This window comes from Aplidium turbinatum, chromosome 5 (assembly GCF_918807975.1).
Source record: "Aplidium turbinatum chromosome 5, kaAplTurb1.1, whole genome shotgun sequence".
NCBI lineage: Eukaryota > Metazoa > Chordata > Ascidiacea > Aplousobranchia > Polyclinidae > Aplidium > Aplidium turbinatum.
The window spans coordinates 31,693,252-31,810,282 of record NC_137476.1 but is presented as its reverse complement, the minus strand read 5'-3'; the positions used below and the strand labels follow the sequence as shown (position 1 = coordinate 31,810,282).

Sequence of the window (117,031 nt, the reverse complement as noted above, 5' to 3'; positions counted from 1 at the left end):
AAGTTGCGGGACCAAAATCCAGTGTTAGACATGGAATAATAGTTGTCTAAATATTTAATTCGTCATGAATGTTCATTCTCAGATATTCAGTTACGCCTACACTACAAAAACTAACACTTAGGCCTAAACATTACAACCGCAAGCAATTTGTACAAAAAGCTGGATAAGTTTGCCTCCTGCGTATAGAAGCTTAAAGAACTAAATATTGCATCCGCACCGGAACGTTCATTAATCATTGGCGAAGTAACGTTATATCAACGCTGTAAAAAGGGCAAAGGCATGACTATGAATGCTAGTAGGCTAAAGTACATGGCGAGGAGACATCAAAACCTTAAGCTCTCAACTGCGAAACCCACGCACTAACAATCACGCCACCACTGTTAGTTCAATGGTATAGGCCTAAGCACTTTCTTTGCATAATATTAATTAGGCTAATTGCTTCTGTTGCATTTCCGAATTCCAACTGGTTAACACATTATTAGCTACTATCCATCCAATTTTTTTTTGGATGGCGAATTGGATGACGAATCAATTCAATGGCTGCTCGACACCTGCCCAAACATCTAGACCGCGTCGCCGCCACTTCTCAAGGGTGTTTGTTTGTTTGTTTGTTTATCTTTATCCTGCATTGCGGGAAAGCGGACTTGAGCGCTATGCATCGGTGTACGCCTTCCGACGTACACCTGACCCACGCTGCAGCCGACGGCAATGTCTGTTTCCGCTTGTCTACTTTACTTATGACTTAAATTTGGTACTACCCATTACTCGAAATCGATCACTAGGTAGAGGCAATTATCGTAAAGTTTCTTGCCCAGAGAAACAACAGCAAGTGCGAGTGGCTGGAGTCGAACATGCAGGCTCTCGACTGCGAGCCCAACGCGCTAACCACTCGGCCACGGCTGCCGTGGTAAAAAGCAGAGCCCCTCGACACCTGGAGTGGCGAAGAAGATTCAAACGAAGAAGAAGAAGCTACTATCTAGAGCTAGGCTAACTCTACTGCAATAATTAAAAGCAGCTGCATTACAGCTTTATCCAGTGTAGGCTACCTATTGCACTGAGGAGGCCGGAAGGCCGAAACTGTCTGCACTTACGAATAATAAGCTTATGTAGGCTGATTCTTTCTGTTGATTCTATTACCAACTGCAACACAGTCGGTTACCATCAGGGGTAACTGTTACGGAGACTGACATGAGATTCTATACAAAAATGCAGTTTCTCTGTGGTCTGAAATATTTCTATGACATCTTTTCACCTTTATGATGCTGTGCTGTGTACCGTGACGAGAGACCATTCTGTGCGAATGACGAAATAGTCTAGCGCAGTGATTCCCAACCTTTCTTGGTGTCGGAGCCGAATTTCAAACTTCAGAGTGCGTATGGAGCCGCATGAAAACACTCAAGTAATTATAACGAAAATTTTAAAGCATGAAAGCGTGTACCAACGAATAGCAACACTAACAAGAAAAATAACACAAATCAATTTGTCCAACTTGGCTTTGAGCATTAACAAGTTCAGTTCAGTTGTTTTTATTTCTGACCATCATATCAAAAACAATAGCCTACACGTGCACAATTGCAGAGAATGCAGTAGCTGCTTGAGGTGCTCATCGGTCAACCGATTGCGGTATATATTTTTGATTCTAATCATTTTGCTGAAAAGTGCTTCACATACGTAAGTTGATTCAAATACAGAGGCGTTTCTCTGGGCATTGGTTTTCAAGTTGGGATACTTTCCCTCTGGAACTCGACTCCAAAATTCAAGTAGGTCTTCACTTTGAAATAATTGTTTGAGCTCGATATCTGACTGCATGTCTAGCAACTCCAATTGTAAATTATCAGGAGCAGTGGCCACATTAACTGCAATAGGATTTGATTTATGATTTCACATTGCATGTCGTACCCCCTGCTTTGGTGCTTCGTACCCCCAAAGGGTACACGTACTTTAGGTGTAAGATGTAAAATGAAAAGTTCACTGACAGTGCAACTTCTACGACACAACGACTATGCAGTTTGTAAACAATTTTGACTTCGTAAATAATTTTGACAAGTCAAAAAAGAATCGCCTTAAATATTATAAATAGATTTTTTATATTTTTTGTGGGATTTTCAGGGGCCAATGAGAGCCGCAAAAAGGCTAGCTTGGAGCCGCATGCGGCTCTAAGAGCCGCGGTTGGGAATCACTGGTCTAGCGATTGTACGCATTGACGTCACTGGGAAAGCAACTCTAACCATAACACATCTGATTGGCTAAGCAGCTGGTGACGTTTTGCAAAACGAGTGAGGATTGGATAAAACAAAGGCATTTTTGACGTTTTTGAACGTAGGCCTAGTTGCTTTCCCTGGAGCCTCAGTGGTGGTTTCTGACAGGAACGTTTGCGTTAATTGGCATTTATAGGCAAGACATGCGGTTCGGTGAGGACTTAGACTACTCACAAGCGTTACGAGTAATTCTAGTCACGAACACAGTAATTTTCAAGTTAAAATAGACGTGATAAAAATAATAAGAAGTTAAACCTAGAATTCAGCATTATATTTTGCATAGTTTTCGCTCAGGAAAGCACTGCTTTCCTTGCTTTCCCTCACCGATCGTCATTGCAACGACTACATTCATTAACATACTGAACCACTTAAAAAATTACTGCCCCTCAAATCATACCAATTCCAAATGCATCCCCTGGATCCCTTTGTCAATGCTACTAGCGGATAAGACGCTCGCTTTCTAGTCAATAGTCATATAATCCTGGTTCGACTCCCGGAACGGGAAATGAGTCCTTATACACAATGGAGAAGCTAGAGAAGAAATGTTGTTGGCAAGAACACTTGAAACAGATACAAAGGGTGAATCAATTTTTAAGATTCTTCAAGTTTTTGTGCAGAAAAGGAAATACCCATGAAAAATTACTTTATAGCTTGTGCTACAGATGGTGCATCCGCAATGATTGAGTGTCACAAAGGTTTAATATCGTACCCCTAAAGAAAGTTGTAGCCTACCCGGTGTCTTTGCCATTCACTGCTTTTTCCACCGACAGCATCTTGCTGCGAAGGAACTGAGCTTCAAGTTGCACAAGTCTTTAGGCTACATTATTCAAGCAATAGATAAAATCAAAGCGAGCAGTTTGAATGACAGATTGTTTCGCAAACTTTGCCATGAGAGGGAAGAAGATTTCGAACGTTTATTACTGCACAGTGCACAGTGCACAGTGCACACAGAGGTACAATGGCTATCCAAAGGAAACTGTTTGAATCGAACCTTCCATCTCTTTGACACTGTGGTGGAGTTTCTTACAGAAGTTGCTCCTGACCTGGCGACCGAGTTAAAGTTATGTCATCTTGACTGTGCAGTGTGCATATTTGGATAACATTTAAAAAAAATTAATGAGTTAAACCAGCAGCTCCAGGGGTCAAACACAAATTTGGTGGCCTCTAAAAGTGTTGTCATGGCATTTATGTCCAAACGAATATTGTACAAACACAATATAAGTCGCGCAGAAAATGCACAATTTGCATCGCTGAAGTCATCGACAAAAGAAGTCACGGATAATGATCTTCAAGCATAGGCGCCGACTCCAGGGGGGCGGGGGGGCGGCGCCCCCCCGTGAATTTAGCTCGGGGTGGCTGCCCCCCCGCAAATTATTTAAAAAAAAATCCTAAATCAAATGTTTCTAAGTTCAGATTTGCGTTAGTTTGACCTTAATTGCGGATCGATCTCAATTAAAAGATCTACTTGTTGCAACAAGAGCGCTGCTCCTAAGATAACAAAAGAAACAGGAGTACGGTAGCTGATAAACGCCAGCATGGTGCCGTTGAAGCATAGCAACAATGATTGAAAAACGTTTTTCTTGATTTCTTCCGCTTTGTTTTTTCTTGGGAGTGTCAATAACGAGGTGCTGTTTGCTCAGTTTAGTATCTACGCGTATTAAGAGCTAAAGTTCAAAGTGACCAGCATATAATTCGAAGTAGCCTTCCTACATTATAAAGCTTGACGATATACAATGGCAGATAGACGCAAACAAACATCAATGCTGACAAACAAACATCAGCATTTTGAATGTAAGCGATCAGTCGGCTAGACAGTTTGCTCCCCCGGCAATTTTCAAAACCCGGCGCCTATGCTTCAAGTCTACACATCACATCTGGAAGAGTTACAACGGAAACTTTATGAGGCAATTTCAAGACTAATGTAGGCTAAGCTGAAAATTCCTGACTGGGTGATAAATCCGTTTGAGGCGAACAGAATTGGTGGATTTGGAAATTCAGGAAACAGTAGCCTAATTGATCTGCAAAATGATGAACAAAATTGATTTGCACAGATGTGGTTGCGTGCAAGTGAGAGATACCCACAACTAAGCTTAAAAACGAGCTCATAACTATCTTCCTGGTAGCATTTCCTACTTCATACCTGGTTGAAAAGGGATCCAGCTGTGCTGTTCTGCTACATACCAAACAGCGAAATCGACTTGACATATCCAGAAGAGGTGATCTTTGAATGTTTCTCACTGGCTTTACAGGGGATGTGAAGAAACTGGCACTTTTTCAGCAAGTCCAAGGTTTACACTGACTACCAGTAGCATATAGCCTAGGCCTATAGGCTATTCAATTCAATTCAATTTATTTTTCTTTGTCAGAATACAAAAGAAATGATATTGTGAAAAAGAAGTACGGTAGGCTACAGTAACAAAACCAACAAAAGGAAAAGGTGGCAAAACCTTAATGGTTTAAGACGTGCATGAAAGGATCTTATATGGCGGTATATGCATCAATAAATATAGTTAAGCACGGCCACCAAACCTGATACTTTAAAATAAGTTGATGAATTAGTTAAGAATCAGTCGCCTTCTCGTTCCTGGAACAACTGGAGCGCCAATTCTAAAAGCAATGAGAAGACGACTGAACCCAACAACATCACAAAAACAAACTAATATAGGCTACACAGTTACACACACATATTGAAATTATGTAACGGACTATCAAAACAAGGACTACCCCTATTTACAGATTTCATAACTTACAGAAATAAAGTGTTTGCAGCAACGACATTAAGTAGCCTATATATTGCAAAACAAATAGGCTACATAATATGGCAGCTCATTGTCAAGATAAAAAAGTTAAAAAAGCTTTGTCTTTTTAAATTAATTTCCTGCGCATGTAAGAGCATAAGAAGCATGATGATATAGCAGCGTGTTTTTGGAATTTCTAATAAGAGTTGAATCATCTTTTATAACGTCAATGAGGGATGGAGTGTTTTTGGTATCGCTAATGAGAGATGGAGATTCTTTAGTAGGGCCGATGAAGGATGTAGTGTCTGAGTTGTTTTAAGCATCTTTTCCAAACCAACCTAAATAATAATCTTACAAAAAGTCAAGCGATCCTCTGAACGAACATAATAGCTTATAACAAACTAATAATCAGGGAGTAGTTAGATGCAAGCTGGCTTACTGGCTTACTATAGGCTTACTGTTTTCATGCTCGCAAATATATATTTGCTTTTCGCAATTAATCGTTTTTGTTGGAGGACGGTAAAACTTCACCAGTTTATATAAGGGGCGTTGGGCCTGAAAAGGTTGAAAAACACTGAGTTAAATCATAAGAAGAATTAATGAAAAGTTTTAATAACGAAGTTTTGTTTTGGCTTTATCGCAAAACTGGACTTTAGCTGCACGACTGCTCCGCACACAGCACTTGCTGGTGAGTATTTTTTTATAATCTTTATCGCCCGTTTGTGTTTTGTGATGGAGAATAAACAAGAGCATGAGGGCAGTAGCAAGGCTGACTTTTTCATGCAGTTTAGCCCTTTTTCGGGAAGAATAGTTTTGCGTTTGATTATTACAAATATAAAATCTTATTATGAAGTCACAAAAGGTTGATAGAAATATTGCCACGTTCATCCGTGTTATCGCGGTAAGCTAGCAAAACTAGCTAATACAGAATAGCCTAAACAGATTGATTTTGTGTTTTTATTTTGCAGACAGGAAAACTGCGGCAATAAAAAGCTTTGCCATTAAATGTTGTCCGTAGTTTTGGGGCCCAAGGTTCAAGTTGGTTTTTCCTTTTGGAATTTGCTTAGGACAAATCTATTTTAAAATCCTCATAGCTTCAACCTTCAACCTACTGGTAGTTCAGGTACCGTACCTAGGCTTTTGAAAAATGCACTTACCATGAAAAGCTAGTGAGGATTTGCGTCATTGTTAATACTTCCTGCTGAAGTAAAAGTGATCAATAGACAACAAACGAAAACTGATAATAACCTTCAAAGATAAGTCCAAAAAATGTCAATTCTAATCTGCAAGATTGCTTTGAAATGTGGGAGCTGGTATACAAGCCCCCCCCCCCTCCCCCCTTGGCAACTCATGACAAAGAGGAATTGACAAAAACATGTGGATTGAAGTGTGTGAACAGTAAAGCAAAGGTAAAGTAGTTTCACTCTATATGTTTGGTTGAGTCCTGTCTTTGTCATGAGTTACCAAAGGGGGGGGAGGGAGACTTGTATACCAGCTTCGAAATGTGATATATTTCCAGCAAGTATGACATTATGCAATTAATGCTTCTATTTGTTATCAACAGATCCATTTGTTACAGTGAAAGACTGAACTATGCGTAGTCATCTTTGTTTGAATTGGCTTTGACAAGCCCACTTGGATGTGCCTTTTTTGTGAGTGTTTCTGGTTCAATTGTTCAAACAATAGTTTTTTTTGCCAGAAGCAGTAATGGTACCGTACAATTACATGCTTGAAATATGCAAGTTGTATATATACTGCAAAAGTGACACAATTTTCCATACTGACTGGGAGACAACAAAACGACCATTCGATCTAGTAGTTATTTATTATTATTAATTATTATTTGCCACCTTACAGAGATGATAATTTTGTCATTTCATAAACAAAATTATGTAGCAAAAAAATACAATGTTCCAACGCTATTGTTGCATTACTTAGACAGCATTCAAAAGTCATTGGTACATTTATACGGTAGTAGGCCCACTCTACTCTCAGTCAGAATGTCAATCCTTTTTTGCATTGATTAAAGGTTTGCAGATTATGTTCCTTCATTGAAAAAATGGGTTGAGTTTGTTTTTCTTTTCAGAACTTGTTTATAATGCAAATGTTTAGAAATCAGGCTTGCAGTAGCTTGGTATGGGCTAGGCTACTGGTTTTTGAAGATGTTGCCTACCTGCCATGAAAATATGTCAAAAGCGAACTAACTGTACAAAGTGCATTGGTACAAGGTTTGCATATGTCAAATTAATATAAGAAATAGCCTAACTAATTTACTGCTTGGTTAACAGCAGAAAAGGATGCTATTATTTTTGATTTTAGGAAGTGGCTATTTTTCCACAATCAGGTGTTGCCAGAGTTAGGATTAAAGTTACGAAGGGTTAAGGTAAGGGTTAGAGTTAGGAATAAGATTAGGGTTTTGATCTTTGCCCAGAACTAAAAAAAATTTCCAAAATACAAGTTTTTGTTTTCAACAACTTTAAACTTTTCTCAAATTAGGGCAGAATTCCTTATCTGTCAACACTATTCAGGCTATTATTACACTATATTGTGTAAATATAGCCACAGCCTTGATTGTATCAACAACGTAAAGCCTGTCCATTTGCAGTAAGGTTTTTCATCATATTGACTGCATTTAACACATATATATGTCGTAAATGTAACCATTTATTTTTTAGAAGTTAGGAGAGACCATAGAACTTGAATTGCAGAATTGCAGTCAAAGAGATCAAAGCAAGATTTTCTAGAAATTCAAAGTATAAAGATCTTTTAATGAATAGCATCAATAAGGTTTTTATGTTCATCATTCATTTTGAAATTTGTAGTGATATGTTTTCTTGGTGTCAGTAGGTTTTTTACAGCAGTTGTAGGGCCAAGAGTTTTGTAAAGACTTGTTTCTTTTGATTGGTCCTCAATGTTTGATCTTTTATTTTCTACTTATTTAGATACTTAGCAACATCATAATTTATGCATTGAAAAAATTATTATTTGTCATATACAGTATATATAATATACAGGGTGATCAAGCCAAGTGTAGACAAATATTTATTGAAATAACAGTACATCCAAACAGGAAAAAAATTACACATGTGAAGAAGAATACAAAGAAAACTATACATAAACAAAATATACTCTTATTTTTCATTCATACTCTCTTTGCTTTCACCAAACGCCTTAGACTGTTGTACATGAGGCACGCAGCCACCAGTTCTTTGAACAGACGGAAAGTTATTCACTGTCCAGGCTGTGCATAATCATCAAAATGACTGTATTTATGCAAAGAATAGAGAAGATATCCCACTGAATGAAAGGCTGATGTTTCGGAAACAAAAACCAGCCCTTGGGATGGTTTGGGGTGGGGTAACTTCAACTGGTGAAGAAAATCCCCTCTTCTTCATTGAAGAGGGAGTAAAAATTAATCAACATGTTTATTTAAAAATGTTGAGGGAGAAATTGATTCCCTGGATCAATGCAACATTTGGAGACGGAATAACTCTTCAACATGATGGGGCTCGGTCCCACAGAGTGAATCTTGTCCAGGACTGGTGTAAGGAGAATATGGAAGAGCTTTGGCCAAAGGAATTATGGTCTCCATCCTCTCCTGATTTGAACCCAATGGACTTCGCAATATGGAGTATCTTGGAGAGTGAAGCCTGTTCTTCAAATCATTCAAGTGTTACAGCTCTGAAGGGTAAAGGCAAAATTGCGCACGTTTTGGGAAAAAATATCATCAGACACCATACGTGCCTCCTGCAGTTAAGTGCACAACAGACTAAGGCGTTTGGTGAAGGCAAAGAGGGATATATTGAAAAATAAGAGTACATTTTCTTTATACTTTTCTTTGTATTTTTCTTTATATGTGTATTTTTTTTCCTGTTTTGATGTACTCTTATTTCAATAAATATTGTATACACTTGGCTTGATCACCCTGTATATACCTTGTGGTAAAGTTTGGCTTATTCTGCCTCTTAAAAGTTTTTGTTTGGTAAATCTTGCTAGTAAAATGGTCATGCTTATATTTTTGTGAATTGGAATCATTTCATAGATTCAGTCTCAAATGTCAACTTTTCTGTGTTTGTGAAGTTTTGTTTTCACATTTAATATTAGGGAACTTATTTATTAGCTCTCTTTTAATGTCTTATTCCATAAAAATAAGATTGTTTATACCCTGGGTTGCTTTGTATAAAGAGCAGGTCATGATTATGTAACTTGTCTTCACTTTTTCACTCATAATACAACATTTCATTTGCTCATCGTCAATGTTGATCATTGATCAAATACTGTTTTTAATTTTAGTTTAATTGCCAATTGAATCATGGTTGGTTGAGCTTATAAGTTTTGGCATCATCATTTTTTGAAGCACACTTAGTGAAAGAAACGGATTTATTCACATCACCAGATGTACTGTAGGGTGATGTTAAATCACTGATATATATCGAGCATTTGCAACCTGTGACTTAATGAATTGATGGCATAAAATCAATATTGTTTTCATTAGTTGTTACTATTTGAATGCAGAGTGATGCAATATGTTTCTTATTCAATGTTGTGGATTATGTTATTGAAGTAAAGAGTTGCATCAATATGTTTTATGTGACATGCATAATTCATGACCCATGCTTGCACCATTTTTTAATATATTTTTGAGACAATACACTTTTTTAATCAATGAAAAAACAAGCATTGTAGATGCTTGAGTTTTAACAATATTTGTTTTAACTGCCAACTTACAGTTTGTAGCATTATAGAAGTATATAATCGAATAAATTTAGTTTTCATTGTTTACTTAGAATTAAAACTAAACCCTTGCTAAGGTGTAGTTACACAGCATTTGCTCATAAAATGGCATTAGCTGGTATTTTGTTGCATATTCCTTACCCTCTTATGACCCCTAGGTTGTGAATGTAATGGCCACAAAAATAAATGTGCAAAGGAGTTTTTTTATAGGTAGGTACCACACTGTTTTGCAGTTTTGTTGTTTATTGAATCCTGAGCAAACACTACAGTTGTAAAAACTACATTAAAACCATAAAACCTACAAACTTAAACTTGCAGTTACAACAAATAGTTTTCAGCTACCTCATGATATCTGGGCAAAGTTGTAAGGTATATCTATCTAAGCAAGTGAACAAGAAATTATGATGATGCTTTATCAAGAAATTTGCATAGAATTTTTACATCATTACATTATATATTATTTACATCATTTTGTGATTTTTCTATCACTTCAATTTAATGCCCCCACTGTAGACTTTGCTTGCTGACAGATTATAAAATTACTGTTGGATAGTACTGATAGTAGGCTCACATACAAAGCCAGTGGTAGTCATGTCTTCAAGAGGGTTTGGATTTGCAATAAAGTGATTCGCTGTCTTTAATATATGTATTATCAGTATTATCCGACTCTTTATTAATAGAAATAGAAGATAGAGCCAAGATGGAGGGTCTTCTGCACGTGGATCAATGGTTATTGCATTATGAAACACAGACATACATTGTAGGTCAATGTTTTACAACGTATGATACAATGTATAGTTGTATACAGTAGTCTACTTTTTAAGTAAGGGCCTAGAAATGTTATTTGCTATCAAAGTTGAGGATTTTATTGGTTTATTTATTTTAAGTCTTCTGAGATCACATATGTACTATGATCATTTATTAGTTTTTATGCACAGTTATTTCTTGAAATGTTATTTCTGAAACTTGTTAGTGGTACGGTGTAGGCTTCTCACGGCATCCACTACGTGCGGAATCAGTTTGATAAAAAATTGCTAGTGGATCATGATATCATGACTGAAAGAATAGTGGCACATAGTAGGAAATGGTTAAGAGCCACTTTATTGAAAGAAAAGTTTACCAACAATGTTCCAACAATTTCCTGTATGAACAAGTGCCACTGAGATGTTTTGGCACAATTTTCATTCATGGCTAGAATCTTTGCAGTACTTCCAGTTTTCATTGACCCTTTTTCTTTGCTGCTGTGAAAAAAATAAAATTACTTTGCAGAAAGCTTGCTGAATGCAATTGGATGGTCTTTAAAATTCAATTCCGGTAGTCTTAAACTTTCACATAGTGTGAGTTTGTGTTTAATAAACAATGGGTGCAGCCGACCCTTTGCTACTTCCTGTTATCTGTTATTTTTCTTGTGTAATTAAACATTAAACTTAGTGTTATAACAATGGATGCAACATATTATTATTACTAGGCTACTGTATTACTACTCCCTCACATATGTATGTCGTACATTCGTATGCATGATTATTGTATATACAAATGTATACATGTATACAATGCTATACATTGTATAGCATTGTATATATACCCTTTGAAGAAAGCTACGTCAAGTAACAAATTTAAATATAGTCTTTAGATACTTGTGTTTTTTATTGTTATATACTGCTGCAAATAGTTCAAAAGTTATTTAAGGTTCTTGTTACTGATACGTTCCTAATGCTAGTGTATTACTTTTTACATGCTTTACAAGTTTATTATTTCGAAATTACAATCAAACTTACTTCATGTTTTTTTTATAGTTGAAGTTTCCCTTAGATAGGTTTTCATGATTATATTAGTCAGTAGTTGCTTGCTTGGTAACTGATCTGGTGAAAGACTCTTCATTTCAAGTTAGCTGAACATAACCTCCAGTGTGATCTCAATCTAGCGGCATGGGAAACACACCCGCAAAGAAGGGAGATCAGGCCGAGAGTGGTGAGTGTTGCCATTATGATATTTGATCATGGAAAGGTTGCTGAAAATAGATGGCTTGGCTATTTTCATAAAATTGTACTTTGTATATTCTTCATGTGTGATTATATTTAATCACACTTTCATTAATTCTTGTTATTCTTAACAGTGTTTTGATGTCTTGCTTTTTAAATTTTTATTATTTTGCAAAAGGCTTTGAAAAAACTTCATGGGTTGCTAAGGATAGTAGTAACTAGATACACATATTTTTATTAAGTATGGCAATGTTTTTCTTTCTTTCCTTACTGTGGTTTTCCATTCTTACTTCCATGTGATATTCCATTGACTGGAATTGGTTGGTGGTTTTGAGTCTTTATCCTCGGACTGACAAAACTCTTGATAGGTTATTTCTGATAATTTCGCATGCTTGTAGAGACTTTTGACGTGGGCCGGTAAGCTGCGCCCTTTTGGGGCAAATTTTTAATTTCAATTGGGGGGATATCTAAATATCTGTGTATGCCTGAAAAATGAAGGCATGCAAAAAAAAATTTTTTTTGGTCAATGTTTAGACCCTGCTGTCGGCCCCGGAATATTTGCAGGTTACCGGAATTTTGAAATCCTCATAAAATCTTAATCTTTTGTGCTAGGTAGGGCATGTTGGTATTCATTTCTATTGTTTTTGGATAATTAATGCATTTATTAAGTTTACAGACAAATTTAGACATGTTTTAAAATTTTAATTTTTGCAACGATGACATATTTTCTTGCATTTTATGTAAATTTTTGTGGTTTCTAAAAGTTGTGATAGTAGCAAGTTGGATTTACTGGTTCTGGTACATTCTGAAGCAATATAAATAGACTCATTAGTTAAACATTTTTACAAAAACAATGGCTAAGGAAGTCCAGATGAAAAAATAGTATTATAATTCTTATTTATGTAACAAATTACATCACAGGCATGTAAGTAGGCTATGCATGCTGTTTCTCCACCCATTAACTTGATTCCGATTTTACCTTCCAGGATACTACAAAATATACCTACCTGACTTATTCTATTGAATGTATTGTATTAGCTGAGTGTAAGAATGGCATAACGATCTTCAATAAGGGATGATCCTTTAGAAAGAGGAAAGTATGAGTCATTGAAAACATTCGAATTTCTGCTTCGTTTGAATGTACTCAGACATTTTCTCTATCTCCGTACATTTCAATTTATGAATTCTACAACATCAACAACTGCACAATCAACTCTACGAAGACATCATCAACATATATTCCTCTGCATCTATAGCAGCCACAAAGTGCAAGAAGACCATCATAGACCAGAATAAAAGAGCTTGAAACCAAAAGAAAGACTGTGAAAAAAAACAAGAATAACCAGTAAATTCTTAGGTTCAATAAATTTTTTTTTGGAGGTCTTAACTTTAAAATTTGTATTCTACAGAAAGATGTGTTACTGAAGGTGTCGTGGATCATCTAACCTCAATGAAAATTAACATATCTAACATATGTGTTATTGGAGGAGATGGTACAAACTCTAATACATACTAGCTGGAAGGATGGTTCATGGTTCAATGGCCCATATCGAAAGAAATATAGGAAGACCTTGTCAGCATGTATATATATAGTTTGCTTACTTCACCACTGCGAGTTACCACTTTGCAAACTTTTTAAACACATTGATGGATCAACTTCAGGGCCAAACAGTTTTAATGGCCCAATCGGAAAAATGCTTGCCAAAAATGTATGGGAAATGGAGCCTACTTGAACTATTTGAACCACTAAATAATAAATATACCACAATATCCTGAAATTTCGGTTCAACTTGAGCAGAATACCTCAAATGATGCAAAGCACCTGCATAAGCTGGGCAAGGCGACAGTGGAAATCTTCCAGAAAGTTTGATAAAGAAAAAAATTGGCCCACTGTGTCACTCGCGTTGGTTAACTCCAACTTATTGAACCTAAGAATCTGCTGCTAATTTTTGTTTTTGTTCACAGTCTTTCTTTTGGTTTCAAGCTCTTTTATTTGGTCTATGATGGTCTTCTTGCACTTTGTGGCTGCTATAGATGCAGATGAATATATGCTGATGATGTCTTCGTAGAGTTGATTGTGCAGTTGTTGATGTTGTGGAATTCATAAATTGAAATGTACGGAGATAGAGAAAATGTCTGAGTACATTCAAACGAAGCAGAAGTTCTGATGTTTTCAGTGACTCATACTTTCCTCTTTCTAAAGGATCATCCCTTATTGAAGATCGTTATGCCATTCTTACTCTCAGCTAATACAATACATTCAATAGAATAAGTCAGGTAGGTATATTTTGTAGTATCCTGGAAGGTAAAATCGGAATCAAGTTAATGGGTGGAGAAACAGCATGCATAGCCTACTTACATGCCTGTGATGTAATTTGTTACATAAATAAGAGTTATATATATATAATACTATTTTTTCATGTGGACTTCCTTAGCCATTGTTTTTGTAAAAATGTTTAACTAATGAGTCTATTTATATTGCTTCAGAATGTACCAGAACCAGTAAATCCAACTTGCTACTATCACAACCTTCAGAAACCACAAAAATTTACATAAAATGCAAGAAAATATGTCATCGTTGCAAAAATTAAAATTTTAAAACATGTCTAAATTTGTCTGTAAACTTAATAAACGGATTAATTATCCAAAAACAATAGAAATGAATACCAACATGCCCTACCTAGCACAAAAGATTAAGATTTTATGAGGATTTCAAAATTCCGGTAACCTGCAAATATTCCGGGGCCGACAGCAGGGTCTAAACATTGACCAAAAAAATTTTTTTTTTGCATACGTTCATTTTTCAGGCATACACAGATATTTAGATATCCCCCCAATTGAAATTAAAAATTTACCCCAAAAGGGCGCAGCTTAGTGGGCCGGTTACCGAGATTGACAAAGTGAAGTTTCCGATTGTTGAAATGTTGCCGGGGAACTATTCCATCCACTAGGTTCCTCTAAATGGAGAGTAGTCTTAAAATGCGTTGCTCAATGCTCAAGCGCACACCCGAAAGCCGAGCCGGCAACTTGATCTTAAGTCGGGCGTAGCTTGGGCTTGAACAAGCTACTTACAAAATCTACTGGTGGAAGTTTTGTTTAGTTTGCTTTAGTATGAGTACCATAACAGTTCCACTGTAATTGAATTTCAAACTCTTTGTGCATCTACACTTTAACAGTTTATCATTTCAAAAGTTTTCTCATAGGTTTCATGTTTGCACTTATCTGGCATTGTATTCATTTTTATTTTTTGAAACAGCCACTAAACCTATCATGTGTTTTTTAAAGTTTATACCAGATATCGCAACAGATAATTTAATCTACTTAAGAGGATGGGACATTTACCATCTTCAAATACTCCATTAAGAGTTTTGCAAACCTATAACAGCATGCACTTGGTGGATGCTAAGCTAACGTCATTTCGGGTGACGTCCGACTCTCTCACCAAATAGTCATACAGCCGACATCTAATTGACTTCAATTTGCAAAAACGTTCTTAGTTGTTTATGAAATTGTTTTCTTATTTGATATCAAGTGCTTTATGGTATGAATTTCAAATTTAGCTTGAGGTTTCGATGTTAAGAAATAGGTTGTCATATTTGGTATGAAAACTATTTTGAGTGTGTTTTCATTAGCACCACGTACCGAGCCTTTGTGTGAGCCGGACATGTTAGTATCTTCCCTAGCTTAGTGTTGCATTTATTTCAATGTTTTTATTGACTTTACAAAATAGCCTTACAAATGGACATTTTAGGAAACTAATCCTTAAGTTTTGCTATAAATACAAGAATGACCATAATCAAACACTCGCAGCAATATATCATAGGAACGTAGTCCAGAGCAAATCTTGTGACGTGCAGCTCATACACTTCAGCTTTCTTTCATTGTTTGTCAAGAAACTTCAACTGGATTTGTAATGTTTGCCATCATCGTGTGCCTGTCATGGCCGCTTTTGTCATATTTCATTTTGAAGTTTAACACTATCTTGCTGTGCTCTAATCACCTACATCAACTTAAAAAATGTTTCTTTCATACATGAAGTAAGCTCAGAATTTTGTACTCTTAGATTGTCTATGGTTGATTTCTGTCGTGTTATCTGTGGCTCAGCTTCTTGTAAACTTAAAATAAATTTAAAACGTGCGAAGTTTATAATCATATTTTTTACAGTGAAACTTTAACTTAATTTCAATTTTTCGTAGTAAGTTTTCGAAATTTCTACTTTAAATATCTGGTTGTTGATGTTGAGTGAATGCACAAAGTTTTGTTCATTATCTTCTCTATTGATTTGCAGTTCCTTATTAGATTCCACACTGTCGTGACATTTAGTTAAATTAGATTATATCCCTTCCAACACTGCCCAGAATTCAATTAGATTGCATTCCAGAGGTGATGCTTGCTCAAAATTGAGGCATGGCTGAGGTCATAGTCCCTCGTACCGTACGTATCTTTTCAAGTAACGGTGTGGCATTTTTATCCTGAGATACTTTTATCCTCATGTAGTTCATGTACGATTTTTCAATTCTTTTGCTTGTTGGCTATATGCAGTATTTCTTGCCATATACGTGAGTTGTATTCAATTTAACGAGCGCTACCTTATTCAACTTAGTGCAAAGGTGTTTCAGTCATGAATTCTTTTTTCTAAATATGAAAACTTATGTTTACAGTCTTTCTTGAAAAAGCAACAAGTAAATTGGTCAATTCATTTCACCAATATTTTGTTTTGCAATATCATAGCTACACTGTCCAATACTAGGTTTCAGTCCGCTTTGTGTAGCAAGTAGGTTTTTGTGGCACTACAGTACACTTGGTCCACATCGTTCACATTTTGCCGCTTCTCTTGCGTTGAGGAAAACTTTAGAACAATCATGGCCTTTGCAAGAATGTGGGATTGTAGGTCGATATTTTTTTTTCTGCCAGTCGGTCTCTTTTACTTTGTAAGTTTCACAGCATACAATATTGAGCATTATGAACGCAAACGTGACATAAAACGTAAATACTTGATTAAAGGAATTTTTATCGATAATACCATACAATCGGTAGTTTCAAATTCATTATAAGGTTTGGTTTTAGATCATGAGGCCAAAGATTGACTGCTAAACCAAGAGTAAATAGTAAAAGATACCTCTCTACAGTAACGGCTGAAAACGAAGAATAATCTGGAATTGTTACGAGTCGTTTGTAATTCTGAGTTGTTACGGTTGTGAGACGGACGATAAAATAATACGATATTCTGACAATAATTTTCTAAAAAAATTGCCTTGTTTGAGAAAAAAGAACCCTTTGACCAGCGAGAAATCATTGCAAAGACTGAGCCATCCGTCATTCATCATTTCGGTATGTCGTTTGCACCGCGTCGGTAGCTGCAGATCTAAGATTAGTTTTTGTCATCTGTTCACTGTCAATGAACTAGTGTTGCCAGCGGCAATGTCGCTGCATTTTTTTCAAAGCGTCAAAATGGCGAAACTGACTTTTGGCTGCAACACTAAACAAACAACTGGCCTCTTCAACCCCTTTAGCGAAAGGATAGACGAGCCTTGACAAAACAAACAACGTGAACGAAAGGTAAATTGCTTTTTTTGCTTTTTGTTCTGTAGTTTTGCAGCTAATGGAACGCGTCGTTTGTATGTTGTATGTCAAGATAATTTAATCTTTGACAAAAAATAATGAATGGATATTTTCTTGGATCTTAATCTATCTGAAATTTGGAGTATACTGTAAAGTAATACTGTGAGAGATTTACGATCTAATTGTCGGAAAACGATTTTAAATTGAATCTATTCCACAGTGGTTGCTCTGTATTTTCCGACCAGGTTCGATTGTATTTGTCTCGTACTGTTCATTTTTTGGTTATTTCTCACTCAGTCTACACAGGTCTACACAGAAACAATTAAATCCCCAAGTACAGGACAGTTGACTCGCGATGGCTGTTTTTGTTCTGTATCATGAAGTGTTGTTGTTTTTTTTTTGAGGATTTTTTATTGAAAACAGTTTAATCAGAACAGCGAGAAAAAGTGAGTTCCAGTGTTTTTGTGCAGTTGCAACTCTGGAATTTTATATTGTTGTCCTGCATTCCAACTTTAAAAATTGAAATTCTTGGTTTCATTTGTTTATGTAGTTTCTCCTAGTAATTGTATGGTGAGTAACTACCCAGCTTATAAAATCCTATTTACATTGATTTAACATTCAACATTCAACCACCACCCGGTTGAGTTGGCAGGTGATTGGAATTGTATCCCGCTGATCCCACCCCAGTACAATAATCATTTGCGTGTACGAGTGGTGAGAGTATTTGAAAGATGCACAAACGCCAGTTCGACTCCGGTAAAGAGCACGCTGAGAGTCTTTGGAAAGGCTCTCAGTAGAATACTTGCGTGAAATTGGACACAAAGTTTAGATTCCTTGCCTGTCCTGTTTACTATACAATAAAATACATACATCAGGACAAATTATTGCAGGAAAATGGCTTGTGCGGTCTAGTCCAGGCCCCCTGTGGTTGTTGTATAAATGTGCACCGAGTAATGCTTGTGTGGACGAAAATGCTGGAAAGGTCATGACATTACTTTTTTATCGCTGGACAGAAGATTGCTTTTAGAGGAAAGCTCGAGGGAATGGTTGGCATCTTTGGGATCGATACAGTTTTATTTTTAAAATGTGTTTTTTCTGGGACAGCGTTAAAACGATGTAAAATATCACGAATAAGCGTTCTTTGCTGTGCAGCATTATCGGTCCAATTTTCTGCAACGTTTGAAGTAGGTTAATAATAGACATAGTCGAAAAGCAGCTCCCTGCTTGAGGCGGATAAATCAGTTTCACGGCAGTGGAATGCTGGTGCTACAAAAGAAGCTTGATATGCGCTCATAGGCGCCGGGTTTTGAAAATTGCCGGGGGGAGGGGGCAAACTTTCTAGCCGACTGATTGCTTACATTCAAACTGCTGATGTTTGTTTGTCAGCATTGATGTTTGTTTGCGTTTATCTGCCATTGTATATCGCCAAGCTTTATAATGTAGGAAGGCTACTTCGAATTATATGCTGGTCACTTTGAACTTTAGCTCTTAATACGCGTAGATACTAAACTGAGCAAACAGCACCTCGTTATTGACACTCCCAAGAAAAAACAAAGCGGAAGAAATCAAGAAAAACGTTTTTCAATCATTGTTGCAATGCTTCAACAGCACCATGCTAGCGTTTATCAGCTACCGTACTTCTGTTTCTTTTGTTATCTTAGGAGCAGCGCTCTTGTTGCAACAAGTAGATCTTTTAATTGAGATTGATCCGCAATGAAGGTCAAACTAACGCAAATCTGAACTTAGAAACATTTGATTTAGGACTTTTTTTAAATAATTTGCGGGGGGGCAGCCACCCCGAGCTAAATTCACGGGGGGCGCCGCCCCCCTGAAGTCGGCGCCTATGTATGTGCTATCAACAAGCTGAACACAGTCGTCCAAACCGCCTTGGTAATCAATGCTTCTCTTTCCATTGCGGTTTTTGTAAAGCGAATTTCTCCGCGAAAAATTACTTCTGTGTCAATTTCATACGAGTAACTTGGTTCATTGCATTTGTGTATACTCGCAGCATTTCTGAAAATAATGTGTTTTTTCATATTTTGGTTTTTCCACTCCTACTGTTCGATAGCCCAATGCCAATCGATATGTATATGCCGCTTTACAAACGAAAGAATCGTAAGATCAAAAGGAATGCAAAGATTAAACAGTGTTGCAAATCTCAGCTTGCGTAATAGAGCAGGGTACAGTACATTAAGAACTTCTCTCCTCTAGTGTATGAAAATATTCACAAGCAACAATGCTTTAACTAAATAGAATTTCAAGTTGCCATTGTTGATGACCAGGCCTGCGTTTTTGGTTCATATCCTCTGCAACTGCGCACAACTGCCAGGTAAGGCTTCACAAACGCTTTCTTACATTCGAATACTTTAATCGCTAACTCATGCCATAGGATATATCTGCCAGCAACCTGGGAATCATAGTTCTATTTGCTGTAATAGCTACTAACTAATTAAAAATGCACATATGATAAGGCACTATCTAAGAGCAACATTCTGCCATATTGTTAAAAAACGATATGTTTGAATCTATTCGACTCTTGTTCCGCCTTAATTATAAGCCGGAATCCATCTTTATAATCCATCTTAATTATAAACCAGAGTCTGTCCCAAGTGAAAAGTCAAATTGATGAACTGGTGTTTTCTGTCGTTTTACGTAAAATACCAATGCATCTTTTGATATGAAAATATTCATTTTAAAATTACGTACCGTACTTATCTCAATACTACAACGTGAAAAGACTTGTCTTGAATTGTTGGCTGCAAGGTTTTGGTTCTTTCGCCTTTTCATCAGCCACCACATGGGACAGTTTTTTGGGGACACACTAGCGCATGTGGTGGTAGTTTTCGTAATTGTTGAGGAAATATGAAGCGAAACCATTGCGTTGCTGCTCTGGCCGGATTTTTTTTCTTTAATTTCACGACGCAAGAGGTCGCAAGAGGACAAAGAAAATCTTAAGCGTTTTACCCAACACTTCAGAAATGCTTCGATTTGCAGGCTATCCACCTTCATCATGCTGAACTCAGAGCTTGCATTGTTTTTTCGAACAGCTTTCTGTTTCTACCTACGTATTTACCGTTCTTATACCACCCCAAGGATGCTCTGATGCGTCTCCATTTCAGGGTTGAGAAAAACCCGGGTTTTTTTTGAAAAAGCCCAACCCGCCCGGGTTTTTTTAAAAAAACCCGGGTTTTTTTGGGTTTTATTGGGTTTTTTTAAAAAAGATGCAAAAAAGGTAGATTCATGCTTATTTCACCTCAAAACTACTTTTTACGAATGAAGTGCCTTTCACTCACAGTACATGCTTGCATAACTCAATAAAATAATGCACTAAGGTTGTTGTTGCTTGAATGTTGCATCATCCATTAATTTCAAGATCAAGTTGGATGTTGCATATCCACTGATTTCTATACCAGGTTGATGCTACCGTGGTAGAAATCACATTATTGCATCATTTGCTTTAGATTTGAAGGCAAGGAGCATTTATGCCATCATGTTTAAATATTTTTTATCATTTATATATACATACTATATATAGTAATGGATGAGCAATTGAGCGATTGCGTGGCCAATGGCCATTTAGGCAAATGCTCTGAAACAGCCAAGCGTTAGAATCCAGAATCTGCGGTCCACGACATTAAGGCGCGAACAAAACGGCGCAGATGCAAAACGGCGCAGACAAAACGGCGCCAAAGTCAACGTAACCAGCTCAGAACCTTTTCCTCATTTTGTTAACATTTTTTGGTCAATTCCTCTTTGTCATGAGTTGCCAAGGGTGGTGGGGGGGGGACTTGTATACCAGCTCCAAAAATCCTTATTCACACATAAACTTTCGTTATGGTTGCAGAGTATTATCGTTCTATAAATTGAACTTGTTGCGTTGACTTTGGCGCCGTTTTGTCTGCGCCGTTTTGTTCGCGCCTTAATGTCCTGCTTCGCAGAATCTGTAATTGGTAAATAGCCTCCTAAATTGCATTTCACATCATATATACAGACTACAGTAGAGTAGTACTTTCAGCAGTTTAACTATAAGGCCTTCTTGCATAAATGAGTTTTAGTGTAGTATACACAAAGGGGCATTACTTGATTTCTGTGTACTGTACAATATCCACTGCATTTTCAGTTTATTCTTGGAAATTTACTTCACAATCACATCCTTAAGTCCTAATTTAAAGTTTGTTTTAAGTGCCTTGTAGTGTTTTTGTTCATTTTTTTAATTTTCTAATAAAAACTGGACAAATATGATGCTCTGGGTTTTTTATGGGTTTTTTTGGGTTTTTTTAAGTGGGTTTTATTGAAAAAACCCACCCGGGTTTTTTTGGGTCGGGTAAAATACCGACAACCCTGCTCCATTTGTTGTCATTTGCCTGATTTTGCTCAGTTACTGGAACTCACCACAAGTAGGTTGAGAACGTGAGTCCCACGTAGCAGTGTATCTTCTGTTACCCTTTGGTGGAAATTTTCAAAGCAAATTTTACTTTGGCGAAATAAAATTTCGCTTAAAAAGAAAAACGATTAAAAACGAAACCAAGACAAGGAAGTTTAGCGTCGAAACAAAATCTTGTTTTTCTCCGAATTTTTTTTCAGTCCTACAGTACATCTCCAACTGTTTAGCAAGTGTTGGGCTGAAACAATTGCTGCAAAGATTTGCATCATGCTTTTCAATTTTGTTTCAAACCACTTCCTGCTTGGGACGTTCAGGTTGATGACTTCACTGCCTTTATCACGACTTTTTATGTCACCGTTTTGCCGGTGATTAGCTGGTTGAAAATATTTTGAAATCTCTGTGTAAACAACGTAGATTCATCCTCAGTGCTTCAACACCTAACCTGTCAATCTCAACCGAATAAATTTATCTTTGATTTGACACCATCTTTGAAAGATCTCATCCCAGGTAGTTTTTTTTTAATACGTTTTTTCACATCAAATCTACGTTAACAGACGTTGGTCGTTGGATTAATGTAAAAAAAATAGTAATGTGCTAATGAGAATGTGACCACATGCAATTAATCGTTTCATTTTGTGGTGTTGCTGTATTGAAACATTTCAACTCATGGTTACCAGTAGTTTTTTGCTTTGAAACGCTCGGAATGGCCCGTTTCGGTGAGTCCGAGTCGGTGAGGCCGATCCCTTAATGGGGGATTTTTTTAATTTTTTTTTTAAATTATTGGGTACCGTAGCCTAATTATTATCATTGCCGTTTTAGGGTTAGGGGTTAGAGGTTAGGAACTCACCGAATCGGACTCACCGAATAGTAGCAGACCCAGTTTTTATGCAGTAGAAAAGTAACGTCGAATCAGCTTAAATTTCACGTTGATTGATTTTCAGGTGTCAATCCATGACAACGTGTTGTGATTTACTGATTTAGTAGGTACTTACAGTTGCAGTGTTCAAATCTACTAACGGCCCGCAACTTCAAATTTCACCAAGCCTCGTTGTAATGCATGGTAGACTTCTTAATAACATAATTCGCCATGTGTGCAGTGAGCTTTTTGGGCCAAGAGTCTATCTTTTTACCACGTTAAATGGTTTTGTTGCTACAAAAAAGTACTCAATGCCAAGCGTAATGCTGAGCCGAGCCAATTGAAGTCAATGAAATCTCTACTGTATCACCAAGATTAACCTTAACTGATTGTTGCAGGCTCGCGTTGAGCATATAAATGTGTTGGGTCGAAAACAGCAACAGCCAAAAGTTAAAGGTGTTCTGCATTTTTTGCGAAACGACGAGGTCGATGCCTTCAACTTCTAACAGACTTTTGAAATTTGACATCATCAAGAAAACGTCGACTTTTATCATGATTTGAACATCTGGCAACGTTTAAACGTCTTAAAAAGACGACCTTCGTTAACTGGAAACAATAAGCTGTTTCTGCAACCCAGATATGGTTTGCGTCACATTTTGTTTACTTAGCAACCTGTCTGCTATATCGCGCATGTCCGAAGCTAATTATCCAACTCGCTTGGGCCCAAGGGCATCACTATAAGCCGACGATAAGACACACAACTTGGGTTAAGATCATCTATCAAGAACAGCAAGCTGCAGCGTTGCTTTTAATTCAGTGTTGTGTATAGTAACTAATTGGATCGATAAAATAGTTCCTGTAGGCATTGAGCTGCTTAATTGCAAAGGTTTACACTGAATGTGGATGTTCAAAATTCATATACTGTGCTAAGATTTCAAAGATGCTGATTTTTGACAATTGCTCGTTTTCTTTATTCAATTTAGCCTTCGGTCAGCATACACACACAGTTAGTCATACACCTGTTAAAAGGAGTGCAATACTTACAGAATTGTCTCAGTGTTGAAATTTGTTGAAAGCTATAGATGTGAAGATGCTGAAGTCTTGTGCCTTGATGATTTATTGCCCGTGATGTGACAACTTTGCTGATAAAATCAGAAGTATTGAAATAGGAAGACAGCTAGACAAGTTGTAAGTTGTCAGAACAGCTGTCACTGGCGCATTTCAATCGATTTAAAAAGGATGCAGGCGATATTTGACAGTCCTGCTAAGTGTTGTTTAATTCATGACGTTTTACCTCAGTCTGAGTGATTAGCAGTAATTTGCTTTTTTAAACATTTAGTAAGTTGTTTATAATATCTATCGATAAAAATTAGATCAAAGGGCTTTGTTTCTGTGTGACTTTCTTTACCGTGTTATGAAAAAGGCAGGTTAATTTTCGTGAGTTAGGTACACTTAGCGCTGCAACACGTCAACTTACGTTGAAAATTGATGAGAAAACTATTTCAATAATTTTCTTTTCTTTTTCTAGGCAGTCGTGTCAAAAACAAAACCCACAGCAGACAGCGAAGATCTAACTCGATTGAATTCTTTAAATATTTACACAACTTTGGTAACACTTCGTTGGTTCTTATGCTCCCTTGCACTCTATTGAACCTTAAAAAAGTGTAAGACTGTGTTGTCTATAGGAATACATAAAGGATTACAGAGAAAAACGTCTTTCTTTAATAATACACTTTCAGTATTCAGACTAGAGAATAGATGAATGCCAACCTGTAATTTGTTGAGCAAGAGTTATAGCCTACTGAAGTTGTAGTCTACTAAGAGGGGCAAAAGAATAAAAATCTTACGAGTATCGGTTGGTTGCGTGTGATTTCTGTTTAAAATTTAAAAAAAATATTGCTTTGGGTTAAAAATAAAACTGCTGTTGGGTTTAGTTGTGGATTTTTGTTCTTGTTACAGAAATCAGTTGGCTCAGTACATTAATGTTTTTTAATGTGAAGTTTAAAAGTTTCATATGATGTTTGAATGAATCCTTTTACGTTGTTAATACTGCTTTCTAAAGACGTCTGCAGAATGCAGATATTAAATCAGTGTCAAAATAAGTGATTTCTCAGCTGAAAAATGTCCTCTTCAGCTACTTCCCTGTTGCTTAACAACATTAGACATATATATATACTTGTTTTGCATATTTTTGATATCTGTACAAGGGTATATCTATCCAATAAACATTTGCGAATATGCGACTCAACAAAAAGTAGTGCTACAATGTATGAAAAATTGCGATTTATTTTGGTTAGATTAATTTCGGTGGCTAAATAGTTTCTTATTACATTTTTCCACATCAAAATAACACCTATTCAACTGGAATGGCTTGTAGCCGTTGCCAGGCTTGGATGACCTTGATAATACTGTTTAATAAAATGTGGTAAATTTAAGTTTGTGTGGAAATAAGTAATTTCACGCGCTGTGAAAGTGTATTAACAAACAATCTATGACAACGGTTGTTTGCTGTGTCTGCTTGGGGAACTTTCCAGGCAATCATGATCAAACGCAATTGGTCACATTGCGCCAATTGGCCTATTATGAACAATTTCACGTACTTTGGTTTCACATGTACTTGCTACCTTACCTACCGGGACAACAAAATCATTGATTCAACAGTGAACATTTCAACATAAAATTTAACTATGAGCAACGTAAAATCAACAAAAAGTAACTTTCAACTTGGCGAATGTCATGTTGAAAACAACTCTTTTGTTTTTCCTTGATTGCTGCGTAGCAGTGCTGTAGAAAGTATGTGTGTAATGTGCAATTAATTAAAGTAATTATGGGCTAATGGAAGGTTTATGCGCTGCAGAAGTTATGCACCCACTTAATCACACACGTGGGTTTAGCTTTCCATGGCATGTAGACTGTTGTTTTTAATTCACTCGGTGGCTAAGCCATGAAATTGCTTTTACGCGTTTTTTTTAAACGTTTTACTACATCGAATCAGTGTAGATCGATACATCTGTTGTTGGAGATATGGTAGGAAAAAAGGCGAAGAATTTTGTTGGGAACATGTGTTGCAGTGTTGGCTGCTTTGGCTTAACTGACTTTCAAACTAATATTAACTGTACCTCACCACCGGTTGTGAAATCGCTTGTCCGCACTGTAAACTGCGAGCTATTGGTGTTGTACGTTTGTAAATGGTAAAGATTGTGTTGATAAAATCATTCGCGGAGAGGTTTACTTGAAGAGTTTAAACAGTTCCTTTGCGAACGCCAGTTCTTGAGCTAGGAAAAGTTAAAACATTGGAGGCGATGTGCTTGTAACGTTTAGAAATATTGCAGTCAAGAAATGTTTGAAAAGAGCAGAATAGCAGCCAGGAAATGATTTGGTGCACATATAAGTGTGCAGGTGTTGTACATGTGTTCCCTCGTAGAAAAAATATTTATATATATGTATGCAGTGAGCGACGAGTAGTAGCCAGAAGAATCAGTGTAATATCAAATGATGAATTGTAGTATTGTTTATTCAAAGTGTCTTTGTTCAAAGGTTGAACATCAGCTTAATTTAAAATTCCGGAAACTCACAGGTCATTCCTGTCCTTCATCATCTGCTTGAAAGATCGTTCAACTGTGATGTGCTGTTGTCACTCGTGCGTAGCTGGCGCGAGTGTAAATATGTGACGTGGCAACCATCTGACGTCAAACTACAACGTCAATGTAATCTATTATAACCATATCAGCAAAAGCGTTTATTAAGAAAATTGTTCAACAATTGCTCGTTTTGTGGATATTTGTTTGTTGTTAAAAGGCATCATGAAGACGTATGTAACGTTTAGGTTTTTTTTTAGTGGTTAAGTTAGATCTAACCACACTGTTGTGCTGTTTCCTGCAGAGGATCTTCTTTATAATAGGCGCCGGCCAATGAAGGCGTACAAACGGAAATGAGGTGATTTTTCAGAGAAGATATCCAGGCTTATTCATCATTCTGTATACGCTTCATCTTCTCAATGCTGCAAATCTATACTGATTAATCACGTAGCAGTGGATTATTATAGAAGCTCTGAGTGGAATACGCAGACTGTATTTCATTAGTTTTGATTTTGCTAAAACGAAGCCTGACAGTCTAACTGGCGGCGTTTCAATAAGACCTCAGTATTGATTTGTAGTTGTGACGTTTTGAAGTGAAGTCTATTAAGTCACTTTAAATCAGGACTGAGTAGCTCCAGTATGCCTTGGTTTGGCAAGAAAGACGCCGCTCACAAGTCACCAAAGTTGCCAAAGGATGATTACGGTACGTACATTGACGATATAAGTTGGCATCGTGTTGTTTGTCAAATAATGTGTTCTTGATTTAATCAACATAAATAGCGTTCTGACAGAAGATGTACTTGTTATGCCTGATCAAGGTTTTAGCGGTCATTCTAAACTGTTTTCTTTACATAGCTTTGTATTTTGGTATCTGCCTTTTCTGGACCTCAGAATGAAACAAATTTTCAGCCGGTAATTGACAGTTGTGACAATACAACAAATACTACTGCACCGATATTTGGTTTTTGATCTGCCAGGTAGTTGCATTTTATTGGAAATGATTGTTTTCTTAACTTTCTTGTGCATGCCTCCTGCTTTCTAAATTTACTTCATAGCTACCTATGATGTACAAATCTGCAAACTGTAGGTATTTTTCTTGCTTCAGCTATTATCAGAAATGTTTGAGCTTCACACTGACTTGGTATGTGGTCTCACTTTGCTGACGATGATGTTTCTTATCTTAATTTTTTTTATTAGGGTTGTTTATTGATAAGCTTGAAGCATAGGCCAAACTCAAGCATAAGTTGTAAGTAGAAATATTGAGATTGTTATAATCAAAGAGTATGGTGTATTGATGTAATAATGATTCCTAACTGGTGTGCCTCGACACTTTTGTGTGTCGTTTGATGACGTTCAAAGGCACCATGAGTTCACGAAGTGTTCTTTTAAGTGTTTTATTTTTACTAGTTTATTTCTCTATGTAGAATCTACATGATTCTATATTAATTTGGTCAATTTATCTTTGAAAAAGATATCGAAATTTTAACAATTTCATTCACTAGCAGGCTATGCACTATGCATTGACTCCAAGGTCGCGAAAGATATTATTGTCTCCAATGTATCGAACGACAGAATAAGGTAGACACTTTGAACAAGGATGTATTCGCACTGAAGTAGCCTTCTTTACCAAAACAGATGTTTGCTTGTTGATCATAATATGACGTAATCATAGAGGGTAGCAGATGGATTAAAAGTTGTCTTTAAATACCTCCTAATCGCTGACTCCATTCTGCACGTGTACCCCTGCATAATCCACTGAATAAAGTTTTCAATGACCTGGGATTAACGTCAATACGACAAAAAGCTTTACTTTCGGCATCAGCGTTCTGCTTCGGTATGACTTGGTTAGTTTATGTTTTCAAGTTTCAACCACTGTCCACAATTCAATAAATTTGTTATATAAGTGTTGATTCATAGTAAATACAACAGATTTTCAAAAGCAATCTGTCCACTAACGTGTCACTGTTAATTCATCGATTCATATGCCTATTGTTAATATCTTACTGGGATCAGCACACTTCGCCCAAAGGTAAAACAGGACTTTTTTGCATTCATTTTTTCAACGACGACGTTGAAAAATCATCAAAACTTGGTGTATTAGTAGCAGAGGAGCGTTAATTGTTGATATAATCTTGCAATGAAAAGCCGATTTGCGCGATAGAACTTTAGTTTTGTCTTTGGCAAATACAAGACCAATGTACTTTGTTGGTTTAGCAGTGGAGCTCGCATCACTTCTATTGTTCTTTGAACATGTTCAATTGATTTCTTTTCCCGGAGGTCCTAGTATCAGTTGGCTATCCAGAGGTGCGAGTAGCGATATCGGATTGATGTTTAGATATTTTTCTGATATTTACGAGGAACAACATGAGTAAAAAGTTACTGTCGAAAAAGCAATCTAAACAGGATTCCTGTGAGTAATTTTGTGAAAAGGTTTTTAACTAGCTGGTTCTTAATTTGTTTTTTAGCTTTCGCCTTTTTGGTAATAATAATAATGTAAGGGCTGTGAAAACTAAACGTTGAAGACGTTTTGTTGTGAATCACTGTACTCTAGTCTAGTGTACTGTAGTGTATATCATGTCTTAAGGGTAATGAAAAAAACTACATGCGAGCAAAAGTGGCTTTCTCATAGAAAGAGAACAGTTACTAAGACCTGTCATAATGAAATTGCATTGTTCCAGTTCAATGGAGATTTATGTATGTTGTCAATGTATTATACATTGTACATCCGTTTTTTATAAAAAAAGGTTTAGAACGAATCTAGCCAGTAACCCAATCCTTTATGCATTGATTTTCTTACTGGGAAAGTGCATTGATAGAACATCGTATTTCTTTTACTTATTGTCAGCAAACTTGGCTGTGTGATCTCTTCTGAATTGAAGTAAGTTGGTTTGTTGCTTTGAAAGAGTGTTGTAGTGAGCAACTATGTACGAAAAGTCAATGCAGACTTTGTGCATTGTATTTCTGTCAACACAGATTTGTTTGGTGCCGCTCTGCGTGTGGTAAAAAGTACAAAAATCGATTAGCCTTTCAAAAGGACTCAAAGTGTGCACGGAGTGGGTGAAACTGAAAACACATTTATTTGTAGTGTATACTTTTTTAAGCTGTCCAACAATAGCAAAAGTTTTACTAACTGCTTTTTATTTTCACATTCTTTTTAACATGGATATGTTGCCACTTGATACTGCACTGCGTCGTCTGCATGCTCGCCAGAATAAAGAATGTTTCTATGCCTGATGTCGCTGCTTCATAGAATTACGTATTTTTATAGCAAAGATTGGAAACTTGTGATCCGCCAGGTCATTTAATGTTGTCATATTAGAGTTTGGTACAGTACTACACAAATAACATGTATATATATACAACGATATATGTATTATGTGTATATATATAAATGTGTTGTATAACAAAACCTTGTGTACACAAAACCACCAAATGTTTTGGAAACTTTTTGATCACTCAGCTTCATTTTGTCAATAACTTTCTTAATTTCTTCCACAGCTTCAAAAATTGTGTAAAGGAGCAACGATGCATGTAGATGCAGTAAAACTCATTTGGCGTAGGATTGAAATACGTTTAGTTCTGTCGTAATTTAAAATATGCAAATTAAGTTTTGGAGAAAGCAAACGTTGATGATAATAATAGACAACAATGACAGGGTTGGCATAGCTGATTCGACTTTGACAGTATGCACTGTTGCGAGTGTTTTTTTTTCCCAAAAAATAATCTCATATACAGTTCAAACTAACTTTTAAGCTTGCTGACTCACTATATTTTGGACTTGTTTGAACAAAAAGGAAAATGTTTGGGCCTAATTTGAATAGGCTCTTTTTTATGATGTTCGCCGTACACAGACAACCAATATATTTACAGCCCGCCAGTGATGCTTCAAGGTCATAAGTTGCGTACTACAAGATATGAATTTGTGCCAGAAAGCTGTATTATGTGATGTCCATGAAAAAATGACACCTAGTCTAGTTCTAAATCGTTTTTATTATGAATCGGTTTCGACTGTTCTGTTAGGGCCGACCTCTTATTTTTTTAAAACCTTTTTTCTTCAGTATTCGGTAACGTGTCCTGCTGCTGCGTATTTGGAAAACTGATCATCTACAGTTCTACACTGTGGGTATGATGCTGTGAAGATGACTTAAAGTGATGAATGATGATCGAAAAATCTAATTTTAAGTCATAATATCTGTCACAATATCGAATTAGTAAAAGTTCAAGAGTTATTTTCTAAAATAGAAGTAGGAGACGGCACATGATGATGATGATAATGAGCTTTTTAGCATCACTCCCACTTGGTTCTGAACTTCAGAGAAGGGAGTGGGTGACACTGAACCGAATAAGAACGGGAGTTGGCCGCTTCAATGCTTGCTTGACACGCTGGGGCATAAGGGACTCTGCTGCGTGTCAGTGCAGTGCGACGGAGCAAACAGCCAACCACATCATCTTTGGGTGTCCCATCTATTCCCCTCCCAATGGAATAACAGGCCTCGCACTCTTGACGATCTGACGAAAAGTTGGCTTCAAGTCCTTCCATTCGGCTGACCACAAACTTTCTGCTTCATACGAACGACGAGCAGTGCTCAGATGAAATTAACACAATTTTTCAACGAGACCTTTTAGGTTGGGTTTCTCGGCATTCGAGTGTAGCAAGAGCTCAGCGATAGACACGTGTTTCGCCCATAAAGCTGGGCTCATCAGTACCACACCTCTAGGTGCCACATAGTTCTCAACCGCTGCTTTTGCCAGTCAATTGAATTCTTACTTTTGTGGAAGGAAAACAACGCCAGGAAGATCGCTCCTTCTCAAACTTTTAGGTTGTTGTTCACAGGTTTTGTTTTCAGTGCCTCCTTTGGAGCGTTAAAGATATATATACGAAAACAAAAATCACTAATACTGGCCCAACTTTTACAGTTTTTAAAAATCATTCATGGATTTTAGTACGTCGTTATCGTTTAACTAAACTGGTAGGCGAACAAAGGTAATTCTTGGCACCCACAACCCTGTTTTCATCCCTTTCTCCTATCCTCTCTTCTATTTGAGATAAATTAATTGGAAAAATGATGTCTGAAAAAAGAAACTTGTGAGTGAAGAAACCAAAAATACTTTCCCTCATCCTACGATGCTCGAGTGTTTTCTATTTATAGATTGGTTAATGATTGACGTACATTAAAATGTCGCGAATTTATAGAATGTCAGTGTGTTCTCGCCTTGTAATGTTTGCATCTACAACATCTGCATCTTTGACTATTGCAAACACAACCAAACGGTTAATGTGCAAAAAACCAAGTGCTATCATTAGAGTAATTGTCATTTGCCTGCTCTGCAAGAGAGTGACATGCTTCCAAATATGGTATGAGAGGGGTATTGGGCAACGCGTGGTTTTGAGTGAGAACTGATCGAAGTCTTCTGGCATTACAAAAATGACATTTTATTGAAGTCAAGACGTGTTGAAAGCATTCCTGCTTGAAAATCAGTCCTCTTTTACATTGATTTGTCACCAATTTTACACCAATCAAACGTCTGCAGACGTTGAATCAATGTAAAAAAAGTTCTGATTTGCTCTTTGAGTGACAGGCCTATCACTGTTAGTTTCCACGTATTAACTTATCAGGCAAGATAACAGCAGTCGTCGTCGTCGCAACAGTAATTACTCACAACTAAAATGCAGAGGTTCAAACTTTTGGCAAGAGTTTTTAGCAGAGGCTTAATCACCCATCTAGCCAAAGTTGCTTTTTTGCACTGTTTCAGCCTTGATTAATTGAAGAAGTTTGCACCAAGGCGACACACACAGCTAAAATGGAACTACATGAACCAATCTTGATACAAATGATTCATTTTGACGCACAAGGCAAGCTGAGGGAGTCATGGGTTTCCAGTTACTTTGTCGGGACATGGTCGGCCAGCATCCTTTCTGTTAGCAATCGATGTCTTTGGAGAAGCAAAATGTAGAGTTGTTTCATCAAAATCAACTTGCATTTTAAAAGTGCATTCAACCAGCAAGATCTTGCATATTATCTTTTATGCTTTACCTGCAGTTAATCACAGACAGTTACTCACCGGTTGATCTATCAAAGCATACTTTCGTGTTGTGCATTGATATTCCCAAACAACAACACACTACTCGCATGTTATATTTGAGAGAAGAAAAAATAAAGAATGTGTTTTAAAAAAGATGTCAACATAAAAAGCGATAATTTGCTTGTTCTTGTTTCGCTGCAGGGGGTTTTGATTTAGGAAGTTCTATAACTCAAAGTTTCTTCTAAACATATAGGCAGCAATGCGGCAAATCAGCATCGACAGTTAACGAATTAAATTATTATTCACTGGTGATACACGAATATGAAACATGTAATATGCGATTTTTTGTCTTTATGTGCCAAGGCTACAAAACAAATTGCAAGTAACAACTCAGTCAGCAAAAATGACCGATTTTACATGTTTCAAAAAAGGCAAATTTTGCTGTTTAAGAACATGCGATACACCAGCGCGCCAATGACCAAAGAAAGGTGTCAAAAAAGATTTGGAAACTTGTATGAAAGTACAGGTTATTGTTGACTATTTTCAGTATTGTCACAAAACTTTGGCGATTGAAAGAGGCGATTGACAATCTCCAGAGGTCAACCGGTGGAGTGCGATGTCTTTTGCTAATGACAACCTTTTTTGAATTCTTTATGAAGTTTTGTCCACATTCCATTTGCTTCAAAGGCCATTGGAACGTGATTCGTTGAATGTATAATCTAGTTTCTGGCAGTAATCAGAACTTCATCTCAGATTAAGCAATTGATCCGAAATTGATTTTAGACTCTGAAAAAGATTCTTTGTCTACTGTAACGTGAGTTGAAGAAAAAAAAATAACGGCTAGCTATAACAAATCCCAAATTCTTATGAATAATGCATGACTACACAAACTGCGCAGTTTCTTCACGATTTGTGCACCAGTGCATGTCGCAGAAAAGCGCCATTGTGACGCTCTCTTAGATTGCTTTCAGGCACTTGACAGGAAGCAGTACCAAGCAGCCGATTCTTTACAACAGTGTTGTTATTTTTCTGCATCATTGCATTACAGCAGCCACTGAGCCACTTCTATCTTTTGCGCAAGGGTCTAGTTTCATTCCATCTTTGCTTCTACCTTCCCATAGTCAGTGGCTAGTTATTTTCCAGGATGCATGGTTTGTATTCCCTGTTTGGAAAAGACAAAGACAGTCGCCATCATCATAAGCAGTCAGAAGAGTACCAGGCCAAGTATTTTGCCTCAGGTTGGTATAAAATATGGTTAAAATATTGTTTGCTACATACAACTTTAGATTTAAAAACTACTTTAACTTCACACTGTAAGGGTAACTCATGAAAGGTAGTTTCTGCAATACAGTTCGATGATAATATTACCTTGTGATTAATGTTGAGCTAATTTTTTCACATGGCAGTGCCACTTTTGACTTTGATATTGTTATTGTATTTTGTGAAGAAAGGAGCGTTCTTCCCGGCTATCAGCACAAGGTTGAGCACTCACTAGTACGGCTGCCGAGAAACGTTGTTGTATGTTACTTTGTTTTGAGTTTTAATAATTTTGGTTCACTCATGGTTATGGATGCAGTGACCAAAGACAACTTGCACACTAAATCTGCATAACTGCTTTTCATGCAAAATGCGACTGACATTGATGATGTCATCACTTTTCAATGGCCGGTTAATGCTTATGCCAGCGTTTGGTAACTTTGGTTGGTTGTTGCAAAATTTACCGTTTGTAGTCAGGAATGGTAAAAAATACGAAGAAAGTAAAAAGTAATGAAGAAAAATAAGTCTAGATACTCTCACAACACCCCAGCTGCAAAATTGGTCTTTTTTGCCTTGATTTAACTTCTGCAGACGTTGGGTCAATGTAATGAGAACAAATCTTCCTTAACTGAGGCATGATCGGATGCAATCGTTTGAGTTAAAGGCTGGCTTAAACTTGTGTGTTGACTCAAAGCTGCAGCTGGGACTGTGTGGAAAACAGGTAGCTCACGATTTCCGTTGTTCTTGCCGCGCTGTCAGAAAATACCGTTTCTATTTTGGTCGTGCAACTGCGTCACCTGCTTTGTAACTGTCCCAACTAACTAAATACATTTGCAAACGTTGAGCCGACATTAAAAAGACGAATTTTGCTAACTGTTGTTTCTATACTCAACAAATAACAAACCCATGCATCATGACGGTTATGCATATCGTTATCAAGACTTACATGCAGGATGAGGAAGATCTTTTGCTGCTGACAAGTTACACAGTTCAACGTTCAAAAGCATTAAAGTAATGTGCGAACTGCGAAGTAGAACAGCACTTCACATCTGAACATCTGAAACGACAGTGGACCATTTTTTCACCTCGCTTTTCTTGTTCCTATCTTATCGTTGCACTTTGACCGACATCTGTTGTTGCTTTTACTCGAATTTTCGATTAAATATGGCGGCATGTTTAGTATAAAAAGGTTTAAATGTTGGTGATGGTTTGCTGGATCCATTAACTCGCAACATCACTTGGTCGTTCTTTTGCACATAATGGGTTATATTTTTTGCCCACGTTTTCAAACTCGGTACTTTTTTACCTTTCACTGCCAAGAATTATTCTAGTCAAACGTAACATAATACACTATGGAGACAAACTTATTAGTTTCATAGAGAACAAGCTGACTTACCGGGATAGTGTAAAATGAAGAGTTGATTGGTGGTACAAAACTTGAAGTGCAAATATAATGTTGCTCATGGTGGCTCGAAGCTGCAGGTTTTCGTCTGACACTCTTCTGGAGCTATCGTCAGAATAAAATAAGCGTAAAAGTAATGAAGTATTTTAAATACTTCCTTGTACTTGCAATAGTGTAAAATGTAAAGTATTTGTATGAATTCAAAGAAAATGAAGGGGTGTACCAGCACACATCTATAGGATTGGCCCATGATACAAGAGAATTTGTATGAATGTTTGTGTTTTGTGGACTTATGATAACACTTGTAAAATGTCTAGTTTCCTTTCTTTGAAAGGACATACAAACATTAAAGGTGTTGCTTCCTCCGCTTCTTGCTTTGAATTGGCATAATTCAGACTGTTGTTCCTTCAGTAATTCTTGAGCAGTTTTTCCTTTGTTTTTTGAGATTTGATTCCTGTGTAAGAATACTCTTTGTTTTGCAGTCAAAGCGTTCTTGGCCGAAGCTAAAGAAGAATTTTTAAGAAAATGGGAATCTCCGACACAAGTGAGCTATGTACCTCATTCAATCTAGCTGCAAAAATTGCTATTTTTACATTGTTTCAACGTTTAGCAAGGTTGAAACGGTGCTAAAATGGCAGCTTTCTCTAGCTTGGGATGCTTTGCTAATAAAATCAATTAATTATTTTTGCTGGAGTCAGTTCAATCATGAGTTGGCTTTTGAATTTGGAGATCCATTTTAATTTAAATTGCTGTGTTGCCCAAGCATGCAACGTTGGATCAACGTTAACTTAACATATTCATCTCCCAGTTGTCCACACAACGTTGTGAGTACGTAACCTTGTGCTAACACCAGGTAGATCCCTTCTACACAATACACATAGAAACAACTATGCTACCTCAAGAAACATGTCATAAAAATACGAAAAAAAAATTGAAAAAATGTGTCACGAAAGCATTGCGTGACATCAAATTGAACATTGCCACTAAGTTTAGCCAACGAGTCGTTTTGTGTGGTTGGAGTAAGTGCAAGCCGATACATCTATTTGCTTTTCAGCCGAAATTTTTAACTGATCTATCTCGCGTGGAACTGAATTTTCAGTAAGCTTTGAATTTGTAAACTCAATGTTAGTTTTTCTCCTATCAACGTTAATTTTATGTCAAACTTGCTGAAGCAACCATCAGTTCTGTTCCTTTAACTAGTGCGACCTTTTGCAGAACAACGCCAAGTTGGACGACTTTGAAAGGCTGAAGACTCTTGGTACCGGTTCGTTTGGCAGAGTGATACTTGTAAAACGAAAAGAAAATGCCACTTTTTATGCAATGAAGATTTTAGACAAACAGAAGGTAGGCCTTTGTTGGTCGTGGGATTTTAGTCTTTGAACTTTCTTTTGAAAGTACAAACAAAACGGTCAAAAGCTTCTTTAATGGGTCTCATGATGCTTGAATTTCCTGATACAGTATTTTTTATGCTCCAGATAGGCACAATGATTTTCCTTTACTTTATACCTGCTGTTGCTCCTTCTATGTTGTTTATTCATTTGTTTATTTCTGAATAGTTGTGAAAATAAAGAGAAATGGAAGTCCTTTCACTGACCAATTTTACAGAAATAAAATTTTGTGTATGTAATTTTAATGCTGCAATGTATGTCAGCATTTTAGCGCATGATAATTGCACTTAATTTTACGATTCTCCACAATTAAGTCGTTCTGTTTCTGGTAACCTTTGTCTAATGATATTAGAACAACCAACAATGATACAAGTGCCTGCAGGCCGCATTGCTTTTCACTGATAATTTTTTTTTACTATCTCTGAAGCATAGCGATAAAAGGTATAGCCCTAGTTAATAACCAAATCACTTGATACTGGAAGAAATAATTGATTGTTAGTTTATCTGAATAGAAAACCGGCTATTTTTAGATTACCGGTACCGTAGGTTGATGTTTGGTATGAGGTGAACAACACAAGCTTTGTCTTATTGACTAATACTTTTTCACCGGCTCTGTTTGTATCGCATTGGCTTCCTGTATATTTCTTGTAGTCTATTTTTAGTAGTTCGGTTCTGTTGAAAGTAAATACGACGCGGCACAATTTGCAAACACTTCATAATCTTTACGTTGCAATCAAACGGTAACTGAACGCAGGTTTTGTTAAAATTAACTTTCAAATAGAGTTTCTGCCATCATTGTGCTAATAAAGGCCTCATTTCAGATTAAGGCTTTAGCACAAGCTGTAAACCCACAAATTTTTTCCTATAATTTCAACGTTGTTTTGCGTGAAGCAATGGTCACAAATCATTTGCTTTTAATCTTAAGCTGATTAAAGCATGAAATGCCCATCACTGGTTGCTCAGTTTGATCAAGTTGTTAGACCAGTTATCCTCATGTGCAGCACATTCAAGATTCGCAGCTCAATACGTCTATTAACCAGCTAGTCGGCTGCGTAGCCGAGTGGTGAGAGTGCTGAAACGGCAATCGAAAGGGCGCCGGTTCGACACCGCTCATGAGCATGCAGCTGTGTCTCTGGCTAGGACACTTAAAGGCATGCCTGAAGGTGGACACGAAGATTGGCTTCCTTGCCTTCCCGTCCACTTAATCTAAATCTTCAACCACCAGGGATCAGCCTGGATACGACAAACAACCAGCTATTATTCTATTGTAGAAAACGAACCTTAAAATTGTGTCTAATCCCGTCACATTTTCATGTTTTACCAAAAGAGCCTTTTTGCTGTACGGTACTTGAAAGCGGAAAGGCCGTTTCGATGAGTCCGATTCGGTGAGTCCGATCCCTTAACGGGGGATTTTTTCAATTTTTTTTTTTAAATTATGGGGTACCGTAGCCTAATTATCATTGCCGTTTTAGGGTTAGGGGTTAGAGGTTAGGAACTCACCGAATCGGACTCACCGAATAGTAGCAGACCCACTTGAAAGTCCCCTGCTCACGGTGTGGAAATTCAATTCATTTATCTTGCTCGTTGTTAGTTTTAGCGATACGAAATACATCAACTTTTTATGCCTTATATTTCAGGTGGTCAAGCTAAAACAGGTGGAACATACACTAAACGAGAAGAAAATTCTTCAAGCTATAAACTTTCCTTTTCTTGTTAAGATGGACTTTTCCTTCAAGGTAAAGAAGTGAATTGATTTAGTAGATTACATTTAAGTAAATTGAATCACTGTCATCAAAGTATGCTTTTCAGCCTGTTTCACCCTTTGCGGGGTGGTCAGAATGTGATATAGGTTTTTGTTTTATAAACTTTTCAAAAATGGCCATAACAATTGCTTTCCATGGTTGGGGAAAAGCTTGACGTTTCGAAACTTGTTTGCTCAACTGATGAAATCAGTTCATGTAGGAAACTGTTGCAACTATGTTGCTTGGAGAAGATAGGACAATTTTTGGCCTGCTTTTTTTTCAGATTTTTTTTGATTTGGACAGATTTTTTTGGGTGGGTACAAATACATAAATAAATTTTGCCATGAATCCAATGACTTACTGGCTTTTATTTTCATATCTGTTAGTATACGAAGAATCTGGGTATAAATCCATAAATAAATCTTGTTATGAATTCAGTGGCTTGGTACGTTCACGCTTGGTGGCTTCTATTTTCATCTCACCGTCTAACGTTATTTTCTGCTGCTAGCACAGTGAGGCGTAAACTGCGTGCACGCTTACAACATTTTCGTGTGTCTGCTTGATCTATATTGGTTCAATTGTCAGTCGCATATCGTACCTAGTAGATGCTGCTTTCATTTAGAAAGCCGTTTGCTTCTTTGTTTAAATGCCAGTTTTCTATCGCCATCTAATTTAAGACGATTGGAACATGTCTTGGTAAATCGTTAACCAGCTAGTTGGCCCTCTGACCGTAAATGTTAGCTAGTCACCATAGTAAACCACAAAACCTCACTGTGTCAAAGGCGAACCACTTACAGTCAAAATTTTCAATGATTTGGCGTTCTGTTTGAGGATTAAAAACTTTTTTAAAAGAAAACTGTACGTAAGTATTCATCAGTGCAGTCGTGATCCAATGAGTTCATTGTAACACGTACAAGGTTTGACTTATTGTATTGCCATATGGCATGTTAAATTTCGAGCTCTTGGCATTGTGTGGACTGTGGACCTTGCAGTGACTGTGAATTCGTAACATAATTGACATTTGCCATCATAACTGAAGTGGTTAGAGCGCCCTATGCGTGACTCATGAGTTCGAATCTCGCAGAGAGGTGTTTTGTTTGTGACCAACTATTGTTTTTGCATGTCTAATTCGGCCACCGAGATGGAAAATAGTCTTTGCTTTATGACGACATTTTTTAGCCAGTAGGCCTAGCCGGAATATCCTTTTGTCTAACTGCATTTGACATGGTTATATTGTAGTCTACGCACACCATGAAAGTTTGTTTTGTTTCTGCTAAAAATTCATTAAGTTTAATGGCTTCGTTTTCTCTCCCTTTTTAAAGATGGACCGGTAGGAATGTCTTTGACGCCAAAGAGTTCTGAGAAAATTTTTTGTGTCGGTTATGCTTCATTGGCTTGGAAAGATATCTGATACGCAAACAGCTAAATATAACCATGGGGCCATATCCCATTCAAGTGATCCCAGCCAGAAAATCAATCTTTTTTAGATTGATGCAACGCCACGAGACGTTGAAACTATGTAAAAAGGGACGGATTGGCTGGATAAGTGCCTATTTTGACAATTTTTTTCATTTGAATTACCGTTTTTGAACTGTTTGTATTCTCCTGTGCTGTGAATGTGATGCAGTTCTTGATAAGTTATGAATGCAGCGACTTGCAAAAGAAACTGATCATTTTGCATGCAAGGACGGCATCTTGTTATCGCGGCAATGCCGCAATAGTACACGGGCGACTTATCCTTAGAACCGATTCTCCACTTAGAATTTAATCAGTGCAGCAGTAATTGTATTCCTTGTGGCAAATCCGTCTTTTTTAAAATTGATTCAACGACTACAAACGTAGAAACAGCTTATTTCGTTTACTGTCGTTTTTTTTTCCTGTTTGCTTTAACTTATTATTGAAATGGCACTCTCGCCGGATGCGAAATTATCACTTTAGTCACGACAACGTTATAAAACGTCCTATCCACATGGAAAAGACATCTCATTCTCCTGTGGCTGATTCTAACGCCCATGCATAATTCATGATCGCAGTTCTTTCAATTAAAGTGTTTACCTTATCTCTGAACACCTTTCATCCAGCCAGCAAAGCAGTCTTTTTTACATTGATTCAATGTCTGTAGACGTAAAAAAGACTGATTTGCTGGATAATATTCGTAGTGCGATATTGTGTGATGTCTATTTGCCACGGAATGATCACAATCTTTTTGATCATTAGTTCCATGTCGTTCTTGAGGGGTTTGCGAAAAAAATAAGAAGTTTTTTCTTCGTGCAAGGTCTTGTAGTTTTGTTCGTTTCATTCAAAGTCTATTTGTTTGCTCCGCAATGCAAAGATAATTCTGGAGTGGCGGTATTTTAAACCACTATGTACCACGAATGGCATGAGAGGAATTTCCCTGAAAAACATCTTCCCACTCCGCGAAAGTGCCCGAGACAGCAAAAACCATCACTTTTGCATTGATTAAACTTCTGCAGACGTTGAACCAATGCAAAAGTGACAGATTTTGCTGTCTGGGTATGATTAAAAGCACAGGTCAATCTCCGGCTAATCCAAGGCCCTGAAGAAGGCCGTAACTATTACTTCCTATTGTATCAGTCACGTTATGCGCAAAAAGTGATTGAAACAAGAGCATAAGGATAGCTTTTTCACGACTTAATAATACACCGAAGTCCGAAGGCCATTAAATGCCTTGAAAACCATTAAAGAACTGCAACGGTTACAATTTTCGGTACGGGGAATGTAGATGTGTAGAAGAAACTGCCGGAAAAACAATAAGTATAGAACACAATGAAATGATTTGATACAATGGTTGTTATTGGTAAAACTCAATTTTGTGATAATGATGGTCTGTTGAAGCAGTTGCAGAAAGATATTGGCTCATGCGAACGTCTTTCTCCACAAGACTGCGTGAACCTTTCAGCTCTTTGATTCAAGTCTGTTTTTTTTGCACACGGATATCATCACCCCAGTGCAGCTCACCACCGAGAGATGGATACAACCTTGTGACATAAACCTTGTAACCAGCCCCTTCACTCCCAAACACGCGAAGCCAGCAAATGTGCCAGTGCTAGGTTTCCTAGCAAGGCGGGAACTGATTTTTTTCTCACTCAAAGATCAGCATGTTCTCTGTATAATATTATTAATATGTGTAGTTTATTTTTTTGTTTCCATCTCCGGCAATTTTTGACAAAAATCCTGTTTGTTTTTATTCACATAGATAGCCTACAATTGCCTGCTGGGTCCTTGATTTCCTTGGTAAATTTTTGTGCGTGTTATTCATTTAAACTGCGTCTGTATTTCACGAGCTTCGTACTTGTATTGATGCATGTGAATTTGTGATGTTAACTTTAAGATAGTAGACCTTGCGGCGCGTTTTTTTGCGTGAAAATTTAAGGAAAGCGTAGCTGACATATTTGTTGTAAGTTTTCTACAGCCACATTTATCTCACTTTACAGCCTTAGTTGCAGCCTTAGTTACATAAGTTGACCAAATTCTTAAAACGGGCACTTTCAATTTGTTTTGTCTTAAGTGATTTAAAGTTATTGTCAAAAGGATAATGCATAGACCGGATGTCTTACTCTGAAACTGACCAAAAATTTTGTAAAAACAGTTGAAGCTTTCCAACATACAAATATATTTACTTTCAGGACAACAGTAATTTATATATGGTGTTGGAATACGTCATCGGTGGTGAAATGTTTTCTCATTTAAGAAGAATTGGAAGATTTAGGTAAGAATTTCAATACTACGTTTTAAAAATGTCATTTTTGCACTCTAACAAACTTTTGGTCGCTTTGGTACTAAGATAGCACCTCTTTTTTTTCCTTTTTATTCTGCCCTGTGCCCAATGCTTAACTGCAGTGTATTCTTGTGAGATGTGACACCAACACAAAACACAGTAGTAGCTTATTAAACGTTGCAATTAACATTTTCACATTGTTGGGACCAAGAAGGAATATCTTTGGACAGGCGTCGACGTCGATTACACAACAATGCTTGGTACATACGACCCAGCTATCTGTCTTGCATGATAAAATAATAATATTTTGTTGAGCCAGCTTGATCAACCTTAAAATACAGTATACATCCTGTTTGGTTGAAACAACTCACCGACAAAGTGTCAATGTCCATCCTGGCTCGGAAAACTGCCTGTTTTCCGTCGTTTCAACGTCAAACAATATAAAAATGGCAACTTTTGCAAGCTGAGTTGGAACGTGTAAGGAGTTTGATGCACTGATGCATGTAACGACTAAAATATTTTCAACAAGGAAAAGTAAACACTAAACAAAGTATTAGTCACTTTATAATCAACTGAGTAATGAAGACGCATGGATCGAAATGAGCAAAGAATATATTTGCAGCGAGCCACATTCCCGATTCTATGCCGCCCAGATTGTGCTTGGGTTCGAATACCTTCATTACTTGGACATCATTTATAGAGATTTGAAACCAGAGAACCTTCTGATTGACCAGCAAGGCTATATTCAGGTGGATTATCGTTAAATAATGACATTTTACATCGTTTTACTGTATGTTTTTGACTGTTTTTTTACAAGCTAGACTTCAAAATGCAATCGTTTTTCGTCATGAATCGCACCCTTGTGCATGTATACTCACAAACAAGCCATTCAGCACCCAGACAGCAAATCAGTCGCTTTTTACATTTTAATATTAAAGCGACTGATTTGATGTCTTGGCAAGTCCTTTTCTACATTGATTCATCGTCTGAAGGCGTTGAATTAATGTGACAAGGGCTGATTTTTCTCGTCTGGAAGTGAACGATCATTATCAAGCAAATTGCGACTGATGGTTTTTTAGCTAACGGTTTGTCGCTTAGTGCTTCAGCAAAGCTTCTACTTTACATTGATTTCAACGTCTTTAGAGGTTGCACCAATGTCTTTAGAGGTTGAATTAGTGCAAAAATGAATGATTTGCTGTCTAGGTGAGCGCTCAAAGCAGCTGACATGCATTTCGTCGTTCCACCTTTGCGTGGGACTGTGTCTCACTTCTCCCACAGACTCTTCTTATCGCCAGCCATCCGGCAGTAAAATATATTCTGAAACATCTCAGACAGCAAAATCCATCATTTTAACATTGTTGAATGTAAAAATGACGGATTTTGCTGTTTGGGATATCACAGCACAACGCTTTGACGGAAGCTGGACTATGTAGGCTGAAAACCCGAGGTTGCGTAGTTGTTGCATGCCTTTTCCAGCCAATAAATCGCTCTTTTTTTACATTGATTTGGTGTCTGCAGACGTTGAACCAGTGTAAAAAAAATGAGCGGGCTTGGTTTGAATTAAAGATATTTTAATGTTGAGTCAATGCAATTGTAAAAACTTTCAAATTCATTAAAATACTCATAAATGTCAGAAGTTTGAAAAATCTTTACGTTTTCACTTCCAGTTTCATAATTTGTTTGATCAGATGCATGTGTGCTAAACGAAGACTGGCAGTGATATTTTCAACTAAACTCCATGTCAAAAAAATGCAATCTTTTGAAAAACTGCTTGAAAATTTTATGTTATTACCAGTAGTATTTGTTGAACTTTATTCACCTTCTATAAGCTAACTAAACCTAAAAAGTGAATAGGTTGCGTAAAGGGTTAAGACACACCTGAGGAGAGCAAGCGAAATGCCATTTACAGAGTCTAGTTACCAATCGTTTGTCTGTTACGTGACCAAGTCTAACCTTTGTGGAAAAAAAATCTTAAGTATAGGAAAACAGTGTATATGCGGCTTTATGTTTTTTCGGCAGCCGACTGTAGCAAGAATTGACAGCGATAGACAACGTGTTTCGCCCATGAGGTTATCATATCTCGCTACAATCGGCTGCCTACAAACATATACAGTAGTTGGTCTAAATGGCTAGCGTGGAGGCTACACCATTATGGTTAGCGAATCGCAATTGCTCGCTGTTTCAGTGAGTGTTCTGCCTTGCACTGATAGCCTGGAAGAACGCCACCTTCTACCTACACACTATATGCGACTTGTTTATGTGTAGCCTATAACGTTTTTGGATTAACACTTAACGCTATAAAGTTGGGTGGTTCCACTGACAATTATTTTTTTAGGTGACTGACTTCGGGTTTGCGAAGCGAGTAAAGGGGAGAACCTGGACACTGTGTGGCACTCCAGAGTACTTAGCACCAGAAATCATCCTTAGCAAGGTACATTGCATTTTTTTCAAAGGAAAATTGCTCATTTGTAGGCTGTACGGTTTCATTTTGATTAAATTTTAAATAGATCATGAATAATTTTAAGTGTTTACGACATAATGCAAATAGAATACGTTTTTTTATGTGAAGTGCCAATTTATATTATTTACTTCTTCAGGGGTATAACAAAGCTGTTGATTGGTGGGCACTTGGGGTACTAATTTACGAAATGGCTGCCGGTTACCCTCCTTTCTTTGCCGACCAACCTATCCAAATTTATGAAAAAATTGTCTCGGGAAAGGTAAGCATTGATCGGAAAAGCTCGACCGATATCACTTTTTCATTCCGATACTGATATTTATGAAATTTTTAGGCCGATGCCGATATATGTCAACTACGAAAAATTTGTTACCAACAAAGTTATCAAGCAACATACCAGTCCAAGAAAGTTTATGCGTTGGTTGCTGTAATGGAAAAATCCTTCTTAACACTATTCACAAAAAACACTAAACAAAAAGAAACAACCAAACGCAACACTGTTTTGTGTTCAATTCAATAATCAAAGTTCAACAGTTTCAAATTGTAGTTAAAAAAACGTAGTTTCTCAGCATCCATGCCAGGAAGAGAACATCTTTTGTCATCGTAAATCAGTCCAACACGACACGAGTTTTTGCTAGGATTCGCACGAAAACCGGTGTTACCACCGCCACTAGCCTGATAAACAGAAGCACAACCAGGCAACACCAATTAAATAGGTAGCTAGAAGAGCGCCCTTCCACGTGAACAAAATAAGACATTCGAAAACATAACCATGTGCTGCGTGCAAAAATGGATTGTGTGCAGCCGCGTGCACACAATCCATTTTTGTTTGCTTGTGTGCAGCACAACCTGGAGTGAAATCTTAACCGATTAGCAGCACGGCTTGCAATTTTTTTTTTCACTGTAGTAGATGCAGATAAATCTCAACTTAATTTCACCACAAGAAAGTGGAATTCCACGCGTGCCTTCCAAATCGGCTACTACGACAAATACTTACTCAAATAGAAATATGATTATTTAGTTGTCTAGTCACCTAACCAAGTCCTTTTTGCAAACGTTAAATCATACAAATCTTACGTAAAATGTAAAAACGGACCGACTTGCTGGCTAGGTTGATGCATAATGTCATTCACTGATGATGCTGACTGTAAAACCTATGACTTACCAAACATAATCGCTCACCAACTCCGACCTGACCGATGTGAAACTAACAGGTTCGGTTTCCTTCACACTTCACTTCGGAACTCAAGGACTTGCTGAGGAACCTTTTACAGGTGGACCTGACCAAACGTTTCGGAAACTTAAAGAACGGGGTGGCAGACATTAAAAACCACCGCTGGTTCCAACCAATAGACTGGATCAACGTCTATCAGAGAAAGGTCTATCATAATTCTTGTAAAAAAAATCGTTTCTGTACATTGTTTTTATTTTGTGGTTCGTCGTTTTAGTTTGTTAAGTATAGTTTCTACTGCAGAAAATCGTCTTTTTTATGACTAAACCTAATGTGAACTTCTCCTCTCCAGCTGGAAGCTCCCTTTATTCCAAAGTTCAAGCATCCCGGTTCCACCGAAAACTTTGATGAATACGAAGAGGAGCAGCTGCGTATCCACTCGACGGAAAAATGCGCCAAAGAGTTTGCGGATTTTTAAATTCTGACGTCATTTCAGCGTGCGCTACTTGGTGTGTGCGCTTTTTGTTCCTCGTTACTGGTTCCGCTTTCAAAGCTTGTCATTTCCCGCGCTCATTTCGATCCGCAACTCCAGGTTGAGCTTCCGCGCTGACAACATATCCAGCCTTAGTGAACCTAAGTCTAGCTCACAAAATCTCCTTTTTTACGTTGAGTTTATGTAGTTGGAAGTCTAATCGATGTTAAAAAAACACGTCAATGTTTTCCAGCTTTTGTGTAACTACAGCTCACCATCGAGCGCTCAAACGAGTCTTTGCAGGCGTTGAATCAATGTAAAAAAGCGATTGATTTACAAGCTGGTTGTAACAATTAGTTGGCCAGCAGACAAACACATTGTGTCAAGTAGATTCATGGTATAGCGACGTTTTCAAGTTTAATTTCTGTTTTGCAACGACCCGAAGGTGATTTGGAGTGACGCTTCCTTTGCTGGAACGAAGAACAACACCCCAGAGAGCAAAATCCATCATTTTTACATTGATTTAACGTCTGCAGACGTTAAATCAATGTAAAAACGATGGATTTGCTGGATGGGACTATAATGTTTCAATCTCCGATCAAAGCTCAGCTTTGCAAAACTAGTCCATTTTGCATTGATTGAACGTCTTCAGACGCTGAATCTCATGAAAAAGGACTATTTTGCTGGCTGAGATTTCATCATACGTATGTGTGCTGCTGGTTGAGATTTGGTTTGACATTTTCGTTTTTCAACGTTTATGCGACGTTTTTTCAACCATAGAACGATGCAATATTTTGGCGCTCGCCAGTTTTCAACAGGATTTAAACTTTTGCTTGGTTCAATTTCTGCTAAGAAATTTTGCCATGTGTTTTCACGTTTGATCATTGTTTCACACAAAAGAAGTTGTTTCTTGCAGCCCATCAGGCAAAATTCGCCTTTTTTAGATTGATTTAGCGTCTACAAACGTTGGATTAATGTGAAAAGGACAGATTTGGCTTGCTAGAAATACGGTTCCAAATCATTAAGCAAAAGTTTATCCCTATTACCAAAGCTACCTCCGTCATCACCGCTCAAACTTAAAAAAGAGCCAATGGTTTCATGACGGATTTCATGGAGGAGACACGCCCTGGAAACAGGATATCTTAGATTGGAAGGTGGAATTACTTGTTTCTGTATTTGAAGACATTGATTTAATGTAGAAACATTGTATTTTGTGCGTATATCATAGTTTTGTGTACACGTCGCAATAATTCTGCACAAGAATTTTGAGTTTTTTCTTTTTATATTTTGTTCAATTTGAGCGTCCAGCTTTGCGCAAGTGAAAGTAAAATTTTATATTGTTTTTGCCTTCATTGAACGTAACGTTACATCAACATTAATCTAACGAAGAGAAAGAGTGAAGCTTCAACGATCCTAGCTAGTAAAATTCGTTTCTAGACGTTGGATCGATGTTAAAATTTTCGCTAGCTGGGTTGCGTTTTTCAATGCATAACTTGCACCGGTTGTTAGTCAACATTTGAATAACGTGACTTAGCGCACTTCTAACTCGTTTCCCAGACAGCAAATCAGCCATCTTTTACGTTGATTTAACGTCTGCAGACGTTAAATCAACGCGGAAAATGACTGATTTGCTTTCTGGTTATCTCTGGCAGTGACTGATGTCAAGAAATGTGGAATACTTTTACAAAAAAAACAGTGCAATTTTCACCCACAACGTTTTCGACAACGATTTTTGCAAGAAAGACGAAACTAATCTCTTGCAGCTTGAATCGATAAAAAAATCTTCATTATGCGAAGAAAGTGGGAGCGTGACGACGTTTCTCCCCACGTTGTTGTTCTTTGCCAAAAATACGTTTTTTTTTGCTTTCTTTCAACATAGATTTGTGTTAATACAACCTAAAAGATTACGCTTCTTTTACACACCAGTTTCTATTTTTTTTACAACTTTAAGGGATTGTAGTAAAAAATCAAACAAATGTTGAAAAATAGCAAAACAAATGTAATTTTTGACAAAGGTGTTTAGAGTTCGGTGTTTGTTTCTTTTTTGTTGTTATCTTCTATTAGTGGCAAATAAAAAATGTCCCTGTCAGATGCTTGGTTTCTATGCACTATTGAAAAAAACGAAATCTTAGCCTGTCCTTGGTCTTAGCAATTACAGTAGAAATTGTTGCCTCACAAAGATATATGGATTGGAGCATTGTCACTATTTGAAATTCCTGAGAAGAGAATTGCCTCAGAACTTCTTTAGTTTCAAGTGTTTAGAGTCTTTCTTGGTTGTGGCATTGACTTACAACACAAAAACTCCTTTTGTGATTCTTCGAAAATAGTTTTGAAAGGTTTTCATCTCTATTTGGAAAGTAGGTTATTTTATGACTTACTTTCAAGGGATTTAGTTTAGATGAGTTTTTGCTTGCTGGTCTTCTTAAAGTTACTATCTGCAAGTGCAACATCCACCTAAGCTTACTGTATTTCCTTGTTTGACAGAGGTATATGGTAATATTGTAATGATGTTTGGATATTTTTCTCAAAGATCATGGTGTTGCGACCGTGCCAAAATTCCTTTTTCCGTACCCTTGCTAGGCCTATGTTATGGCAAGTAGGCTAATATTTTTTCGCTTTGATGGTCTACTCTGTAATAATAGCCTACATGAAATTAAAAACTCGCTGAAGCAGTCCAAAAGGTTGACAACAAAATGCCAATTAGTGGCAAAGGTCTGAATGCGAAGGCATCGCGTTGAATAGGCAAATGCAATGAGTGGGATCATCGGCCATGCCTGAATATGGCGTCGGCTACCATGAGTCTCCACAACGATCGATTGTCCATAGTTCTAATTAGGTTTTCAAAATTTTGGTTTGTCCATGTAAGATTTTTGAAGATTTCCAATCGTGGACGCCCTCGGTGCCTCTGACCAGGAAGTCGTCCCATCATTGCCGAGTGTTCAATTCCACGTTTGCGGTAGACATGCCCGATAAATGTCATTTGTCTTTTTTTTAATAGTTGTGATGAGGACGCCAGGGGTGCACTCAGAGCGTCTCCACACTTCTTCGTTAGTGATCTTATCCATCCAGTTAATTCCCATCATTCTACGAATGAACCAAATTTCAGCACTGTTGATCTTCTCTATCTTCGGGCACACAGTCCAGGATTCACAGCCATATAGCAGAACTGACCAAATGTAGCCTACACATGTAAAATTCTTATTCTGGTATTTAGAGAGATTGAGTTAGATTTCAGTATTTTGGCCATTTTGATGAACGCTTGTTCGGATTGTGCAATTCGTGATTTTACATCGCTCCAGCATCGACCATTCGAAGTGACTATAGAACCGAGATAGTTGAAACTATTTATGAGTGGGATACTAACACTAAAAATAAACTTTACTATTTTTTACTTACCCTCGGCTACAACCTAACAACGCCAGATTAGAGTAGGCTGTAGATTAAGAGCAACAAAAGCTCCGTCTCCACAGCATATAACCCGACTAGTGATTCCCAATCTTAAGCAATTTTTTTTAATTATTGACGTAGCCCAGCGGTAACATTAATTATTATAAATCATTATCTGCATAACCACCGGGTAATTGAAGCACTGGTAATACATTCGAAAGAAAGCCGGTTCGATACCGCTCAAGAGCATGCGACTGTGTTTATGGCAGGACATTTTAAAGGCAAGCCTGAAAGTGGACACAAAGATTGGCTTCCTTATCTTTCTGTTCGCTTAATCTAAATCTTCAACCACTGTTCATAAGCTGAAATTTGGTCTAAAATGCAAATAACCGATTTAACTGGCTTTCCTTTGCTTAAAAGTCAACCCTTATGTTCAGTCAGAATCAATAAATTTTTGTGCTCTAAAAGTAGACACAAACGCCACGAAAACGGATATTTGCCGTTTTACTGTGCGTCGTGTTTTTGAATTGCAATTCATGGCAGGCCAATATCGGCCAATTTGTGGAAACGTCTGTAGGCACTATGTGCTGCCGTTTGAAAGTAAGCCCTTATAAGTTACCTTAACAAGTCTTGCACAACCAGTTATTTTTACCGCTGTTAGAATTCAAGGTAAACGTGCAAAAATTGTTGCATTTTGACAAGAGGATACTTTTTGGGGTAGGCACTTTTACATCACCCACTCGTCGAAGAGTGCCTGCTTTTCAATGTGAAATTGCTTTGTGTTTTAGTCACAATTTTGACTTGTTAAAGTGGCTACCATTAAGATCCTTCTTGCACTCAGTTCAGTTGCAGAAGAAAAAATAGCATTAGCAGAGGGTGGGAATCGAACCCACGAAATTGAAATTACTACTCCTCAGCCCTACCCATTAAGCAACGGTGGTTGTGGTGAAGCATTCAGTTAAATTTTTTTGTATCAAAATTTTTCGATCAGAATGTCACATGACTGAAATCAGCTGAATCGCGAATGAACATGTCACGCATGATTGCGTACCTGTTCGACGAGTGGGTAATGTTAAAGTGCCTACCACTTTTTGGTGCTCAAGATCGCCATCTAACGTGAGTAACATTCCTTCAACCAAGGCGTGACTTCCATGAAATAGTGATACTCTGGTAAAGTAAAGGTGGTCTCATACTTGATTCAAGTGTCGGGTATGAGAAGACAAGGTTCTCATTGTACTAAGCCTTTGGCACTAAGGAGAGTAGGTTTGCCAGTTCCTTTCTCTCAGCCACCTTTCCTGCAGCAAGTATGCCCACCCAATTTATAACACTCTAGGTAGAGGTAAGCGGTGTTTTCAACAACCAGCTGAAGCCGAAAGTCGAACCAGATTTTGCATAATTGGAAAGCCAACGCCTTATCCGTTGAGCCATCCCACGCCATACACTAGTAGGCTATATAAGTTTATAGATTGTTGTAATCTTCATTCTTGCATTGAGAAAACCTTGCAACAGTTAAATAGCCTATCGGTATTTTTCATACTTACAGAGGTTTTCAGTACTGCAGTAGTCCCTCTCACCGAGGTTTATAGAGTGCAATTACCTTTTAAGGTTAGAAATGTTTTTTGTCTGCAAACTACTCTATCCACCTTGGCTACTGCCGCGGAATGGCGATCTATCCTTTAAATACATTGCGTGCACACCCGAGAGTTGAACCACCCCTGTTATCTTATTGTCTCTTCGTTTTACAACCGGAAAAAAATCTACTGAAGTATGGTTTGAATAGATGTTACCCAAAGTCCGCATATGAGAGGTTTTTTGTAATGTAGCCCAAAGGGAATGTTAAATCGAAATTCCCAGGCCAAATGTTGTACTATCTTTTGTCCACTAAATGAAGCCAAAGGTCTAAATATCTTGGAGAATAAGACCTAAGTTTGCCCTTCAGTAGCCTCTTGGTGTTCATTGAAAGATTGATGACCTGAGGTGCTGAAAGGATAACTCAAGCAACAACGGCAATCTTAGGATTTCAAGATTGTTTCATTGCAACACATTACTTTGGATGACGCAATGAAGCAGAAATTGATGCCACAGAAATTTTCTTCCGGTTTCTCTCTGTTGCAAGATTTATATCTTGTGCGTACGGATCCATGAACAAGAATGCAACCAAACAATTGCACATATTAAAAGAGGAAAAAAGAAGATTATAACAAACAAGGATTGGTTGGTTAGTTTGGTTGGTTTTGGTTTTGAATTTTTATCCTCGGACTGAACAAGTCTTTGGTAATTAAGGTATTCCTGATAGTTTCGCATACTTGTAGAGGCTTTGACGCTGTTTTTAACTCACTTGGAATGAAGAGGCAAACACTGCTAGCTTTCCTCTAAGTCTTTGGAGCAGTGTTCAACTGTATCTTATTTGATTTCGTGAATGATTTTGACTTGAATGGCCTATGTTTGTTTATCTTGGGATCATAGGCTATACAGAACTCTTTTTAATTAAAAAGAATTTAAGCACATGGTTTTGTTAAATCATATGCAGTTCATCAAGTTTAAGCAGCTATGATGACGTAACCAACATTACACGTGGCAATTAGTGATTGGAAGTCCGACCCATGAGTTCAGTGGTTGAGGGCCCGACTCACGATCAAGCTGCGCTGGTTCGACTCTCGGGGTGTGCGCTTGAGCAACGCATTTCAGGAAAGCTCTCCATTCAGCGGTACCTAATGGATGGAACAATTCTCTGGCAACAAGACTTCAACAATCAGAATCTTCACTCTGTCAATCTCGGTAACTGGCCCTGTGTCAAAAATATGTCAAGACTCAATACTTTACAAGTCTACAAGTATGCGAAATTGCCGGGAATATCCAATTTATTTTTCTTAGCTTTTAGGAATAACTCAAAGGCTTTGTCAGTTCAAGGATAAAGACTCCATACCAAGACAGACAACCTATTTTCGGATTGAGAAAATACAATTGTTTTTGAAGTATTAACAATCCTAGACAGCAGAATCCGCCATTTTTACATCGATTCAACGTCTGCAGACGTTGGCGGATTTTGCTGTCTGGGATCAGTTTAAAGGGTAGGCACTTTAACGTAGTACACTCTTCGAAAATACGTACACGCGAAACAGCTGACTTCAGTCATGTGACTCAACACGTGATATTCTGATCGTCTTTATCGAAAGATTTTGATACAAAGAAATTTAACTGAATGCATCGCCACAACCAGCGTTTCCTAATGGGTTAGGGCAAAGGAGTAGTAATTTCGATTGCATGAGTTCGATTCCCACCTTCTGCTAATACTATTTTTTTCTTCTGCAACTGAACTGAACTGAGTGCAAAAAGGATCTTAATAACTTCAATCAATGGAGTTTATAAGGAAAATGGTGACTAAAACACCAGCAATGTCAGATACGTTACGTATGATTGCGTTTTGAATTCGAAGAGTACGTTAAAGTATCTACCAGTTTAAAGTTTCCAATTATTGTTGGAGTGCTGTCACCAGTAATTTATTTATCCACTAAGTGTCGCTAAATGAATAGTTGTTTTCAAAATGATTAAATGCACGTACGCTTAAATGCACGTACCAAGGGTCGAACCATCGTTCCTCAGTCTTGCCCTTTCTTTGTTGCATAACCAGTTGGCCATCTGCTAAGCTAACGGAGATGACGGATAAGAAACCTGACAACTCTTGTTTCGCACTAAGTTTGCACATAACGTTGTTTTTATGTTAGATTGACTGATATTGCAACATGGAAGACATATTTTCCGAGCCATGTAAACTTGTATAACCTTTGGGTGGCAAAAGTAATATTATGAAGCAAGAAGGCAAGCAGGCTTTGATTTTATAGATTCTACAAAGGGTTTTGAAGAAAATTTACTTCTGCAAATCGAAGTGCTGTATTACAGAAACTTAATTTGGAATAAAAACAACACCAATACAGTGAACATTGCATCCAAATGAAATAGTTTCAATTTTTTTTTGTTTCAGTGCATTTCTAATAAACAACATCAGTTTACCAGCCTCAGAAAATGGGTAATGTTTTTTGAGATGAATGTAATTTTTGGTTCATTACAATTGAGAGCACTGGTGTGAATGTATCAATCACTTTTCGCATAACAAATTTTTGCTCGCTTGACAATGTGCAATCAACTTTTCATCATGCGACGCAAAGTGCAGGATGACTAAGTTTGCGATATTAGCTAATTAGTTTCATTACCTCACTTCAATATCCCTGCTTCAAATAATATGATAATTACTTTAAGTGAAATGATGACAACTTCACTTCCTCACATCAGATTTCAGCGCTGGAGCTGGAGCACTAAGTTGCTGACGAGTTCAACCTTGCGAAACAAGATGAGATCACAATGACGTTTGCAGTCAATTAGCACTTGGAGTGAGAACAGACTTTTTCGCAAACGCAAACTCTGCTTTTTTTCTATTATTGAACAGACCGCGACGCAAGATTTGCTTTGTGCTTTGTTCATTTCATTCGCTCTGAGTTAGAAACTCAAAGTAGCTTTACTCACAAGTCTAAACATGATACTTCAAAGCAGGCAAGAAGCATTCGTTTACACACAGGAAAAGATGGCATCAATATCGAAAGTTTTTATCGATGATGTACATTATACATTAGTGAGTCAGTGGTCAGTAGTGGTAGGTCAGTAGGTCAGTGGTAGTAGATTCAAATATAAACTTATAGAACATTTTGCATCGCAAAAATTGGAGAGAATTCAGAAAATTTGTCATTTATTGGTTTCAGCTTGCAGATTACTTCATCAAAATCATTGGCCCAACTGAGGAATCAAGCTCTTAACAAACTAAATGTGAAAATTAAGTTTCCTCTTATGCTTGTATTTCGCATAAATGTGACGCATCTGTGTCAAAAATGCGGCTCGAAAACTTGAATATTTATGCTTTCTATCACGTCCGCAGCACGGGAATAGGCCGCATATTTGAACATGACAACAGTAAACTTTCGAAACTTGGCCAACTAGCCGGTTTCAAGTAAGTATGCCCCTTCCACCATAAACATCTAGTTCTAACACTGAATAAAAGGCACTATCAATTTGGGAATTAAAGACTGCAAAATGTTCGCTTGAGCCCACGGTAGGCCTACCTCTTTGTGCCCACGGGCAAACGAGCCTACTGAAAATCGGGGAAGTTTCCTGGAGGGCCACTTCATTGTGGGAAGGTCAGGCAATTTTTGTTTGGTAAAGAGCTTTTTTATCTAAACATAAAACTACATTGAGCGAAAACATGTGAATTTTTACCACTTAATAGAAGTACAAATCCTTAAGTTTAAACAAAAAATTGGTTTGATAATTATACAATAAGACCGCTTTTATTTCTGAGTTCCAGGGATGATTCACTTTGCCAATTCGCCCCTGTTTATGTGCCTCTTTCAAAATAAAAATTGTTCAAAAAGATAACGAAAAAATATTGGTGGGCTGATTGATTTTCGGTTTGTTTGGAAGGATATAATACTTAAAACTTACAAAATTACTAATCCAAAATTTGTTTCATTTTTCTATACTACAGGACCTCTTAAAACAGATTTCCACTGGATGGGCAATATTGTCAGTGATTGTCGTATCTGCTGAATACTAGTATATCCAACAAAACTGGACAGCTAGGATTTTCTTTTATCGTTTCATATCAGTGGCAAATTAACCTTACGGTCCAGGATTGGTATGCTTAGGAAAGCAAATGGTTTCTTGAACCTTCTATTCGTTGAAGAGAATGACAATAATTATGTTGATTTATGAGAGATGAGTAAATACAAGACGTACCTTTCAATAGTTCAATAAAATACATATTGTTTGAAGAGGTTTTGGTTCCGAGTGACCTTAGTGGTGGACTGAACACCATTTCATCAAAGGGAAATTTTGATTTGGTTTGACGTGGAAATTACATCACAAAATATACTTTTGTAAATTTTGCATTGTCACAAATGTCATTCTACAGATCAAATAAGAAATCGCAAAGTAAGTTATTATTGTGACCTCTGTGACTAAGACTAAATGCTCGAATTTTCTACAACAGCCTTGGTAAGTTAAGAAGATAAAAGCTTTTAAGTCCAGGGTAGAATATATCAGCTGTGACATTCTAAACAATTTCACAGCGGAATTTCGCAAGAGATTTTCTGCCGGTTTAGTGCATATTTTAGAAAATAAACGTTTCTGAGAGATCAGATGTCATAAATGAGATTTTTAAGTTGCCAGTTTTCAAGCTGTAGCTTTTTTACTGGTTGTTGTGTGTTAGATTGGGTAAGCAGCATTCGAATGATTTCAATGTTTTACTAGTTACTTTTAGCGGTAGACAGTTTTGTTCTGTTAAGAGAACAAAGTAGCTACCATCTTTGCATAATTGTGATAGTTTTATTCTCTGTTGCATCAAAGTGGGCAGTGAGGATTACTTCACTTGTAGAATGATGTAACGTGCAACAGTTACAATTTCAGGTACCGTATATTTAGGGATTTAGCACAACTTCTTAACTGTGGTTACTCAGAATAACTCGACATCAGAATCAATCGGTAAACTGGTCGTTTAATCCAAATAGGATTTGCTTGGAGAAGGAGGTACTTGAAATGTTAATCAGCTGCTGGGATCAAATTGATTTTGTGGTCCTACCAAGGTCGTAAGGTCGATGCGAACTCACAAGGCATTTCAAGAAATGCGGTTTCTTGTTATTTTATCCGTTTTCTGCTGCTTGGCGACTTCTCTTGCACAAGGTACGTATGGTTTTTAAGGTGAATGCCATTTTTCAACCGTTTTCAAAGTCGCAGGAATTAAAACTCTGGTACTTGAATTAAACTGTTTCAACCACTGTCAAAGAAGTGATGCAATTTTGGAGTTGGAACAGATGTTGTCCGGCAATTGCGCTGCGTGAAAGAATAAAGAAACTAAGCTGGGTTTACAATAATAATCCTACTGAGTCAAAGATACAAGAAATGCTTCGGCAAATCCAGGTTGCATAACACTTTCACTTTAGTGTGCTTGAAATAAAAGTTAAATTGCCATTTAAAAAATTTAAAAAACCTTGTAGGTACTGGGAAGTTGTGCGATAATTATAATCCACTGCCAATAGAGCTGCTGGAGATAATGCAGTAGTGAAATCATGTCAATCGTATTAGTTTAAAAACTTGTTTGCCACTGTCATAGTTTTGCATGTCCTATGCTTGCAAAACTTTAATCACGGCTGAGAAAATGAAATACCTTTGTTCTTCCATTGCCAATTTTAAGAGTTAGAAGCGTTATTACCGGTGGCGAAGTGTAAACCGGAATTAACTGTGAAGGCAGTTATCTAGCAGCCAGCGTGTTGCTTTTTCACCCAGTTTCACATGCTACAAAGTCTATCACTCGCGACACAAACGTTCCAAGCGTCCAAGATACGACCGAAAATTTGAACGCCCGAAAATACATTGATTTCACATACATGTGATATTGTGATATGCAAACAAGGAGTTGGCAATCCGATGTTTACGTTTTTGGTGTCAAGCGATGTGTTGTTATAGCAAGTTTGGAAGCTTGTAATTAGTAGCCGAATAGGAAACGCATGCTAACAACGTCATATACTTAGCTCTTCAACGTAAATGGCGATCTGTGTTGGCAGTTCAGTTAAAAAGTGTTGTGTCACTTTCATCGATAGCTGCAAGGTAGATTTTAAACGGAATGTTCGCGTCGTTGGTATCTGGGTTTTGTTGAGCTCTTTCTGAGCATGCATTTCATTTTTACTGCTCTACTACTTAACTGGTAGTAGATTTTTCGTAACGTCTTCACTTAACTTTCTGCTTGTCTAGATGCTATTATGAAACTTATTGTATCTTATACTTACTTATGTGATGGTGATTTTTTTACTTTATGTACTTGGATGATGATATTGATAAAATAATTCATTTTTTAAGACAATTCTATAGCTTTTACAAACGTTACATTCAAAACACAGCCTTGCAACCAGCCGTGAATTTTGAGTCATATTTACAAAGTTACTAACAACAGCAGTATTTGTTGTTAATTTGCTGTGTACAGATGTTGAACTTATGTAAACACCACACGGTCAGCTTGACCGTGACAGAGGTTTGCCTTCGGTAAGTTTAGTATAATAGTCTGATTACAGCAGTACTTTCATAGGTCACCATTTCAACAGACCAAAACAATGCAGTACTCAGCTGACAAAAAGTTATCTTTGTTGTCACTTAACAACGGTGCCAGACGTTAAAACGACACAAAAAATACAACTTGCTAGTTTGGTGGTAGCTCTTCTGAATAGCAAAACTTCCATCTGAGTGCAAAGGTTATATTTTGGTTTTTGTCATTATTTCGGTAATTAGTAAACATCATTAATTGCCCTTTTCTTTTCTTTAATTCAAGTTCTAAATTAGCGCTAGAAACAAATTCACATTTAAAAAAAAGTTTTTGTGCATATTGATCGTTTGATCGCTCGTGATAAGAAATACATTCATCGGCAGCTTGTCAATTTTCTAGATTTTGCTGACGTGCATTAGATGAAGGGTGGTCACTGCGATGCCAGATAGTGAGATATATCAGCTCACTTGATCTGCTGTTGTGTAAACTTTCATCGTCTTTTGTGGCTTTATTTTCTGGTGTTTACAGACAAATCTCTCTTTTCATACCCCAGGGTATGGCTATGCTTAGCAAAGGATGATAACTGCTTTCATCTGTGGCTTTAGCCGTGTGCGAAAGAAACCTGTTTCAACGAAAAGACATGGTTTGAGGATGAAACTTGAACAGCGTTGTTAGAACGTAAATTTTTATCTATAAAACGTTAAAAGCAATCTACTCTTAATCGCTCTAGAGGTTTTTAAAACGAAACAGTTTGTTGGGGGTTAATAAAAAATTAAGAATTAATTAACACAACTTGATGGGTCATACTTGATGGGTCATACCTCACAATGAAAGTGTTTGCATTCTATTCAAACCAACATAAATCTTCATGATTTTCAACAGCTGCCTTTTCAACTTTGTCATTCCTCTTTTTGTGTAAGTTTGTTAATGTGTTGTAATTCCAAATAAAAAATGTAATGTTGCCATTTAGTTGAACATCTGTTCCAAGCGAGTTTGCAAAGAATAAAGGCACTCGCGGCATTTGCCAAAAAAAAAATACTTTTTGACATTTTATTAATACTCACCTTTAGATGAGACAGAATTTATGTCTTTAGCTTGTTTTAAAAGCACTATTGCAAAGCAGTAGAGCTGCATGGATTATGACATTTTGTTGCTCAGAATGATTAAATCAGCGAAAACGTATTCCGAAAAATCCTAATATCTAACACTGATTACCAGAATGTTGCAATACTTGCAAAACAACTTATTTCCATATGTGCTGAAATGTAATCTTGAAAGCCTAGACCAGCAGGTGATTCTGTTGTTCTGTTTCAAATCAAAGCCTGTTGGTAGGCTACATCACAGCTTCAGCCACCTTACATCCTCTGCTTGTCAACATACGTAAAATAAATGTAAAATCATTTAAACGGTGTTTCCCAGTAATATTCACCTTATTTCATTTTCTATTTTGTCCATGTATAATTGTATACTTTATATTTTTTCAAAAAGTTTACCAATTTTCGATTAGACTTCTAACAAAGAGGGTGCACACTTTCATTCAGACACTAACAATAACAAAATGATTTTAGAATGTCTTTTTTCGGAAATGATTTTGCAGCTTTATTATTTCAAGTGAGTTTGTTCTTTGACACATTTTTGCATTCAGATGCAACATTCAGTCTGTCAAAAAGTCACTTTTAGCTAATAATTGAAACTTTATTAGTTCTGGCTTGGTATTCATCTCAACAATTCACAAGCAAAATAAACTGCTCTCAATTTCTTACAAAAGCTTGATGGGTTTTCTTTGTCAAAAGGTCATGAACTCTTGACCCTTGAAAGCGTGAAAGAATGAACCATTTTGGTGGATTTGAAAATTTTATTGCTGCGTTGTAAAATCTTAGTCTAAGTTGCAATCTCGGTGCACAGAAACACCGGAAATGTTTGCATTGGTTAAACGTTATCGAAAGTCAAAATACAGTAACTTTTCAAAATTAATCTAGTGACAGGTCATTCAAATTCACACATTTTTAAGCGTACATCCCAGAAAAAGTTGAAATTTACATCACCGAACATCAAAATAACGTAACAAGCCTGTACAGTTGCTACTTTTCCTGAAGCTTTTCAAACGCGTCCGAATTCGATTTTGTTTTTGCAAGTCAACCAAATAGACATAGAATCATAGACTCCTGCATAGAATACAGTTTGAATTTCCACGCAAAGATAAGACTTGTCTGAAGTATGTCCATCAAATGCAGTTCATAGAATTTCCTATGCCAATAGCTTTGCAATGTTTTCGAATAAGTTTTCACACCAGGAAAAAAAGTTTTTTTTTTAGTTTTATTCGTTAGACTGGCCTGGTCAGCATCTTATTGATACTGTCTTAAAAGGTCACAAAGGTGCGTTCATATATTTCAGTCGATTACCTTCGATTGATAAACCGTAGTAGACGCCCTTTCGGCCTCTTGAAAGGCAAAGGTATTGCCCATGTGTCAAACACCTTTGTGGCTATGCTTTGAAAACGCCATGCATTGTCTTTGTCCAATGCATCGCTTGAAGTAAACGTCTTCAATCTGTTCCTTTTCATCTTCACTGTCAGCTTTGTCTGAGAACTGTGATTTTAAAAGGATAGCTTACCAACCAGACAATCAGTCTTTTTTACATTGATTCAGCGTTTATAGACAAAAGACTGATTCATTAACGGGGTTACCGTCAGTTAAGCTTGAAAACAAAGCTGTGACCTCAAACCGCCGTCACAATGTAGAAAAGCATAGGTTGGCCGCAATGCTTGAAATGTCTGATTTCGTCAGTTGTCCGCTTCTCCCTTTGCAAATTTTTTTTTCGACAGAAAAATTCGTTGTTTTTCATTGATTCAAAGTTCAAACGGTAGTTTTCAATATTTTCCTACGCAGAAAACTCAGTCAATTTTACATTGATTCAACTTGATGCAGACATCTGCAGACGTTGAATCAATGTACAAATGACGGATTTCACTATCTGGATTGTCGATGATGGGCTGTTGAATGTTGATTATGTTGGAAAAAGGATAGACAATATATCCCCACGATTCGTTCCCACTATACGGTTCCGTAATGAAGCCACCATTGAGAATGAGCAACCGTGAAAAGTGTTTTCTATTCTATTGTGTGGCCGTCTTCTGACACAATCGATTGCTTTTTGTGAGGCTCAATTTGAAAATCTTTACTTGAGACATTTTTGCATTTATTTTGTCAGTCAATATTTTGTTCTGTGGCATGAATTGGAGATGCGATACTGATGCCTTGTGGGCGAAACACACTGTTCATTCTTGCTACACTCGGCTGCCACGTAACAGTCATTGCCCAGCTAGCTGAAAATATGCCATGAAAGGGTCTTGTTTTAATCTTGTTAGTTCTTTTAAGTGGATTGGAATTCGTATCGCCTGCGTTTACGTGCTGAATAAAGAGCTGTAAATTGGATCAAAAAGATTTTTTTTTGTTTTTATCAATTCATCACTATTTCACCCGATCACTTCTCGCTTGAATTGTTGCGTTTTGTAAGTAGGCAACCCAAATACCCAACCAATGCAAGAAGTTGTGCGTCGTTTCTTGCAAAAATATAGAGAGTACAACTTTTGCTGACGGCATAGCAGCAGCGGTATGATGATATTTTTTAAAAATCCTTTTTAAGAATCGATGCAAACCAGCCAACCAAAAAGTTTCACTTCAACAATGTTTTAAAGACTAGCGACAATGCAACACAAGTGAATAGCTTTTACAAACATTATATTTCACATCTGGAAGTGAGAAAGTACATATGAAAGACTTATGTTTAGAGAATGAACATTGCATTGTCATCTTTCCAACAATAGTGATTGCTAACTGTTATCCCTAGAGAAGGAAATAATCTTGTTGGCTCTTCAATATTCACTCTTTTGTCATCTGAAGCAGATTTTGCATGATATTTGACTTCAGATTTGGAGGAAATTCTCTGTTAAACTTAAGACGTATATTGGGGTTATTGTTGCAAATGGCTGTCCTTTACTATGTCCTATTTTAGGCCTTCCACATATGTCCCATACTTTACAGCTACATATTTGTTTTGTAACCATCAATTTTTACGCCTTGGTCTACAAATTTATTCATGAACTGTTTTTGCTCAAATCGATAAGCAATTACCGTACTTAAGTCTGATTAATTGCTTTCGTTGCATGTTTCGTTGGCGTTGAACAGATTTCAATCTTGAAAAAGAAAATTCTTTCATCTACTATTCCACAACGTTTAATAGTTAAACAAAATCTGTTTATACGAATGAAGCTGATTATGTGGTGGAAAATTGCGTAGGTTTATTAAGCAATTTCTTTAATTGAACTTGTTCAAAGTGCTTTAACATATAAATGATTTCCAACGCTTTTACGTGCTTTTACTTTACGTTTATTCAACCATTCTTAACGTGGAATCAGTGTTTATAACACTCGCTGCTGGTTGCAACTTTGTCTTGCCGTGGACTGTTTTATGGACCTTGATGGACACCACTTTCTCAAATTCACCTACTGTACTCGCATACTCCAACAAATATAATTTTACGTGTATTTAACGTGAATACACGTTGGTAAATTACTGGTAAGCTTTTCAGAAAGCAAATTTGCTGTCTGGGTTGGAATATTTATCTTCAGTAGTTGAGTATTTTAACATAATGTCATTGTTCGGTCTGACAAAGCAAGAGAAGGCTGATCATACAATGAGTAATATTTTTTGCAATGAATCGTTTTTATTCAGATTTTTGTTTTTGTGCGAGTCCAAAGATTCATTGGCTAATCTACGCACTACAATACCTTCAGAAACAGAGGCTTAACCCTTCCGGTGGCCTGCTTAGTGCTTATAACAGAAAGAAATGTGGTTTGACGTTCATTTAACGCTTCCAGACGTTGTAATAATCAACCAACGTCGTTTGATCAATGTAAAGTCATGTTATTTGTAAAACCGATTATTTGACAAATAAAGGCTTTTTTGAAATGTGACAGATGGCATCTCATTACGTGAGCATAGCCAGATATACCAGATCATCGTTATTGTATTCCCCGTAGTCTTCCTTTCTGCTGAGATTTTGTTCTTTTTGCCATGACCCTGCTTACTCATCTCTGGGTCAAAATAAACAAGATGTTGAAATGACTTAATTTCGAATTTGTCACAAGCCTAAAAATGTCCATGTCTTTACATCTGTTTGATATACATTTTCAAAATTTTGTTTTGTATGTTGTTAGGTTTAGGTTGAAGAGTTGTAGCTCGTTGGTGGCAATGCTGCTTTTGAAACCTGGTAGAAGAAAGTCATTCTCACATTATTTAAAATTGTTTGTTTGGTTACCTTTTTGCAGTATTGAGATGAGGAACTTTTGTTTCGTGTTGTACAGAACATTGACAACCGGGTTGTTCGTCATCCTGTTTTTCACCTTTTCTTGCAAATGGTTGTTTTTGGCTTTTTAAGATTGTAAACTCAACAGCCATCGCTATTCTGTTGTTGATACGTCCAGCAAGAGGTCGTCCTCCTTCTGTGGTCACCAATCCAGTTTTAATACCAAAAACACTAATTCTTCACCGAGAAGCATGCTTCAAGCCGTAGAGCAGTTCATCTTTTATGGACAGTCATCTTAACTCTTTTGTGATTTTAGTGTAAGGCTACAATTAGCTTCAAAAATAAATCAGCTTCCTTGCCTTCCTTTTCACTTCATCTAAATTTTCAAAAACAAAAAGTGTCACATTTTCAAAGTAAAAACGATGTCAGTATTTTTACAAAATTTAGTTCTAAATGAAAACTAACTTTTATAAATGTTTACTGATGCCCAAGTTGAAGGTTTGAATTAAACTTTTGTGGTGTTTCAACCAACCAAATTTTTTGTATTTTTTATGTTAGTGTAAGTGCAGGATCATTTCTATTTTTTGTGCAGGATCCATATTAAGTCGTCAGCAGCTCTACTCCCGCCATTCTCCCCTGAGCGGATTCAAATGGGAGGAAGATATCCACCACAACCGCCACAAAAGGTTTGTTTCTTTTTATCCTGATCTGATCATCATTTTATGACTTGACCAAATGTATTTGATAGTCGGCATTTTTATGTTGAGACTAAAATAAAGAAAAACAAAATTAGAAACGGTCCCTGATAAAGTATCTTTAGTTTCTTACTAGAGTGTCTTTAGTTTCTTACTAGAACTAGAGTGTCTTTAGTTTAAGTATTTGTTAACAAAACATTACAGAATATGCATCAACCGTTTTGGTTTGCTGTATGCAAAAAATACACAATAAACTACTGGCTTTGTTTGTCATAATATTGTACCTAACGTATGTGAATTGTGAGTGTACCTTGATGTGTGCAACAACATCTTGTGATTAGCTCTCGATCAATATTTGTTGAAAAATCTTTTGTTCATTTGATAAAGCTTAATTACTTTTCGTCAAACATGAAAGAGAGCACAGAAAAGCATAGGCCTGCTTGGTTTCTGTCGTGGTCTTATTCATGTTCGCAAAGAATTTTCATAAAAACGTTCAGTTTGATTTATTGCGGTTGTATTTAGGATTAGTAATCTGATGACGTAATGGCTTTAAATTTAATTCACAAATGACTGAATTTGAACTCAATCAATTCGATTTTTTTACTGAAAAGATTACGTTTTTTGCGACAGCAACAAATTTCTGTTTCGCTATGTGGTTGAAGTCAACCGTACGCTACATTCAAATGCCTTCAAACCTAACCAGTTTTGGTCATTGTCCTTAGATTGTTATACACTATTAATTAAACAACATTACACGTTTATGCAGCGTAATGTTTATAATTTATCATTGAAACTGAGTGGTCTGTAAGTGGTTTAGCCAATTTTGTCGTGTGCAACAGCTTTTAGTTAAGTTTTGGTTCCAATTTCTTGATGTCTACTGTGGAAGAGGACCGTTTTGTTTTTGTTGTATTCTTTTGTTTAATTTTTAACAAATAATGTAAGGCATCGTTTGCTTAAAATAAATTAAATTATCCTTTCTTAACCACAGCACAAGTGCAAGGTTTGTTTTATATCCGTGGTATCAATGATAAAACCTGCCACCGAAGCACTTTACTTCTTTGTGGTTGTAAAACCTGTAGGTGTAGTTGTGATTTTACAATACACAAATAGGAATGATAACAATGTAAAATTATATCGATGACTGGGGAGTGCTATTGTATTAGACCCATCTGGCACCCCTTTTCTCAATTTAAAACATTTAAGTAAATTTTAGACATAAAAAAGTAATGTGTACTCTTTAGTAACACACATTTTGTTTTGCAGATCAAGTGATGTGGCGACTTCTTCTGACAAAGGTAGGAATGATGTTTGGTACAAGTTCTTACCTAGCAAGCCGATCAGCCCTTTTTCACATCAGTTTCACATTCATTTAATGTTTGCAGACGTTATATCAATGTAAAAAAGGTCTGATTAGCTAGTTGGGATTCAAATTGTTTTCACCAGTTTGTGCGAACCCGGTGTTAAATAGACATCAAATACAAGTCAACCGGTTTTTACACATTTTAACTTGAAACAAACAGACAAAAGAAAAAAAACTCAAACATTTGAAATCGATAACTATCCTTGTTTCTGTATTGTCTTGCTTCAACCAGGAACTGACGGCGTCGTATGAATATGTCGTCTTTGTTTACCTTTTGTAATTGTTTTGTCTTATTTTTGAAATATTTGAAAACGAGCGTTGGACTTTGGAAAATTATTTCAATCATTCCAAAAGAGTAGCTATCTTTTGTGTAGATCTTTCACGACACACTTTTTGAATAAAAAAAAATTAAAGAAATTTTCTACTTCCATTTCATCACCAATTCAAATTAATTCATCCACGGCCAAGCTGTTACTGATATGCTTATTGGAGCAGTCATTTGCTATGAATCACTGATTGAATTTTCCCATGTGAGGTTTTGCCTTTGAAGCTCTGGTGTATTAGAAGGCGAGATCTTCGTGACCCGATCACAAACTGACACAGCGGTTTCTGTCCAATTTAATACAAAATTGTGCTAAAATTGCGATAGGTGTCGTCAGTTTTACATATCTTGACGTTGCGATAGTATAAAATGACGTTATCTTGCACTTAAATGATGAATCATTATTGGCATTGATTTCAATTGTATCCCACTTCGTAAAATTAATCTAGGTAACGTTTATAGACGTTGAATCAGTGTAAAGAGGATTGACGTTGCAGCTGGGGCGTAATGAAAAAACCTTTATCAATCCAGTGTTGAAAGCAGTAGCCTTGAAACCAGCATGATATCACTGACTTCAGTCTTTACTTGACATCCAAATTACCTTCTGTTTGAAGTGTCAGTCACAGGCACTGCTTGACTATCAAAAATGAACGCAACACGAGGAGAAAAACCCAGCCTACTACTTCAATACTATGCTTGAGGCCACATTACCAGCCGTATCATAGAAAGTTGATATGTTTTTAAGATCTTGAAGCTTAAATTCCGGAAAATGCTTATCGCCATTGCTTTTGATGACAGCGTGCAATTTTCTATCGAGAACTAGTTGTTGAAATAGTTGTTCACAAGTAATGGAGCTAGGCCTTGGTTAATTACAGCCAAAAAGCCTTTGATTTGTGATTTCGAAATTGGATTACCGGCATGAAATCGTTGCGTAAATTTGATCACCCACGTCAAAATACAGCTATAACTGTTTGCATCTGGCACGAATATTCCAGTTAATCTCCAATTAACCAGCAGTTGGAAATTTTCTTATGATCGACATTTCAGAATTGTGTTGTATTGGATTTGTGCTATGCCTGTCTGAGCAAGAGTGACCCTAATCCGGGCCAATGAACTGGAAAGTGGGCCATTTTGCATATTGGGAAGAGGACAGCAGTTTACACCTTCACACGTGGAATCGCTTGTTCCGTCCAATGAACGGAATTTCAACCCATCCAGCAACGTTATCATTCTTACTTCATTTCTAATGTTTGATGACGTTGATGGAAAATAAGACAGTGCGTGGAAGCCGAAGAGTTTTTTTCTTTTTTGTGTGGCTTGGGAGTTTGAAAGAAAGGCAGAAATTGTATTGTGTAATTTTGACAATTTTACCAATTCCGCATTCAGCACATTTTGTTGAAAGCAATGCTTTCATTAGGCTTCATAGAATTGTGCTAAAAAAATCTTCACTTGCTAACAAGGATTGCCATATTTACATTCTTTTAGCGTCGTCGTGAACCTTGCTGCGTATCGGAAGTTGCAGTAATTTTGGATTGTACAGAATGCTCATACTTAGCCTGGGTTTCAATTTTTTTTTGGAGAGTTGATTGACTCAATGGTTGACATATGCTGCAACTAATTTAATTTGCACCAGACGTAGACATCATCAGTCATCTTAATGTCTTTCCAACAAAACCTTTTCTCCATTCAACATCCGTCATCACTACGAGTGCTCTGTCTCAACATCTTTCTATTTTCTTGTCAAAACTTGTTATTAGTGTTTATCTTCAGATCCATAGTGGTTTCGTGATTTTCTGAGAGGTTTTATTCCTGTTGTGTACTTTGTGCAATTTTGGAAAATACAGTGTGCACTTAAAACCTGAGAGTGCCAAGTCGGGATGTTTATTATGCAACATTGGCGCAATAATTTAAATCACCAAAGAATTTGACACCGATGTTGATTTGTAAGTTTGTTCTGAAATGGTTTGAGACTTGATCGAGGAATTGTGATCTATTTAAAGATCATTTTGATAGAATATTTGGATTTTATTTTCACCAAGAAGCTACTTTTCTTCGATTTCATGAGGCACTGTTTCACACTGGCAAGTCATATCTCTGCTGAGTTCGGTATGGCATTTTGATGACAATTAAATTCAAGAAAATTTTTTTTTTGTTACTTTGCCTTCAATGTGGGTCGCACAAAGTCGCGTTAATACCTCACACAAAAGATCCCTCCTGGCAAAATCAACTCGGATGAAACCCAGATACCAATATTACAAAACTTCGCTTTACTTCCAGAATATGTTATACTGTTGTTAATGCACAGTTAATCTTTTCCAAGTCGGTTTATCATCGCACTGTATGTTTGTATTTGAAGCTATTACTAAGTTTGCACTGATTTTCAGTGTCAAGTAGGATTTTCCATTTATCTTTCAACCGATCAAGTTCATGTCGCTTTATCTTTGAGTGGTAATGACATTTCGGGCATTTTTTTGTCTAGGAATTTTGTTATCTGAACTTTAGTTTCTCAAAACTTTGTTGGTCGAGCGTCACTTCAACCTAAACTAATGCTTCTGTTTACGTGATATCAACGTCAAGTAAGAGTTCAATTTGGCAACACTGGAATGTGATTTAGGGATAATCTGCCTCTGGGAAACCAACAACCAAAAATACCATTAACAGAAGCAACTACTTGGTGACATGTGACACCACATCGGTCCTTCAATCGACTTTTCTATGTCAGATTACATCCGAGATCAAAATAGATTTTACGCTCTTCAGCTGAAATTTTGCTCGATCTTACACCAAGCTAACAAAAAATATGCTTATTATATCGATTTAGCGTTTTCAAATGTTAAAGAAACACAAAATAACGTATAAAAATGGATTTTAAGAGCTAGCAGTTCTGGTACATTGAATGCTGGATTAATCAGCATCGTAAGCCTTAACATTTGCCAAGGTCATATGATCCCAACCGACAAAATCAATTCTTTTCATGTCAATTAAACGTTTTCGAACGTTAGATCAATGTTGAAACGTCTGTATGAGCTACCTCCAAGTGGAGAAGTAAATTCACTGAGCTTGTCTTGTATGAAGATGTCGTGCGAAAATTAGCGATTCGAAACAAAACAAGACGTTTTACGACCCTTAAATTTCTGGGTCATTAAAGGGTTGAGGAAAGGATATCGTCATTCGACAAAGGAATTTCCTGTGTATCTTGCCCGCATTTAACATTGTCTCACTACTAATCACACATGCTACACACTCTGTTTAAAAATTCATTTGGTGTTTGAGGTGTTTTTTAAAGTTGGTTCATTTGATGATCAAAAAATTCCAAATTTTTAATGTAAAATTGTTGAACAATTAGTCTTAATGTCATTTGAAAGGAATGGAATATTCAGGGTATTTTTCAAATACTCAAGAAATCACACAAATGAACAAAAAGTTAGATGTTTGTCAAAACTTTGAAAAGTTTAGTTCAGACTACCTTAAACCAATAGATTGCTCAGGTGTGTTGTAATAACACAGTCTGACTGAAATTTCTATTGAGTAAGCAGGCCCTACCGATATACCTTTTTCAGATTTGATCTGAAATGCGTGATCTAATTGGCCCAAACGAGATCTTGGCTACACGACTATATGCATTAGTGAAAATAGTTGTCTGTGGAGATTAGATGGCCATCCGGTTACTAAATGACCAGTTTATTTGCGTTAACTTAATAACATCTATCATTAAACCAACGTAAAATAAACTTTTCCAATATGTTGTCACATTTCATTTTGATCCCCGATAAGAAATTTCAGTATTCTCTGCAAAAGTATTTTTGGCTGATATGTTTTTTGCAAACCTTGAAGGAATCAAATGCTTTATCATGTCACCATGCACAAGTTGTCTCTATCTTGAGGAGATATCAGGCAAAAACACCGAAAGAACTGTCATTAGAAGTGGCAGTGCTTGCAAGATAGCGAAATGCCTTTGCTTGACTAAAGATGTTTTTTGATTAGTTAATCTGTCAATCAATAGACTACTTGTTTGAATTTACATGATGAAGAAAAGCGACAGCAAGTTATGTTGTTCAAACATTTTCATTGTTGACTTGATTTCAAGGTGTTTGTTTCAATATGTTCATCGCTCAAAATATTTTTGTAGAGAAGCTTAAAATAAAGTATCTAATTACATTAGTTCAACATGCAAGTATCTGAACAAGATGTTTCTGAAGAATAGAACCGAAGAAGTTCAATGTGGAGTTTTACTGTGACTAATCAGACATGATTCTGTAAACATGACACAACAATCCGAATATATCTTTACAATATATATCATATATTGTATATATATCATAATAATATATAATATGTATATAATAATATATAATATGTATAATATAATATGTATATATATTATATAATATATATATATATATATAATATATATAATATATATAATATATATATATATATATAATATAATATATAATATAATATAATATTGATTTGATTATGTAATATAATATGTATATATAATATGTATCATACAATCCGAATATATATATATATATATATTTTTTTTTTGGATTTTTGTTACTAGTAAATCGATAAGTTATTACGTTGTGTATAGTTATAGTCCATAGTTACACCTGCTGTTTTTGAAATGTTGCATTTTTGTTTTTAGCTTAATTTGTTTGGTTTTGGTTAATTTACCATCAAGACGAAGCGTGACTAAAAACAACGATCTAAACCTGAAAATCGTGCTTCTGTGGAGTAAATTTGCCAACTTTGGCTGCAGGAAGTAGCTTTCTGTCTTTCTTTGGCTTACAAGGATCCAACATTCTTTTGCATCACTTACCACGACTACAGCAACACGTTGTTTAAACATCAATAAACTTAGGAATTTTGAAAATATATTATGCAGTAGACCAAACTGTAACAGTTTTAAAGTAATGAGTTGTGAAGTGATGCAACTCGGTAATTACTTGAACAGGTCTGTTGCTGCACCTGAAAGCCTACCGAAGTAAGCTGTAGGAATGGTCTTGCTAATTGACTTATCTTTACGCTTGAAATGCTAGAAAATGGCAGCGATTTGTTTACACAACTCAAAGCTTCTTTTCCTTTGCACACTATGCCCTGGATTTGTTTCAAACTGAGGAGAAAACTGAAAGCAATTCTTGCCATCACGCGTAAAGTTGTTTGACCTAAACTAATAATTTGAGATTTGGCGTTTATAAAACTCTCGTAGCTTAATCTCACGCTCTTGGATCGCCAATGCCGACTTTTGCTTATTATAGTCGTCTATAGTGCGTATCCTCTTTCCTGTTCATAAACAAATGCTTTTTATTATGAGTTGGTATAGTCATAGCCACCCTTTTCCAGACTGAGGTAAAACTATATATTTTTACCCAAGTAAAAGTGTTTGGTGCTGTTGCCTTTCAATATAGTTGGATTGTTGCTATCATCAAAAGATGAGGCAGAGGCTTGATTTTTTCGCTTCAACAAACTTGTACTTTTTTGTACAATTCTTGTTGTGGGTGATCAAGGTTTTATGAAGAAATTTTGGGAGCATAAAATATACGTGAAGATGATAAAGGTTGTAAAATTCTTATGAAACATGTGATTCAATAGCAAGCGCATGGTTTCAAAGTAATGGCCTTTTAATCACACACCATTTTCATGCTTTATTTAGAATCCATCTGTAATTCCCAGGCACAATGTGCCTTTTGGAATCTCGTGCAGACTCATCAAAGGACACTCAAACATGCAACATATCGGGAATTGTTAAATTTGTTTCTGTGTGTGCAATTGTACAAAAATAAGACACAGGCAAAAACTGATTTTTCAACTTTCCTTCCTCAATACTAACAAGCGTATTGATGAATAGAGTCGAATTTATTTCGTTGTTTAACCAGCTGTTCCCTTTCATTTATTGCAGACGATAAAGAACCCTATTTGACGATAGTCGAAGAAATGCAAAATCAAACTTTACACTCTGGAGATCGGGCTTCTTTTCGATGCAAAGTCGAAGGTTATCCAATGGAAAACATCACTTATACGTGGTGAGAAAAGAGTATAACTTGACCAAAGTCCACACTTTTTCTTAAACGATGAAGTCACTTCATTGGATTGTAGGCTATGTTATGAAATTGTAAAGTTTATTTTTGTACCTAAAATGTTGCGAATCCTTAATAGAAGAAACAATACTTCATATTGTTTCAGTATTTTTCCCATTAGTTGACCTGCAGGTACTTCGTATACTGTTGCTGGTACTTTTTCGTGATCCGGAACTTTTTTAGCCAGCCAGCAAAGTAGTCTTTTTACATTAATTCAACGTTCTTCTTCTCTGTCTCGATTTGTTGTCATTCGCTTGATTGTAAGAATCAATTACCAAGGTTCACCACTAGAAGGTTGACAACTTGAGCCCCAAAATTCAACGTTTAACGTAAACGTATATATTGATTTAACATCTAATTGCTAGACTGCCTTGCATTTAAAATCGTATTCTTAGTCTAAAATGTTTGATTGATTCTGGAAATAATAACTGTATAACCAGAAAATTTCTTCAAAAGCTTATTCTTGGCATCGGATACTTGTAGAGTAGAGGCTTTGTAGCACTGACGCACGACCGGTTGCCCATGCTGAATGCGAAAATTTCACTCATAACTAAACTGTTTTTTTTTTAATGAAGAATTTACTTGTTCGAAAGTGTTTTTGCGTGTCCACACAGCCATTTAACCTTCACTCAAACACACAGGTACAAAGGAAACGAAAAGGTGGATACGTTTATTGAGCCGCGTATCCGCATCAGGAACAAAGATTGGGGTTCCCGGCTACAGATATATGACGTGTTTTCTTCCGACTCGGGCCTGTACCGTTGTGAAGCATCTAACGGTTACCGGAGGGTTTCCACAAGTGCATATCTCACAGCTTCATTCAGTAAGTACCTACCTACCTTGCGAGTGAGATTAGAGGACCATGTCAGATTTCTGTAGGTGATTGTCTATCTGTAAGAAGGACGCCTATGAATGCGCCCTAGTTTTGTTTACACTTTTTGCAAATTTGCGCTTACTGTCTCACTGAAATTTGTAAAAAATCACATTGTCTCTCTTTTTTCTGCCTGGTAATTTTTTCTCTACTTGCTACCTTGAGGGAGAGGATCACAAGATAGGACAAAAGCAGGCTCTTTTTAATTTTGTTTTCCCACTAGTACGGTTTAAATTGCAATCTAGCTAGATTTTATTTTATTTTTCAACTTCTTTACACTTGTGCAGTTGAGAAATATGCTGAAAATTATCTAGCAAGCATCAAGGAAAAAGAATTTTCAACTTTACTTTTCGTTCTTCTTCTTCTTGCGTTTGAGGCCGCCACAGATCACGTTGTTACATCCAGGCGCAGCAGCCAATGGATTGTGTATTCATCGAGCGTTGTTAGGTCCACATGTCTATCTTGTGGTCGGTATACAGTACATTGATAGATAATGTGGTGTGCAGTTTGAACATCTGAGCCACACGCACAAGATGGTGAGTCGGCGAAGCCCCACTGGAACATGTTGCTGCTAAAACGGCCCACTCCAGACCGTAGGCGATTGAGCTTCACCCATTCCTTCCCGGGTAGTTCTGCTCCAGGTGGGGTGTTGGTATTGGGAAGGATTGTGAATTGGGTGAAAGTGAAAGTTTCCGGGAAAGGAAGTTTCAACTTAGAAAGTAATTGAATCAAATAAGTCAAAATTAAGCTTCAAATGGTTTTATTTTGCTGGATGCTCTTGTAAACAACATAGAAACACTTTTGTTAGCCAGAAGAATCCATTGCGTTTGCATTCTTTCACATTATTTTTTTTGCAAGCATCATATGGCTGTCTGAAAATGTACGCAGAACTGCAAGAATCGCATTTAACAAAAAACTTTATTAACTGGGATGTTAAACTTAATTCTTGGACCACAACACAAAAACCGGTGTACATTTTAATGGCGCCACGATATGTCAGACCGAAGACTAGTGAAAGTAGAACTGGATACATTTAAAGCCTGAATGAAGCAATGGCAGGCAAGGTTTCCGCAACCTGAATCTTATTCTAACTACCAAGTTCATTTTTTATGTTCGTTTAACATCTCAGGATGTCTTCACAAAAGTGGATTTTGCATGGATTTGCTAGCCGTGATACAGCTGTTTATTTTGATGGATTTTTGTTGCTTTGCCCGTCTGGCCTAGAGGCATTATGACCGTTCAATTTTCGTGTATATTATGCTTTATCGTAAATGTTTGGTTTTAAATTAGTTTTAATCGGCCTAAGAGTTCAAACGGATTTAATTTATACACGCTTACTACTCAGCTTGCAAAATCAGGGTCAAATGTGCTATATTAACGTAATCTTTAGTCTGTTTAAGGTATCAGTATTTGTTTTGCGGAGTAAGTTAGGTTATTTCAATTCTCATACCTCCGAGTCCAGAGGATAATTAAGGAACACGGAAGATTAATGAATCTTGCGAACTCTTGATCATCCTACCTTAGCTAGTCAACAATGAAAATTTATTTAGCAAAATTAGTCTCTCCAACGTTGATTCAACGTAAAAAAACAATTTTGTGAACTAGGGACTTGAGTAAACTCACTATAATAACGCTTTCCCGTCTTCTTAAGGTCTCAATCTGTGGCAACAATATAAGGTAGACAATTTGCGGTATTTTGATGGTCTTGACTTGTTGACGTGTTACTACAAACAAGAAAATTGAAATATTTTGGCCACATGATTCGCAATAAATCTATTCAAAGACAACTACTAGAAGGAAAAATGAACGGCAAACAAAATAGGGGCAGACCACCAAGAATTTGGACTAATGATATTGAAGACTGGTCAGGACTTAATTACAAAACTGCAGTAGAAAAATCTCACAACAGAGAAACTTGGCGTCTCATTGCCTCCAACCCTCGACGAGAGGAAGGAACTTAATGATGATGATGATAATGATGACTTGTTACGTTGATTTTACATATTTAGTTGAGCATTGAACCAGAATAGAGGTTAAGAAACATCAGCATCTACATCATTACTTGTTGATAAAAATGATGCCATTCCAAGTGAGTGAGATGTTTTTATGCTTGGCAATACCAAGAAGGATACGTCTTAATAAAGCCTATAACAGGCAACTCCGAGTTCGATGATAAATTAGTTTTAATTATTTCGTTTTGATCGGGCACCCCGTGAAAAGTGTATTTTTACATCAATCCAATATTACTTGACATTGAATTACGTTTCGTTTTCTGGGTGGGCATTCCAAAATGCTGATTTCATGACACAAACCTAGCTCGACAGTTGAATGAATGAAACAGTAAAGAATACTTTCTTTTAAAATAAACTTTGCTTCATTTCCAACTGTCTTTTATGAAGCAATGTTGCTTTTTTTTGTGACATAATAATGTTTCAAAAAATCTTGATCAAGACTGCTCCTAGACTTTAGTTTGGTTAAGCTCAGTTATTACTGTAGTAGCTTCATCATCATCATTAAGTTCCTTCCTCTCGTCGAGGGTTGGAGGCAATGATACGTCAAGTTTCTCTGTCGTGAGATTTTTCTACTGCAGTTTTGTAATTTAGTCCTGACCAGTTTTCAATATCATTAGTCCAAATTCTTGGTGGTCTGCCCCTATTATTAGTAACTTAAGTGCTAAGAAAAGTTGATAAAGATTGACTTTCTGCAACACTAAATCCTGGGATGTGAAGGCAAATGTAGTGAAAATTGTTCTCAGTTCACCATCTTCCCACATCTCAGAGAATGAAGACTTTGTAAGGCCAACCAAGAATAATCCAGATACTGGTACAGAGCCTTGAAGAAGGCAGTCCCATAGCGATTTAACGCCGAAGATGTTTCCAAATTAATCAGATACGCCTCTCTAGCCTAGAGTATGGTAGAATAAGATAATGAGCATTGTTGATGGTAGTACTTTCGTGTGGTATTTTTACTCCGTACGAAACTACTACTATCGACAGTGATCGTTATCTTAAATCTATCCATAGGAGGATAGAATATATTGATGACAATTTAAATTCCTCGCTATATATTTGTATTTTTAAGCAAAAGCTGATACCACAGTTCAAAACCTTTTCTATTTGCAGATCCATTGCCAGAAGTGGTTCATGTACCTATCGACAAGTAAGTAAATTTGAAGATTACGAAATCTCAACATGCAGAGTAGACTTGTAGCAGTTTTTGATTGCTAGATGTAGTTAAAACTCAAAGCAGTTAAAGGTTTTGACAACATTTCTTTACACTATCAATTTTAATGGCTTAGTATACCTCTCTGGGAATTGTCTTTAAAAATTAAAACTGCCAAGATTGATTTCCTACACAACCTTTTTCTGCAAAGTAATCTTTTTTTAACGTCTGCAAACGTTAAATCAATGCAAAAAGGACTGATTTAAGGACTACATTTTTTGGGAACAAATTGCTTCTATCATATCATGGGTGTTGTGTAAGTCCTTTTCTCAGGTTTGCACAAGTCTGGTATATAGGTTGAGCTTGCTACACATAGGCTCAAAAATTCCGAAAACTTTTTTATATTTTGGTCTAAACTTTAGTAATGAATTAATTTTGCAAAGCATTGGTGATGATTACATTTTCAATAACATCTAACGGTGCGATTTTTGTATTTACTAGAGATCTGTTGAAAGGTAAATGCCAAATTTACGCGGGTTTCGTTTGTAAGGAATTTCTAGATGGGGAGTATGTCTATCTGGAGTCCTTTCAAGATCAGCCTTCGATGGAGCAAAAACTTAGTGTAGCTCTCAAAATTATCAGTGAGTAACAAGTTTACTTCTATTTGAAATGCACTGTAGTTTTTCAACGATTTTGCCAAAATTTGGTCCTTATTTGAAGTTTTATTGCCCACCATGGGTGGCTTAAACCTAAACATTGTTACGCCTCCATACCTTTATAGCTTTATTTATCTGAAAACAATTTATTTTAAAACAAAAAATGCAAGTTTTTGTTGATTTTTGAAAAAAAGAGGGAGTTGCATCTCAAACATTTGCCGGGTTTTCGCACAAAGGAAGAGAAAGATTCAAAAGGATCCAAACTAACCTATATGAGTACAACAAGTGAAAATAAAAAGATCAGTAGCAAACCAATCGACATCAACTTTCTTTCGCTACACTGAAGAAATCACTGAAATTGAAACAGTTGGCCTTTTTCTGCAGCTAGCAGTTAGTAACGCTTTATCAGGCATTTTCTTTCATATCATAAAAAAGAGTTGTGAAGAAATGTAATTTTCGCTTTTTTGTTTCTATTTATTGAACCTTTATTGATTTGTCTTCTCGAATTGGCAGCTAAAACTGGTGATATTTCTGCAAGATGTGCAAGTTACACGAAAGCTGCTTTCTGCCATTATGTTTTCCCGCTTTGTGACATGAAGGAGGAGGGTGTCGTGCCAGAATACCCAAAAGCTCTTCGCCTTTGTCAAGAAGACTGCGACCTGCTCAAGCACGACATCTGCCGGAAAGAGTTTTTTCAGCAAAATTCCGACCCGTTCATTTCGGTAAGTTTTATTCGATAAAACAGAAGCTTTTTTGAAAAATAAGACGAGATCCCCCTAAAAAAAAAGCTTGCTTACCTAATTCACGTCTTCTCGGCCTTTTTGCTTCGAAATAGACAATACCAAGCTTGAAATTCCGAAAGTTGGTGCATACTCGGCCTAATTAACTTCAATGTAAATTTGTAATTTGTTGCTGGAAAATTTGTTTTTCTGCCTGGACCACGTGACCTATTTTCAGAACATACGTCACAGCGTTTGCATTTGATCGAAATGAAAACTTGAAACAGATCTTGTTTTGATTCCTATTAAGATCTAGTGACTGTGTGTTGGAAAAACATTTGAATTCAGGGCTGCATGAGGTGCTGATTCGACGACTTTACTTGCATCCAATTGTTGTGTAAAATACATTGTGCTGTACACAATTGCTACGTGTGTTGACATAATTAACGCAAAACGAAGTGATACTGTACTTTTACTATAGAAGTTATTTAATATTAGAATTTCTATAAAACAGCTTTTTATTCAATATATAATAACCAAATAACCAAAAAATGTGCATTTTAGAGCATGGTTGATGAGGCGGATTGCTCTGCTCTTCCTCCCACAACCGTAACGGAGCCCAATTGCAAAGGCATTGGGCTCACTAGTGTCTTGAACCGCCAACACAATTGCTACAACGACAGTGGAGAGTCTTACAAAGGAACACTAAGCGTTACCATCAACGGACAGACGTGTCAGAGCTGGCCGACTCACATGCTGTTCAATGTAAGTGATGCTTTATGAAATAATTTCTTGCGTCTTTCAGGCGACTGCAAACGAGGCCACCACAAGATGTTGATAATAATAACCAGCTTAATTTGTTTCCGGCGATTCGTCAGTCAACTCGACTAGATTTCTCAAGGTGCTGCAAGCAAGTAAAAACTTCCTGTTCTGTAATGCTTTGTTATTGTTGTTTTCGTTTAAGCTTGTAAGGTCAAAGGTTGATTCTTTTACCACCCTAAGTTGCCGATGTGTCTCGAGCTACACCGAAAAGTGACTTAGTCTCATCATCTCAGACACGCCGCTATTCCGCTCCACTTCTAGTTGAAGGGTGTTAAGATGCTTTTGAATGTTAAGTTAGGATGTGACATGACTGAATCGACTCTACATCTTGAGTACCTCGTGAAGAAAGTTTAGATTTTCTCAGCATAATCCAATGAAAACAAGCCTCTTAATCTGATAGTTTGTTTCTGTAGGTAGCGTACTGGTTTAGACTTCCGTGGTTCTAAAGGATTTGAGTACATTCTACGTAGTTTTTTTATCGCTTGTCGTCTCTGACGTGTAACTATTCTTGCAATTTTCTCATCAGTTGAGGTTTTCCAGTAACCCACGCGTTTTGTTAACTTTGTGGAAGCTGGTTCACCCCATTGACAATTTCCTTAACCAATTACCATAGTCAAGCTTCAACAACCTCGTTCTTTGTTATACCTAATGATGTACATCATGTATGTACATCATATACAAAAAATGTACCTAATGGTTTTTTTTTCTCAGTATCCGCAACTTTCTGGGGGACATAACTTCTGTAGAAATCCTGGTGGAAGTGAAGATGCTCCATGGTGCTTCACTAACAAAGATAAAACCGTTAAAGGAATCTGCCAAGTTCCTCTGTGTAGTAAGTGATTGGTACATTGTGATGCTGTTTTTGTAATCGTATTCTATCAGTATTTGTAATTGATCGATTACTGATATTATTATTTGCAAAGCGGCTGCATAGCCGAGTGGTGATATCCCTGGCATGGCACTGGAAAGAGCGCCGGTTCGACACCGCTCATGAGCATGCATTTGTGCGTGTTTGGTAGGACACTTAAAAACTTGCCTGAAGGTGGACACGAAGATTGGCTTCCTTGCCTTCCCCGTCCACATAACCCAAATTTTCAATCATCGATCACAAGTGTAAATATGAGAAAAAGCGCAATCGATTGAGTTTTGCTTTTACCAGCATGATCGTTGTTAGTAGTATTATACATTGTGAAGATGATAAAAAATATTTGTGACTTAAAGTTTTCTTTTCTGCTGTGACAATTCCTCACGAATACAACGCTAATGTGACATCCTTGCGGCAATGGTGCTCAGAGTATGAAGATTTAAATTAATTCAAGAAAAAAACAAAGATGTTGATTTTGTATCTACTTTCAAGCATGGCAGTTATTGTCTTACCAAGGAATATACGCGTGCTTTTGGCAGGTGTCGAACTGACGCCCATCCAGACATCGTACGGCTCTTTCACCAAACATCGTGCGGCCGTGCGTTAAACCACAAAGCCCACATAAATTATATAATAATGATAAAAACAGGGATATCGGAGATAAAAATAACATAAAAACACATCTAATTAAACGCATTCGATATAATGTGTACTAATCCTTGCGGTGATGTCGCAGAAAAAATTAAATCTTTTTGCAAGAAGAGGAGACTTTTAACTCTGAACTTCACAATGTTGATATCAAAACAAGAATACGTGGTATTTTGACGTTGTACCACGTACCAAGAATACCTTTGTTATGTTTTGAGATTAATTAAAGGGAGAAGTAGCTCCTGTAATGTGTAAGTGATCGGAGAAAATGAATTTGAGTCGTTCTTGTGCTTATAATTATTTTTCATCTTAGGCTTCAAGAAGGAATCTAATCCTGACCTGATAATGATACTGATCCCTGCTGTAAGTGTGCCTATTCTTCTTGGATGCTTTGTCCTTGTCTTCTGCTTTGCTTGCAAGAAAAAGAAAGATAAAAACGTAAAACACACCAAAGGAATCAAAATGGAAGAAAAGGCAACTCTCTCAGCAAAAAAAGTAAATATCATTATCTATAAACGCGTTTAAAACGCTTAAGTTTGGACGCATCCACATTAGATCATTCACTGATTAAGAAGTTAAATTTCCGGGTATGTTTTTTTCCGTTTGCACCATCCGTAGTCCGCTGATCAGAATCGTCGATTATTGACTTACCAATAAACTTTGCACAAACTGATTCTTGATTAATCAATATAAAACGTTTGCTTAATCGACCGCTTAAAATATGTGCTGTTAGTGCCCTTAGACTGCAACGGTATTTCTAAATAATCAAGCTTTGTTTTGATGATCTGACCAGACTGTTTTAATTTAGGATTCTTCGTTACTTTGTTTATGTTTATTATTCGAATCGACTGAGTGAGTGGTATTAACTTTTCACTGACTGACATAATCAGCTAAGGTAAAAGCTTTTGTGGCTAAAAACGTTTCTTTCTTCAAACCAATACTGAAGTTGTTTTTTTGCAATAATTTTTTGTGCATCATGTAATTTAAACATGGTTGTTTGTATAATAGCTTCAGATACTTCAAATATCTGATTCAATAAAATGATATACCCGGAAAACATTTTCAATTTAGTAAAGTTCCAACCTACAGTAAGCTCTAGGCTGATTTTGATCTTTTTTTTGTGTACTGAAAGCCCATGGCATGCACTTTTATGTTTAAGTAGTATTGGTTCATGTTACAAAATTTAATGACCAAAATTTTGTCTGCAGGCTAAAGTTCCAGAACTTAGTTCCAATGTCGTTCATGTGATTGGTGAGTTGGGGGATGGAAAGTTTGGAAAAGTTTTCAAATCACGAATACTCAGCAATCTTCATTATTGTCCTAACCAACCGGTGAGGCTACATTCGAACTAGCAGAGATAATATTTAGTTATTGCAAGATGTTTGAGATGCTGTTGCATTTTTTAAAAATACTTTCAGAGAGAAACTTGTTCAGTTAAGTTAAAATTACTTTGCAAAGATAATAATTTTATTTCTTCCCTTAAGGACATAATTTTACAAAATTTGTGAGACGAAAGATTCAAAAGCGACTAAGCTTATTTTGAAAGTTGGCGTGCAACAGCCAGGCAAAGTGAGATGGAAAAACTTACTTACAATAGGGTAAATAGATAGATTTAAAGCATACCCTGGTTTAAACTCCTCCTCTCATTACAGGTAGCGATGAAAACTCTCACAGAAAGAGCAACGCCTTCCCAAGTGCACGACTTTCAAAGAGAAATGGAAACATTCTCTGCTCTACAGCATCCTAATGTCGCATGCATGAAGGTAATGTACATGAATACACCAGCAGTGAATATTTTAAGGGACCGATTAAGCTAACCGTCTGATTAGCTAATTGAAAATTAGTTTGTGCGACTTTAATCGGGGAATCAGTAATCAGGCAATTACGTCTAGCAAATGGGGAAAGAATAGACCGTGGCATAAGCTGATTAATCGGTGATTGATCTGTTGTTGATAAATGCAACTCAATTGCTTGTCCGAATAAACCAACGAGACTTTAAAAAATACATGGCGCATTTTTCTACTTCTCCTGGCCTCGAAAATAATTTCTCATAATTCATAATTTACTGACGATGGTTTCTAATGAATTTATTGATGATTTCTATTAATATCATCGACTATGTCTTTCAGGCTGTGGTTGTCCAACCTTCGCTGAAGTGCATGATATTCGAGTACACAGATGGCGTGGACTTGCACGAATATCTCGTAATGCACTCACCCCAGGCGGACTTCGCTAAACCTCCAAGTAGTGGAAGCAGCCACGCCTCCACTATTATTGACCACGCCGATTTTGTTCGAATTGGAATTCAGGTACAAGCTGACAAAATTAGATTTTAGTTGTTAGATGTTGGGAACATTTTGCAGCTTCTCTGTCGGTCGGTTACCAGCAACTTGAAGACAACACCACCCCTATCATGCCATCATCACACTTTTGAGCTTTTCAGGATTTACAGCGCTTGTTTTACAACAATGAGAGTTTTAGAAAAAATATTATTACAGCAGTTTGAATTTTTATTTTACTTTAGGAATTAAATTGCGATACCTGTAACACTAGTGATAAGACCCCAAACTCGGCCAATCTCGATAAGCGGCCCTGCGTCAAGAGCCTCTACAAGTATGCAAAACTACCAGGAATAACCAATCAAGGCTTTGTCAGTCTGAGGATAAAGATTCAAAACCAAACCACTGTGTTAACCAGGGTTGGAAGTAACGACTAGTTGTCACTATTCGATAGCGTTATTCGTTGCTTTCTGAATATCGAATGCTTACACCCATTCCTTTTAAAAATAAATATCGAATGCGCGTTATTCATTGCTTTTTTATGCAAGCAACGAAGTCATTATTCGTTTTTCACTAATCGATATTTAGGAGAACTGCTGAATCATTTTTTGTTGTTCACTTACTTCGTCGTCAAAACGAATTTACGAGATTTAGTTTTCGGATTACTATCCCACCTATAGTCCCCTTCCGGTTTTCGAACTTTAAAGGATCAAGGAAAAGTTTGCGGCAACACAGTTCAGAAAAACCATGCAAGTGAGCGTCGTTAACGATGTTGCCAACCTTGCGGTTTTCCCGCGAGTTTGGGCTTGTTTTTTTTTCGAGTTTGCGGGTTGCTTGTTTTTGGGCTTGTTTTTTGGCCAGTTGAACATTTTTTTGACTAATTTTTGACACTGACATTGCGAGGTTTTTATTGTAGTCAACATTGTAGGCTATCTCTTCTTTTCAAGATAATTATTGCTTGGAATGGCGTAAACAAATGTCAGTCTTGAAATAAACGTGATGTAGCCTATGGACTATAAAGGTTGTACATGTATTGAAAATTTTAAACTGCTAAACTGCGTGCTTTATGCTAATTGCTAGCCTATTGGTTGCAAATTTAGCATCGATCGCATAACTTTTATTTGAATAAGATTCCAAAATTTTGTCGAGTTACATAGGCTAACTGTTAGCAAAACTTTTTTGTTTACCTCGTGTTAAAATTTGTCTGTCTTCGCCGATTTCATTAGATTACATCATTGCGTTTTTGTACTCTGGTTATTCTTCAAATTACTGATTAATTTATTTGTAGTGTCTGGAATGAATAATAATTTCCACAATGGTGGCAGCAGTGTGCCGAGTGGTTAGCGCGTTGGGCTCGCAGTCGAGAGCCTGCATGTTCGACTCCAGCCACCCGCACTTGCTGTTGTTTCTCTGGGCAAGAAACTTTACGATAATTGCCTCTTCCCAGTGATCGATTTCGAGTAATGGGTAGTAGGCTACCAAATTTAAGTCATAGGCTAAATAGAGTAGACAACCGGAAACAGACACTGCAGTCGGCTGTAGCGTGGGTCAGGTGTACGTCGGAAGGCATACACCGATGCATAGCGCTCAAGTACGCTTTCCCGCAATGCAGGATAAAGATAATAAAACAAAACAAATATTTGCTATTCAAATCTTGTGTTCGCTAATTTCGGGCGAAGAAGATTTATAATTTGCTGTAAACTTGTTAAAACTTTTGATAGCTTTCGATTTTCGCGTCTCATGATTAGTGCACTGCAAGCCACTGCATAATAGGCTACTGTTGGTCTTATCGTCTGATATGTCATTTTACTCATGAGTCATGAGGATTTCGCTTTTATTTAATGCCGTTATAACCTTTTTGTGAAATATGGAAATGAGTAAGAATTAAACAATAAGTTATATTTTTGTTATTTCTAAAGTTAAACTGGTAGTTTTGTTTCATCTGTGCTGTTAGTAATTATTTATTATTTTTATTTTAATTATTTTTAGTAATTGCTATTTGTTGCTTTTTAAGTATCGAAAGCGGAAAGTCATTGCTTTTTTGGGCCCTATCGAATAGTGAAATAGTCATTGCTTTTTGACTAACGACTTCCAACCCTGGTGTTAACCATCGGTATTTTGTGCATACTTTTACATACACAGTTTTTACTGTGTACGCTTTTGTACTCAGTAAATGCAATCATCTACAAGTGAACTCACTACATAGAAAGAAAAAAAACTATCCAGGAGAGAAATCCAAGTAAACATGCACTTTTTGGTTTCGATGCAAATGGTTTTTTTGTCGTATCCAGGCTTACACCTGGTGGTTGAAGATTTGGATTAAGTGAACGGGAAGGCAAGGAAGCCAATCTTCGTGTCCACCTTCAGGCATGCCTTTAAGTGTCCTGCCAAAGACAATGCAAATTGGTGATTTCGTTCTTCGAACATTCAACAAACTTTCATTTGATAGGTCGCCGCTGGTATGGAATATTTGTCAACTCACAACTTTATTCACCGAGATCTGGCAGCTCGTAATGTGTTGGTTTGTGGAAACATGGATTTAAAAATTTGTAACTTGGGAGTTGTCAGAGATTCGTATCTATCCAGTTACTACAGATCGCCACAAGGGGGTCAGATGCTCCCAATCAGGTAAGAAATTATGCTAATATCTTACAATTCTGTTACTTTCTTGAATTAGACTGTAATCTAATGAGACGTGGTTGTCATACTGCAGTTATGAAAAAATATATTGAAGAAACTCATTTGTGGTTTTAGATGGATGGCTCCAGAATCGTTGCAAAGTTGGCAGTTTTCGGACAAGAGCGCAGTTTGGTCGTTCGGTGTTTTACTTTGGGAGATGTTCAGTTACGGGTTACAACCTTACTGTGGATACAGTAACCACGAAGTATTGGACATGATATCTCGTCGACAGCTCCTTACCTGTCCAGACCAGTGTCCGGCCAAGATGTACTCACTGATCCACGAGTGTTGGTCTTCACAAGCTAACCTCAGACCTCAGTTCAAAGTGAGCACAGCTGAGACAGCAAAGACAACGTTTTGTTGAAGTTTTATGCTTTTCTAGTTGTTTCCTATTTGTATTATTTAGCTGAATAAGGCAATGTTTGTTTTTAGATTAAACGCATTAAAATTTCATTGCTTTTTATTCACATTTCCTTCTTGCTTTACACTCTGCATTGAGGAAATAGATGAATAGTAGTATTGCAATAATATATTGCCCTTCTATATTATGCTGAGACATCTGTCTGGTAAATGGTATTGACTTGTAAATAATAATCGATTGCAGTAGACATAGTGCTTTGTAGAGCTCAAGTGTTGTTATTATAAATTTTCCACATACTAAAAGTTGTTTGTTATTTATTTTTTAATTATTATTTTTAATTGATTTCATAGCATGATAAAAATTGTGCTGAAGATTTATTTGATTGTTTACATCTTCAGGTGTCGTCATTCATAACTTTATGGATCTTTTTAGGACATCCATGCTAAACTAGTCGGATGGGAAGGCAGGAACACGACGCGTATGACATCACAACTGGCGCAGGGGATTCACCGACAACTAAACAACGTGATGAGAGATGGGAGTAGCAATCAATACGTCACGTACAACGCACAGCAGCGTGGACCAATGTGAGGATACAAGTAGGCTACATATTTGTTTTGTAAATAATTGTAATAGAAATAACAGTAACCTACTCGGAACTTAGTCGCAACGCGACCAAATGCATCTTCACTGACTTAGCACCGCATGAGGTACAACAATGTCAACAGACTTCATTGCAAAACATTTTGCGCTTGCTATAAACTTCAGCTGCGTAGAAAAATCGTTTTCTATTAAAGTCTTCACGTTCAGCAAAAAACGTCATCAACTCGGCTACCAGGTTACCAGAGTGGCCGCGTCCATGCGAGTTCATTCCTTGGAAGGCACGTGTTTCTATATATCATTCTATCGCGGGTTGAGGGATATTCAAATGACATATGACATATGTTTGGTATCTACATTTTGGGCTCTTTATTTTTTGATTAGATTAACCAGGCGTTCCAACCATTTTGCACATATGACCAATTTTCTTGCTTTTATTTTCCATATAGCAGCAAATATGACATTTGATGTAAACTTAGCCTGTGCAACTCAACATGAAGATTCTGACACTTTTTTTGGACATGATATGATTAGAGCAGCCCCTTAAGTAATATGAGTATGTTTCCATTCAGAAGAACTGCAAAAGTTGAGGTTACTTACTGTATGTACATACAAACTAAATTTGACCGAAAAATGTATAAAAATAAACAAAATATAAAATCATGATTTACTGAAATTTTACACCAATCTGTTTCTTTTGGCAGTCTAACAGAATACAAGAAATGATTTTCGACTTGCTTGTTTACCAGACTAGCCACCTTGCCTTAAGTAGAAATATAAATTATTAAATAAAGCGGCCGCTTGACTCGGAAGTCCCTTCATTGCCTCCTTATCGTTGTATGCTAATTTACTGTTTATTTTTTTGCGCTTTGAGCCTTTGACCTTATTGTTCGTGCAATGACAAATAAACAGTTTCTTGTCTTATCTAATGACCACTTATTTTTCCTTCAGCGCTGATAGCATGGATCGCAATATTCCTCCACAAAGTTATCCTAATCTTCCACCTCCAGAATTTTCTCCGCCTAGGATGCAAAACCAAAGTCCAAGGTTGTACCAAGGGGGAACAACAACACCCACTTCTGGACAAAGCGGGAGTAACAATTTTCAACCGCAGTTCCATGGAGGACAAGGAAACCAACATCTCATCCCGTCTTCTCATCCAGGGATGAACTATCCAACTCAGCATCAAAACTGCCCATCATACAGTAGTGCTCCAAGCAGAAGTAGTGGAAGTGTTGTTTCTTCTGATTATAACCATCATCCACCTCTTAGAGTAAATAATTTGAGCTCTCATCCAGAAGTTGAAGAACCATCTAGTGCTCAGTATCCTCCTCCTTTGCCTCCACAAACGTATCTTCAACATCCAGAAAGAAATTTACCAGCAGAGAAAAGCTATCCAGACAATAACTCAAGTCAGCTAACCTCTCCTCGGATGTACGTGAATATTGATAATGATGCGGAGTTTAAAGCAGAGGCTGGTAGAAATCCTCCAAACTCAAGACATTCCAGAACAGGCAGCGGGATGCGACCTGACCAGCAAATGCCATTATCGCTTTATCAAGGACAGGAAAATAATTTCGAAAACGGCAATCAATCTCCAAGTAGGGGAAAACCCGGTCTTGCTCCTAAACCACCCTCATATTACAACGGTGGTTCATATCACCAAAATAATCCTGACCCAAATTTTGGCAATGGTCTTGACAATTCCAATCCTCAAGACTTAAAGAAGAACACGATTCAGGAGATAAACGGAAAAGCGAAATCGTGTGATTCGGGACTTCCAAGTGACGACATTGACAGTGAAGTGATTGACAGTCACAGACCACTTTTGCCTGAAAAAGGAAAGAACTCCATGACCAGACCCACTAACAAAACCTCTTTACTTGTCCCCTCAGCTTGTTCGTCTATTTCTGGATCAACACAAGCTACCGCTGATACTCGCGTGTCAAGTTAATTTTTCAAAACAAAAAGAATTCCGTTTATTTTCATCAGAAAGACGCAATGATTCAACAAGAGTCACTTTGGAGATGCTCTTTGGTTTTGAGGAGACTGTTGAACTCAGTTATCGAGCTGATGTGCTTTACCGTTTTTTGAAGCGTTTTTGGGCAAGCGCGAGCTATGTTTTTATATTCGTCTGATTTTTACTCCTTCGTTTATCGTTGGGGAACAGGGATCAGTTTACGAATTCAAGATCTATGTTTTCAAGTCTCAGTAACATTTAAGAAAAGATTCTGGTTTTTCTGCATTTGAAGTACTGTATTTTGATCGTGCTTTTTGCCTCGTAATCGTTGAAGATTTTTAAGGTTGACCTAGGCCTGACTGTTTTTTTTACTGTTTTTTAAGTCTCGTTCGAAATTCGTTTAGTTTAATGAGCAATGTTGCAAATATAAAGTCATTATTTTCCACAAAAATTCTGAATTAATCCCTGCAACAAAACCAACATTGCAGTTGTAACAAGAAAGTGGCAACTTTGCCATAAATTTATCGTCAATAAATGTAAAAACAAACGCATAAAATTGAAAATAATTGAGCTTTTTACAATACTTTATAAATTTATACATTGCATTAATTTTTCTGCCAAAATGCTTTTTAGTGATGAGTTTTATATTATTCGCTGTATTGATTACTATTTTTTTGTAATAGAACTGCTGCTTTTGGTTTAGACCAATGTTTCTGCGTTGTGGTTTAAGATATTCGTTACATGAAATTTAAATACATCCATTTTGAGCAATGCATTTTGATGATCCGGGTTTGAAAAAAACACATGTCAATTTCATGGCAATGTCTTCAACCAACCAACTACATTTCAAAACTGTACAAATAACATCAAGATTATGCAGCTGACAGAAGAAGCTTACACTACAGGGCTCTACATTTTACGTCATCAAGAATGTCACAAGTGCCCCAATTTAGCTGTACCCTACTCCTGGACACAGACGTTTCTGTCTCAGGAGTTTTCTATCAACCTTTTACAGAAGTGTCCTTACTTTAGAGAGGATACTTTTACTTGCTCAAATGATTAGTTTCTGCAGCAAAGCGATTAATAGTCCACACAGTGTTAAACGATATAAAAAATAAATAAGACGCCTGCAAAGTTTGCTTGATTTGGTGCATTTGCTAATGTCTCCAAAACAGACTGTTCAATTCAACAATTTAAAAGAGAAATGTAAACAAACAATACTTTCATCTGATAATTCTTGGTCGAATACAGTTCAAAGAGTAACGTTCGTGGAATGTTCGCAACCTCCTCACAAACTGAATGGACCTTGGTTTGCAACTACATCTTCAGTATCCTGCATTATTTGCAACTCATTTCTCTGCCCATTCAGATAAACTTCTTAGGAGTACCTCCTCGAATGTGCGCTTTGACTGGAGGACGTGGACCTTTTCTTAACAAAGGAGCTGCTGAATCCAAAGCTTGGCCGTCCACATCTTCCACTGGAAGACCAGAGTCACATGATGTTGCTCTGACACTGGCACCGGACTTGTCGGAACCACCTTCAAGCAGCGCATGGTTTGGTTTGGTGGAGTCATTCAGCAATGGTTGTTTGGAAGCAGGCCGAGTTGTTACAATGAGAGGTGGATTTTGAAGATTTATTCCGCGTGGTTGTTGATAAAATTGTTCTTCATCATCATAACTATTTTCGTCTTCCACGACTCCTTCCAAGGATCGATTCCCAGGTCCTGAAAAGGGTGGTTGTGGAAAGTCTTCTTGATAAGAATCAACTCCGTTTGTTTGTCGGTGAGGCTGAACTGGAAGGTACTGATCTTTGGATGAAGATGCACAACTGCCCGAACTTCTGCTACTATGCGATGCGGGTCCTGTTCGGAAGGACTGCCCTCTTCTTGGCATTTGTACACCAGGATGTTGCAAAGGTCCTCCAAAATTACCAGTATATTGATGGCCAGGAGGAGTTGGTTGGAATCCTCCTGAAACATTTCCTTCATAAGATGGATGAGAGTTAGGAGAAACAGGTGGAAGTTGTTGTTGGGAAGCGTAGGTGGGTGGGTTTGATCCTGGAAGAGGCACATACTCATTTTGGTATCTCAGAGGCGGAGAAGGTGCCGATCCAGGTCCTGATGTGCAAGTAATGCTGCTGCTTCCTCCGCTGCAAATAAGTACAGACGATATCAGACAAATAAGACAAATAAGTATAGACATATCGGCCACCCCCACTAGTGGGGAACAAACCGACGATGGATTATGATGATGATGATGATATTGTCAATATGATAATTTTAAAACAGCTAAAATAGCCCAACTAAATCGTAAAGTAAGGAAGTCGATTTACAAAACAAACGTAACATCCTATCTCTAGACTAGCAATATCAAGTAGCTTTGGATCTCTTATTTCATGAACACGTTTTGTGCTAATGCTTTGTTGACCAACCAGTTAATTTTCATTGCTGCTCTATAGCGCACAAAAATATACCGTAGGAGACTTACGAAAAACTACGTAAAGTGCTAATCTACAAACACATCACATCACAAAAACTACCATAGTTAAAAGTGTAAAAGTGACAGCAAACATGTGCACTGTGCAGTTGTACACCTTGTCTGTGACAAGATCATGATAACAGGCAAAATTACGTTATCATGAAGCTAATGGGAAAGCCAAAAAAACAAAGACGATATATATTTCAATATGAGAGTTCCACCATTTAAGCAAAGTCATTGCAAAATCATTAGAAAATGGTTCAATATGTTCCAAACATCACTGTATCATAAGTGAGCCTGCATCATGAGTAATAATATTGCAAAAAACAAGGTACTGACATGCTGCTGGCCTGGTAAAATTGGTTGTATTGACCCGATCCGTCTCTCATGACGCTGTTCAGTTGTCTGTGGATCCCTTGGGCCAGCTGAGAAGTAACTCGACCGGCACTGGGACAATTCCATCCTTGCAACTTGGCTCTGAGATCCTGGAAACAATTGATACGATAGATAATTAATTATTTTGAAAAACCAGCAACAAAATGTAGGCTACGCTTGTGACAGTACAGTTAATGAACAGTAGGCTAATTCTTTTGAGAAAAAAGCAAGGTTTAAAAAGCTTGTGCTAAAATTCACCCCAAATTGAGGACGTTGAGTTGTTTGAGCCGTCCAGCATTCATGCATGAGTGAGTACATCTTGGCCGGACACTGGTCGGGACAGGTAAGCAGCTGTCGACGAGATATCATGTCCAATACTTCGTGGTTACTGTATCCACAGTAAGGTTGTAACCCGTAACTGAACATCTCCCAAAGTAAAACACCGAACGACCAAACTGCGCTCTTGTCCGAAAACTGCCAACTCTGTAACGATTCTGGAGCCATCCATCTAAACCACAAATGAGTTTCTTCAATATATTTTGTCATAACTGCAGTATGACAACCACGTCTCATTAGGTTTCAATCTAATTCAAGAAGAAAACAGAATTGTAAGATATTAGAATAATTTCTTACCTGATTGGGAGCATCTGACCCCCTTGTGGCGATCTGTAGTAACTGGATAGATACGAATCTCTGACAACTCCCAAGTTACAAATTTTCAAATCCATGTTTCCACAAACCAACACATTTCGAGCTGCTAGATCTCGATGAATGTAATTGTTGCTTGACAAGTATTCCATTCCTGATGCAATCTGTGATTTAATATAATGATTAAGATTTGTAAAAGCTGATCCGACTTAAGACATGCAAACAGTGGTAAGATTCGTTCGGTTCGCGCGAACCGCTTCCTACAAATAAAAAGGTCGCCGAACAGGTTCCTGACCAATTTTTTCGAGAGGAACTAATTTAATCACTGCACGCAGGGTTGACAGATGTGGCTAATTTTAGTCGAAGCGAACCGATTTCTAACTAGATTAAATCTCACCACTGCATACAAATAAATGATGATACACATAACAAATTCAAGAACACGAAAAATAAGCCTTTGAGCGTTTGGCTTGTTTTGACTGGGCATGATGAGATTAGACGTAGCCAATGCAGATTAGAGGCGACTCATGCACTGTTACCAATTCTAAAAACTTTGTGCAGCACCCATAGCTCAAATTGGTGGCAGCCCTGCACGAGACTAAATCGAATCAACACGTCCGTTCTACACACTGTAGTATAAAATGTGAAAAGCAGCAGTGCAAGTCTTCCTTTAAAATGTGGTGAAGACTTTGCAATTGGTGTATACATTATACAACAGCTTGTAGAAAACATAACTGCAGTACCTGAATGGACATCCTTACAAAGTCAGCATGTTCGATCGTGGAGGAGGCATGACTGCTTGCGCTGCTGACCGGCTTTGCAAAATCGGATTGAGGAGAATGCGATACCAGGTACTCGTGCAAGTCCACTCCGTCTGTGTACTCGAACACCATACAGCGAAGAGAAGGCTGAGTGACGATCGCCTGTATACGTTCAACAATTAATGTGTTTTCGTTTTTTTTTTGTCGTATCCAGGCTTACACCTGGTGGTTGAAGATTTAGATTAAGTGGACGGGAAAACAAGGAAGCCAATCTTCGTGTCCACCTTCAGGCATGCCTTTAAGTGTCCTAGCCAAAGACACAGCCGCATGCTCTTAAGCGGTGTCGAACCGGCGCCCTTTCGATTGCCGTTCCAGGGCTCTCACCACTCGGCTATGCAGCCATGCTTTCGTTATAGGCTACTTTAAAGAAAAGATGTTTCAGCAAGAAGTTACTGAAGGTAACTTCGCTTAGGTAACTTCGCTTTGTCAACGTCTAAAACAGGATCCTTTGTTGAATAGATACAGTTAATGTAATAGTCATAATGTAAGTACTAAAGAGTATAAGACAATCAAAGTAGATTATTATTCATCAACCGACCTTGAGGCATGCGACGTTTTCATGTTGCAATTCCGCAAACACTTCCATTTCTCGTTGAAAATCGTCCACTTGCGGCGACATAGAACTATCTCTCAAAGTTTTTACCGCCACCTAACGAAAAAACTTCAGTTACACACAAAAGGCTTTCAACAACAATTAAACAGAATACTAAAAAGGAAGTACTGCAATCTGCCTTTTCAAACAAAACCGCTTGAATGCGGTTAAATCCAATCGATGTCTAATCAAATAATTAAATGTTAACAAGCAGGCCGTAATTCGTTTTGAAAACGTCGATCAAACATAATTTTGTTTACCGGAAAGTTAGTGCTGAATTGAGGATTCGAGAAGATCTTTGCCTTGTATACCTTGCCATAGGCACCGTCGCCTACTTCAACTAGAAGATGAACTGAGGTGGCATTCAGCTCGGGAAGTTTGGCCTGAAATGAAAAAAGAATAGTTTGTTAGATTCCGTGCTAGCTAGGATCCCAAAGTTTTACAAACAGGAACTAGGGAAGTAATTAAGTTTAGGAGTTGGAACTAGGGAATTAAAAAGCTCATGTAACAAATGTTGTGATTTCTCCTGGAAAAGATCTTTAAACATTTACAAATTAAAAACAGAGTGAAGCTTATTCATTTACATTTATTGTACATTTGTGACGTCAAATGTTATCATTCCCATAATGCTCCGCACCCTTATAAAAACAACATATAAAACCAAGTAACGTTACCAGCTTCAACATATTTTTATTTTAAATTAGATGTAGTGGACTTGAACTTGAGCCTGTCCTATAGAGTTTTAAGGTGAAGTAGGTCTTTACTTCAGCAACTACGCCCACCCAATTTATTACACCCTAGGTAGAGGTGAGCGGTGTTTTGACCAGCTGAATCAGCTGATGCTGGGAGTCGAACCAGGTTTGCATAATTGGAAAACCAACGCCTTATCCGTTGCGCCATCCCACTGCTGGCTTTGCATATGTATGGGATAAAGCAAGACAATTCTTCTTTGAATACTTTAAATAATGCTGTTCGCCAACTGTAGTTCATTGGCTTGGTGGCTGAGTGGTTTAAGTGCCCGCCTCCAAGTAGATAGACTGTGGTTCGACCTCCTGTCGAGTTCTATCAAAAACCCATTAGCGCAAAAAAAAGACTCAATTTACTAAAGGAGAATTCGTGGCACCGGTTTCACGTCTGCGCTGGATACACTGCTGTATTTGAAACCATTGAAAACAATGTCTGTTTGCAGAACACAGTAGGCCGAGAGTAGTCTCACCAACCGAAAGTTGACCACCCACTACAACAGTTCACTTCGCGACTCTGTACGATTATGTTGAAACTGTCTGCTTTGCAAAGCGCAAATGACTGTGTCAGTTTCACATTAAGCTGTCCTGGATTAACAGAATAACTTACCACGCCTTTCCGTACCGACAGCACAGGCAAGTCGATTTTCTTTTCTGCAACAGATTTAGTTTTTCCATTTTCTTTTTTTGAGTTTTTCTTTCTGCATACGCAAAAGGCAAGCACAATGCAGCCGATAATGAACGGAATGGCAACACTGGGAATAAGGATAACAGCCATATCTGATCCGGGGGCAGCAGCAACTTCTATAAAGACAATAACATGAAAAAGCTAAGAAAAAAGCTTATTCCTGTTGTATATGCGCCAGCTTGAAGCAGGGACGTTGCCGTTGGTAGTAATCGTCATCTCAAGATTTTATCTTACTTCCCAAAAAAATTGTTTTTCAATACTATTAAAACCATTATCATTTATGTTAGATGACGCTTGCCCTCCCAACAGTTTCTTTTGCTACCCCCATACTTCTTTCTAGCTTTGTCACTGGCTTAGAAAGTTAATTGTTGGTTGATGACTGGGCGAATTGAAGACAGTCAGCGACAGAAAACAACCATTTACGGATTGGGAAGTAGCCTATCCAAGCCAGCAAAGGATGGATTTTTTTACATCGTTTCAACTTTGCTAGACGATGGAACGATGTAAAAATGGGAACTTTTGCTGGTTTGAATGTGGCTACGAGCTTTTGTTTTGCAACTGACCAGCGATTTGCTTATTTGCTGTCCAATGGGATGTCAGCGCGCAATCGGATTATTTTATCACAAAAGGCCAATAATCAAAACTCTACACAAATTAATCAGCTGCTGGGGTAAGAATTGGTTTGTGTATTACGGAATATACAATACACTAAAGTCCAAAATCCTTTCTGAGATATATTTTCACAACTGTAGTTTAACAGGAAATTGCCTTTGCTCTAAAACTGTAAATACAAATTGTAATACAATTTCGTCGCAGAAGATTCAGCAAAGACAATGGATATAATGAATACAACAACTAATAAGTTCACTGAGCGAAATTCCACGATGAATAGTTTCATTCGCAGTTGCAAAGTTTATGGAACATATTGTCTTCTCAGTTTGAGCAGCATGACAATGCCAACGCTGATGACGATCTTTTGTTTCAAAAACTAGTTCTTACCGCATTTATCCAGTTTACACACTTCTTTTTTGGTGTAGTGGTTGTCAATGTAGCACCAGGGCATGCTCATTTGATTTCCAGGGTTTCGACAATAATTATGGCCTCCGGCTAGTTCTGTATGCTGTGGTTCAAAACAAAGCGGCTTTTAATTATTAGGAATACGCTAAATGTTGCCTTTGTGGGTTAATCTTCAGTAAACAAGTAACCTGTCGTAATACAGTCCTCAATAATTCGCATAGACAAGATAGAACCTAAAATGAATTACAATAGAGTCTCACCAACATACTATGTTAGCTATATCTTTGACGTTTAAGTCAAAGATACGTTGGTTTATCTTTGACTTAAACATGTTATGTGGTAGTTTAATTTTCAATTCAAGGCAAAGAGGAGACTGATATGAATTATTCCAAGAAAGTGGGCAAAGTGGAAGGTAACTTTGTATCAAATAAAAATATTACTAGCCTGTGAGTCATAAATCATTATACTAATATAGTAGACTGCACCGTAGATCCTATAAGCTGAGACTACTTTATCACTCAGCATTAATAATAAAGATACTTTTCTCATGGCATTAAGTAAGGCTACAACGATTTAGGGATACTTCTGTTTCGGCTTACCCACCACGTTAGAAGGGTCCCTTTTCCTTAGTTTTACAAAATGTTGTACGTTATAGCCTATTCTATATAGGCTATGCAAAAACAAGCTAGTGAATTTGGTTTCAAAGCAGTATCAGAAGGAAGTCAAAAGTAAGCTTGTAATGAGGCATGACATAACAATGGTATTGAGAATTGGCCCTTCTAGTGTAGGCGGAAAAGCGGAATTCACATCCCGTCATGCAATGTCTCTACCATGATTTTATTAATATTTTTAAAGTCTTTTTCATATTGTTCTCATGAATAGAAAAAGTTTTTTTTTTCGATAACTACCTATTCTATTTAAATAAGCACCTTTTGACGATCCAGCAAAGGGTGAAACAAGCTGTAAAGGTTACTTTGGTTACAGTAATTCAACTTGTTTAATTTTTTAACAAAGATAAATACAGCTTCAACCAGTTTTGTCGGGTGCCCTACCAAGATTGATTAATTGGAAGCTCTTAAGCACTGAACCATCGCAAAACATCATTTCTTCTCAGTAAAATCACTTTGTCATTGTCAATGTGGTGTCAAGAAACACACAGCATAGCATGTCGGTTGAATTTCATATTTGAACTTGAATTTTTTATCTTTCTCCACCTATCAATTGAAGAAAAAGGTTTGCATGCCCTAGAATGGTGAAACCAAAGACTGGTTATTTTGTAGTAGCCTATCATCAGTGTGGTCCGGAAAATATTGTCAACCTTGGTTTCAAAATAATAAACTGTTGACCTTAGAATATCAAAAAAGACGAAAATACCACAAAAGATTATATCACCTGTTTCATCATTTCATTTGGCCAAGGTTTGCATCTCTGACCAGTGATTCTTGTAGTGCTAACCAGACCCCTGTAACCAACACCGGATTTGTTGTAACAGGTATGCTTTTCATTGCTCACAGAAGGCAAACCAACTTTGGTGCACTTGAGATTGCGGTCTGTTGTAGCTGGCAAGCGACTGCAGTTTGCGGTGTTAAAAATTTCCTGAAAAAGGCGCAGAATAAGTAAAGTCATAGGACATAGGCTTACTGGTACTTGAAATTTTAGTTTTTTTACAAATGGAAGTAGAAGTTTTGGTTTTAATTGTCACAGGCACATGGATTTGAAATAAATTTGAAATATAACGTTTTAAACATCGATGTTTATGCAGAGTGATGGTAAACCTCAACAGAGACGTGGCATCAAGATGAGGCAAATATCATTTTTAACTATAGAAAAATTAACAAGAAAGGATGTTATCGATGTTCAAAATATATTGTACTTTTCCCGCTGTTATATCCAACCAAATTTCATTTTAAGTTCATTTGTAGAGCCTTTGAAAAAGTTTACTTTGTTGTACCACAACATATTACCCTGATTCCTGATAACGATAATAACACCATTCAACAAAATGTAACTTTGTCTATTGAACACAATCATTTGCAAACTATTCACCCGCAAAAAGTCATCGCCATTGCTGTTCAAATATTCTTCTGCGCAAACGTCATGCTTCATTAACTCGCAGTCCTCCCTGCATAACTTGATTGGGTAGGCTTTCTTCTTACCGGTCGATCTATCAGCCCTATATTCACAAGGTGAGAAGACGAAATTGCAGAAAGCTGGATAGGCGTATCGTTCGCATTTTTCCGACATGTAATTTGTGTTCGCTGAAAATAGTCAAAGCTAAAATGATCACAAAAATTGATCGAAACTTTATATTGAGACAATTGGGAATCCAGGGGTCGCGATTCGGGCAATAACCCCCTTAAAGTACAGAAATTAATCTTATTTACGGTGTATTTGCACGGTCATATTAATGTAGATTGACACATTATTGTGTTTTGTTGAAGTCCCCCAACCCACACAGGGTTATTTGCTAGATCCACCCCTGTGTGGAGACAGAGCCACAACAAGAAAATGTAAATACCGAGGTAAATAAATAACACTGTATCGAGATTTTCACCCGGTGCTTGTAGACTTAGATTACGTACGTGGACGAACAAACAAGGAAGTTAAATTTCTTGTCCACTATTAACACGTCATAATGTGTGTCGTCAAAAACACGATCATCTTCGATAAGTTTGACTGTGTTCAAGGATTAAATCTTAATCAACAGTAATCATAATAAGTCAATACAACATCTTAAAACAAACAAAACAGAAAAAAAAAACAAACAGAAAGAACGCGTAACAAGTGGTGGTTGTTAACTAAAGGTAAGCTTGGCTAATGGCTATGTCTTTATATGGTGAAGTGTTAATAACCGAGACATTGGTTAACACAAAAGTATTTTGTCACTTTGCAATTCTACAAATAGGTTCAGAAATTCGTTAAGTTGGGTGGCTATGGTTAAGTCTGTTTTGCAGTACTGCCATTTAAGAAAAATAAAGTGAAAAGGGGAAAATGTTAGGAATTATTAACTTCAAGTAAAACTTACTTATGTGGTCCAAAGCCGTTGTGATTTCTTGTTCCATCTTAGCCTGCGTAAGGAACGGATCTACGTAAATGTTTGTTCCTGCCAATTGTGACCTACAAGCTTCTCCAGAATACGTTTCGCATTTGCCTTCAGGAATTTTTCTGCAATAAATAAACCATAATAAAATATAGTATCAAAAATTTTACTCTCATCTAAGAGTAATCTTATTCTTCCATACTCTTTTACTAATATGACATACCGTAGTCATAAGCTAACGAAAAAAATCCTTTTTACATTTTTTTTCACAGGTCCATAAAACTTCATTTTCGGAAGAAAAGTTATTTTGTTGAACCATAAAACATAAAGCCAACTAACAACACGGCATTTGCTACGTTACAAAAAAAAAACTGCAAACGTTTTCGGCTATAAAACAAGCCATCTTCAGACGTTTGAAAGAATAGTTTACACTGATTTAAATTTACATTGCAAGAGATTTACACTGCACTATTCATTAATGAAGAAACACTTACGTCTCGTAGCCGTCGTCTTTTGGTGGTAGTCCTGAAAAGAAATTTCTTAATAAAACCACGAATTCATTTTATAAAGGAACTATATTGTTTCATTAATATGACTTAATATTTCATTAATAAATTGCTAAGTGTTTCATTTAACATGACCGCAGGTTGAACAGAAAAGCTTCTTATACATCTTTTCAAATGAACACATTTTTACACATCTCTATAATTAATGAATAAAACAGTGCAATAAATTCTAATGCTTGTTTCAAAGAGATTTTCAATAGTGATTAAAGTTTTGACTTCTTGTAACAAACAATTAGCATGGATGCGAAGGCTAAAACACTGGAAGACTTAACCGGCACACCACAATAAACTGATGATAATACTACTTGTCGTGGTATGTTTTTTTTTGTCGTATCCAGCCTTACGTCCGGTAGTTGAAGGTTTAGATTAATTGGTTGGGAAGGCAAGGAAGCCAATCTTCGTGTCCACCTTCATGTATAAGGTGGACATGAAGGACACATGGTTACAGGTGGACGCATGGTTAATATGTTGCTTCTTTACACCAGCTAAAGTTATTTGAATGATTGTGCAATGTGCATCTGTCAGAATCATATGTGCAAAATGATTGTATTGTTACTTCCTCTTATCACAGCGTTGTGCGACAATCGTACAATTCTTGGAACCTTTAGTACGACTACACTTAGACTTTGAGCTCAAAACTACCCAAAGCAGTCTTTAGGGGAGGGTATAATAACAAATTGGCCACTGTGCTAGACCCAACACGCAGATAGTAGTATTTTTGCACACGTACGAAACCGTGAAAGGCAATAACAGGCGTAACATAATCCGAACTTTCATGTTCTTTAATCTTGCAACCACGACTGTCAATCATATGACGTTTCTAAAAGCCTGTAATCTCTCATTTCAAACTTATTCATTATCGTCTTCCATATGGTCGACAAATGCATTCGTGTTGCGTTTAGAAGTCGTGGCAACCTTCTGGCAATTGTAAACCCTTATCTCACAGCGACGTACAGTCACCAATCGGCTTATATGCGTGTCTGATTGAAACATACCAGCATCCGCCTTTTTGCATTGATTCTAAAACACAAATTTTGCTAATGGGACATAATTTTGTTATCATCACTGTAGCAAAGTATTGATGCTGCATGGATGTTAAAATGCGTTTTTCAAAGCAAGTTTTTTTTTCGGTATTACTAGTGCATCAAGGCAAAATATCATTATCACGAATTTTGACGTGGAGAATACCAATCACATTTTCGCATGGAGAATGCCATCACGTTATCTCTTTCTACGCATTGGAATGTTCATTAAAGGACAAATTCAATAAACAGACATTCGTGCAATTATACTATATAATGTCCAGTAAGAGCGTGCTGGTATATCGCTTATTGCAGCTCATACTATCTTCTTCGTCCTGGCCTCGTTAAATGACGAAAGATAAAATAAAAGGATATGAAGAATGCGCAAACCCAAATATGCGCATTCCAAATTATATCCACGCCGCAAGTTCTTGCAGATGTTTTTAAGCCTCAACTTTAGAACTGTTGAGCATATGATTGCAGTCAGGAATGCATTAGTTCAATCTGACTTTAGACCAAAAGCTTAACCTTCGTTCACGCATGGTGGAAAATTTACCGTGATAAGTTTCTCCTACACGCGAGGCCTTGTAGTCACTTTACCCTGCAGCAAATCGGTCTGTTTTTTCATAGCTTCAACGTCAAAAGATGTTTATGCTCTGGCTGGACAAAAGCTTTTTTCTTTGGAAAGGATTTCACAAACAGGCTCCAGGTTAATATTCTTTCTTTCTATTCTTTCCATACAATTGTTGATTACAATTTAGGACATGCTACTTGCATGCTGATGAGAAAACTGTTTTACAGAAAGAAAAAGTGCCAACGGGGCTACAATATATTTCAGCTAATGCATGGGCAAGAATTGAGTATATTCTTTGACAAATATACGAGTAAAAACGTCTTTGTGTGTTTTAAGGGGCGGACTACTCTTAAAAACTAAATTCTTCGCCTAATCTGCAGAGATGGGCATTGTCGAATATTTGAGTTTCTGAATTTATTCTAGAATAGTGTAGTTATAACGAATCTTCAGTAAAATATCGAATCCCAATCCTCTATTTCAGGCATATGTTGTGTTGGCTTAGGTATTGCAAGAACATGCTTGACATAGGCCACTAAATAGCCTTCGGTTAGTTGTGATCATTTGACCAGAAGCTTCTAGTAACTTAAAATTGCCTCTGCTTCACATTTAGGTGAATACTTTATTTCGTATGAAAGCAACCAGATTTGTTTTATACTCGAGAAAGTGACGCTTTCAGTTTAACCATAGTTTAACCGTAGTAACAGATTTATGGTTTTGCTCGTTTTGACCACCATATTCTTGCACTGTTGCAAAACTGTCGTATAAACTTGCCACCAAATACAAGCCTAATGTAGGTCACCAAGGAAACAGCCGATTGAGTTTCAAAAGTCTGGTCAAAGGGTGAACGGATGTAAGCTTTTTAACCGGCTAACATTGTTAAAAGTCACAACTGCGTAAAAGCATTGTGTTTAGTCGCAACTCGCAATGCAGTGTTTTGGAAGCACCAAAAAAGACCACACTGAATGATTTCAAAGATTGTATGTTGCAACAAAAATCCGATCACTGGTAATGTAGAAGAAAAAATATGCTATTATGAGCTGAGGTGTACTGTCGTCCGTTTTCATGCCTTATGTAGAAACAATCGCTGGTAAATTGGAGAAAATGTATCTCACTATCAAATATCCAACTCCATATAAGCTGTGCGCCACAATACAGTAGTAGGTAGTTATAGGCACATTTAAAGTGAAAGCAGTGGGCTAAGAGAAGTGATATTTCAGTGCTAGGTGCTACCAGTATGTCCATTCTAAATGCCCTAGTATTGCTTGTTACACTAGGTTTGCTTCTTTTGGTTTCGTTTGGGTTCACAACTATTCACTCTAAGAGATTTGCTGCAATGACACAAAGATGTTTGCTTTGATCCAAGGTTTGTGAATGCAAAAGACGACACCGCTGGCAAATTGATTTTCTTACACTAGCCTTTTTAAATATTGCCAAATATTCCCTATGCACAGGCACCTCGTATTTTGCTGGATTTGAGTAACTCGATAAAATCTAATTATATATTAGCTTATTAAATCTAATCTACTCGCTGAATCTTATTATAAATATGAGGATATTTTTTACTTACTGAAAGATACAGTGAGCTTCGCGCTTGTATGCACCCTCCGATGGACATTAGAAACCTCACATCGGTATGTGCCTGCATCTGATGTGTACAACTCCTTGATCGTTAATTTGGATATGGTCGGTTTATTCCGGATTGAGAAACGAGAATTTTCGTCCGGATCAAACAGTTCGTTGTCTTTGTACCTAGAAGAAGAAAATATTGTGGATATCTGTGATAATGAGTAGGCGCAGTCTTATCACAAGAAGGTTATCACACTATCACCAAGACACCCATGCACTTTGTCAGGCTTTCATTCAAACATGGACTAAGCCCTGCAATCTGCATCCTACAAGTGCTAGATGGTCACATGGGATGTCTTGGTCAAAGCGGAGTCGTAGCATGGCAGCCAAGTAACGGTAATTTGAGAAAAGAACCACAAATGCAAACGTTTTCCCAAAATGGTAAATGGCCAGCTGAAAAACTTCAGAACCACAAGATTGTTTTAAAATATGTCGAAACCTGCCATTCAGATTAGATTAATTACAAGCTTGAATTTAACAAAAATGTTAATGCACATGGTAGCGCATGTACGATCGCCAATAATTTACCATCAATTATTTTTCAGTCAATTTCACAAAGTTAAGCGTTTTTACACAAAAAAACATTCAAATTCGTGATAAGTTTATCATCATTATCTATTATGATGTATATTTCTTTAGACGTTTTATTTGTAACAAAGCGGTTAGAGCTTTATAAATTTGTATAGCTTGAAAACCTCGTAATGAGGTGATTGTTGAAACCATGGGTTGAAACCTTACAGTGAATATTATGAAAGAGTAATTTTACGTGAACTTGAACACACCCCCACGAAAACGGATTGTCTGGGGAGCTAATTATGTTCAACCCTCATCTTTATGGAGATGCCTCAACGCGGTGTAGAGGTGAACCCATACCAAATTTAGACTCATTCCTAGCAACTCCTGGGGCTAATAGACACACGTAAAAGTTCCCAACGGCAATCTCTTTTTAGCGGAAGAGGGCAGTGACTGACTGGCAGGCAGCCTGATAGGCAGGCCTCGATGAACAGAGCACCAGACAGCCCGTTGCAACCAGTTTCTTTGAAGCTGCACGTTTCGACCTTGTTGGACAGCAGTGGACATGGAACCGGCCAAGAGTGTGTAGCATCTCGTAGCCACCACCACCCTAAACAACCGTACAAGTACAAGCGAATGGTCTTTGTTTCAATTGCCACATCCGACATCACCATCCAAAACCCAATCCGACGACGACGACGTCAACACAGAACGACGAGTTTATACTTATCTAATTCAGGAAACAAACAGTAGGCTATTTATACGGGGAAGTCACAAACGTGTTATAGACAAAAACTACCCTCAAGGTGATATAAAGAAAAGACGTAAATATGATGCCAATTAAAGGGATTAAAAAGTAAAGAACTTTGCTCTTTAATTTGACAATATTTTCTTTCAAAGTTTATTCAAGTTATCCAAAATCAGCAAATAGTCATTCATATTTGTTAAGCACAATAAGCATAAGCATAATTTCTAGTTCTCAGCAAGCGGATGCTACTAAGGACTAATCGAAATGAATTTTATTGACCAAAGCGAAACGAAATACAGCAAAATATTTTTGCTGAACGCTTAAGCCTTCAGCAATGGTCAAAACTGTTTCAAATTCAGATCGAAACGAAATTGTTTTTCTTTCGAAACGAAACTAAGAATTAGAAAACAAAACACATCAAGCAATTTTAGCTGCGAACACGTGTACTTTCTTTCTTATACTCAATCTACAAAAATGAAAAACATTGTACTGTCCCAAACAGCAAAATCCATCATTTTTACATTGATTCAACGTCTGCAGTCTGTATTGTGTAAATCAACGTTGAATCAACGTACAAATAACAGATTGTGCTGTCTAGGGACTAGCATTTAAAAGGAAGAAAACATCCTAAACAGAAAATCAATGCTTTTTGCATTGATTCAACGTCTGAAGACGTAAAAAGAGCGTACTTTACAAAAGGAACTGATTTGTTGACCGGGATATCACACATTCACCTCAGAATGACCTTCTACAAAAGTCAGAACAAACACACATGAGCATTTGCTTCAAGACATCTCAGTTAGAAATCCAAACCGAAAATTGGGTCATTAAAAGAGGATGAAAGATCAGAAGCATGCAACGTAAAATCTGGTGTTTATACGGGGAAATGTTTGAATTCGGTTTATTTATTTTTTTAATTTATTTTAAGATTGCAAATCCGATTAATTCTTGATCTCTCAGGACGCAGAATCAATGTAAAAAGTAGTTTTATCCATTGCGTATTCTATACGTTGGATCACAGCAGAAAACGACATTTCATACCACCACTCATATACTAAATCCTACCAAGTGTAAGTGATTGGATCAGTGGGCCAGCCCTCAATTCGGCATTTAAACTGCAATCTGTCTCCGGAAACCCTGTTTTGGTCCTTGAGTTCTCCAACAAGTCGCAGGAATGGATCTCTCGTTTCATCTACGTAAAAAAGGTTGCTTGGTTAACAGTTAACACACAGAATAGATACTGAGTCTTAGACTGCTTGAAATAAAATATTTTCCAAAAATAATGATCTAAATTGAATTTGGCATTGAATCAGTGACGTTCCTGGAAAATTTCAGGGTACAAAAGTAACTGGAGGGAGGAACAAATATATAACTTTAGGAACAAAACAAATATATTTAAAAAAAATCTGTTTAAAAATATAGCTACTAAATACAGCAGAACATCAATGAAACGTTATTTAACATGTAATACAATGTCATTAAAACGTAAATAAAAGTATCAAAAACTTATCTTTAGGAGGGCAAAATGAAAGTTTAGGGGGAGGGCAATGGCCTCCCATGGCTGCGTTTCCGCATTGAACAGTCGTAAGCCTACAAATTATTAAAAGCGGACACATTGCACAGGTGCTTTAAGCTGCAAATGAGCTCATGACTGAACGACCATGCAAAAGAAGTGATCCAAATTTGCTGAATTCGTCACAAACTAAAAAACTAAAACTATTTCGCAAACCAGCTTTGTATCGCCTTGCATAACAATAAAGCGTAAAAGATGCTTCATTATAAAATTAGACATCACAATTTAATATGACAACAACATAAGTCACACCTAACAAATTAAAGCGGGAATTAAATCAGAAGCAATTTCGAAAACAGCTTATTTCAAACATAAAAGTTAATGTATCCGCCACAGTGGTTGCAGAGAAGACTTCGGGAAAAAAATCCTGGCATTTTAGACGGAAACAAAAGACTTTTCACGGCTATCGAATGAGAAAATAAATTTATCAGAAAGACTTACAGTTGATCGACAGCTACCAACAAAAACAAAGCAATTATGACGGCATACAATTCATTGTGTCCCATGGGGTTAAGCTTTTTGGTGGGCGTCACACAAAAAGAAAGCCACGAAGAGGTGACTAACACAGCGGCGTAATGTCTTTGTCTGGCGGTTGACTTTTCAAACAGGTTATGTTGTTTAGCTTTGAACCTCTATTGAAATGCGTTAAAACAACGTAAAGCTATGTAGCTTGCTAAAAAATGTGTGTTTATCTACCACAGGTAAAGAAACACAATGAAACTAAACATCTACATTTGTAAAGTGCCATTGACAAGCAGAAACCAGGCACCTATGTAGGCTACGTATTTCAAGGACTTCTGGAATAAGAATTTAAATCTACTTTAATCTCATTGAAAATTGGTTTGTTGTTTTGTTGAATTGATGTTTTATAGGGTGGAAAAGGCACATACCCTGTGCCGCATAACCAAACTAGATTTTGTGTCTATACTTCTAGAGTAAAACAAACTTACAAACTAAAGATTTAAAAAAATTTTTTTTTTATATGCATCAAAAAACACTACACCCAAATTACATTATAAGAAACTTACAATTTAAAATTTACAAATTACATTACACAAAACTTATAAGAAAATACATATACACATTTTACAGTATACAAAATTCATTCCACCAAAAATCACAACACAGCATTTTGCATTTCGTGGAGGTTTTAAGTTTATTTATTTATCGTTGTTTCTTTGTCCATAAATTTGACACAACAAAACTTCATATTCTGAATGCATGTTTGTGATGAGTTACTTAAAATTTGGTTGTAAAATAAATATTCAGTCCACATGATTGGCACCATTCCTTGGGTTGTATTGCATTCTTTTAGATTGCAATTTAGCCCTTTACCACGGTCCTTGTGCAAGCAGCAGCACCAAATAATTCTTTTCTGGTGACTAGCGACTCAAGATTGTTACGTGGGGCGTTTATAAACTGAAGACTCAACTTGAAATCTAAAGCATATTTTGACAAGAACAATAGCAATGATGATTGAAGCAGCCTTTGGCTTGTTTTTCAAAGGTTGAAAAAACCTTTCAGCAGCTTTGAGAAACAATATCTTCGTTCGTGCCAAAAACAACCTACTGGAAAAGTTGACAAAGCAATGCAGCAAGCATTAAGCTTTTTCGAGTGACTAATCTAAAAAAAACTTCTGAATCGTTCCCCTTTTGAAACGAAAAAAATGCATTTGTGTTCACTCACCCGTGTCGGGCTGGTTTCCCGTCTGAGCTGGAGATTCACTGAAAAAAAAAGCGATAAAGTTAGCTTTAAGTAGGAAATTAAAACAATTATACAGTGGTACCATAACTAACTGATGTGATGTGGGCGAAAAGACAACGAGTGGTTCACGTTTTTTTGATAATGACAGAATAACACCAAATTGACTTCTTCCGCCATTGTGGTACAATTTGGTGGTGAGTCGATTATTTGATCATAAATTAAAACCGTTCAACCACGTTAATAAATCAGGCATGACATGACGTTAAAATTTAATTGAAAGGCTAAACATGACACGGCCGCTCGGCCGCTAATCTTAAACGTACGGAAACAAAATTGTCGTTGAGAACTGTTTTTTTTTTTTTTTTTTTTTTTTTTTAATTTTGCTCAAACCCACTCGTAATCAAAAATTGCATAACCATGACTTTGTTTTGAGATCAACAATCACAAATATGACTTTATTCTAATCAGATCAAAAGTAAAAGGTAAACAGATTGTCAACGGCATTAAATAATAAAAACATCAACAAACAAAAAGAATTACAGCAGCTAAAGAAATTTACTTACCCTAAGGTGCTTAGTGAATCATTTGTTGAACTTGCATTGCAATTGACCGAACCTGAAATAAAGAAACAAATTACATTTTATCATGACTTTTAAAATTTGTTTACGTACGGTTGGTTAGTTGAAATACTGGAACAATTCTGGCTAAAAAACTCTTTGGTGAAGGATTTCAATACAGTAACCCAGACAAATAGCTAAATATTTCCGTAGGTAGAAAATAAACTATGGCTGTGTTTGTATCATGGTGAAAACTGTCAGTGCAATGCAATTATCTCTGCCAACGTTTGTAAGAACGTTGGCAAAAATACATATAACTTGTAAAATATTTTTACAACTTTATAGGCATGCTTTTCGGCAGTCGAGTGTTGCAAGACTTGATTGCGACATACACTTGTTTCGCCCACTACACTAGGTATAGGTAAGGTTCATCAGTATCGCACCATCAACTCATGCCACGGAGTTGCAATGCGACCACTGCTTTTGACAGTCAATTGAATTCACAGCGACATGTTTTATGGCAGTGTCGGTTACATTTAAATTATGCTGAAGACACCAAATCATGTATGAGAATAGAGACTAAGAGGGGTTTTGTGTGGGAGTGCTTTATGAACACATTGGTTAAATCGTTAGACTGCTACTAAACTCTAAACGTAACAACGGAAAACCAAAACAATCCAGCGAGAGTTCAATCACAATATTTGAACGATTTAAGGCTGAATAGAAAATACATCAATAAGAGACATTATGAATAATTAGAAGGGACAAAACCGTTTGTTTACACAGGTATTTCATCAAACAATGACTACCGTTCTGAGCTGTTCATTTGTTCAAACGCTCAAAGCCCTTGAGAACTGCTAGAGACACGATTCTAATGGAATCATTTTCATAACCCGCCTTATACACATAACATTAATCTAACAGAGGCGACACTTTCTCCAGGCAACTTGACAGATAGTTCTGGGTCTAAATCACTACATTTGTACGATTTACGCTGAAACAACATAATTAAATCATCATTCAACTGAGCGAAATCGTCAAACGATTCACAAACTAAATAGTACTTAGCAGTTATCACAAAACAAGGCCTTGTTCTCAACAAAGTTGTGATAGTTATGATTAAACATACAACACCCCATCTTTTAAATTTTTCTTATTTTTCCATCTTTAAAACGAAACCAATTAATTATCAAGGTGGGATAGGACGTTATCATCATTATCAAGTACACTGCTAATTTTCAGGCAATTTAAGCGACTGGCTGTACTTGAAATAAGGAGAATACATTTTAAAGAGTTTTCACAGTATGCGATATATCACTAATCAATGGAATAGTGGATATGAAAAATTGCGGTAAGCTAATAAAGGTTGAACCACAACGTTCAATTTTATGATTTATTCTATAAAAGAGGTATATAAAAGACATTTACAAACATAAAGTGCTTACAACTGCCGTAAGAGAGACATTCAAAACGATTCTTTTTTAATTCAAAAAGCGTCTACATAATTTAGTTGGAAATGAAACAAGGTTCCACCTATTAAAAAAGACTCTGAAAGCACATTTCAAAAAACAAATCAACATTTTTTTTTTTACCTGAAATCAAAACCTTATGCTATCACTCACAACAGTATTTCAATTAAAAAGTTATATTAATGTTGAAGAACCGGTTTCGCCCATTAGGACTCATTAGTACAACTACAAGTACATAAAAAACAAACGAAAAAATTACAAATGAGGGCCTTAATAGATACCACGATAAAAGGTCAGTAAGTTGATTTAAGACCTTGATTTTGTTTTTTTCCTCTTTTTTTCATCATTGTAATTCTAGTAATAAACCACCAGTGGGTTGAGTTAAATGCAAAAAAAAGTTACAATCAACAAGCGAATCCAACTAATCGTTCGTACATGTAACAGCGAAAAGTTGAATAACTCAGAAAACCTCAATGTTAAGTAGGCTGAATGCTTCAAAATATTTTTGTTTAAACGAAGCTGTTTCGTGTGCATTTTTTGAGTGGCCACTTTTTTGTTGGCGTATAATTACAATTCGATATTCGCCAAGTTTGAGCTCTGGAGACGAGAGAGTTTTGCTGGTAAAAATTAATTCTGGTAAAAAATTTGTACAGTGTACTAGCTGCTTGTGTTGAAATTATCAACACCTATTTAACTTCCAAAGTAAATCAGCTTAATAACCATCACCCATTAAGATTGAGCTTAGAAATAACACAAACTATGCACACTCGTGCAAAACATCAAAACAATTTCATGGGCCCTATACTGCTTAATAATCTTATTTGTATAAGTTGCAACTAGTGCTAGAAACGATATTGTCCTGATGAACACCCAAACTTTTCAGCATATAAGTTGCAATACCATGAGCTGACAAAACTACAACGAGACAGTAAAAGAATTGAAAGTACCTGTCATAAGTCAAACTATCTTTTATCGTTGTCTTAACGCTTTTAAATCGAAAATTATCTCTTTTTGTATGACTACCTGTCTACCTTCTCCAAATAAGAGACCCAAAAATGTCTTTGTGTTTTGATGTCACTACTGTTTGGGTTATTTAGTTTGATGTTCTTTTGGTTGTTGCTTATTTTGGTTTCAGTAAGCGCCGCATACTACATGAAGGTCATTGAAGGTATCAGTACGTTAACATTACATTGAAAAGCATAAATTCATGTTAAACTATTCGGAATTATGGGTTTCTTGATGTTATTGTTGATGAATAATTTAAAGTTTATTCCCCATATTTTAAGACGCTGAGTAGGACTACTTGAAATGAATAAAACGGGTCATCATTTTCTTTTCCTTCCACTAAACTAAACCCTAACCCTAACCATGGCCACCTGGAGATGCGGCCTGATTTGTCACATTTTGCAGATTTTGATTACAGCTACTGCTAGTGCTTGACTAGCATTTTTTGACATGTTTTTACTTTTTGCGGTTTCCTAATGACAAAAAACTTTTTTGTTGCCTTGGGGAAGCAGTAGCAAATGAGAAAAAGTAAGTTGAAAAACGCAAAATCAGACTGTTATGGAAAATTAACAGTCTGACTAAAATTTACCAAATCCCATTTTCTTTGTTTTTCAACATGTGAGGATGTTGAAACCTATTGTGTCATCTGGGGAAAAGAATAAAGAAAGCGTAAAAATCTAATTTTTAGAAAAAATTATTTAAACGTTCGCCCAAAGTTAGAAAAACCTGGAAATTTCTGCAAAATGTGACAAATCAGGCCGTATCTTTAGGTGGCCATGCCCTAACCCTTAAAACAAATATTGATTCTAACAAGACTCGTCAGCCAACGTTAACTGATGTACGTCATCAATTAACGAAATTGACGATTAAATCACTTATTGCGAGGAACGCAGTAGCCTATAACTACTTTTGACTATTCACTTTTTTTAAATGATATGAACAACTTGCGTACTGTGAGTTCATTAACGAGTGCAAGACTTGTGTTATCACTTTTACGAAATGTTGAAAATGACATGTAATACAGTTTACCGTTCTAAAAAGCTAGGAATTCTTTTCAAAACCGTTTTAAAGGTAAGCAGATAAAACCCAGCAATGGCAGGACATTAAATATTTTACGACATTTATTTGTGGAAAACACAATATAAGTTATTTGTTTCTTGCAAACGTTTTCGGTTATAACATACTAGCCCTTATCAAGCCACTGAACAGCTGAATTATTATAAACGAAATGAAATACGAAACGGACATGGTAAAAGAATAGGTTCTCCCTTTCTTTTATAAATTGTAACTGAAAACAGCGTAAGATATAGCCTACCTACTTTTGAGATGGTAAATAAGGAAATTTAGGATGAGGTTTAGAAACAAACATGTGCAGCACAACATAGCACCACAGCCACTACTTTTAATATTACAATTGTGTTGTCTCTGCTGTAAAACAACAAGACAGTGTGAAAATCAGCCACGAATTAAAAAGTTTTGTTTGCTCGTAGAAATCCTGAGATGAGGTGTAAAAAATCTTCCCAGCCAGCAAATTAGCTATTTTTGTATTGAGCCAATATCTGCAGACGTTGAATTAGTGTAAAAAAAGAACTGATCTTTTAGGTTATGGTCGGTCGGTCACAGGTAGCTTTATTCAAACACAAAGGGGTGTGTTATCAGCGAAATCTACACTTTGAAAGATATTTGACCGAATCACAACAAATCAGAGCCACTACCATCTTGTGAAATCACTGCACATCAACTTTAACGTAAAATCTCCATTAAAATCAGTGCAAATTTCCAACTGTTTTGGTTGACGAAGGCAAAATGAATATACAAGTTGGCTTGAGGACAACATCTAAGAAAAAAAAAGATCGAATTTAAAGTGTTTTGTTTTTCAAAATCAAAAATTTACTTGGACGATGAGCTTGTTAAAACAACACTAAGTCACAGATCTTTTTTCGACTCTTTGTTTAAACAGGAAACTTCATTTCAAAGCAAAATACGTGCTTTGCAGTGATGTGTTGCGCAACTCGTCAGGAGAAAACACTATTCCACCTTATGTTTATGATGTTTCATCTCGTTCGGTTGATTTGTCGTGTAAGGATGTAAAATGATGGTAAAAATTGTATATTTTGTAAAGGTTTTCGCACGCAATTGAACACGCTTCAGTGGCTTTACCTCACAAATGCTCTACCCATCAATCCATACATGAATTTGATAACTAGATGATGCTAATATTGATATATTGAAGCCATCAGAAAAAGGAATAAGCTCATGATAAGCTATACAACTTTTTTACAACCAAAACCAACCATAGATTTTAAATACAAGAAAAAAGAGTGGGGTATCCCGTTAAAACATTTATTCGAAGGAAATAGAGAATTCACTTGGACGAAGAGCAGAACGAGCACAAAAGCCGATGCAGCAAGTTTACATACTGTAATTGAAGAAAATTGAACAGACGTTTACACATGCACAAAACAAGTTACTGAAGGTGACATGTTGGCTACCCGCGTGTGTTTGACTATCAACCTATCCCTCATTACAATGTCATAAAAAAATATTCCATTAGCTCCTTTTCATAAAATCTAAAACGTGTGTCAAAGCATTTACAGTAGACTGAGTTTGCTTTGGAAAAACGTCCAACATACAAAATTAAAATAGTTTAGTTTCATTTTTAAAATGAAACCTTTTTTGAAACAACCACCTTACAGCCATGACTGTCATTGCTGCTTCTTAGAAAAGCTATTCAAACTATTTTTTATTGTGCGGCCCCATTTCACAGAGTAATTTGCCATGCGACCCCTTGATGGGTAGTGTGCTGTACACACACAGTGCAGACGACCCACTGTACTGTTAATACACTTTCGTCTGAGTACCTCACAAACCGTAGTTTGAGAAGCCCTTATCTAGAACATTGTGCAGATGTTTTTATCGCTTACTGCAGCCATACGATCTCTACGCAACAACAGTAACAAACAAACCCATACGTTTCGGTGAGACAACAATTAGTTTTGCGTTCAAAGTCATACGTTTCGGATAGAAAGCAACACTTTCTTGTTGTGATTGATACCTTCAGCTCGCAAAATCATATGCTGTGATTGCAAAGTCAAATTTTCAGAGCGGTTTTCGATTTGCTCCAACAGAACATACCCCTGGCGTACAGCCAGAATATGAATGCGACATTTACCTTTTTTCTTTTGCGAAACATCGCAGCGATATTAAACATGGGAATTTGTTCATTCAAAAACATTTTTTAAGATGACTAATAGAAGTATGATAATTGTTCAAATATTTTGACGCACCATGATAGAAAATTGTGGATACCCAAACTTGTGTAGATATTTCATCTAAATTAACGAGAGTAATGGCAATGTGTGTGGCAAACTGCATGTTTAGCTCTCTATGCTTCAGTGCTCTTTGCAAACAAACTTGATAAATGTATTTGGCTACAAGTTCAATACAATAAAGCTTGCCTTAAAAATTTTGAGATGCAGAAAAGATACAGAAACAAAGCATGGGATTCATTGCGAAGAAGATTCTCCTCAAATCGTCAAAAAGCTAAAAATATTATTGTTACAAAAAATAAATCTGATCAGCTGCCAAGGGGCTATAAAAAATCTGAAGCAAAAACACAAAAAACAATTTTATATGGGCTATATGCTATACATATATATATATATATATATCAAGATTTATTATTTATCAAAGCTATACCATTCTGTATAGAATTGTATATATCATGCTATATAGAATTGTATAGACATTACAGAAAACACTTTGGAAGAGAATTCCTACGCAATTGCGTCTTAGTCACTCGATGGTACGGGGCAGGTGCAAAGCAATCAAGGACTGAGCTAATTGCCACCATCAGATAAAATCAATTAGAAATTACGCATCTGATGCCTTGTCTGGAACGCCGCCTGGGGGGTTGTAATGCTGAAAGCCAAAACAAGACAAAGGCGCTGCCTTTGTGTTTCCAAAGCAGAGCAGAAGACCGGAGAAAATTAGGCTATTTCAAGCCATTACCATAAGTCAAAAACTTCGGTGCGTTTTAGCGTAGTTACAGTGTTTCAAGACGTTTCTGCTATGCAAGAATACCACTTCGCACAAAAAGGTTTGTAAGAAAAACTTTTTGTTTTTTTAAAGTCAATATAACATCCAGAATAGTTGAATCAACCTTTCAAAGATAGAAGAAAAGTTGCGAAATAAACCTCAAAAAATCAACGACAATCTGGAATCAGAAAAACTAAAGCAGGTCACATCTGGAAAATTCATAATTGTATCATCAACTGGGAATCACTGGCCTTGAAAATTGCCTGGGGTCATGACCCCTCTTTCCACGTTTCTTTTATTATGACGCATCAGTCGATGTGCAAGCCTGTTATTTTGTTGTGGCAAAAGACAATTCTACCGGTCTCTTGTAGAAAGTACAAACATCTCATCTAGAAAAAGTTGAATTTTTACGTTGTTTTAAAGTTACCAGACATTGAAATGATATAAAAATGGAAAGTTTGCTGTCTGGATAGAAAAATATCAAAAACCATGAAATTTCACAGATAACTGATAACGTCTGCAAACGTTGAATCAATGTACAATGCGACTGATTTGCTGTCTGGGATGAGGCGACGGCGAACATGAAGCTGCAGAAATAACCAACTGCTGGTTAGAAATTCAAAACAAAAAATTGTTTCTGTAAACAGCATTAGCTCCAGTTATGTAAAATAAAAACTGACTTTGTTTTCCTGTTTGCAATTAGCCTTGGGAGTGCTAAATATTGTTTTTCAGAAAAAAAATGTTTTGACGTAAATTTTCTATTAGACCATGTGATATTTACTGCACTGAGAAGTACAAAGTTTACTTTTTTTTGAGTTTTCATGAAGTATTTTTCAGTTAAATTTTCACGAAGTATCATTGATGAAGAAAAAGTATAAAAATGAAAAAGACGGTCATTGCCACTGCGTGTTTCTCTTATTTTCTGGAGCACAATGGACGACCAACTAAGACAATGTCACACATTTTAACCTTGTTTTTAAACGATTCAGCAAAAACGTGCTTTCGCATTCGAATACCGTTCCATTGCTTGTAAAAAACTGCTTGATTTTCAGACTACCGTCTACAATGGTGGCCGTAAAAGGTCTTGCCATCAAGACAAAAGAATTTTAGAGCAGATTTTCCCACAAGACAAAACCAGGCTGTATTTTTCCTGACTACAATTACAAAGAACCAAAAGCGAATTAGAGCACCAAACGCACGTGCACTCGTGCAGTTCTGTCAACAGCAGAAACCTCTGGCGACACAGGCAAGGACCGAAGTGATTGTTTTTGTTTTTAAATCAATGGCAATGCGTCTAAAGAACGTTAATTAACACCATATCAACATTCAATGATCATTCGCTTTAGAATCGCTGAAACCGATTTCAGCAAGCATTCACTGTAGAATAAATACAGGATTAAATTGGACAAGCTAGTCTTGCGTGCACGGAGACTGCTTTTAATACCCCAAGCACCTTTGCTGCTTTGTAGCTCATTGCCTCGTACAGACAAACGGTTTGCCAGCTTGCAATCAAATTACTCATTCTCAGTATACACAACAATTCTTAAAGAAACTTAATTGCAAACACCAAAATCTAATTAATGTTCAGGGTCCTTAAGTCTCGTGCATCTTTTTGTATGCAGTTACAGAAACACGATCTCTACTTTGCAATCAAAATCAGGTTTTGTCGCAAAACACAAATCCAGCTCAGGTCTATGAAATGTTCTTGCTTTAAAATTCGTTGTGCTAGTGAGACTGTGATTTGTAGCAGTGAAACACATTTGTAAAAAGTTTTATTTATAAATGGGAGACAAGATGTTGACCCTTTTTCGGCCACAAAATGTTATTCTATATATTTATATTAAAAACCACAAAATAAACATGCCGAAATATTTCTCCAGTGCTTTCTTTAAAACAGCAACAGTAATTTTTTTTAACTATTCCAATGGATTGTTCTAAAAAGACTAGATACACTTTGTGTTTCTCGGCAGTTGAGCGTAGCAAGAATTCAGCGATAGACACGTGTTTCGCCCATGAGACTGGGCTCATCAGTATCGCACCATTAATTCATGCCACATAGTTCTCAACCGCTGCTTTTGTCAGTCGATTGAATCCTTACGAAAATCCTTGTGCAATAATAATTTTTGCACTGTATTATACACGTCTATTTACTTAATTATCAGAATGCAATTCCAATGATGTAGCAGTGTTCCATTGCTATCAAGAGTACAATCACAAGGTCATGGTTTTTTAATCCGATTGTGCAATATAAGTTTGACCGCAATCGGCTTTACGAAATAGCTACGTTTGTTCAGCGAATTAAGTCTTCTGCGTGACAAAATGTACAAGATACTTGACAATGAAATGAACACACTACTGTTAAGACTGACATTTTTCAACAGATGTTACGTTATGGCAAACCAATGAAACTTATACTCTTACCTAAAAAGCCAGTTAGACAAAGAAGTGATAGTAATATACCACTTTGCTTCATTGCTCTTGATAAACCAAAGCTTCAATTGGAATAACTTGATGAGCGCCAGTCACAATTTATGATTGTTTTTACAAAGCTGAAACAGTAGCAATAGAAGTTTTGTTTTATACACCTGCAGTAACAGTGTTGTCTTTTGTGCCATTCTATTGCTGGAAAATGTAGGATTAGGCTAATTTTTTTAATTGATTTGACACGTTGGCTTTCCGTTACCAATTTTTACTTTGAATGCTGACAACCTGTTCCTTTCCTTTACAAATTTGTTTTCAAAACGAACAACCTTTTCATAAACTGTTAATAACTTTGGTGAAAAATCAACAGAAATGAAATGATGATCTAACCTGAATGAAAATCCAAGCAATCTTGTACTCGGTTATTAATCGTCTGACAAGTATGACCTTCAAAAATTGATGTTAATCTGAGATAAAATAGCTGCGGCTTCATGCGTAGATTCAGGTAAATGTCTCCTTTGCAATCAATCATAAACGTAGCTGAAACCTGCCCCAACTTACGACTTTTCTGCAATCTGGCAAACACAAGGAAAACTCACACTGTCAATCGCTAATTTTCCATTTTTTTTTCTTTTGTTGCATTCTTCGCACTTCTGCGTTTTCACCTTGGGCCTGAAAGCAAATGATGGTGCGCAAAAAGGCGCCAGGCTGAAAACAGAAACTGAAAAAATGCTTTTTTCTCTTTTCTTCAAAAAAGCGAAATGCTATTTGTGAGAGTTGCAAAATCTTTGTCTCGTTTTTAAATGCGCAATAAGCTTAATATACACAACAATCAGTTTACAGTATATGAGATTATACCTATAAAAATTTGAATAAGAATTATTAGGTAATATCGTTGCTTTCATTTAGGTCTTTGTAGCCGAGGGTCTATCTTTTTTTTTATAATTGCCGTTTGTTTCTCAAAAGAATAAACAGCAGAACCAAGCCACCACAGGTCAAGTCTCTGGCTAGGCCGTTGAAACGGTTACATCAACTTTCCCATCAACTGCAGCTAGTGAATGGATCAAGATTAGTTCACTGGCAACACTAGAACTACAAATAGAAACTTCACGTTGTCACGGTTTCAGTGGTTCTAAACCTTAAATTACCATGGTAAAAAACTACCACAAAGTTCTTTGTGTAAAGTATTTTTATCCTGAGGATCAATGGCGAAACTAGTTTGTAACAAAATCCTTTCTTAAATGAAGCATTACTTACATTTTTATCCATATATTACTTATTAGCATCATTTCCAGTATCCTATGACTAATAATTGAAATGAGATTGCAAAAAATGAAGCTACATTTCACAACAATCTAATGAATTATTGGCTGAACGCTTCAAACGTTTTTATTGTTTTTTTGATTTGTTTTTTTATTTTAGTTAAAATGCTGAAGACGTTGTTTTGCTGTTAAAGTCAAATTAAAGCAAGCTTAGAAAACACAAAATCAATAGAAATGACTGAGCAATCTTTGAATTAAAAGTGTTTTCAGTTATTAAACATCTGGACTGGTTGATTGATGATTTTCAAATTGGTGGTTTCGCTTTTTTTTCTGACTTAAAGAAGATACCTACTGAACAACTTTAGTGTTACTCACTGAAGGACAAAAAATATATCAACGTTAGAGTTACGTTTTGTGATGCAAAAAGTTGTTTTGTATTTTCCTTAGTAACAGATTGCACAGTTTTTGAACTTTCTGTTCGCCTTCGGTTTTGTCTAATAACCGGATTAGGGTAATTGAGTTAGACCCAATCCCTAGGCGGGAAATTGTGTAAGTAAAGTGTGCGGAGTTCGCAAAATCAGCAAACTGCTTTGAAAAACAAAGAAATCTTTTGAAATTGAATCAAGTGGTTCAATTGTTAAAAGTTGTCTTTTTAACGTCGTTTCAACGTAACCAGAAATGGCAACTATTGTCAGATGAGACGTTCGGTTCAAAGTAAGTGTTGTAAAAGATACTTTGTGTTGTTTTCTTTCAGAAAAAGGAATTTAGAAAAGTACATTTTAAAGCAGGTATTTCATTGAATAAGACTCTGCCTTGCCGTTGAGGAATTATATAATAAACACACATCTATATGCCTTTAATGGAGTTGCCAGAGGGAGTCCAGAAAGCACGTTTGTACCTGGGATCATTTTTGGGAACCAGAATTTTTCCAGAGAGATCTGAAACAAAAA

General features: G+C 36.8%; 3 protein-coding genes across 6 annotated transcripts; 2 read left to right on the top strand and 1 right to left on the bottom strand.

Moving 5' to 3' along the window:
• Positions 1–11,531: 11,531 nt before the first annotated feature.
• LOC145770538 (cAMP-dependent protein kinase catalytic subunit alpha) lies at positions 11,532–47,834 on the top strand. Of its 3 annotated transcripts, none has more exons than XM_082582216.1 (10): positions 11,532–11,701; positions 35,258–35,319; positions 35,991–36,119; positions 37,801–37,899; positions 41,553–41,635; positions 42,267–42,393; positions 43,980–44,075; positions 44,242–44,364; positions 45,317–45,481; positions 45,626–47,834. In XM_082582216.1, the coding sequence occupies exons 1-10, from the start codon at positions 11,659–11,661 to the stop codon at positions 45,749–45,751; spliced, it is 1,053 nt and encodes a 350-aa protein (XP_082438342.1). In that variant the 5' UTR covers positions 11,532–11,658; the 3' UTR covers positions 45,752–47,834. The 3 variants fall into 3 exon arrangements, with proteins under 3 accessions (XP_082438342.1, XP_082438341.1, XP_082438340.1); XM_082582215.1 differs by lacking the exon at positions 11,532–11,701 and adding an exon at positions 26,387–26,795; XM_082582214.1 differs by lacking the exon at positions 11,532–11,701 and adding an exon at positions 33,201–33,354.
• Positions 47,835–55,684: 7,850 nt separating this feature from the next.
• LOC145770275 (tyrosine-protein kinase transmembrane receptor ROR2-like) lies at positions 55,685–87,385 on the top strand. The gene is made up of 18 exons (XM_082581871.1): positions 55,685–55,858; positions 63,112–63,205; positions 64,478–64,509; positions 70,802–70,925; positions 71,621–71,802; positions 74,973–75,009; positions 75,514–75,653; positions 76,182–76,390; positions 76,952–77,152; positions 77,921–78,041; positions 79,036–79,217; positions 79,931–80,053; positions 80,375–80,485; positions 80,852–81,031; positions 83,451–83,629; positions 83,756–84,005; positions 84,474–84,628; positions 85,593–87,385. The coding sequence occupies exons 1-18, from the start codon at positions 55,774–55,776 to the stop codon at positions 86,593–86,595; spliced, it is 3,408 nt and encodes a 1,135-aa protein (XP_082437997.1). The 5' UTR covers positions 55,685–55,773; the 3' UTR covers positions 86,596–87,385.
• Positions 87,386–87,535: 150 nt separating this feature from the next.
• On the bottom strand, positions 87,536–115,482 carry LOC145770276 (inactive tyrosine-protein kinase transmembrane receptor ROR1-like). 2 transcript variants are annotated; one of them, XM_082581874.1, is made up of 19 exons: positions 115,210–115,330; positions 114,820–114,947; positions 105,893–105,944; positions 105,312–105,349; positions 103,118–103,244; positions 100,733–100,914; positions 97,498–97,528; positions 96,989–97,128; positions 96,010–96,221; positions 95,356–95,559; positions 93,946–94,066; positions 92,869–93,062; positions 91,776–91,898; positions 91,462–91,572; positions 90,846–91,025; positions 90,088–90,266; positions 89,713–89,962; positions 89,419–89,564; positions 87,536–88,750 (listed from the first exon to the last, which is right to left on the bottom strand). In XM_082581874.1, exons 2-19 carry the CDS (start codon positions 114,869–114,871, stop codon positions 87,967–87,969), a joined length of 3,126 nt encoding a protein of 1,041 aa, XP_082438000.1. In that variant the 5' UTR covers positions 114,872–114,947; positions 115,210–115,330; the 3' UTR covers positions 87,536–87,966. The 2 variants fall into 2 exon arrangements, with proteins under 2 accessions (XP_082438000.1, XP_082437998.1); XM_082581872.1 differs by lacking the exon at positions 114,820–114,947 and having other exon boundaries at positions 115,210–115,482.
• Between the last annotated feature and the right edge of the window lie 1,549 nt (positions 115,483–117,031).

What these genes read in the sequence shown, in the direction of transcription:
- LOC145770538 (XM_082582214.1), top strand. Translation starts at nt 33,261, where the DNA reads ATGCATGGTTTGTATTCCCTGTTTGGAAAAGACAAAGACAGTCGCCAT. An exon ending in ACCAGCAAGGCTATATTCAG is followed by an intron (nt 42,394 to 43,979) that starts GTGGATTATCGT and finishes TTATTTTTTTAG; the next exon opens with GTGACTGACTTCGGGTTTGC. An exon ending in AAAAAATTGTCTCGGGAAAG is followed by an intron (nt 44,365 to 45,316) that starts GTAAGCATTGAT and finishes TGAAACTAACAG; the next exon opens with GTTCGGTTTCCTTCACACTT.
- LOC145770275 (XM_082581871.1), top strand. Translation starts at nt 55,774, where the DNA reads ATGCGAACTCACAAGGCATTTCAAGAAATGCGGTTTCTTGTTATTTTA. An exon ending in GTTCATGTACCTATCGACAA is followed by an intron (nt 75,010 to 75,513) that starts GTAAGTAAATTT and finishes TGTATTTACTAG; the next exon opens with AGATCTGTTGAAAGGTAAAT. An exon ending in GCACAGCAGCGTGGACCAAT is followed by an intron (nt 84,629 to 85,592) that starts GTGAGGATACAA and finishes TTTTTCCTTCAG; the next exon opens with CGCTGATAGCATGGATCGCA.
- LOC145770276 (XM_082581872.1), bottom strand. Translation starts at nt 115,351, where the DNA reads ATGATTGATTGCAAAGGAGACATTTACCTGAATCTACGCATGAAGCCG. An exon ending in AATTCAGCACTAACTTTCCG is followed by an intron (nt 91,573 to 91,775) that starts GTAAACAAAATT and finishes TTTTTTCGTTAG; the next exon opens with GTGGCGGTAAAAACTTTGAG. An exon ending in GGTCAGATGCTCCCAATCAG is followed by an intron (nt 89,963 to 90,087) that starts GTAAGAAATTAT and finishes TTTGTGGTTTAG; the next exon opens with ATGGATGGCTCCAGAATCGT.